The sequence below is a fragment of the Arvicanthis niloticus genome, chromosome 1, assembly GCF_011762505.2.
Source record: "Arvicanthis niloticus isolate mArvNil1 chromosome 1, mArvNil1.pat.X, whole genome shotgun sequence".
NCBI classification, from domain to species: Eukaryota; Metazoa; Chordata; class Mammalia; order Rodentia; family Muridae; genus Arvicanthis; species Arvicanthis niloticus.
The window spans coordinates 8,666,835-8,806,775 of NC_047658.1; the positions used below are offsets into that span (position 1 = coordinate 8,666,835).

A 139,941-nucleotide genomic window follows, 5' to 3' on the forward strand; every position below is an offset into this window, starting at 1 on the left:
ATGGGACCCTGAAGAATCCACTGTGAATTTGGCCTCGGGCTGGCCGTTGGTCAGTAGTATATGTACTGAGGACAAGTTTAGGCCGGTCATGACCACAGTGGCTCCAATGAATTTGTAAGCACCCATAGGTTACAGTTAGTTCTTCCCTAGGGTACTCCCCTGGACTTCCGTAAGAGTCCTTTCTTGGACTCCAATGGGGAAAGAGAATGAGCCCCGCTCAGTTTGCTAGGGAAAGCTTCCATGGGAAGCCAGGTTATGTATTCATCATTATGGCTGGTCTCATGGTCCCTGTCAGCAGGTCCACAAAACAGAGCCTAGAGCTAAATGAGTTTCCAGGCTGCTGCTTCATCCATGTAGAGCCCCGCTTCCTCCCCCTCTTTCTCTGAATCCACTGAGGAGGGCTTTACGGACAGGACAGGCTCCAGGAAACAACTGTCACTTTATTTGCTTACAAATCTCTTTCTCCAGGGCAGCAGGGCTTTGGTAGAGGGGGCTGCAGGCTTCAGTCACCCCTTGCCTTCCTCTTCACTGCCTGCACCAGCAGCTCTGAGTAGTGTTCCAGCAGGGCCTGCAGGTTTGGGCTGGCCAAGGGACAAAGTATAGGTGGGGACGGAGGACCTGGGCTAGGCAGTGTCTGGGGCGGGGCCGAGTTAGCTGCAGCCACGCAGTGGCTGGCTCCCAGCTGGCTGTGGATCCAGGCAAAAGTGGAGGCCAGCTCAGTCTGTGCCTGCTGCTGCGCAGCACCCGGCTGGTTGCTGGAGACCAACTGTGAGGGATGGCAGGCTTGTTAGAGGACACCCAGGCAGTGGCAGAGAGCCCTCCCTCTCCACTGTCCCATCCTGCCCTGGGCTCCTTGGCTTACCATGTGGTAAAGGTCAAGCGCTTCTTGGAAGGCAGTCTGCAGCCTGTGCAAGACTGACCCCACACTGCCTGGGTCAACAAGTGCCGGGGGAGGGACTTCAGCTGGCCCAGGCTCCCCACAGTGTCCAGGGCTGTCTGGGATCACACCGGATGCATCTAGGGGTAGAGGGTAAATGGTTAGGGTATTCTGCCTTTCTAGATGGCCCAAGAGAGGCCAGGTAGCTGGGCTAAAGACTGCTGGACATGGACATGGACGGTCTTCAGGCCCCTAGGTTCCTCTTCCCCACAGGGTTCTCTGAATGTAGTAACCTTTTCCCTACATCCTTTTGCTGCCACCCTGAAACTGAAGCTACACTGCTGACCCCCTTTTCTCTTATTTTTCTCACTAGCTTGATCACCTTGTGATATGCCTGACACTGAGATTTCTGTCTGGGCTTCTCCCCTAGTGTAGGAATCAACCTCTTGTTTGTTACTATGTCTCATGTATGCATCCAAGACCTAGAACACAGGCCAGCATATGCTCACTGACTATGTAAATGAGAGAAGGATGGATGAATGAGTGAACCTGGCACAGCTCCTGGGGCCAGCCTGAGTGTCCTACTTGGGGAGGTGAGTCAAGCAGTGCAGGGGACGGGCTAGTGTTCTAGCCATATCCCAAGGGCAGTACTCACCGGAGGTGGGCTCCAGGAGAGCAGCAGTGCTGCCAGGCATCTTAGACCTGGTCTCTAGAAGTTGGAGGCTGTTGAGGTGAGCAGGAGAGATGAGGGGCGCAGAGGCTGAGGTCTTTGGGAGAAACACAGAACTGTGCAGTCCCAGGGTGCTCATGTCTACAGGGCTGGGTGCACAGAAACTGGCTACTGTGACTGCCATACTAGGTGGGACATCCACAGGTTCCTGAGACCACACATGTGTGGTGGGTGGCTCCAGTGGGGGTGGAGAGAGAAGCTGCTCACAGACACTGGATAAGGTCAGTTTTAGGCTGGCTCGGGCCTCATGGTTGCCCCAGGAAGACAGTGCAGGCTCGTGGCCTTTGACGCTAGAAGTGAGTGTTACTGTGGTGGGGATGGCCTGGAGTTCCTGGCCAGGGGATAAGGGCTTATGAAGTGACCTGGGTAGCTCAGCTGTCACAGAGCCCTCACTGTCCCCAAGAGAGATGCTACGTGTTATCTTGGCATGTGAGCTCATTGTGGACTCCAGGTAAGAACATGTCGATGGGGTGGAGATACTTTGCTCCCGGCCTGTGGTCAGTGCAGATATGGGTGTTAAAGGCTTCCTGTCTGTGGGTGGCACCAAAGAAGGAAGGACACAGGATGCCAGGCCTGCAAGGGGAGGAGCTGTAAAAGAAGTAGATTGTTCACTTGCACCCCTGCCTCAGAACCCTGCCCTAAAAAAGCTTCAAATCGGAACAGACACCTCCATGGCTCCTCTGGGCACCCAGGGCTGTTCCTCTAGGATTACGGAGACTTACTTGGTAGACTCAAGGCCTCTGGAGTCTCTTCAGCCTTCTGTCCAGAGAGGACCTGCAAGCACAGCTCTTGGTAAGGACAAAGCCTCCTGGATTGCATCCCTGTGTCCCGAGAGAGTGATCCCAATACTCACGTTGGTCCCATCTGAGGACATGTAGCCAGTACCTGCTCTCAGGGGCCCTGCTTTGGGCTGGTTGCCCCCTTGGCCCATAGGCGAACCTCTGGAGACTTTATAAGGTGCAGGGGCAGCTGGGGAGGGAACCTGGGGAGGAAGCCAGGTGGGAAAGACATGTTCACATAGCCTTACCATGGGGTAACTGAGGGGCATGTTTCCACCTGGGGCTGGGGGTAGAAAGAGGGGAGCATAGGGGTTACTAGCTTCTACCTGGAGGTCTTCTGGAGGCGGGAGAGGAACTGGGTGGAGATGCTCAGCCGGGGATTGAAGAAATAGTCCTCCGCTTCCGAGATCTTTATGTCTCCCAGTGATCCATGAAAGAGCTCTAGGAAGACATCCATGGGTCCTCAGGCCTGCTGACACCTCAGATGCCTCAGGTGTGAATTGAGGGGCCAAACTGCTCTCCCACCCATCCTTCACCACCTTACCATGAAAGACTACCCAAAAATACTCACACTGTGCCTGGCACTAAACACACACACACACACACTCTCTCTCTCACTCTCACTCTCTCTCTCTCTCTCTCTCTCTCTCTCTCTCTCTCTCTCTCTCTCTCAGGGTAAAAGGTCAGTTCCTACCTTCAGTAGGGGCATCAGTAAGTGTCTCAAAATGGTGGCGAAGGAACTTTTCCTGCTCAGGCGTCTGGGGTAAGGAGCCATTGCCCAAGCCTGGCACCTCAGGCTGGGAAAGCTCTTCTGTACTTGAGTGCTCTGGATGGGAGGCAGGCGGAGAGGAGTTGTCAGCACTATGAGTCACGGCAGATGACATTTGACAATGGAGAAACCCAGACCTGTCTGCCACACACCTGGTTGCTACTAGGCTGAGAAAGAAACGGCAGTCTTTTATTGAGGAAACTGAGGCTCAGGGCTGACAGGAACTTTTACCTGGCTTACCTGTCATGGTGAGGTGAGGGCCACGTTCTGTGTGAGGAGTTGAGACATGGGTGGTGGCAAAGCTGCACTCCAGTTCAGCCTCTGACTCCCCTGAGTCTGAAGGAATAGGGGTGGGGGGTGGGGTCAGGAGCCTGCCTGAGGCAAGACAGGGGGCACTGACCAGATGCCTTGCAATTTGTTTTCCCATCTGGAGGATGGGGGCAATATGTATCCCCTCACATCTTTATGGACCAGCAAGGTCCCCCAATCAAGCAGAGGCAGAGCCGGGTACTCAGCATCCTCAGGTAATGGTAGAAACACCTTTGTCTTCTGGGATATTATCAACATTTGAGAACTGGGTCAAGGCCACTACCAGTGCCCACAAGAGGCCATTACAGACCACGAGGGTGCCTGCTTGCTCCCCACTCACCCTCAGGGGGGCTCTGATCCTTTGAACTGACAGAGGAGACCCTGAGATAGGAGTCGCCTTGCTGGTCTTCAGGTCCTGCCTCTGCCTCTTCCTCATAATACTCCCTGTAACACCATCAGGGCAGGGTTATACTGGCAATTAACAACTGGCTCTTTCCCAGAACCCTGAGGCCCACACCCTGCTCCCAGAGCACACCCCAGCCTCTCCTGCCTCCAAACAAAATCCCTCATCTAATCTGGGACCAAGGAAAGTGAAGCTGCAGCTAAGTCTGTCTGAGACAGCCCCACAACTTACCCATGTCCATTCCCACAAGCCACTAGGAGAACAAAGAGGTTTCCAGGTTGGACCTCTCACCGGGGCTCCCTCTCTCCAACTATGGGTCCCTGTGGTGCATAGGACATTCACCTTTGCATCCCTATAACTGTTGCTTCCGCCTCTGGGGAGCAGAGGATGAGTTCTCTTGTCTCAGTGGCTTCCCTCTGTAAAGGCAGGTAGGAGGGGCGTCCTTGGCTGTCCTCTTTGGGATTCCCTGACTAGGAGTGAAGAGCAGAGCCATTCTGAGGTAGCCAGGTTCACCCCAGGCCCTTGAATGCTGCCAGCAGTTATGCACAAGTGGAAGAGGAGTGGCCCCACAGCCCCCACTCCCAGACACATCAGAGACAGTGTGAAGTCAGCACATAGCCAGACCTCCTCACCTGCCCTGGCATCAGCAGTCCCTTTACAGATAAGGTGTAGGTATGGCCTAAGACCAGAAGAGGCCTGACCCTCTGTCTGGTTACAAGACAACCAAGAATAAGCAAAGCACTGGCTGGGCAGGCTCAGTGGCACACACCTTAAATCCCAGCACCCATAGGCAGAGGCAGAGGGTCTCTGAGCTCCAAGCCAGCCTCGTCTAAGTAATGCGTTCCAGCCCAGCCAGAGTTACATGATCAGACTGTCTCAAAACACAACAACAAAAACAGGCAAACCAGTTCATGAGGAGAGGTGAGAGCACGGGTTCCCACAGGTGTGGTGGGTGGGAACTGACTTGGGGTTAGAAGAGAGTTTCCAGGAGGCAGAATACGCTCAGAGGGTGACGTAGGTGGCAAGTACCTCTGAGTGACACAGGTAGTTCACAAAGTCTTCTCCCTGAGACGTGTGTCTGTTACCTAGTGAACACTGTGTCACAGTAAAGAGGAAATGTATTCATGAGAATAGGAAAGGATTGCCTTCTAGGAAAAAAAAGGGTCCAACCCTGCATCTCTGAGTTCTCTGAGGCAATAGAACCATTATTTGGAAAACTAAGAGAGGCAAGCCTCTTACCTCGGGTCACAGGCAGGGAGGGGCTAATCCAGGGCTCTACCCACTTAGAGCTCCCCATTTAGAAGAGAAGCCTATCCTGGGACCAAGCTTTAAGAGCTTGGTCAAGGGCTGGAGAGATGGCTCAGAGGTTAAGAGCACTGACTGCTCTTCCAGAGGTCCTGAGTTCAATTCCCAGCAACCACATGGGGGTTCACAACCATCTGTAATGGGATCTGATGACCTCTTCTGGTGTGTCTGAAGACAACCAGTGTACTAATATAAATAAATCCTTAGCCGGGCAGTGGTGGTGCACGCCTTTAGTCCCAGTACTTGGGAGGCAGAGGCAGGTGGATTTCTGAGTTTGAGGCCAGCCTGGTCTACAAGTAAGTTCCAGGACAGCCAGGGCTACACAGAGAAACCCTGTCTCCAAAAACAAAACAAACAAAACAAAAAATCTTAAAAAAAAAAAAAAAGAGCTTGGTCAAGTCTCTGAGTGACCCACTCCCAAAGATTGCCTGTTTGTCCTCCACCATCCCGTTAACCCTCTCTGCTCATCCTTGAGTGAGCAGCCACAATGCAGGGAGGCTGGGGGGCTGGCTGTACCTCACTCAGCAGACCTGCCAGGTTTTGTGGCTCCACTGAGTCCAGAATAGAGCCATCTAGAGTTTCAGGCTTCATGGGTGTAAGGTAGGAATCCAGGGTCCAGGCATCCAGGATGGTCTTGAGGGGTTCCTGCTCAGCCCGCTCTGCCCAACGGCCATGTGGCTGGTAGCTGCGCTTGGCACGGAAAGCTGAGCTGTCTGTCACATCATCATCCCCTAGCTTGAGGGACAGGGACAGTAGTTAGGCAGCTAGCCATAGCCATGCGTCTGCTACTTTCGACAAGGACTACACAGATCTCATGTGGTCTCCTGGCTTTACACCCTTTAAGTAAACAGCTTCCAGACATGATGAGCCTCTGTCCAGAACCCATCTTTCTCTTTCTCTCTCCCTCCTCCTTTCTTCCAGATAAGGTCTTACCCTTACCATGGTGGCTGGAACCTCCCATAGAGGCAGTCTTTCTGACCCGGCTCTCAAGAACTGGGACTATAGGTGTAAGCCACCAGACCAGCTGGGAGCTTACCAACAAGGCTTTGCCACCTTTCCACATGGGTGTCTCAGAGTTACTATGTTGGGGGCCCTACTTCTGATTATCCCTTATCTGCTCCCTCCCCACCAAGCCTTACCAGCCCCAATGATTCTTTGCAGTTTCTTAAGCCCCAAACAGTGGCAGTCATTCTCCTCCCAATGTGGTCTGTCCCTCCCACGTCACTTGTATTTCACCAACAAATTCTCTCAGCTGTCACTCAAACACACCCAAACACAGCCCTGTTCCTATTCTACCAAAGCTGTTGCTGGAGAGGACACATTTGTGATTTGTGTTAATTCTACATTTTCTCATGTCCAACTGTGAGACAGCTGAATATGCACTTACCTTCTCAGGGCCTCAGATCTCCTGTCTGTAGAACAGAGATAGGAAAGGCCCCACTGAAGGTTATGCTTTGTATTTTTGTTTTGTCTTTTCAAGGCAGGGTTTCTCTGTATATCCCAGGCTGGCCTGGAACTCACTCTGTAGGCCAGGCTGGCCTGGAACTCAGAGATCTGCTTGCCTCTGCCTCTGCCTCTGCCCACTGAATGTTGGGATTAAAGGCGTGCGCCACCCACTGCTCAGCTAATTTTTTCTTTTACACTAACTTTTTAGAATGTAAAATAAAATTGTCTTCTAAGAAATTAAAATAATAGATTAATGGTTTCCATACAAGTGAAGACCAAGTGAAAGACAACAAAGGGGCTGAGAGCTGAGTAAGCATCCTGTCCATGTTGAGTGTTGTGTATCATAGTGTGTGGGCAAGGAGGAGCTGCAGCCTGCGAAGGCCAGGCCTGACCTAGGCATGGCCTTGGGGATGAAATAAAGTCAAAAACCTTTTTTGCTGTTTGCAGTACCGAGGGTAAACCGAAGGTCTCACTGTGCTAGAACCCGTCTCCCAGCTTTCTTTTTACTTGTTACCACTTCTTATTTCGTTTGTTTCGGAGACAGGGTCTCATGTTCTCATGTACCCCTGGCTGGCCTGGAACTTGCTATGAAGCAGAGGATGATCTAATCCCTCTGATGCGGCTAGAGAAGTGCATCGCCACAGCCGAGGGCGGCGTGATGCTAACAATCATCTCCAACCCATCACTTGTTAGAGACGGTTACCCTAGGCTGGCCTTGAACTCTGGAGATCCCCTCCTTCCTCCCAAATGCAGGCTGTGTGCCTGCCTTACTGCTTCACTCCCAGTTAGGGGTCTTACTAAACTGCCCAGGGTGGCCTTTTCCTCATTCCTCAGTGCATGCAAGCCTTGACCTTGTAATCCTCCTGTGTCAGTCTCCTGAATACCTGTGGCCTGTACCACAGCTCTGGCTAAAGGTTAGGTTCTGCTACCAGTCTTTCCTCACAGGCTCCTAGCCTGTCCCTCATCCATGCCAACAAGTAACCATTCCTTCCACCCCACCACCATCTTTGTAGTATTTCTTTCCCTTATATCCAACAGAATGGCCCCACCTTTGAAATCCCTCTAGAGTCCACTGGCTTCCTTCTAATCCAGCCCCCAGGCTCTCCTCCAGGCCTCTTACCTGTCACTACCTTATGCTCTGGAGACTTCAGCAGATGCCACTTGGCACTAAACTGATATCCTGAACAGTCTTTATTTTTCCTTCCTATTGTCGTTTCCTCTCTTGCATACATCCGTCCTCACATCCTACACAGCTTACCTAATGTGGGGTACATGCCCTCTCCCACTTCCCTTCACAGGAGAGCAGGCCTGGAAGAGCAAGACTATCCCTTGCTCCCTGTTCCACCTCCAATGGCCAGAACAGTGGCAGGCAATGGCAGAACAGATGGTTGCCTGAACCAAGGGCTGCCTCAGCTGAGACGAAAGGATGATGGGGTTCTCCACAGAAAGGAGACATGGAGAGAAAAAAAGGACTTCCTGAAGGAAAGGGGAAGGATCCCTGCCAGCCACTACATCTCCCATCCTCCCACTATACTCACCAGCCGCTTTGCCCAGAGTGGCAGCTTGCCATTGGTCAGCAGGCATTGAGGATCTGCAGACACACACAGATACATGAAGACAAGTCAGGCAATCTCAGAGATGAATGGACCACACTTACAACTGAGTTTTCTCCAAAAGGGGTGGCACAAGACCCCATAGGTAGGTCAAAAGATGTCCAACCTCACTATCAGAGAAATGAAAATTTAAATAAGGTATACTATTACTTATAAAATTCACCAAGTCTAAATATTGGGGAGAGGGGCTCAGTGTACTGCTACATGCCCATAATCTCAGCATTCAGGAGGCTGAGGCAGGAGAAGCAAGAGCTCCAGATTGGTCCAGGCTACAAAGTGACAGCCTGTTTTCAAAAGACCAAAACCAAGACCATGGATGGGGCTTGGCTGTAGAGTGTTAGCTTGGCATGTTCAGGGCCCTGAGTTCAATCTGTATTGCAGTGTGGGGGAAAGTGAGCACAGCCTTACACACCATTTTGGATAGCACATCCAAGTGAATTTAGAGCACTCTTAGGGTTCCCTTTTAAAATAAAAAATGTTCTGATGTCAGGATCCAGTGTATCTGTTCAGGAAAAATACTCAGTACCCAAGTAGGGGACCCAGGAAAGGTGGGTGCAGCTTCCACAACATGGTATGAAATTAGAAAAAACTGAACGGGGTGGTGATGGCACATACCTTTCAGCCCAACACTCAGCACTTGGGAGGCAGAGGCAGGCAGATCTCTGTGAGTTCAAGGTCAGCCTGGTCTACAGAGCATTAATTCCAGGACAGCCAGGGCTACACAAAGAAACCCTGGCCCTCAACCCCCCCAGAAAAAGAAAGAAAAAAAAAAAAAAAAAAAAAAGGAAAACAACTAAATGCTCTATTTCGTGGGGAGTAACTATACTAGCATGCTATGAAAGATTCGGGCTTCTGCTTACGTCCATTCACATACAGTCAGAGAAGCCGTTTCTGAGAGGAGAGAGAAAAGGAAAAGTAGCTACGGTACATCAAGACTTAAATCCATAATAGGACATGTTGCAATTCACACAGAGTATTAGTGTTCAGGGAAAGGCTGACACTCTAAACCAGCCTAGTGGTCAGCATGGAACAGCAGACTGGGAGTGTGAAAGGTAACAAGAAAAATTACACCTGCTTTTTCCAGCTAAATTCTCACACTGCGCCAGGCAGTGGTGGCTCACACCTTTAATCCCAGCACTTCGGAGGCAGAGGCAGGCGGATTTCTGAGTTCGAGGTCAGCCTGGTCTACAGAGTGAGTTCCAGGACAGCCAGGACTACACAGAGAAACCCTGTCTAGAAAAACAAAAACAAAAAACAAACAAACAAAAAAACACCTCACACTGCTATTATGTATCAGGAAGCTGAAGTCCTTCTGACCCTCAGGAGAGCCACCCTACAGGCTCCAAGTTCTGTCTGTTTCCAGCCTCTCTTCCAGCTGAAGGCATAATGGCCAGTGAGATCGACTGAAAGCTTGGAAGTGGCTTCTGAGAAAAGGCTTCCTCTTTATGCATTTATTTGTGTGTGGTACTGTACCCAGGGTCTCACATACAGCAGGCAAATGCTTCATCACAGAGCTACTTCCTCAGCTGTTGTTGTTGTTGTTGTTTTTGTTGTTGTTGTTAGTGAGACAGGTTCCCAGGCCCACCAAATTCCCAGGCTGGCTTGGAACTCACTCTGTAAACCAGGTTGGTATTGAGATTACTGCTCTCCTGCCTCAACCTCCTAAGTATCTATGATTACAGGTCTGCTAGGAGCATCTTTAAAGGGAGATTCTTAGGACAGACTGTCTTCTCTCTTCAGCCAGCCCTAAGGCCTGGAATTTGAGCAGCCATCTTGCAGCCATAGGGCAGATGCAGGGGAGCAGGTGCACAGCTAGCTTTTCATCAAATGCAGCTAGTGTTCACCCTCTGCAGAACAGCAGCACCCTCCTTTCCTTGGTAAACCCTTTGGGGAAGTTCCCTTAGTCCTCACCCACTTCCTGACTTGCTCAGGTACTTAAGCAGAGCCGACTAAGCCTTAGCCTGCAGGATCTGGCTGATCACAGCAACTGATTCTGACGTGGGCCACAGTTTACTTCAGGAACACACATCACAACTCCAGAACTCTCCTTGAGAATTAGGAAGGAGTGCTCATTTCTCTGCAGAGTTTTATAAGTCTATAGCTGATAGAGGCCTCTTTTCCTCTCAAAAAGGGACAGTCTGCCTATGCACAAAGATGATGTGAAGAAAAGCAGAGGCAGAGGATGGAGAAAAAGATCTTCCTCTTCTCTGTGGTTTTAAGATAAAGTCTGACTTACTATGTAGCCCAGGTTGACCTGGGACTTGCAATTCTCCTCCTTCATTGTAAGTGCTGCACTGTATGTGAGCAACCACACTCAGCAGAATGTCTCTCTTTGAGACAGGGTTTCTTTATAGTACAGGCTCTTCTGGAGCTTGCTATATGTAGACTTCCTATGTAGATCAGGCTGGTCTTGAATTCACAGAGATCTTTTGGGATTAAAGGCATGAACAGGCTAGCCTCAACTTGCTATGTAGCTAAATGCTGGGATAAGAGGCAGGTGTAAAACACTCAGTGGGAAAGTATCTTCCTTTTAATATCACATGACTATCTGAACCCAGCAAACCTTGACTAGTATTCATTTTCTCAGTTACATCAACCAAAATCATTAGCTCAATATTATATTAATAGTTTTGACCCCAGGCTACTGTTCCCCCTTTCCTAACCTGGGTCCAAGCTCTCTTTGGATGGTGTTTTCAGTAACTCTTCTGGTTCACATTCCTCCTCCATCTCATCCTCCGTCTGCTCTCCAGGGCTCAGGGAACGAATCTCACTTGGTGTGGATGCATATGTCTCCTGGCTTCGGGAAGGAAAACAGAAAGGAGAGAAGCGTAGGTAAATGGGGTAAGGCAGGGATTTGTCTATGGCTGAGTCTGTCCAAAGTTTTAGCTATGACTCTGATGGGAGCCACAAGGCAGGGTATTAGCCTCAGAACTATAGCACCAACAAGGACCCATTCCCTCGGTGCCTTGCCCAGTTATTCCTCACAGGTACCTGGGAGACGGCATGGAGGCCCTGGCAAAGCTTCTAGATGAGAGGCAGACAGGACTAGGCCAGATCAGAAGAGAAATCTCTAAACATCCCTGCTGAAGTGAACACTCACCAACACCTTCAATCTCCAATCAGAATCTGAGCCAGGCATGGTGGCTCCTGCCTATACTCTTAACACTCAGGGTAAGGCAGGAGGATGGCCTTGAGTTTAAGGCCCGCACGGCCAGTTAGCAAGACTGTATTGGGAGTTCACTCCAACAGTCTGAGAAAGGCAGACAGACTAAAGCAATGTGCTTAGGGAGCTAGAAGTGAATGCCCATCTCTGTGCTGAAGAGTTACGAGAGCACTCAGTGACACTCGAGTCCCCGCTGGCCCCCTGAGCATCCTTCTCCACTGATGGTACTAAGAATGAGGCTTCTGCATTTTAAAACCTTTTGTTAAGTGTGCTTTTGGAACTTTGTTTCCACAGCCTGACATTCCCACCAGCCTAAGGCTAAGGCTCAGCCAGGGCTTTCTTGGCCTTGGCCACTTCACTGGTCTTAGAGCTGGCAGGACCTGAGAGGGCCACTCCACTTCTGGTCCTTGGGCTGCTGCTGCTCCTGGTGGTTGATCTCCAGCAAGTGCTGCTTCATGCAGGTGGTGATCTCCGGGCCCAGGTGCCAGATGAACACACAGCTGCCAAGACCAGGGCACAAAGCAGAATAAAGTCCATGTGGGAGCCACAGCTGAGCCTGGAGGGTTCCCCCCAACCCCCACCAATGTCACCATGGCTAAGATCCTACTCCACAGATGCCCTGTCAGCTTAGTTTAAGGGCTTTGGACCATGGCCAAAGGGCTAGGCATTCCAGCAAGCTAGGGCCTGCTTTAGGGCCTCAAGACTCAAGGAAAAGAGCTTTAGGCAGAGCCTTGGTAAATCAAAGGGAGATACAAAAGAGACCTCCTTCCTCAGGATCAACTGATCCCATAGGACAGGGTACGGCATCATGCTTTCAGACAGATGGGGCCACCTCTCTTACAGAGCAAACAGAGGCTCAGAGAGGAGAAAGGACCTGTTCAACATCACAAGGAAATGACACATCTGGAGTGGAACTAGGACTGGAAATGACTCAAGGTGTATACTGACCGAAGCGAGAGCAAGGCAGGAGCTTTAAAGCACTCTCCACACAGGCTAAAAGCACAGCAATGCTGGAACTGAGCCCCTCTCCCCATGATGCATGCCAGCCTACTTCTAGAGTAAGGCCTACCCAGGGGCAGCCTCCACACTTGTCCTACCTGTCTCCAGATACTGTGATCAAGTGGCGGCAGTCATAGGTGAACTTCATGCCAGTGACAATTTCTGCAAGCAAAGGATAGGCTATTCTTACTCTGGATCAGGCCGTGGGGGCAGGGAAGGGGGCACGGGCAGACATCTTTCTGAATGGCCAAACACCTACCTGAATGGCCAAACATCTTGGCAACACACTCGCCTGAGTAAAAGTCAATCAAGGAGATGCTTTTGTCAGAGCAGCTTGTGGCCAGGAAGGTGCCCGAGGGGTCCACGTGGACCTGAGGGAAGAATCACATGTCATCTTGAGCTGCTTGCTTTATTGGCAGGCCTGGGCCAAACATCTCAGTACCACCCTGAGTGACCATCCCTCTGGTTATGGACACTTAGTACAGGGAATCAACTCAGAGCAGTCTCATGACACCCCTGGCAGGGAAGGAGTTTCTACTCTCATTTTGCTGGTGAAGAATTAGCAGCTACCAGGGCAGAAACAATGGCCAGGCCCTGGGCTAAGAAGGACTGAGTGACTACAAACTTAACCCTCTGCAGAACAACCCTAGGGTGGAAGCTGTTTTCATTTGTATTTGGTCAAACAGGATGAATGACCCGCCCAAGGTCACACAGTCAGCCTGAGGCACAGCTGGGAACTGTTCAGGGAATCTGAACTCAGAACAACTCCCTAGGGCCAGAGTCTCTGAGAAGTGCCCACTTTTCCTGTGTCCTGTGGGAGAACAAGCCAGAAGAGTGAAAGTTCTCTGCTTCTTCCAGCTACACCCCATTGTCACCCAAACCAGAGCCCACTCAGCAACACAGGACCCCTCCCTCCGTTCCAACTTAAGCACCCTTGGCTAGCCAGTCCTGAACGGGCACTGTTCAGTGGAAGCGTTTTAATGCTCACCGAGGACAGAGAGCTGCAGAGACAGGGTGGGGCTGAGTACATGTGAGGTTCACACTCACCTTCAGCAGGGACCCTTCATCGCCCTGGGAACCCTTGTAGCACTTCTTCTGTTTCCCACTTACTGTGTTGTAGACCCTGGGGAAGTGGGGTTGCCATGTGGGAGCAGAAGACACCTCCCTGTCCTCCTGGCCCTGCTGCCTTCTGTTTCCTCCTGCCTCCATGATGTCTGGGAGGAGCCCCCACCTCAAGCAGAGGTTATGTCCTAGAGTACTTTTGATCTGGCATCTGCTCCTTTTCACACAGCAAGTTAGGGCTTAGCCCCAAGAGCCCATGAAGGAAGCGGAGAACACATTCCTCAGGCTAACCCTGATAGCTCCTGACCCTCCTACAGGTCACCCATGACCCCCAAGGCTCCCTTCATTTCAGCCCTGACCACTATGCACTTTGGTGAACTGTGAGCTTCATGAAGAAGGGCTGGGCTACCTTGGTCCCCACTGTGATAGCAGCCTTCTCCTGGCAGATCGGAGCTCAAGTGAGACAGTTAAATAAGCTATGAGTTTGTGACTTCTCCATCCCCACAGTCCCAGGAGAGCCAGAAGTCTTCTGCAGGGCTGCTGGCTAAGCCTGCTGGAGCAGATCCTATTCCTCTGGGTTTTTTAGACCAGGACTCATGTAGACCAAGGTGACTCATCTAAGGCTGGCCTTGAACTCCTGATGTTTCCCCAGTGCCAGGATTACAGGCACACACTGCTAGGATGAGGATCAAGATCCTCTGACACTCTCTTCTCCTTGAGAAGAGGCTCCATCCTCTTGCAGTCTCTTTCTCAGCTACAGAGCGGAGCTGCTGTGACCTTGCAACTCTTTCAGAGCTGAGTTTTCTCCCTCCCTCAGACAGCTAGGAGACAACCTTGAATTGTAACTACTTTTATCAGTGCCTTGTAACTTGTAGGGCACATGAATCCTCCTACCCTGAGCCCCTCAGAAATCTACTTTGTCTTACAGAACTGAAGGGCCTGACTCTCCTTTTGGGGCCCCTCAATGCTGCCTACGATGTCAGCCCTGATACCCTGGGAACGGAAGGGCCTAGCACTGACTCCATTGAGCTCTTCAGTGTACCGCCCTAGCTCTCCCTCCCTCTGAGAATCTCATCACACTACCATGAGGCTGGACCTCTCCTAATCCTCTGAGGGCTGCCACTGCCTTTGGGACCTGTTATATTATATACATGGCTGCCTATAGCCAAGAGCCTCTGGCTCTCCTACTCAAGCTCATTTGAAGGGTGATCTCATCTCAGCTTCCCAAGAACCTGCTATAACAGTAGGTATGATACATGCCTGCTTGAAGCAACTTCTAAGAAACAAAAGCTGGGTCCATCAGCCTCACCAGCTTTTCAGGGAACAGATGAACAGTGAGAAAAAGGAGGCAGTCTCTTCTCAAGGAGAAGACAGCTAGCAAGCAAGTAAGATCTTACTAGGCTAAGCTGGAAGCAAGTTGGGGCCAGGCCAACATAGGGCACAGAGAAGTCCTCACCTTACATTGCGGTCCTGGCAGGCCACTGCCACATACTTCTGTGTGATATCAATATCCATGTCATACAAAGTGGTCTTCTCTGCTACATGGTGGGTACGGACGAAGTGCAGCCCATCTGAGGTCTGGTAGGGCAGGCAAAACATTCAGAGGGCACCCCGACAAGCTTCTGACCTAAGTCCCCTAGGAGGTCACCCCACTTTACCTGCTGGGCACTGCGAAAGTAGATGCTCTTGTCAGCTCCACAACTGATCATCTGGACATCTCTGGTGCCTGGAAAAGGAGGAGAAAGGATTGTACAGGTCTGCCCTATGCTACACAGGAAGGAGGAGATGGGAAGCTAGGAAATCATACTTCAGGGCAAGCAACCAACTCTATTAGGATCAGAAAGGTTCCTATTGGTGGGGAGGGCTTTTAAGACACATTGTGTGAGGCAGGTCTGGGCAGAGCATGGGCACACAGGGTACCGAGGGTGGTGGTAGTGCAGGTTGGTAACCCCAGCACTGGGGCAGCCAAGGCAAGAGGAACCCAAGTTCTAGTTAGCTTGGCTACAGGAAATCCTGTCACAAAAAAACAAGAACAACTAAGGGCCAGAGATGTTGCTCAGTGGGCCTCAGATCCCAGCACTTAAGAAACAACGGTGGGAAAATAACTCAAGGTCATCCTTAGCTCCACAGTAAGTCGGAGGCTAGTGTGGGCTGCACTCAACAGCCTTGTCAGAGAGCTGAGGATGCTCAGAAATGACCCACCTAGCTCACTCAACCTCCAAGTCCTGGCATTACAGGCCCACGCTCTCCCAGGTTAAAAGACTCTATCAGGAATCTTCCTGTCACCTTCTACCTTTTTTTTTTTTTTTTTTTTTAACACTTATTAATTTATTGTATACACAGTGTATAGTGTGTGCATGTGGAGGTTAGAGGACAACATGTAGGAACTGGTTCTCTTTTCCATTATGTGGGTTCCAGGGTCATCAGGCTTGGCAGCAAGCACCTTTTACCAGCTGAGCCATTGTGCTTGCCTCTTTCACTTTAGTTTTTTACGTAGGTCTTCATCTTTCATTGAAGGTCTGCATCTTTCATTGAAGCTGGAGTTCACCAATAGGCTAGACATTTCCCAGAATCCTCCTGCCTCTATGCTTTCAACACGGGGTTTACAGGTAGCTTTTTATGTGGGTGCTAGGGATTAGAACTCAGATCACCATGCTTACATGAAAGGATTCTACCCACTGAGCCATGTCTTCAGCCTCTGTGATGGCTTCCAACTCAATTTGGAATCACCTCTGTAACATACCACATGTCTGTGAGGAAACCTGCAGAGGTTTAACTGAGGCGGAAGGACCCACCCAGAATGGGGGCAGCGCTATATGGAGTAGTCTCAGCAGGTACCTCTCTGTTTCTGGCTGTGACTGTCTCCTACTCCTGCAGTCATGCCTTCCTACCAAGAACTGTATCTTCTCCTAAACTGTGAACCAAAACAAATCCTTTTTTTTTTTTTTTTTTTTTGAGTTGGAGTTTCTCTGTGTAGCCCTGTCTGTCCTGGAAGTCAGTCTGTAGACCAGGTGGGCCTCGAACTCAGAAATCCGCCTGCTTCTATCTCTCAAGTACTGGGTTTAAAGGTGCGAGCCACTACTGTGAGGCCTTCCATTCACTTTAAAAATAGTATTTTTGACATTAATTTTCATAAATCAGTAAACCAAAAAGCCCAGTCTTTAGATTCCTGTGGCCCCACAGGCTGCTACTCCTTTCAGACCACAGGGCACGACTGTGCCTACTTGCAAACAAAGAGGCCCATCTGCTGGGGGCCAGCAGGCCAGGGAAAGGAGCTTACCAGCAAACTTAATGGCAGTGATGGAGGAGGAGTGGTCGTCCAGGGTCTGCTCCAGGTTGTAGTTCTTCTCCACATTTAACACGTGAATGAGCCGATCCCGACTGGCTGAAGCCAGCAAAGTCACTCCTGTGAGTGGAGAGGACAAGCCTGGGCTAACAATGGCTAGCTGCTTCTACTTCCCAGATAAGCAGGTGACAGATGTGCAATGCTTGAGAAGGGATCTTCGGCTCCAGAGCTGCAGCTAAGCCGCCCCAAACCAAGGAGGGACAAGCCCTGGGCTCCGGGCAGCCGTCTCGCAGAGCCCCCGTGCCCTATCACCAGTGTGGAAAAGGCAAAGCTTGTGTGTGTGCACCACACTTATCTGAGGTAAGCACTCAGCACACCACAGCACTCCTGGTGAGGCCTACTGTGGAGTGCCAGGGGAAGCCCAGGCGCTCTCTCTTAGCCTCACTTCGAACCATGTCCCAGCTCGGAGTCTTGGCTATTCAGACCCCAGGCAGGCTTTGCTGACAACCACTTTCAGCCAATCCTTTCATTGGGCCTCCTCCCCTTATTGGCCCTCAGACTATGCTGCTCTGGTCACCTAGTGGAGTAGAGTTTTAATAACACAGCCTAAAGCTGGGCTAGCTCAGGAAGAGACACTGAGAATCTGGTGGGCAGAGTGTGCAAGGATGACAGAAAGAAGGCTGGTATAGAAAATCACCATGTTGGGCTGGAGAGATGGCTCAGTGGTTAAGAGCACTGACTAGGGCTGGAGAGATGGCACTGACTGCTCTTCCAGAGGTCCTGAGTTCAATTCCCAGCAACCACATGGTGGCTCACAACCATCTGTAATGGGATCTGATGCCCTCTTCTGGTGTGTCTGAAGACAACCACAGTGTACTCATATAAATAAAATAAAATAAATTAAAAAAAAAAAAAAGAAAGAAAAAGAAAAATCACCATGTCACAGCAGGATGTAACTCCACCTAGACTGGAGAATGTGGTGGTCTGAATGAGAAATAGCCCCACTAGGCATCTCTGAATGAGAAATAGCCTCACTAGGCATCATAGTTGAACAGTTGGTCCTCCTGTATGGAGAAGTAATAGAACCTCCAGGGGCTCGAGCCTTGTTGCTGAGTGTATCAGTCACTGGGAACCAGTGAGTAGGCTCACCCTACTTCCTGCTCTCTGCTTCCTGTGTGCAGATAAAATCATCAGCTAATTTCTTGTTCTTGTCACATGCCATGCCTTCCCTGACATTAATGGGCTCTATCCCTCTGGAAGCATGAGGTAAAAGAAATTCTCTCTTCTCTACATTGTCTTTGGTCATGGTATTTCATTATAGCAGCACAAAAGCAACTCAATACAGGATATTCCAAAAGGGTATTATCTGAACCAAAAGATGAAGAAAACAGACAAACTAAACTGAGGGAATTCTACAAGACTGGCCTGTACACTGCAGAAAGCCAAACTCCAAATACCAAGGTAAGAGTGGGGAAGGACTTCAGAATAAAGATGATACCAAAGCCAAGATGGCAAGACACGTGAACCCAGATTAGAAACTAGGGTTCCTTGAGAGACAATACTAAGGAACCGACAACATTTGAGTAAGAACCACTGTATAAATAACATCATGGTATCAAAGTGGAACACACATATTTGGAAGTGTAGTACAGTGTTTCATATGTGTGCATATACATAGATATACACACATGTACATATATGTATGGATACATATGACCACGATGAGACCCAGGACAGTTACAATGATTGACAGGTAATGCTCTGGCACTGAGCTACACCCCTAGCACACAGCCCTGTAAATGGAGATAGTCTTCTCCTGAGGGTAGTGGAGGGTCAGGGGACATTATGCCTGAACTTTCACATCACCCAACACGAAACCAAAATGTGTGTGCCCTTATTTTCATCTGCATGTAGCACCCCCCCACACAGAACAGAGAGAAGAGCAGAGGAAGTCACGCACAGTCAAGGGGTTAGACTACATTTAAAAGAAAAACCTGGATCTAGACGAGGGGCTGTATGTATTTGCTGTAATATTCTTGCAACTTTTCTGTAGCCATTTGGCTTTTTACTCACACACCTTCATCTGGGACCTTGATGAGGTTCTGGGACCAGCACTCGCCTTCAGCGGTCTTTCTTGTGGAATCTGTGGACTCCAAGCCAACGTGGTCTAGAGTCTAGCAACAGGGCTCTTACTGAACTCAAGACTCCCACCAGCTGTTGCTTTCTGTGGCTCTGCCCACCTGACCTCAGTGTGCTGTGGGCTCACCTGTCTCAGGCTTGGAGTACTCCAGGCACAGGACCTCAGCATCGTGGGCCTCCACCTTGATCAGCTCATCCATGAAGTGCAGCTCGTGGATCCTAGGAGACACACACTGCCCACTATATCCTGCCCACACCCCTGGCCTGACTCTAGGCCAGTAATGCAGTCTTATTGTGTCAAGTAGTCTGAGATGCCCAACCACATCTTCCCATCCAGAACACGGCTGTGGTAAAGGGAGCAGTGCAGCGCCAAACAGACCACAGGCATGACCTCTTGTAGTTCACAGGCCAAAATATAACCACAGGGATTGAGGACAGTCCTCTGTAGCAAAAGCCATTTTTACAGAGCTAAATATCATAAGCAGTCTCTAATGAAAAGGTCAAAGAATCAGAGACCATATTGATAGATTTATCTTTCTTTTCTTTTTTTGTTATTTTGAGACAGGATTTCTCGTATAGCCCTGGCTGTTCTGGAATTCACAGAAATCTGCCTGCCTCTGCCTCCCAAGTGCTGGGATTAAAGGCGTACGCTACCATGACCTAGCTGTTTTCTTTCTTTCTATCCTGATAGTAGCTTCCCCTCCCCTTTCTTTCTCTCTAGCCTTTCCTTTTCACCCCTCTCACCTCCCTTCTCCCCCTTCTCCTCAGAAGAGGGGAGGCCTCCCATGGAAGTAAAAACAGATTATTTATCCTTTTAAAGGGAAAGAGGGCCCTCACTATTCAGCCCTAGCTGGCCTTTTATGTAGACCAGGCTGGCCTCAGGCTCACAGAAATCCACCCGTCTCTGTCTCTAAGTTAAGGCTAAATGCATATGCCTATTTTTAAAATATATGTGTGTGCATCTTTGTGTGTGTGTGTGTGTGTGTGTGTGTGTGTGTGTGTGTGTGTGTGTGTGAAAGTCTGGCAGTTATGAGCTGTCTGTCATGGTCCTCTGTGAGAGCAATAAGCACACGTAAGCCTCCTCCAGCTTTAGAGGCAGAATGTACCATTATGCTTCATTCATTTTCCATTCTTTTTTATTCTTTTCTTTTTAAAGACAGGGTCTCTTTAAGTAGCCCTGGATGTCCTGGAACTTGCTCTGTCGTCTGAGTGGGAGGATTAAAGGTGTCACCAACACATTTGTCTCATCTCTCATTCTTAAACTTCCTCAAATGTAGACTTCATTCATTTTTGCCGCCTCTAGCTCCTCTACTGTCTGCTGTGTGAGTTGTTTTAAAAAGCAAACCAGGGCTTACACAGAGCAGGCTTAGAGGAGTAAATCAGGGGTATCACAGTGCCTGGCAATCACAAGGCAGGGGGCAATAGTGTTTACCTGTGTTAGCACCTTTTACTGTTTGCTATTCAAGGGAGAGCTGCCTCCAAGAGCAGCTTAATGACACACACACCTCACTCAATGCATTGACTGATATCACATTGCCAATATTTAAAAATCACAGAATTTCACAGGAAAAATGAAACAAACTAAAACCATACTAGTGCTAAATAGATGGTGGGTAAGGGTGATTGCTGTCAAGACTGATTTGACTTTCCAGGAACCACACTGGGAAGAGCTGACCCTCAAAGGTTGTCTTCTGATTTCCACACTTACACTATAATATGCACATGTGCGTGCATGCACACATGCACATGCAATAAATAAATAAACTAGAAGCAATTCACCAGTCACCCCATGGTAGCTAGCTGCCCCTTTGTGGGGGCACATGCTTTGCAGTCTCCTCCATACTTGTTTCTTTCAAGACTCAGATGGCCATAGCCATCACATACCACCTTACACCCATGATGGCTGCTCATGCCTATCCCACAATGCTAACACCCTAAAGGCTGAGGCAGAAGGACAGATACAAGTTGAAGACTGAACTGGGCTGCACGGTAAATTCTAGGCCATTCTGGGGTGCCTATAGTGTGAAACCAAGTCTCAATAACTGAGACAGAGTGCAGAGATAGCTCAGTAGGCAAAATGCTTGCTGTGTAAGTGTGAGGATCTAAGATTGGATCCCCAACACCCACTTAAACAGCTAAGTCCAGCAGAACTTGCCTATAGCCCCGGCACTTGGGACCCCTGGGGCCTGCTGGCCAGCCAGGCTAGCCAAACTGGTGAGCTTCAGGATCATGGAGAAATCTTTCTCAGAAGATAGTAAGTGTAACAGTGACAGAAGTGGAGATCCAACTTGACCTCTAGCCTCCATGCAGGCACGTACAAGCACGCACAACCACATAGCCATGGATACATAAATAATAAAAATTACAACAAATCTGGACATGGTAGTGCACACTTGTAACCCCAGAACTCAGGAGGTAGAAGCAGGAGAATCAGTAGTTTAAGGCCATCCTGGCTATATAAAACTGTTTTAAAAACCACAGCAGAGGCTGGGGAGACGACTCAGTAGTCAGAAGCACTGGCTGCTCTTCCACAGGACTGAGTTTGTTAGGTAATTCACAAGCACAAGTAACTCAAGCTCCAGGCCATCTGGCATCCTTTTAACTTCTTCCAGACACACACACACACACACACACACACACACACACACACACACACACACACACACACACACACACACGAGACACACAAAACAAAAACAAAACAACAGTAACAAAAACCAACCAAATAAAAGTAATGAACCACCTTGTGGGGTGGGGAGACCACCTGGGCTTTGTGTGTTCTCCTACACTGAACCCTGTCAGTACCCAGCCCTTACAGCTGGCTACTCCGACTGACTGTCTAGTCTCTGTACCCAGTGCATGTCAGGGTATTTCATAAATCTCCCCAGTCACCGAGGAAGCTGTTACACAAAGCTGCTGAGGTCCCAGCAGCTACTGTGACTTCACACCTTCAGGAAGTCCCAGTTGAAATTTTGGGGTGCTGCTGTAAACTGGATTAGTACCCATAGTCGTCCCTTATTCCCAACCAGCAGCTGAGGTGCCAAGATCAGAACTCCTCCCCAGTGCCCTGAGACCCCAGCTGGGGCCAGGAGGTGATCACCAGCTGCCATCAGGGCCACTTGCCTCAGATTTCCACTGCGGTCGCCTGAAGCCAAGTGCTGGCCATCAGGACTGACCTGCATGACTCGAACCCCAGCTTTCATATCCATGGGAGTCCCGTTCTCACTGCCTCGGTCTGGGAAGTGAGACATGTCCTGAAGATGCTGGATGTCATTCTCCACATAGACCACCTTCAGCAGAGACTGTGGGAAGAAAGGCTATGGTCAGTACTGCAAGGAGCTTATAGCAGCTGTGTCCAGTGCTCCCACAGAACACACCTTCCTGAGTGACACAACTCAAGTGGGCACTGAGAACGCTTGGGTGGCCTTTTCCCATCTGGCTGCATGAGGATGACAGCTATCTTCTCACATGACAGAATGAGGAGATGGAGGACCCCTGAGTCTCTAAGAGTTTCCTGGAGCTGGATAAACTGCCTCCAGACCTTTCGAAAAATGTGTGAGGGCTCTACCTGCATGCGTGTTTGTGGACCATGCATGTGCTCTGTCGGGAAGGCTGGAATCAGTCTTTGGATACTCTGGGACTGGAGTTAACTGGTTGTAAGCTGCCACAGGCTGCTGGGAACTGAACCCAGGTTCTCTACAAGAGCAACAAGTGTTCTTAACTGCTGCACCATCTTTCTAGTCCCCACACCCCTTTTATGCATGAGAAAACCATACTATCACAAGAATTTTAAGGTGTTCTTTTTCTGTTGTTACTTTTTTTTTTTAAAAGACAGGGTCTCATGTAGCTCAGGCTGGCCTCAAACTTCTGACCCTCCTGCCTCTACTTCCCAAACACTGGGTTTATAAGTGTCTGACACCATGCCTGGCAAATCTTGCTCTGTCTATCATGCAGAACAGTGCTGTTGGCTGGGGAAGGGAGGTAACAAAGGAGCAGTTGCCATGCAACTGCTGCATCATTGCTGCCACACTAACCCTCAAGGTTTTTCCATTCAACAAATTTTATGTCACCTCAGGGCCTTTGCATAGAGTCTCCCCTAGGTATGGAGTCTGTCCCTTCCTCTTTCACCCTTATCCCTCCATCTTGTGGCCAAAGTGTTTTCTTCCAGAAGAAGCTACTTCTGCTGGCTGGACTCTTGGGATAGTGTGACGGGGTTTAGCATCCTGTCCTTTTCTTTTATGGTGCTCCCTGCAGTTGTGTTTGCATCTGACTTGAAATTATGAACCACTGTCTGTTTTTCACTATCAACTTGGAAGTGTCACAATGGCAGAAGGGTCTTTTAGCAAATCGTAAATAAATAAATAAATAAATAAATAAATAAATAAATAAATAAATGGTTCAGTTCTCAGCTCCCTAGAAAAGGTCCCTTGCTGACCTAGCAGTACTGACCAAAACTTCTTCAGCAAACTGTTTCTCTCCGACCTCCACCAGGCCTCTTCCTACGATCCATCTAGCACACCAGCTGAGGCTCCCCATGTGACAGCCACTTAGATGAGTGGTTCTGCCCACTGTGCTCTCCTTGAGTTGCTACTCAAGACTTGGAAGGAAGATTGTCTCTACTTGGGCTGCCAGGAGAGGATCCGGACACAGACACATGCACACGCACACTTGAACAACAGAAGCCAGGTAGAAAAGAAAGAAGAGAAATCATGCCACAGAGCATAGTAAGGGGAGGGAGGAACACAGAGAGTAACAAGAAGGGACAAGAATGCCCAATTCCTGGTCCTGCCCCTAGGGAGGCCTAACGTCCCTGTTCCACAGGGAAGTCAGCACATTCCCAGGAACTAGAGTGCAGAGAAGCCACTCACATCGCTGAAGATGTTTTTTCTCCATTGAGTGTTAGAGCCGCTATCCATATTCCAGAAGCGGATGGTATTGTCTGAGGAACAAGTCAGAAAAGTCCCAGATGGCAGGCAAGCTCTGTGGTCTTCAAATTCAGGATACACCTTCAGACGCAGAACACAAGGCAACAGTGCAATGACAGTTGGTGGACTGTCACATCTGGGTGGAAGACTAAGCTGAAGCTTGAAATGGCAATGAACTATGCCTAGGTGGGAGCTGAGGAGGAGAATCAGAAGTTCACTTCAGACTTAGCTACATACTAAGTCCAAAACTGGCCTGGCCTACAAGAATCCTTGTCTCAATCAGAAAAAAAGAAAAAAAAGAAAATTTTGAGGACTACCTAACAAGATCCTGTTTTCAAGAACACAAGGCAGGAGCAGTAACACACACCTGTAATCCCAGCTCTTGGGTGTGTGTGTGTGTGTTTCCCAGATACAAAAAATTTTTTTTAAAAAGTGACATTTTCGCAGCTGGGCAATGGTGGTGCCTTTAATCCCAGCACTTGGGAGGCAGAGGCAGGCGGATTTCTGAGTTCGAGGCCAGCCTGGTCTACAGAGTGAGTTCCAGGGCAGCCAGGGCTACACAGAGAAACCCTGTCTGGAAACTACACGCCCCCCTCAAAAAAAGTGACATTTTCAGAATTGAATAATTAATTGCCACTCTTCAATTCTGGTATTTATGACATGGAAAAAGAATCCAGGATATTTTTATTTTATAATTTCCTGTGTCTCTAATTAACTAGGTGCTTTAGTGACTGGCAGGGTGGAAATGCAGTTAAGTGACAGGGTTCTTACACAGTAAGAACTGAACTGACATCATGAGGACAGCCCATAGTGAACCCTTCAACTAAGAAATGGATCTGCACATTGAAGCTTCATATGTGCTAACAGACGATTAGCTTTATGTCTGAGTTTTGCCTGCATACATGCACACCATGTTACATGTGCATGTAACGCCAACTAAGGCCAGGAGAAGATGATCTCCTGAAACTGCGTTGAGGCCATCATGAGCCACAATCACACCTAGTACTTTCAAGAGCAGCATACTCTCACCACTGAGCCATCTCCCTAGTCTCTAAACAGAGCTTTGGGCCTAACTTCTTTCCTTTCATTTATTCTCTTTATTACAGGGTCTCACTTTCTGTACAGCCCTGGGATTTGCTGGCCTGGAATTTGCTATGGCCTTAAACTTAGAGAGATCTAGCAGTCTCTGCATTCGGAATGCTGGGATTAAAAAAGAATGTGTGAGTCACCAACCCTGTCCAAGTTTTTCTTTTCTTTGAGACAGGTTCTCACGTATCCCAGGTTGGCCTTGAATATTCTGTACAGCCAAGGATGTTCTTGAACTCCCAATCCCCCTGCCTCTATATCCCAAGTGTGGGGCTTACAGGTGTGCCACCAAACCTAGCTCAGTTTGTGTCTTTTAACACAATGGTTAAGTGAGTTCTCTAAGCTCTATGGAGAATACTCAATCTGAGCCCAAAGGGGACAGAGTGGACAGAGCTGGACAGAGCTGGGCAGAGAAAAGGGAAAAAGGTCTCACCTCTACATTCCAGACAAAGGAGCTGTGGAAGAGCTCTGACCATATCTTAGTGACTTCATTAATGTCCTTGACATCCCAGATGTAGATGCTATGGTCTTTGTAAACACAGGATAGCCACTGGTGGGTGGGGTCAAAGGTCAGGGCCACTGTATCTGGGTAGACTGCTTCTGCTTTTCTGTGGAAGAGGAAGCTACCAAAGCCATACGGGTCAGTCACCATCAGCAGCAGTCAGCCATCCCTGTGTCTTTGTGGCTGGCCATCTTCTTACTCCAATCCCACTTCTTTGCCCTCTCTTTTTTGTTTTGCTTCTAAGTTGCAAACCCAAAGTGCCTACCTGGCTTGGAGAGCACATTCATTTTATGAAAATGACTGTATTTATTATTTATTGCTACATTAGAAATGAAAGTACAACTGAGAAATTACATAAGCATGCAGCTTCATGAAGATCATGAAAATGGTGGCACCCACTGTAGTTTGCAGTTGTGCAAGGACCACAGCCTTGATGGTCTTCAATGGTGAGACAATCAACAGCATCTACCATCTGCAATTTACACACCAATGACAACACTGACAACAGGAAGCCAGGTGTGGTGGGGCACACCTTTGATCCTAGCACTGGGAGGCAGAGGCAGGCAGATCTCTGATTTTCAGGCTAACCTAGTCTATAGAGTTCAAGGATAGCTAGGGCCACACAGAGAAAGCCTCTAAGAAGAAGAGGAAGAGGAGGAGAAGGAAGAAGAGGAGGAAGAGGTGCAGGAATAATAAAGTAGGAAGAAGGAAGGAGAAAGGAGGAGGAAGAGGAGAAAAAGAAAATGTATCATATGTACGCTTGGTACCCATAGAGGTCATAAGAGGGCACTAGATCCTCCGGAAGTTGGACTTTTGTGAGCTCCCATGTGGGTGCTGGGAACAGAACTCAGGTCCTTTGGCAGAGTGGCAAGTCATCTTAATCACTGAGCCATCTCCTCAGTCCCTTTTGTTGAGACAGGACCTCAATACATAGCTAACCTGGTATTTCCTTTGATGGCATGTGGGTGTGAGTTGAACAAGGATGGCCTTGAACTCACGAAGATCAGTTACAAGTGCATGCCACAATGCCCGGCTGTATTACTGATTATCACCATTTCTATCCGCATTCCATCCACCCCAAGATCCTGTCCATTTCTGTCCAGAGGGAAAATAAACATATACCTCAGGCCTCCACTCTCCTCTCTGGCCTCATTAATAACTGATCCAAAACAGCAGTGCAAAGGGCTGAGGCACAGTCTTGAGACCTTGGGTTTCCTACAAAGGCTATAATAGTACTTGCTGCCACTTAATTCTCCCCAGGAGGGGCAGTTTTGTTTTACAGATGAGGATGCGAACTCAGAGGGGTACACTGATGGGGGCCCAGAGCACAGTATAAAGGAAGAGCCAGGCAATCTAGCTACTGCAATATGCCAGGATCTGTAGCTTGCTCACTTTATTCACTTTCTTTTTTTTTTTTTTTTTTTTGAGACAGGGTTTCTCTGTGTAGCCCTGGCTGTCCTGGAGCTCACTCTGTAGACCAGGCTGGCCTCGAACTCAGAAATCCGCCTGCCTTTGCCTCCCAAGTGCTGGGATTAAAGGCATGCCCCATCACTGCCCGGCTACTTGCTTACTTTCCTTCTCTCCCCTTTCTACACCCAGCCACTCCCTCTCCAGCTTTCTCTTGGAGAAGTTGCTGTCCTTGGAGCTAACAATCTCCAAAGAGGCAGCCCATCATGATTAGATACCCATGCCATTTCCCACAAAAAGACTTGCAACAAAGGGAACAGGCAGCAGGCTGGCCCTCCCCTCCACTCTGGATATGGCATTCATATGACTCTGCATTCAAGGGCTTAGCATGCAACCCCCTACAGCTAGCCCCATGAACCTCAGAAGAGACACAGGCTCACCCGGCTGTTCTCCATCAGCATTCCAGCCTCCCAGTCCCCAACACTGCTAATTCTGCAACATGCCGCACCATTTATATTCACTATTAGTAACACCACTGGCTTCCTTTTCCAGCTGCTCAGTGGCCCCAGCCCTGCCTAGCACACTTCTAAGTCACTGCTTTCTTCTGGCACTGTCTCACCTGTATACTCTCCATGGAGCTCCCTCCCTGTACTGAGGCTTCCTTGAGCAGAGGTTTTGCTGCCAGTTTTTTGGTGTTTTTGTTTTGAGGCAGGATTTCTCTGTGTAGCCCTGGCTGGATCTCACTCTATAGACCAGGCTGCGCTTTTTAATTCAGAGATTCACCTGCCTCTGCTTCCTGAGTACTGGGATTAAAGACAATAAACACGTTGCCTGAATGGATGCTGGCAGAGATTTTCCTGGTCCAGATTCTTGCTGTCAGCCTTGAGCTGTCACCAAGTACCTGCCTAATAAATGTTACAACCCAGGGAAGCACGTTTGCATGTCATCATTCTTGCTCTGAGCATTTCTTCCCTGATGCAGGAGTGTCCCCTTACCCTGAAGCTTGCCTCTAGAGTAGGATTTTTATGCACGTGCACACACACACACACACACACACACACACACACACACACACACACACACACGACACTAATGCTCAGAGCTAAGAATGGGTATGAGCTCCCAGGTGAACAGATGTGAAAGCATGGACGGATGTCATCAAACAGACTCTGGATATGCCCTTCTTCCCCCAATGTAGGACAGTACCTGGAGCCCAGTCCCTGGGCCACGTCTACTCCCAGGTAGTGCGGTTTGGGCAGGTTGGTGAGGTAGAGTAGGCTGTGGGCCTGGAAGATGCGAACTATCCCGTCTGTGCATCCACAGAAGATCAACTCGTCACTGACACACAGGCAGGAAGACAAGGAGACCTGAGGGTATTTTATAGGATTTTGAAATACAGCAACAGTTACCACTGAAGATGTGCCAGCATGCAGAAAGAGGCATGGTTTGGGGCACAGTTGCCACAGTTATTCATAGAACAACTTAACTGTGTGTAAAAAATTTGCTGGGGATGCAGAGATGGCTCAGCAGTTAGGAGCACTTGTTGTTCTTGCAGAGGCTCCGAGTTCAAGTCATAGCACATGGTGGCTCACAACCATCTGTCACTCCAGTTCCAGGGGCTCTAATTCCCTCATCTGACCTCCACAGGCACCAGACACATAAGTGGTGCACATGCACACATGCGGGCAGAACAAACATACGCAGAAAATAAAAAGAATGAAATCTGAAAAAAGTTTGTCTTCAGCAGACAATGGCAGGTCACTTATGGTATCTGGGTTGAAGTTTAGACCAGATGCACAGACAAAAGGGTTGTAAGTGACAGACTACATAAACTCCAGTTTCCTATAGGGATTTAATTTATGAATCGTTCGGTGCTCTGTTAAAGTGTGTAAGAGAGAGAGTGAGTGTGTGTGTGTGTGTGTGTGTGTGTGTGTGTGTGTGTGTGCGCGCGCGCGCGTGCGCGCGTGCGCGCACGCTATTCTTGGTTTTGTTTCTTTTTTTGAGACAGATGTCACCGTGGAGCCTGAGACAGAGTGGAATTTCTGGCTATCTTCTGGCCTCAACCTCCCAAGTGCTAGGATTAGGGTGTGCAAGACCACACCTTACCACAAAGAGGATTTCTTTACACCAACAGTGGTGGTGACCAACTGGACTAGAAAAACTGAAGTCAAAGGATCACAAGTTTGGGGCTGACCAGAGCCAACCTTGTCTTAACAGAAGCAAACAAACAAAATAGCTTTTAAGTTGCTTTAAAGTTGTAGAAAAAAAAAAGATTAAAAGAAAAGTAAGAAAAAGATGTTGTGGCTAAAGAGAGTTACCAGTGCTGACTACTCTGGCCTCCATGGGCACCTGTACTTATGGGGTGACAGGACCAGAGTTTGGTTCCTAGTACCCACAGTGGTCAGTTCACAACTGTAGCTCCAGCTCCAGGAGCTCTGACACCTTCTTCTGGCTTCTGTAGGAACCTACACTCATTTGCACAAACATATATATACACAACCTGTGCTGTCAGCCACTGACACGAAGCCAAGCATGGCGGTGCACACCAGCAATCCCTCAGGAGGCTGAGGCAAGAGGACTGTGAGCCTGAGGACAGACTGGACCTCACAATGAGGGGGCCCTGTCTCAGAGAAAACACGAAACACCTCAGCCCCTCCCCAAATCATCAGCAGGTGCACAGTGGTACACCCCTCCATACACAAAGGGAGGAACAGTCCCCAGCTGACTGCCAGCAGAGTGGGAGGTGGGTACCTTCAGGTTGATCCACTTGTCCAGCACCCTCTTCTCATTGAACTGGCAGAGGAGGCCAGAGTAGGACACACAGAAGGTATTGCCTGCCATCCGTCCCCGGCCACAGGCCACGCCACAAAAGATATTGTTGTGTAGTTCACCCAGGATGCCTGAGCGCCCTACCAGGGGCACTGTGCTGGTCACCTGGAAGCATAGCAGGATATATTAGAGACTATGTCCTTGCCTCGTGCTCAACAGGGCCATAATAGGTCCTTTACTGACACAGCTGAAAAGGAGGGCTTTTGAGAGAGTCTTCCATGTGGAGGAGAAGGAAGAAAAGCAGAACCCATACTCAAGGCCAGAAGGGCCAGAAGGCAATGGTCCAACAGTGAGCTCTGGCCTGGGGGTAGAGTTCAGCAGGATTGTTACTCAGCACCAGGATGCCCACGCAGCTAGGTGGGAGACCCTGCCTCCAAGTCTCAGGTAGGCACAGGAACCACACTGCTAGTGACTCTGAGACCTGACCAGAATAGGGGCAAAAACTCACCTTGGCCTCAGTAGAGGCTTCCAAGAACCAAAACCTCACATGCCGATTCCCAACGGTGACAAAATAGCTGCTGTCCTCAGAGAAGGAGAGGGCGATGACTCTACATGACACCTTGTTGGAAGCCACCACAATGTCTTTCTGGAAGAGCAGGCACAGAGCAGCTCACACACCACCCACCCCGTGCTCTCCCTGCTCTCTCTCCCATTGTTCTTGGACCTGGAATTGGTCTAAACTCTAGGGAAAACTGTGTACAACTCTGGTCATTCCTAGTCCTAGTCCCCAGAAGAGCAGACAAAGAAAGGTCCCAGGGAAGAGGAAGTTTCAGAACTCCCACCAAGGGCCAAGCTCGACAGCCACATGTTGGAAATGGTAACAGCTGGAAGTAAGGACAATACAATCTATGGCCATCACACAAAGGGCTGTGGTTGGTTAGAAGCAGAATCAGGACTTCAAGTCCTGCTACAGCTGTGACAAAGCCTAGCCTTAGAGTGCATGCCAGGGAGCTGCAGCTCACACAGAGGTAGATGCTAGGAAAACTATTTTTAGGTGAAGAAACAGTCAAGGTACTTGTCCATGGTCATAGCTAGTCAATATAAAAATAATACTTCTATCATAACCTTGCAGTGTGGGTTCTTGGATTCCCATCTGTTCCCTCCACCAGCGCAGACATGATGGCCCAAACTCTACCTTGCCACCAGGTGACCTCAGAGACAGAAACCTCACTGTAAGCATGGTGCAACAGCAGGCAATAGGCTGGTAGTGCTCCCTAATGCCCAAGATTTAGGGTGCTGGTGACCCCCTGCCTGGCTGCCCATATGCCCACTCAGTCCTCACCTTCCAGTCCCAAACATTGAGGACCATGTCATGCTGGTAGCCCATGGACACGATGTGCTTCATATTGGGTGAGAAGGCTACACAGGCCACACCATACTTGTGGCCCAGCATCTCCGCCACCTGAGTCTTCTCCTCCACATCCCAGATGCGCACAGCTGGCCGGTGCCCGTTCTGGGGGGGGCGGGGGGCAGAAGAAGCCGTTACTATTGCTGAACTATGTGTAAGGCAGTGTGTGATGGTTTGTACATGCTTGGCACAGGGAGTGGCACCATTAGGTGAGGGTAGGGGTGTCACTGTGAGTATGAGCTTTAAGACACTCATCCTAGCTACCAGGAAGTCAGTCTTCTCCTAGCAGCTTTCAGACGAAGATGTAGGACTCTCAGCTCCACCTGTGCCATGTCTGCCTAGATGCGGCCATGCCCCCACCTTGATGATAATGGACTGCACCTCTGAACCTGTAAGCCAGCCCCAATTAAATGTTCTTATTAAGAGTTGCCTTGGTCATGGTGTCTGTTCACAGCAGTAAAACCCTAACTAAGACACAGACAGGGGTAGAAGGGCTGTTTACGCTAAAGTTGGCACTGCTATAACTTGTTCCCAAAAGCCACCTCCCTATTAGCCACAGGGCTTTTCTAAAATCAGGAGCGAATTCAGGATTCCCAAGCCTGCTGGAAGCAGAAGGAATGGCTCCCAGACCTTTCCCACCTGCTCAGTCAAGACTCACCTCTCCTGTCACTATGTACTTCCCATCTGGGGAGAAGGCCAGAGCACTCAGGGACTTCCTGGGGACAAGCAAAGCAGTTGTCACTGGTTCCACCAAGCACTGTGTTCTTGCTATTCTACCCACGCCCCCAAGGTCGGGGAAAGGCTTGGAGAGACAAGTGCCAGCAGCGTCTGCACAGTCACTGCAGCCTGTGTGCTCAGCATGGCACCGAGGGAATGGAACAGAAGCAAAGGTCTCCTCCTCTCACAATACCAAACCCAAACACTGCAGACCCAGAATGGAGCTTCTGCTTCCTTACCCCAGTGTGGAGTGAGCTTTCCAGGACCTTATCCACCTGTAACATAGCTCTGAAACTCAGGTGCAGGAAATGGTGCAGGTCTGGTCTAACTAGAGGAGGGGTGCTCATGGGTGGACCCTGGTAGACAGGGCACAGATACAGCTCATTGAATGTTCTAGAAAACCTCAACAACTGAAATGTTTCTAATACTCTGTGTGTTGCATGAATGCACACGGAGGCCAAAGGTCAACCTTCAGTGTGGCTCCTCAGAAGCTACCTGCCTTATTTTCTTGAGACAGGGTCCCTCACTAGGATGTAGGGCCCACCAGTTAGGCTAGGCTGGTTGGCCAATGAGACCCCGGGGATTCCCTGTCTCTTAACCTTTCTAATACTGGGAATATAAGCCCATGTCACCATATCTAACTATTTACGTGGGTCCTGGGGACTGGATTCAGGTCCTCATGCTTGCATAGCAGAAGTTTACACACAGAGCTGTGTCTGCAGCCAGTCTCTAATACTCTTAACTAGCATGAACATGGCTGACTAGCAGGCATGACTTTCGGAAGCCAGCCCACGCCCAAACTGTACAGCTTTAGCTCCTCCTCCGTGTCAATCCTGCTTTTACACATTGTTTTGTTTTCTTAGACAAGATATCATTGTATAGCTCAGGCCTTGCTTCACAATCCTCCTGCCTCAGTACCATAAGTGCTGGAATTACAGGCTTGTGTGCCGCGCACCTGGCTTCTATGTGAGCCTGACAACCCCATAGATGATCTACCATCCTCCCTGGCCTGTGTATGCCAGCTAGTAACTTCTCTTTACAGTCCTTATGACATCCATCTTCCTAAGATGCAGGGGGTGGTGCAGCTTCTGTTGGAGCTTCCCTTTCCGTTTCTTGCTCCCCTGACTTGGGCCCATGACTACTCTACTGTTACCCGACTCTTCATCTCTGTTGCGCCTCTGCCCTTGCTAGTCTTCCTGTACATGAGTATCATTGCTTCCGTTTGGTGTCAAACTCAGGGGGGCCTTCTGAATCAGCTTTCCCTGTTCTCTTTCCTAACACCCCTGCAGGCATTTTCCTCTCATCATCAGCTAGTAATCTGCTGGTGGGTTTGTGGTCTGTCTCCCATGCTGTCTAGAACTCTAGAGGGCAGATCCTTGTCTCTGCTCACTGCTATGTCATCAACACCTGGAACAGTACTTAGCACAAAGCAGGTCCTGTGAACATGGCTGAGGGAGTGAGTCACCACCCATGAACACCTCCAGGCTCTGAGGGAAAGGGGATTTGGGCCAGCACCCTGGTTCCCCAACCCTGTCCCATGCCCAGTCCCAGCCTACCTGGTAGTATTAAATATATGTTGCTGCTTGTTCTCCTTGGGGTTCAAGACCACCACCACACAGCTGGGGAAAAGAAGAAAACAAGTCTAAACTGGGGGCTTTGGATAAGCACTGGGCCCAGAGACGATTCCTCCCAATGAAAACCCCACGCATCAATAAGGATCCCCCTGGTCATGTTGTTGGTTTTTGTCTCATCATGTTGCCTAGGCTGGCTCTGAACTCTTGTCTCTGACTCCTGTGCCAGGAAGCTTTTGTTTTTTCATAGTGCTCAGGATGGAACCCAAGGTCTTAAATACACTAGGCAAACACTCTACAACTGAGTTGCATCTCCAGCTTTTATAAGGCTTCTTCCGGTCAGAGTATTCTCTTTCTGCGCTCCCCTTCCTCCAGATATTAAGCTGAGGAATCTTGGGCACTTGTCAATATTAATATAGTCTTAAACTAAAACAAGTACTTCCTTTGTGGGGACTGTTCTGGCAGGCCCAAGGCCTACACAGACCTTACGGCTATAATTGTCTTAAATTCTCACAGCTGTCAGGTGAGGCCAGGGCGATTTATTTTGGTTGTGAGCCTAGCCTTTAACGGCTGAGCCATCTCTCCAGCCCTCCAGGGCGATTTATATCTCATTTATTTATATCTGATTTAGAGAACTGAAGGCCAGAGATGGGAAGTTCTTTGCACAGGCCACCCAGCACGTTAGAAACAGAGTGGAGATGTGAATGTGTGCCCGCTGGATTTATAGAACTCAGCCTGTCCTCAATCTTAGACTGTTCCCAAGGCCTCCTTAACAGATACTGTTTGTCACTATGAGTCTACCGGGCCCTATTTTGCTGGGGAAGGTGAAGAAGCTCTTTCACTGCCTAAGCAGTGCGGGGGTAGACAAGTATCTCTGGACTGATCCGGATCTCCTTCAGTTCTCTCTACCCAAATGGGAGTGTATTCCTAGGGAGAAGCAGAGGCCCTAAAACGAGCATATACAGACCGGCTTGACATAAATTTGGGTTTTAGCTACTTGAGTTTCCCTTAACTGCTACCACGTCACATTTGATTAAAGCTCTGTGAGCACTATCTTGCCCGGTGCTACTCTTGACAAGAGGGGTCTGGGGACTCCCCTCCAGCCCTCCTGAGGAGCAGCCTTCTACAGATGAGAAAACCAAGGCTCAGAGACATGTACCGGTGACTTCAACTCCAAATCCCTAACCAGTGACCAGCCACTGAAACCCACACATGTGCTTACCCTGCTAAGTAGGCCACATGGCCTGTGCTAGGGTCACAGGTTAGCCCGCTGCTGTTCTGAGCTGTGATACCAAGCACCTTCTCAAGTGTCACCTGCAAAAAAAAAAAAAAAAAGGGGGGGGGCTGTCAGAAAAATAGCTGCTCTGGCAGCCCCCACACTGCACAGCTGCCTCAGCCATGAGCCTTAATTGTTGCTGCATTCCACACACAGTCTGAGCTTCTGAAGTCATCCTGGTTACCAGCAACTAGCACTTGACCTTTGACAGCATCCCCTGCCTGCTGCAAGAGGAACAAGTGCTAGCCAGGAAGACGATGGGCCTGCAGGGGAGGGAGAATGCCTGGTGACAAGGTGACCTCTGACTACTTGTCAAAGGATGCTGTAGAGGAAAGACCTAAATCCTGACAATCTGTGGAGAAGAGAGCATCACAACCACATTTATTTACAGATAAGCCAGAAGGTCCTGCTGCCGGACAGCAGCACAGGTGGAGTGCAAACCAAGACACTCAAGTTCCAAGACCAGCACTTCAGGCCACACAGGGCAGACACAACACGGAGCCAAAGCAGACTGTTCCCTCATCAAATTCAGTCTCAAGTTTCCAACAAGTAGAGAAACATGTCACAATAAAAAAAAAGTTTTAACAGGTTTAAGATATAGCCCAATAACAGAATGCTTGCCTAGTGTGTAGACCTTGGGGTTTGAGTCCCAGCACTAAAAAAAGAAAAGGAAAAAAAAATCTATTTCAAAACAAGGCCTATTTGTGTAGTCCTGGCTGTTTTGGAACTCACTATGTAGACCAGGCTGGACACAAATGCACAGAGTTCAACCTGCCTCTGCCTCCTGAGTACTCAAATTAAAGAAAGGCCCGTACTGCCATGCCCAGCTAAAAGATATTTTTAAAAATCTCACAATAAAATTTATGTACCAGAACTCCATCATGGTTGCTAAAACAATAAATAAGAAACTACAGACTAAGAGAATTATGGTATTTTCATGTGTACTGTTAGAAAATACTGGTTTCTAACTACTGTAGAGAAAACCATTCTCCATAGTGGTCAGCCTTTGCTGCTTTGTGGGTTCTTTCTTCCACCCTCCTCCACCCCTCTTGTAACCTTTCAACTCCCTAACACTGGGTAGGAGAGAAAAAGAGGTTAGAGGGGAAAGGGAGATATTATCAGACTACTTCCTGCTGATTAGAGGCATCAAATTCCTTGGGGCAAGCTTGATCTTCACTGGCAGGACATCTAATTTCTTCCTTTTGTCTCTTTGGACAGGAATCCTTAACAAACTGCAACCAACCACAACCGGCAGCAACCAACTTCATCCAACCAACAACTGGCCAACCAGCCCCTTCTGTCAGGGCTCTAGCATTTATATATGCTCTGAAAAGTTACCAGAATTCTGAATGTCGCACACTCGCAGAAACTATCTGCAGCTCTCAAACCCACGCCCCTGCTGCTATGGATGCTTTATGGAGCATCCCCATATCCCACACTTGAGAAGAAAACAAAACTATTCCTCTAACATTTCTGTGTTTTTAAAGAAACCAAAATTCTCACCATACTTCTCAAGTCCAGTCACTGGCCTCAGAATTGACAAGCAAACACAGGAATGTAAGCGCTAACGTTACTAAGTTCTTATCAGACACTGTGCTCAGCCTCTGAGCAGGGGGATCCTTAACACTCACGCAGCCCTAAAATTCAACCACCACTGTCACCCTCCAGATGACCGAACAAAGCCCCAGAGCAGCTGCCCATCTAGAAAGAGGAACTGCCAGGATTCTGGCACAGACAATCAGGCAACGGCACTCATGGTTACTTAGTTTTACTGGGCTTTAGTGTAACAGGACATTTTCAGAATACAGCTTTTGCAAACCAGATGATCTCTGGGATGTGCATGTCAAAATGAGAAACAAATGACACAACCCAAAGCACAGTAACAACAGTGCTGACTGACACTGATAGAGCACCTGCAATGGGCCTGCCAGGTGTTGTTCTGAGGCTTAAGATATGGGAAACCACAGAATCTCACAGATGATATGATATATTACCTATGAGGAGGCCAGGGAAGGTGTCACACATCTGTGATTCCAGCACTTGGGAAATGGGAGGAGTGGAAGTTTAAGGGCAGTCTGGGTTATAATAAGATGTGTGTTGTGGGGGATTCTACAGCATTATTGTTTCACAGCTAGGGTAACTGAGGCACAGGAAAGTTCCTACCTTGCTACAAGGAACAGAATTCATATTTAAGTTCAAGCAGTGGAGTCCAGAGGCTATGCTTCAGACCACCTTACTGTACCCCCTCTCTCTATGTGCTTCTGGCATTTTCTACATATAGTTCAAGAGCTCCCAGGCACTTTCAGGAGCATGTAAGGGCCCTGGGAGAGTTAAAGTGGGTGTCTCTAGGCTGAGATCCAAGAACACTTCTCTGGACAGCAATATTCAGGCTAAGACTTGAGGGATGAGGAGGAGCCAGAGAGAGTATAGCAAAACACCCAAACAAAGGACTCATCAGACGCAAATCCAGGAGGCAGAAAGGACTTGCAATTTTTTTGTTTGTTTGTTTTTCGAGACAGGGTTTCTTTGTGTAGCCCTGGCTGTCCTGGAACTCACTCTGTAGACCAGGCTGGCCTTGCATTCAGAAATCTGCCTGCCTCTGCCTCCCAAGTGCTGGGATTAAAGGCGTGCACCACCACTGCCTGGCGGAATTTACAACTTTAAGCAAAGAGAAAGCAGGCCAGCATGTTGAACTCAAGGATAGGGAGGACAGAGAAGGTAGCCCAAAAAGATCAGCTAGGGCTGGGCGTAGTAGCCCAGGCCCTCAATCCCAGCACTTGAAAGACAGTGACAAGTGGATCTTTGTGTATTCAAGGCCACCCTGGTCTACATACAGAGTTCCAAGATAGGCAGAACTACATAACAGAGAGACCTGGTGGGCAAGGGTGGCTTGCCTAGAACCCAGAGTCTGGGGAGACATTATCTGAGGCACCAAAACCCACCAGAGGGGAAAAAGAGCCACCAGAAGCTGCCATGGATCCGTCCTTCATCTGGACACTGTGTGTGCCAAGGGCACAGTCACAATTTCATCTCCTTTCAATTCCACAGTATGGCTGTCATCTCCATTTTATAGAAAGATTTGTGTGTCCAGGCAATGACTAGAGAACCACTCTTAAAGTGTTGCTGGGGAGTGGGGGTTGAAAAGATGGCTCAGCAGTTAACAGTGTACTTGTTATTCATCCAAAGGATCTAACAACCACCTGTAACTCCAATTCCAGAGGATCCAGGAAGAGGCCCTCTTCTGGACTCCTGAAGCACCAGGCACCCTTGTGGCAATACATGTAGGCAAAACACATTACACAAAGAATAAAGAAACTGTAAAATAAAACAGGAAAAAAAAACCAACCCTTTCTTCCCCAAGACCCTTGTAGGTTCTGGCAGTCAAGAGTGCTCTTCAGGACTGAAGAGCAAGAGAGGACACCGAAAAAAAAAAGAATGCTCCCTCAGACATGAGGGCACCGTCGACTGACCAGGCTGTGGTTGACAATGGGTTTCTTCTGACCAGATCTGATTGGGACTTTAGTGTGACAGAAGGTAAGGGGCACCTAAAAGCCTACTGCCAGATCCCATTGACAGGTCTCAAGGGGGGCCACATGAGGCCCCACCAATTTTGACCAAGGCACGTGAGATTAAACAAGGATCAGATGAGTTGCCCACAGCCTTTCTAGAATGAACGGCTCATAGAGGCATTCTGTCAGTACACACTGTGTCCTTTATAGACCAGGCTAGTAGATATCAGGGAAAAGCTTCAGAGGCAGAGGGACTGCAGGATATGTCATTAAAGGATTTAGTGTAGGTTGCTGAGGAAGTCTACCATAACAGGTAGACAGAGAAAAAAAAAGAGATAAAAGAGAGATTAAAAAAAAAGGTAACAGAAAAAGAATTTACTGAGAATCTTGGCTACAGTAGTTAGGAAAAGCAGAAAAGGGAGACTCCAGTCGAAGAGAGAGAAAAAAACTCCTTGAAAAGGACCAGTGTGCACATTACAAGTAAAAGAGCCACTGACACCAAAAGGTATTCATGGACTACCTGAAGAACGGTAGACCTAGAGATGGGCTGGGTACCCCATTCATTTATGGTCATCCCAGACTGTCCCTACCCTCTGTTGGGGTGAGACTTACTCTCCAGGATGGGGGCCCAGATATACTTCCTGCCCAATGGGCCACAACTAACTGGCCCAAAAGGAGAACCCATGAGTGGAGAAAAGACTTCTCCTACCAACCCCTGCCGGGAGCAGTTTTCTCCATGCTGGTCAGAGACAAGGTGGTGCTGCTGTGGTGGACAGCACAAATGTTATCTGGGCTCAACTTCTACTCCCCTCCCCCGGACACGTCGGTGCAGAAAACAGCCTTGGAACTTGGGGCTGGCAAGAAAATTAACATCTACATGGACAGCAGGTATGCCTTTGCCACAGCCCATGTCCACAGGGATGTATACCAAGAGAGAGGGCTGCTCACATCAGAAGAAATCTTAGATCTCTTAGATGCCCTGATACGCGGACAACTGTTAGTACTATTTGTTGCCCAGGACACCAGAAGAGAAGAGACTCAGTGGCCTGAGACAATAACTAGACAGATCAAGTGGCTTGAGAAGTGGCTATGCAGGAGCCTATCCAGGTTATGGGCCTACAAGAGACATCCACTGGAGAATGGGACTAGATTAAGAGATGGCCTCACTTAAAACATACAGGAGAAAAAAAGGACTCAGATTGCTAGCTATCCTACCAACTATTACCTAGAGAAAAAAGGACAATGGTGCACACAAAAAGGGAAAACTATGCTCCCCAAAAAGCAAGCAAAAGACTTACTAGGCCAAATGCACAGATTCATTTGAGACTCCTTTGAGAGATAAGCGCATCCAGTCAAGGGATCTAAGATGTATATAATAGACCTCAGGTTTTGGACCAGAAAAATAAAACAGTGTAAGGTATGCCAGCAAGTAAATGCTTATGTGGCCAAGAGTAAACAGGACAAAATACCTAGAGAAGAACAGCCTAGAGTATATTAGAAAGCCGATTCTGCAGAAGTTAAGCCAGAAAAATACAGATACCTCTAATATATACTATCTCTAGATGGGTTGGCGCTTTCCCCTCCAAACAAAAAACAGCTACTATGGTAACCAAGAAGATATCCCGGCTCTTGACTCACCCCCCAGAAATGACTTTTCAGGCTGATAAAGATCTTTTGGTTCAATTATAAGCTTTCCAGATCAGCCGCCACCTTACCCTGAGGCGCCACAGAGGAGGCAGGGCAAGTGTCAAAACAGCCCCTCAGACTCGGGAATGGCACTCTTGTTGCTGTTGTGGTCCCCAGCCCTATTCCAATAAAAAAAAAAAAAAAAAAAAAAAAAATGGAATGAAATGGGTAAGTGTCTTAGGTTACCGAACAGTAAAGTGAGACTAGGAATGATTTGTAAATGCAAAACATTTCCTGGGAGTTAAACCTAAAATAAAGCAATGTGCCAACTGAGGTGGGCCAGAAAAATGGGCGGCACCAAACGCAGAAGCCAGCACGAACCTAGGGGGAAACCTTTGCCAAGGGGGCGGGGCTTCCGGACCAGGAGGGCCTGGGAAGCCTCCTGAGGGAAGAAGTGACGGGAGGGACCGAGGCCCTGAGGCGGGACGAAGGTGGCACAGAGAAGCCCAGAGTTGGGTAAACAGGGCGACCAGCCTCTCACCCGGTTCTGCACAGTGTCCTCGGGAGCCGCCGCGAGTCGCGTCCGCCGCCGGAGGCAGAGCGGTGGGGCAGGAGGAGGGGAGGACTGGTTTCTCCGCGCCGGAACTCCCGCCATGACAGAGGACAGCTTTTCTATCGTGTCACTCCGCGTGTAACCTCCGGCCGCTAAAGCAGCCATCAAGCTGTCCGAGACCAGCGTCCGTTACGCTTAACAGCCGTAGCCAGCACCCACTCAAATAGCGAATGGCCGCGGGAAAGCCGGCGCCACCGCCCATTGGATGCAGCCGGCAGCCCGGCTGGCCAATCGCGAGGCTGCCGGGTGAGCTTACTGACCAATGGGAGAGAAGAGGCGGGGCTAAAGGAGGGTGGAGCCACGGCCTGTATTTCACTGCTTCCTGAGACTTGCAGCGTTTCTTTTCTAGCCTGTGCTTTCTCTATTCATAGACGTACAGCTTTTAAGTTTTATGATGCTAAGACCTCAACCTGTCTTTTGCCACAGTCCCGGGAGATTATTCAAGCTGTACCAGTCTCCCGTATGTAGGGGTAGGGTGGAGCCAGGAAACCGTGGACTTGGGGTCTAGAACACCACCGCCCTACTCTTGCTTTTGCAAATGGTGAGGATTAATTAGGATGGCGAAGGTTGTAGTCAGTTGCTCTCCGTCCTGTGATTGGGGCGTAGCCGCGGTAGCACGAGGAAGATCTTGTACGCATGCGCCCTCAGTTCCCCTCCCCATCACATGTTGCAGTGTTGCTCCTCCGTGGGATGCCGTGAGGCGGACAGATTCCACGGGGGTGGGACGGCTTTCGGCCTAGATTTAAGTGCTACTGCGGACTGGGCAAGGCTGGCCGGGGTAGAACAGCTACACCTAAGTACAGCGGGGCTCCAACACTGCGGGGCGCCTGGGCACGGACAACCGGCCTGGGAGCTTCAACACGTGAGCGCAAGCATGGGGCGTGGCCCTGGGAGGGGCGGGGCTTGGTCGGGCTTTTGAGTCTTTGGAGCTTCTGCTGTGAAGGTGCTGGTTTAGTTAGTTCACTGCTACTGTGTGAGTGGAAGGGTGAGAGGAATGTGTAGACGCCTCATTGTCCCTGTTCATCTCCTGTTTTATTTTTCTTTAACCCGTTTTCTGTGGTATCACAAGTTGAGGTATGCAACATTGTCTCCACTGCAAGAATGTCAGCCAGCTCTCTGAGGCCAACAAATTGTATCTCGTTTCCTCTTATTCCTAGATCGCTAGACTAGTGCCTTAACACATATTATTGTCCATCAAATGTTTGTTGGAAGGGTTTGATTTTTAGCCCAGAAGTCTGTCAGGGTTTGGGAATCGCCGCACAAACCACTCAGAAACCTACCTCAGATAAACAGGGCTGGTTTACTGAACACACACCCCAAGACTCATTGATTACTCAGATCCTGGAGCTGTAAGCTACAACCTTGAACGTTTTCTGGGGCCAGTTTATATAGGGAGAAAAAACAGCATAAGGATCTGATGAGCCGGTGCAGGGAGGGCTGCAGGGTGATTGGCTTTCCCAAGTTTTTTTTAGTAGTTAAGACATAACAAACAGTTCATGCTGACCTCTGTTTTGATGGGTTTTGAGTGAAGACTGCAGATGGGGAATTTCTAAGAAGAAGCCGCCTTAGAATTTATGGTCAACTTGTCCTTGCTCTGAGCCAAACTATTTGTGTGTGTGTGTGTGTGTCTACAGTTAAGTTGCTTTTATGTCAGCAATATGAACGAGATGGCTGGCAGACATGAAACAAGAGTTCCAGCTGAGCTAGCGGGCTTCATCAAGTCCATATTCCAGCTCTCCTTTGAGGGACTCATGCAGAGGCGAGAGGGTCAGGGGAATCTTTGCCTAAATCAATGAATGTGTTTAGATAGATTTTTTTTTGACGCTGGATGTCCTGTGAGTGTGTTGACTCACACTTGTAATGTGAGCACATAAAGGCAGGAATTCAAGGTCATCCTCAGCTTCAGTCTGAGGTGGAAACTTAAGGGTTCCTTGGAAAGTCAGTAGTGTTGGATGATATTTTGCTGGGGCAAACACATGAAGGAATGAAGGAACATTTTGTTAAAGTGGACACAGGTGTGAAAGGCTAGGGCAGACTCATGAAGGAACGTTTTGCTGAAGCAGAGACAGGAGCAAAGATGTTCTGCTAAAGCAAGTTTGTGAAAGGACACATGATAAAGGATTCTTCAGGCTGGAGAGGTGGCTCAGTGGCTAAGAGCACCTCTGCGCTTCCAGAGGTCCTGAGTTCAGTTCTAGCAACCACATGGTGGCTCACAACCATCTGTAATGGGATCTGATGCCCTCTTCTGGTGTGCCTGAAGACAGTGACCGTGTACTCACATACATAAAATAAATAAGAATTTAAAAATGTAAAAAAAAAAAAAAGAATTCTTCGATAACGATATGCATGGATTACATTGCACAGTTGAGCTGCATTTGTCGAGACTCCATGGAGAGAAACGCACCAAAAAACTTCCGCTGATATACTGCGATTTCTTGCCGCTTCCTTGGCAACTGACTCGGGCTGATTAGATGCTCGTGCAAATGATTAGGAAACCAAGGGCAAAGGAAAGCCCTTGGCAAACTACTCATCATGTCCACATCCCCAGCCACTCATCACCTTCTAACCAGACACAGCCACAGATAGCTGCCCACTAACCTGGCCTCCAACAGTAACACACTCGCAGGGTATTTCTGTGCCCAGTACTGCCTGAAATGTAACAGCAGTGAGGAGAGTGGTGACAACTGTATGCACCAGCCAGATGACATCCTAAAATTCAGGGTGCTTTGTTTTGTCTTGCCTGTATGTTTTCAGATAAGATCTTATATAGCCTGGAGTGACCACAAACTCATGAAATTAAAAATAACTCAGGACTATTAAAAATAACTAGAGACATGGCTCAGCAGTTAAGAGCACTGTGTGCTCATCCAAAGGACTTGGGTTCAGGTCCCAGCACTCACATGGCAGCTCCCAACTTTCTGTAACTCCAGCTCCAAGGGATCTGACACCCTCACACCAATGCATATAAAATTAAATTAAATTAAATAAATTATTTAAAAACTATTTAAAATACTTTAAAAAATAAATAGTGGCTGGGCAGTGATGGCACACACCTGTAATCCCAGCACTGGGGAGCCAGAGGCAGGTAGATTGTGAGGTCAAGGGTAGTTTGGTCTACAGAGTAAGGTCTGAGACAGCCAGAGATACACAGAGAAACCCTGTCTTGAAAAATACCAAAAAAAAAATTTATGATTACATGCCAGGGATGTGCATCTGAGTACTGATGCTGGCAGAGGCCAGAAGAGGACCCTGGTGTCCTGGAGCTAGAGGAGGTGGCTGGAAGCTGTATGTGATGTGAGTGGTGGGAAGTGAACTCTGGTCCGTCCCACAATTGGTACAAGCTTGGAGCAAGCCTAGTGACCTGAGTTCAGTCCTTAGAATCCACAGTGGAAGAAAAGAACTGACTCCTGGAAATTGCTCTCTGACCTTCACACAGGTCGACATGTATGGTATGTGCCTGTCCACCTGCATTCCTTTCCCCAACGTTAATAATACTAAAGTAAACAGTTCTTTAAAAAGGAAAGAGGAGCCAGGTGTGGTAGTGCACACACTTAATTAATCTCAGCACTCAGGAGGCAGGGGCAAGTGGATCTCTGTAAGTTCCAGGCCAGCCTAAGCTACAGAGCAAGTTTCAGGACAGCCAGGCCTACAAAGACCCTATCTTAACTACTAATACCACCCCTCCCCCCAAAAAAGATAGGAAAAATATTACCCAAAGAGGTTTAGGAGCAGGCCTGGTTCCAAGACAGGAAATGAAACACAGTGGGAAAAGGCTTCTGGGAAGTAAGTTGAAAGCCTGCCTGGGAGCCGAAGAGAACATTCATTAGTCCTTAGATCCTTTTGGGATTTGTTCCAGAGGCTTATTGTTAAGGAATTACATCTTAACAGTCACAAAGTCCTGAACTAACAGTGGCTTAAGCAAGTTATGAAGTCCATAGAGCCAGCAACATGAAGTTACCCTCGCAGGCACAAACACCCCAAGCTCTGGCTTACTACAGCCCAGGTATACAGGCCTTGCTTATGCTGCCTGCTTTGCAGGTCTTCGGTATCCCAGCTCTACAGTATTTTGGTTGGGGACTCAGCTTGGAGGAGCTGTCCTTACTTGGAACATTTGGTCATGCAAGGAGAGGCCAGGGTAGATCTCTGTGGCTCAGTGGTTAACAGCATTGCCTGCTCTTCCAAAGGGCCTACCTTTGGAAGAGATCTATTCAGTGGCTCCTGGGAAATTCCATGTGTAGGAGTAGCCCATCATACTGTAACTCACGTTCTTCAGGCACAGCAATTATATGTAGTAAGCAGCTCATGGATGGAATGGAGATGAACACCCTTCATGTGGGGAGAGCCAGCAAAGGTTTTGAACAGTGCAATTCCTTACAAGAGTTTACTTCTCTTTTAAGATTTATTTATTATTATTATTATTATTATTATTAGTATTAGTATTAGTATTATTGGTTTTTCGAGACAGGGTTTCTCTGTGTAGCCCTGGCTGTCCTGGAACTCACTCTGTAGACCAGGCTGGCCTCAAACTCAGAAATCTGCCTGCCTCTGCCTCCCAAGTGCTGGGATTAAAGGAGTGTGCCACCACCGCCTGGTTTAAGATTTATTTTTAAGTCTTTATGTGTGTGGTATATGCATGTGATGGCAAGTATCTAGGAAGATCAGAGACACTAGATCCTCCTGGAGTTACAGGTAGCTGTGAGCCTCTGGGTGGGTATTGGGAACCAAACTTGAACTCAAGTCCTCTGTAAAAACAGTGTGCCCTCTTGCCTGTTGAGCCATGTCTCCAGCACCCTTATGTTTCTGTTGTATGCAGCTCCAGCATCACCCATGATGAGGGTCCTCTCCTGCTCCATCATCCTTAGCCTGTGACTCCAAGATGGCTACCAGTGCCCCAGCTCCCAAGCCCTTGGCATTCCTGAAAGGGAAGAAACACAAAAAAGGTCTCAACTCTAAACTGAGCCAGCTCTCTTTACAAGGCCTTCCTAGGAGCTCCATTCATGGGAGGCTTTGTCATTTTCGGTCCCCAGCAACTGCAGAAGAGGCTGGGGTGTGGTCTTCTAGCTATACATTTAACCACCCAGAAGAAATCGCTAGTTATGGTAGTGAGAAAAGACCTTTAGAACATGCTGTTCTGCCCTCTCAGTGTGACCAGCCAGGTTAACATACATGATGGAAATGTGAACGCTTGCCCAGTTAATATAGGTGTCCAGAGGGAGGGCCCAGTATCATGGATGCTGCTACCCAGAGGGATACAAGAGAAAAAGACCAGACCTAGTTGTAGAGGGGTTTTATTATGCTAATAATTTTTCTTCTTTTCCTTTGAACCGTTCTGATTCTGCTGAAGTATCCTTTCTCCGTTCTGCATCTTGCACTACAGGAAAGAGTATATTGGCCAGAACTACAGCCAGAGTACATCGGCTGCATGACTCACCTGGGATAGATGCTAATGACCTCAAAGTTGGACTTTTGTTAGGAAGGAAAAAGAAGAAGGTAGATATTGGAGTAGTCTGCTAGCAGGCTCTGTGTTGCGTCAATAGGTCTCATGTCTGTGTCCAGGAAGCACCGGGCTAGTGAGGACATTTGGCTCCCAGATGGAGGCTGAAGGGATTGTGACATTCAGACTCCCTGGCTGTGTGCCTGGGTTCTGTTGTGTGTGCCACAGTGTCTCTGAGTCAGCCCTTTTGTCCATTTACCCTTGCCCCTGCTCTGTGCGGCTTTTGTAAGGGAAGTCTTGTCTATCATCTCTCTGTCCCACCGACTTCCTCACTATTAGTCTTTTTAGGTTTTCATGTTTCCTTCCCATAGTTCCTCTGGTTGTTGGTGTAGTTTTTTCAGACAAGGACTCTATATATAAGCCGTACTGGCCTGTAACTTGCTGCATAACCCAGGCTAGTGCCTCAAGCCTGCAATCCTCCTGCTTTTGCCTCCAGAGTTCTGGAATTACATCTGTATATCACTGTGCCCCACTGCCTATGGTTTCTTTGTGTAAATATAAGCAAACTTGAATATACATTCTTATTTCCCTTTAATTATAGTATTACTTTTTTAAATGTATGTATGTGTCTGTATGTATATACCATGTGTGTGCATGTGCCCACAGAGAGCAAAAGAAATCATAGAATCCCCTGGAACCAGAGTTACAGGCATGCACCACCACACCCAGTTTATATGGTGATGGAAATGAACCTTGGGGTTTATTCAGGTAAGCAAGTACTCTATCAAATGAGCTACATTTCTAGGCTTTTGGGGTTGGGGTATAAGAGCAGGTCTTAACTTTATAGCACAGGCTGGTTTCAACTGCTTGTTAATCCTCCTGCCTCAGTGTGATGGTTTGTATGTGCTTGGCACAGGGAATGGCACTATTAGGATGTGTGGCCTTGTTGGTTGAAGTGTGTCACTGTGGACATGGGCTTAAGGCCCTCATCCTAGCTCCCTGGAAGTCAGTCACTAGCAGCCTGCAGATGAAGATGCAGAACTCTCAGCTCCTCCTGCACCATGCCTGCCTGGATGCTGCCATGCTCCCACCTTGATGATAATGGACTGCACCTCTGACCCTGTAAGCCAGCCCCAATTACATGTTGTCCTTATAAGAGTTGCCTTGGTCATGGTGTCTGTTCACAACAGTAAAACCCTAACTAAGACAGTTTCCTTAATGTTGGACTTTTAAGTATGTTCCACCATGTCCAGCTGTAGGGGGATGTTTCTTAGATATGCATGTGTATGCGCACACACACATAGTTATGTTGTTGAAGAATCCCTGTTGTATAGATAAGATAGAAAGAAATGTTTTCCCTTGGATTCAGACTCTATATTCTATATATCCTCCCTCAAAGTCATGCATAAGAACAGAGCTGGAGGCTGGCAATGGCAGAACCCAGTTGGAAGAAGGAGGAGTCTAGTTGGGATGAGAGGAGCAGTGAAGATGACTGATATTTGAGCCCCCCAAATAGGATGTGAGCATTAGAGAGCCAGCCTAGGTGGGAGGCATGAATTTGGAGCCAGGGCCAGGGTCCTCAGGTGTGAATATCTTCAGGCCAGGGTACATGGCAGGCTTGGATATCCTCAGGTCAGGGTGCATGTCAGGTGTGGATATCCTCCTCAGGTCAGGGTGCATGTCAGACGTGGATATCCTCCTCAGGTCAGGGTGCATGTCAGGTGTGGATATCTTCCTCAGGTCAGGGTGCATGTCAGGTGAGGATATCCTCCTCAGGTCAGGGTACATGTCAGGTGTGGATATCCTCAGGTCAGGGTGCATGTCAGGTGTGAATATCCTCAGGTCAGGGTGCATGTCAGGTGTGGATATCCTCAAGTCAGGGTGTATGGCAGGCGTGGATATCCTATTTGTGGTAGTCAGGTGTTCACTACCTGTGGCCTGATGCAGTAACCTCCACCTTCTCCAGGGCATCAGCTGACATGTTAAGGAGTCTCCCCTGTAGAGGCTAATCCCAGCCTACCCCACCAGGGGAATAACCATAGACTCTGGGCTCCAGCCCTCTGCCCTACGGCAAGTCCCTCTTTGATTCTGTCCCTCAGTCTTCCCCTCCTAAGGGAGGTCCCTGTAGAGGCTGACCCCAGCTCTTAACAACTAAAGGAATGCCCCTTGGGGTATTGCTCTGATGTCCTAACACCTCCTCTCCGTCTTGTCTTCCAGAACCAAGAACCAGGAGCACCAAGAAGCCTGTGGCATTACCATTTCCTTCTGGACAGGAAGTTCCATCTGTATCCCTAGAGCCCAGCAGCACAGCCTCTTGCCTAGTGTATTTCATGGTGCTGGGGCCTCTATCTCAGGGGAGATCTCAAGGCAGCAGCTGCCATGCTCCTGACTCCCTTGTCCCTCCCACTTGCTTCCACAGGGCCAAGCCCTGGAGTCTCTGACCAGCACCCACAAGCCGCTACTCTTGGGGTGTTGCAACTGTGAGTGAGTTCACAGGTTGCAGAGGCACCAAGAGCAGCACCAGGCACAGCTGTGAGCTTTGGAACAGCTGGCATAGCAGCTGCTGGGAGAGCCTGCTGGACTGTGCACACAAGCATCCATTGTGCTGCCTGAGAGCCTCCAGGACACTGGCTCCACCTGCAGGGTCTCTGCTTTAAACCAGGGTCCAGTGTTTAAACACCCTTCTGTACCTGTGGGGGTTATAGGAGTGACCTTGCAGCAGAGGGCTTGCCTATAAGGGCCAGCCCCTGGATTCCATCCAGCACCCTCCAAACAAAACAGCCCTTGAGAGTTGGTGTAGGCCTGTAATCCTAGCAAGTGGAAGGCAGAGGCAGGAGGATGACAACAAGTTCAAAGCCAGCTTAGGCTATGTGCAACCGTGTCACCAGCAGGCAGGCACTAAAAGCTGCTAACACCAGGCAAACACCAATCAGAGCTGAGTAATGGCTGCTCAGCAGAGGCAGAGTTAGGAAACTTATGGAGCACATTCTCCGTGCTAGACCTTAACTTACCGAAAACTACAGCGACCAGGATGTGCTCTTGTGCCAGTTTCCAGATCTAAAAGCAAAGAGTCTTAACTTGTCCAAAAGCAAGTAGGCATAAAAACTGCAAAGCCAGGAGCCAAACTGGGACTCTGGGCAGTGGACGAAACTGTCCCCATTGGAAAGCGCCCTACCTGACTGCCATAGAGCTTGTGTTTTTAGCCCCTCCAGCCTGTCTAAAACTCCTGGGTAGCTTCAATATTGTACTGCCCAGTTTGGTCTTTGGGGGGGGTGTGTGTGTGTAAAATAAATCTCCCCTCTCCTTACAACACAGTGATAAGTGCTTGTCTGGCTCAAGGTCAGATAAGATAACGGGTCCTAGGCTCAAGCTTTAGTCCTGCCGGGAGAAGAGAAGACCTCATGGTGGAATGTGAAGTCCCCAGACTCACAGAAAGGGGATCGGAAAGGAGCTCCCATGTACCTCTAGTAGAGGAGTCTCCGGCAGGCGGCGGGGGTCGGGGGTGTTGGACATACCCCACAGGCAAGACTGTGGTCATAATAGTGCTTTCGAATGGTTTGTTTGTGGTGACTTGGGAGGAGACAAAGAGCACTGGATTCATTTTCCCAGGCGACAGCGGTCAGATGGAGCTGCGGAGTGGCTATCCCTAGTGCTTTGAGACCATGGCCTGGGCCCCAGGAGTACAGTGGGGCTGAGACAGAGCTCAGACTGAAGCCTGGGGCTCTCTATGGAGCTTGCTAGTGTCCCTGGACTGACATTGTTTCTCTCTCCTTCCCTGTCCCCATTCAGTGTCTGCCTCCTCCTAATCCATCTCATCTCGGCATCTCCACAGCCACCAACTTTCTGCCCCCACCTTGCTGTGCCCCACCCTTCTTCCTAGCTCCCCCCCCCCCAGTCACTCCTCACCTGTATCTTTACATGGCTTTGTCTGTACATGTTGGTCCTCCCTGCATTTATCTCCCTGCCCCATGACTGTCTCTGGCCTCACCTCTGCTCCCTTGTCTCCGCACATCTCTCCTTCCCTGACCTTGCTGTTCCTCACAGTAGGCCTTCCATCACCTGTGGAAGGCCTGCCACCTGCCACTTTGGAAGCTAAACCCAAGTCCCTGGACACTCAGATATCCAGTGTGCAAGTGACTGAGTGACAATATTGACAGAGATAGAAGATGGAAGAGTGATTACACTTGGCATTGGCCTGGCCTGGCCTTGCGGCCCACACCTGGGGAGGAGCGATGTCTCCAGCATCTGTCACACTTGAACCTTTTGTAGCCTTGGACTAATTTGCCCCTCATCCCTCATCCTCTGGGACGCTCATCCTCTGGGGTGGCCAGCCCCTGCCATGCCCAAGCCAAACCCTTTGTATTCTGTAAAGAAAGCTCTGAACAGAACAAGAGTCATCTGCTCGAGGGGTGCTGTGCCTGGTTCTGAAGAGCTCTGGTGTGCCATGCCATGCCTGCTGTGGGGTGACACAGCCCCAAACCATCCCTGCCTTTGAGTTCATGTCCGCTTGAGTAGAAGGTGAACTAGTAAACTAATAAACCAGATCACTCCAAACCAACAAAGACTGAAGATGTGTGGTTGACAGGAGGGTGTCTGCGGCACCTGGGTAGAGAAGGAGCCGGGGCGGAGGGCACTTGGGCCAGTGTAAGAACAATTCTGCAGAGCCCCTACCATCTGCGTCATCACAGTAAGGAAGTCTGGATTGCTCTAGAGAAAACCTAAGGGGTGGGTACAGTTTTTATAGAGAGCAAAGATGTCACTGAAAAGGTACTTGTGGGTAAAATATTAAGAGGGAAGGGAGGGACCCACCCAGGTGTCTGTGGGAAGAGTTCCTAGGCAGAAGGGTCGGTGACAATGTGGTGCAGCTGCAGTGACGTGAACTAAGTGGATCCTAGGAGAAGGTGAAGATGCAGAGGGACAGGCAAGTTGATGTAGGGCCATTATGGGCTATGCTGGACCACGGGGGGTGGGGGGCAAGAGGAGAGAGACAGACAGACAGACAGACAGACAGACAGACTGCATCTGTGTCTGGGTGTTGGTAGTGGTGATGGAGGTGGAGGAGGAAGAGGAGGGGAGGAAGAAGAGGAGCAGGAGGAAGAGACTGGGTTTGGTTCTTGCTATGTTGCTCAGGTTGGCTCTGAATTGAAGACCTTTCTCTTCAGCCTCCTAACCACCTGGGTTGCAGGCCTGTACCATACCTACTGACACAGGCTATTGTCAGGGTTGGTGTCAGGCAAGCAGATGTGTCTGAGTCCAGGAGGGTCTGGAAGCAGAGCTCGTTAATAGAACACCAGTTCAGCCAGGCTGAGGACAGAGAGACTAGAGGAGGCTGCTGCTGTAGTCCAGGCCAGGGAGGAACAAGTAAGAACCTGGATAAAGACTGGAAGAGGGAGGGTAGAATTCTGGAACTAACTGTCTTGCAGAGAGAGTTCCCAGTCTGCCCATTAGAAGGAAGAGATGGAAGGCCCAAGCCAGGGTGATTTGGGGTGTAGCAGGCAAGGCCAGCCAAGTGTGAGGCTGAGGTGGCCCTGAGCTAGAAGTGATACACGTTTTTAGAGATGCCACCCAAAGACCGATGGGCACCCTGGACACTACTGCAACTACAACGCTTGGTTCAAGCACCACCACCCTTGAGCAGGTGGCTAACTACCCTTTCTGTCCTGGGTGATGAGGGTAAGAGTGAAGAGGAAGATGATTTTAAGAGAAAAGGGCCTTCTCCTTACGTAGGATGAGCATAGAAGGAGTTAGGACTGAGATTTACAAAGAGCTGACACAGTACCAGTCTCACCACTTGCTCAAAACCGCCTGGTTTGCTGAGTGAAGGAAAACACTCCTTCCCACCCACGTCTTTTTAGTCCTCCTCCTTGTCCCAACTCTGTGCTTGTCACATCCTTCCTGGAGACTGTCTCCCCTTCCTTCAGAGATCCTAGGTGTCTAGCCCCTTCCCGCTGCCTCCAGCGTCTGCCTCAACGCTCTGTCTCCCAGCATCTTCCCCCCCCCCCCGCGTCTTGCCACTGCGCATGCTCCGCCAGCGCCCCTCCTTCTCCATCCCCATCCCCCGCCAGCGTCTGGGCCTCGTCCCCTTCTCTCTGTCTCCCTCTCTTCCCCCATCTCGTCCCCCGACACTGACACCCCATACTCCTGCACTCCCTCTCCAGTCCCAGCCTTGCTTCCAATCCGAGCCATCCGAGGTAAGATGGGAGGCTGGGGAGAAGGGGAGGGGCGAAGCATCCTGCATCCCTAGATAAACAAACCTCGGGAGGGGGCGGCCGAGACCCAGGGGCCTGGCACCCGAAGAGAAGAATGGGAGGCTGGGCCTGAGGGAAGTGGCAGGCGTTGGAGCCCATATCCCTGGGCCTTCTAATGAGTAACGGGGATCCCTTTGGTTGTCCAAATCCAGAGCTGGGGACTAGGAGGCCTCCCGTGGCTCTTGGAGCTTCTGTGGGCTTGGACCCCTGCGCTGTAGGGAGCCCTCTCTAGCTGACCTCTATCTTAAGGATTTGCTTCCAGGCCACCCCCAACTTTGCACCGGGCCCCCAAGAGCTACCGAGGACCATGACTAAGACAGATCCTGCTCCAATGGCCCCTCCACCCCGAGGGGAGGAGGAAGAGGAGGAGGAAGAAGATGAACCGGTCCCAGAAGCCCCCAGCCCCACCCAGGAGCGCCGGCAGAAGCCAGTTGTGCACCCCTCAGCACCTGCTCCGCTCCCCAAAGACTACGGTAACCACTGTCCCCACCCTGGAATCTGGTCTGGAGCTTTAGGTGATGGTGGGTGGCTTGGCTAAGCTGTGTTGATGGTGGTGATGGAGCCATGCTGAAGGTGGTCCATGGGAGTCTTAGTTGACGAGCCCTTTAGACCACTCCCCTTCGTTAATTACATTCCTCTGTTAGGAGAGTGGGGGGTTGGAAACGTTCTAGTCCTCCATTCATGACATATCAGTTCAGTCGGTTAGTCATTCAACAAACATTGTCTGGAAGCTACTGCGAGCCTAACTTTATGCTAGGAACTGGAGCTACAGCACAGAGCTAGGCTTTCCTAAGGCTTTGCTGAGATAATGCTTCAATCGCAGCCCCACAAATGAGGCTAAATATGAGATGACAGGAGACAATGAGATTGATTTTATCAAGCACAGAATGTTTCGAGAGTTTTAAAGATACTGTTCCCCTTAAGAGGTAGCATGTGGGGAAAACCCAGGTTGGATTGGGGAGGAGGAGGCTGCAGGAGAATTAAACATCGGAGTCAAGGGTCTGAAGTGGAAGGGTGTGAGGAAGGAGTTGAGAGTAACTGGGGAAACAAAGTGCCTATTCATTCATGGAGGACGGAGGATCCAGGCAGGTATAGCCTTGCTCTCAGACCCAGCAAGTAAAGGGACACACTACCTTCTGGGTGCACAGTGGAGTGTGTGCTGTCAAAGTATCAAAAGGCAGAGACTTCTGGGTGAAACAGGGCTAGTTGCTGGCTCTTTCTGATTTAGGTGCATTGCAGACTGAGGCCAGAAACACCAGGAGGGAGCAGCTGTAAGCAACTTGGAGCAATAGCTCCAGTTAAACAAGAGTATGTGCGAAGGCCCAGAGGCAGAAATGCAGAAGAGTATGTGCAAAGGCCCAGAGGCAGAAATGCAGAAGAGTATGTGCAAAGGCCCAGAGGCAGAAATGCATTTGGAATGGCAAGACCACAAAGCTGCATTTAGGGAGTAATCAGAATGGGGACAGGTCTGGGAGGGACATTCAGGCCACACCAAGGGCTTTCCCTGTATTCTGAATGTGAAAAGGCGAGTGTGTGTGTGTGTGTGTGTGTGTGTGTGTGTGTAATCTAAAAATAGAGTAGGGCAGCCTTGCTAATTACATTTTAATTGAGTTTGTGTCTGCTCGCACGTGCAGGCCACAGCATCTGTGTTCCAGTCAGGGATACCTTTCTGTAGATCTTTCTTTCTTTTCACCCTGTGAGTCCCAAGGATCAAACTTGGGTCATCAGGCTTGGTGACAAGCCTTTATCAGCAGAGCCATCCCACTGGCTCTTGATTGACAGCCTCCTGGCTTCTGATTAGAGAGAGATGGAGCCCAGCCAGGGCTGGATGTGGGAGAGGGGTTTGAGGACCTCTCCAGAGAAGGTGTTGGCTGGCTGTTCCCAAGGGCTGTGAGATTCAGAAACTAGTGTTAGGTTCAGAGAGTTGAGGGATGGGCAGGAGGGACGGCCTGTGGACATGCCACCTACAAAGGATTGATCAGAGGGACAAATTTTAGTCTAGTTAGAAAAATAAAAATATTAGCTGGAGAGTTGGCTCAGTTGATAAAGGCCTTGCCATTTAGATGTATTTAGATTCCCAATACACACATAAAAGGCTAGCCATTGGCTGCTGGCATCTCTAATCCCAGTGCTGGAGAGTCAGAGACAGGAGGATGCCTGGAGCTGACCCTGTCTCAAAACTTAGGTTACCAACAGAAGAAGACACCCAACGACATCAACCTCTGTTCCATGGTGCACAGTCTCCATATGTGTATACACAGAGCCACACACAACAGTATCATCTGGGAGTTTGGGGTGCAGCGGGAGGGTCCACCCCAACAAATGAAAACCTTTAGAAATTGAACTGGATCTGGCTGGAAGTCACAGAACCTAGGCTGAGCCCTTGGAGTAATTCTGCTTATGGAACAAAGATTCTGGAAATGTGGCTTATTCAGGGAGAAAGATTAAGGTGGTGTTTGTTTGCTCTGTTCCTGTATTACTTCTGAAGAGATTGCTAGGCTTTTCCTGCATGGTGGTATAGCATGATGTAGGCACACCCCACTGTGAGGATAGAGGCATGAGGAAGGTGGTACAGAAACGCGGTGTGTGCATGAAGTCGTTACGGTGAAGGTGACAATTGAGAATGGGAGGGAGACAAGAGAGGAGAGAAACTTGGGGTGTGGTTCAGCTTGCTTAGCTCAAAGCCTTGGATTCTGTCCTCAGCAGAGAGTGGACTAGGAGAGAGGGAAGGAGAGAGAGGGTAAGGGAGAGGAAAGGGTAGAGGAAGGAACACTGGGGAAGGAACATACGAACTATTTTTGGGGTTTGCGCTATGCCAAGACATAACACGCAGCTTGGACAGGAGGCTAGGGCTAGCAGTTTAGACTGGGTACTGTGAGGAGGCCTCTTTGTGGATCTGGGTTTCAAAGTGTTATGAAAGCCTGAGGGAGGACACTGGACAGCAGCAGTGCTGAGAGGCCAGAATCAGCTTGGCACATTGGAGGGACAGAAGGTCAGTTGGCTGAAGGGGCCTAAGGCAGAGGGCAGGTGCAAAAGATAAAGGGGACCAGATTGTCCAGAGCCTTGTGCACCATGGGGGTGGGGGGGGTGAGGGGGGGTGCTGTGGACAGTGCTGTGTACAGGATGGGAGCCAGAGAAAGGTTCTGAGCCAGGAAAGGCTGTGATGTGGATGGGGAGAGACTCCTGACTCGCTGTGCACAGTCACTTCTCTGGATGTGTGGGATCAGGTCTTCACTTCACCAGTCCATTCAGCACGTGCCGAGGCCCCTGTGGACACTCACCGGCATCCCATCCAAGAAACAGATGTGTCTTCGAGCACTGTCCTGGCTGGCCTCAGATTGGACGGAGCCTGTTCATGGCTCCGTTTGGTAGATGCTACACAGAACTTACATTTTTAAAGACTTTATTATTTTATTATTTTTTAATTATGTATATTTATGTGCATCTGTGTGTGGGCACACACACATGAATACGGGTGCTTGAGAAGTCCACAGGTGTCAGGTCACCCTAGAACAAGAGTTACAGGCAGTTGTGAGCTGCGTGAGGAGGGTCCTGGGACCTGAGCTTCCGTCCTCAGCAGGAGCAGCATGTGACCTGAACCACTAAGTCATCTCCCCAGCCTCCAGAACTTTTTAAAGAAATGTTTGTGAGTTTCTTAGAAAAACGAACAAACAACAATAGTAACAATAAAACCTCAAAAGATTTCTGGCATATTTATATATTTGAGACAGGGTTTCATTGTACAGCCCCAGGTGGCCTAGAACTACTGTTTTAGACCAGGCTGTCTTAGAACCCACAGAGCTCCATCTGCTTCTGTCTCTCATGTGCTTCATATCTGGCTGGGCTTTTTAGATAAAAATTAAAAAGAAAAACTTACCTCTTGGAATTTGACTAGGCTGTGTCCATTCTATTTGTGTGTGTGTGTGTGTGTGTGTGTGTGTGTGTGTGTGCGCACACGCATGCTCATATGTGCACACATACAAGATGCTGATGACTGACTTCAGGGCCTTGTGTGTGCTACGCCAGCATCTACTGCTGAGCTAGTTTCCAGCAGCTACATTGTGGCGGCAGGTTCTTGCTACGTAGATCAGGCTGATGCGGACTTCTCCATGTAGTCAGTCAGTCCGTGGTAGGCTCAAATTCTCAAGCACTGAGATGACAGGCGTGTGCTACCACCCCCAACTCATTATGCCCATAATTTGACCCGGTAACTGGGGCCCAGAGCCTTAGCAGGACCCTTGAATGTGCAGCTATCAAGGTGATGAACCTGCAACCACTCTTTTTCTAAGGGTGAAATTACCCAATTGTCCAATTTCTTAAGATACTGTCCAATTTCTTAAGATACTGGGGGTCTATATGTTATTCATTTAGTGCCCTTCTTATGTTGAAACCTGCTAGTTTTCCAGAAAACACCTGTGTGTTGACTGTGGCTTGTGACTTGTGACATGGCTTCAAACCATGTATTCAAGACTCTTTAAAGGCAACATCCTAGAATCTCCTCCTCTTGTGAGGCAAAGGGGAGGCAGCTTGCCTAGGGTGAGTCTGGATTTCTTTCTCCAGCTTTTACCTTCTTCGATCCCAATGACCCTGCATGTCAGGAAATTCTTTTTGATCCGAAGACTACCATCCCAGAGCTGTTCGCCATTGTACGCCAGTGGGTTCCCCAAGTCCAGCACAAGATAGACGTCATTGGCAATGAGGTAGGAGCACTTCGGGAGGCTAGGGAGGGAAGAGACCTGGTTCCCCGTGTTTGGGTAATCATATGTTGTTATTTGATGCTCACAGATTCTGCGTCGTGGCTGCCACGTGAATGATCGTGATGGGCTCACAGATATGACACTGCTCCATTACGCATGCAAGGCTGGGGCCCATGGAGTTGGTAATAGTCCAGACCCTAAAACCTAGGCTCCCAGCCCTGATACCCTCAAAACCACCGAGGACTCAGGCTCTAAAAGCACATCTGGAGACTGCTATCCAAGACCCCAAAGTGCATAACTGAGACACCAGGGTCCCTCCTGACATGTTGGGTACTTGTATTGGAAAATGGCTTCCAAGCTGACTCTGGCTCTTTGCAGGAGACCCTGCGGCCGCTGTGCGTCTCTCACAGCAGCTGCTGGCGCTTGGCGCAGATGTGACCCTGCGCAGCCGCTGGACCAACATGAACGCACTTCACTACGCCGCCTATTTCGATGTGCCAGACCTTGTGCGCGTGCTGCTGAAGGGGGCGAGGCCCAGGGGTGAGGAGGCGGAGTCTCACTGGGATGAGGAGTAGCCTTGATGAAGGGTGGAGTTTCTTAGAGGGAGGAGGGTGCGCATGGTTTTGAGAGTGTGGGGGCAACCATCCATCTGGTTAAGGGGGGTGAGGGGGTACCCAAGATGAAAGGATTAAAGGACTGAGGTCTAACCTTGAAGGGTGCTGGGATTCCAACAGGAAACAAGGGATAGATAGGTATGCACGCACGTGCAGGATGGCGGGGCGTCTGGGGAGTCGGTGGGGTATGTGGTGATGGGCTCAAATACAGGATGGACAACAGTGGGATAGAAGACCAGATTGGGCAAGATGCTTGCTTAGAGACCAGGAGCCCTGAGCCGGGTTAGGCTCCATGCAGATGTTGAAGATGGTCACTCACTCTTACCCTTCCTTTCCCTCATCTGCCCACTTCCCAGTGGTGAACTCCACCTGCAGTGACTTCAACCATGGCTCAGCTCTGCACATCGCTGCCTCGAATCTGTGCCTGGGTGCCGCCAAATGTTTACTGGAGCATGGTGCCAACCCAGCACTGAGGGTACTGCCACCCACCTCTCCATCCCCTCCCTCCTGCCCTCCTCTTCCCTTCAGCAGGCCTCCGCAGAGAGAGGATCAAGCCCACACCTAAAGCATTAGGAAAGCTCTGCACGTTTAACAAATGGAATCAAACCTGAGATTCACGAAGTGTCCATTATCCATCAGATCACTTCTGTGTACTGTAAGCCCCATCTTACAACGGGGAGTCTGAGGTGAAGAGATCGGAAGAATAGCCCAGGATGTGCTAGGAGGACATCTTTCAGTCCTGGGTGACCAGGATCATCGATGTGACAGGCTCCAGCCTAGAGTCTAGATGGTTTGACTTTGAGTCTCTGTCTTTTTTTATTGTTTGGTTTTGAGATAGGGTCTCACTGTGTTCATAACCCTGGCTGGCCTGAAACTCTCTGTGTAGACCAGGCTGGCCTCAAACCCTCAGAGATCTGCCTGCTTCTGCCTCCCTAGTACTGGAACTAAAAGTGTGTACCCTCTCTCCTTTTTTTTTTTTTTTTTTTTTTTTTTTTTTTTTTTTTTTTTTTTTTTTTTTTGAGACAAGGTTCCACTATGTAGCCCTGGCTGGGCTGGAACCCCTTCTGTGTACTTGGCAGACGTGATCCACTACATTCCCCAAATTGGCCTGGGGGGTAACCTAGCATAATTCCTGCTTTATCCAATCTGGGGATCTGAGGTGTGGTCTCCAAAGGGCTATGGCTTGTCCCACTCAGTCCCTATGTCTTGTGTTCTCTTTGATCCACAGAACCGAAAGGGACAGGTACCAGCAGAAGTGGTCCCAGATCCCATGGACATGTCCCTTGACAAGGCAGAGGCGGCCCTGGTGGCCAAGGAACTGCGGACACTGCTAGAAGAGGCCGTGCCACTGTCCTGCACCCTGCCCAAAGTCACACTACCCAACTATGACAACGTTCCAGGCAATCTCATGCTCAGCGCACTGGGCCTGCGCCTGGGAGACCGAGTGCTGCTCGATGGCCAGAAGGTCAGGGGCTGGGGTGAGGCGTGGGGAGGACTCAGCTCTTGAATCCCTCCCGGAGCTGGGTGCATGGGCTGCAGACAGGGTTCCCTGGTACTCACGCATTCTCCACTTCTTCTAGAAGTTGTTATTAACACACTCCATTTATGTGATGTGTATCCGTGAGAGACCCATCCCCTGACAGTGACAGCTGAAACAGTGATTAGCATAGCTGTCTGCAACACTGTGTGACCCACTTCACCCTCAGGTGCAAAGTCAGGGCTTTCACTGGGATCTTACAGGCTGGAGAGCCTCAAGGTAGAAGCTAAGTGACCCAGGAGAAGAGAAGGAAGTGTCTTCAGTTAAAGCAAGTGGAGGCGGGGCTGGGGAAGAGGCAGAGAACGTGTGCTCCACCCACACACCTCAGCTTTCATTCCCTAGCCTGTTGTCCCTTGTGTCAAGCCCAGTTGTTCTTTAAGACAGAGGGTCGTGTCAACTCCAGCTCTGCTCTCCTGGAGTTCTGCTGATAATGGAGTGGACAGTAAGGCACTGCTGTGGCCCTGGTCATTCCCGGTGGCGGCAAGGACCGCGACAGACAAACACTCGGTGCCTGGATTTAGGAAACAGACCCTGGCTGGAGGCAGGAGAGGTTTTAGCTGGGGTGTTCCGAGAATGCTGCCCTGAGGAGGTGATGTTCAAGCTGAAAGTAGCTCCCACAGGTCTGACTGCTGATGGGAAGGAATGCTGTGAAAGCAGAGGAATTCTGGGGCAGGAGGGGAGCTAGAGAGATCAGAAAGGGCTGGATTGCACCAGACCTGCAGACCTCTGAAAGGAAGTGGGATTTTGGTATTTTGTTCAGTGGGAAACTGTGTAAGTCATGTTCCAAACTGAAAGCTCCTGGGTTTGTGAGATGGTCCAGAGGAAAAGGTGTTTGCCATGCAGGTATGGCAAGCTGAGTTCAAACACCAGAATCCTTATAAAGTAGAACTGGTTCAAAGATGTTATCTTCTAACTCGCATACATGGACCACGGCACTAGCACCGTCCCCCTCACCCGTACCCCATACACACATCATTCACGCACGCATACATACAGGCATGTGCACACTCACACTCTAATATTACTACTACTAGTAGTGCTTTTTGGTTTTTGTTTTTTGTTTGTTTGTTTGTTTGTTTGTTTTTTTCCCTTTTGGAGACATGATCTCTCTACGTAGACCAGGCTGGCCTCAAACTTGGAGATTCATGTGCCTCTGTCTTCTGAGTGCTGGAATTAGAGGCATGTATGACCACACCTGACAATAATTTTTTTTTTAACCTCAGGATAAAATATAATTTATCTTGAGACAAGGCTGTCCAGGTAGCCTTGGCTGGTTAGGAATTGCCAATTAGATGAGTCTGGTCTCAAACTCCCAGAGATCTGTTTTTGCCTCCCTAGTCCTGGGACTAAAGGTGTGCGCCATCATGTTCCGCTGATAACGTTTTTAAAGAGCTCACCATGGCTCATCCGGAAACCGTCTCGTAACTGACTGGATGGTTTGAGGGAATGGGCTGACTCCTCCCATATTATGTCCCTGAAGAGGCTCTCCTCTATTCTTAGCCCTGGAATACCCAACACGGTTAAAGCAACAACCAGTTTAGGCTCAGTAGCTTGCCCAGGTTCAGTTCAGCTTTGTCATACACCAGGAGCAGGTCCTGGGATAGTGATGCTCCTATGTCCGTCAGGTTCTCTACCTAAAAATGAGATAATAGCGCCCACCTCAGGCAGGTTGCGGGTGTGAGTCAGAACATATGAGGCCTTTAGAAGAGAGCCTGGTATATGCTAAGTGTTTTGTGTGTGTGTGTGTGTGCTGAGCACAGTCCCCAGTCCCAAACAGAACATTTAACAGGCTAGCTCTGCCAGTCCCTCTGTCTATGATGACAGAGATAGAGCTATATATACTAGGCAAGGGCTCTGTCACTGAACCACGTCTCCGGTTTAAATGAGCCTGTTCTGTAGACAAAGAACTCATGGCTCAGAAGGAAAGCCAGAGTAGCTCAGTGGTAGGATGCTTGCCCAGCATGTGTGAGCACTGCAAAGAAAGAATGAATGGCTGTGTGTGGTGGCACATTCCTGCAGTCCTAGCTCTCAGGAGGCAGGAGCAGGGAAGTCAGAAGTCCAGGGCCAGCCTGGGCTACTTGAAACCCTGACTCAAAAAGAAAAAAAAAAGATGAATACAAGGAGGCCTTACAGGATTATCGTAACCACAGTCACTGAGAACTCTCTGCAGCTAAGTATTTTAAAAAAAAAAAAAAAAAAGTGTATAGATGTTTTTAAATGTGTGCACAGGAGTGCAGTACCCCGGGAATCCAGGAGATGGCACTGGATCCCCAGAGCTACAGTCACAGGTGGTTGTGAGCCTCCTGGCATGGGTGCTGAGAACCAAACTTCTGCCATCTTAACATCGAGTGCTCTTAACCATGAGCCATGTCTCTAGCATCTTTATGTATCTTAAAAAATGATCCCTCCCCTACGCTTAAGCCAGGCGTGATGCCACATGTCTAAAATCCCAGTACTAGGAGAAGACTAAGGCAGGAAGAGGTCCAGGCCCCTAGCTCAAGCAGGGCAGGAAGAGGGCACAAATAACTGAGACAGGGTCTCACTCTGTAGCCTAGGCTAGACTGGAAGTTGCTGTGTAATCAAGGTTGGCCTCAATTGTCCTGCAGTTCTTCTGCCTCAGCATCTAAAGTATTGGGGTTGCAGACACAAGTCACCAGACCTGGCATCAAAGTTTTAGTTGTATGTCACCTGTGGCTATGACTATTCACCACAGTAGGTAAGGCAATTCTGAGACAATCTTTTTTTAATATTTTTTTTTTTTTTTTTTTTTTTTTTTTTTGCTTATGGGGATGGAACCCAGGGTCTTATGCATAGTGGCAAGCACTCTACCATTGAGTTGTATATCCCAGTCCCCTTAACATCTTTATTAAGTGGATGCAATGTTTGTTCCCATTTGGTGGATGAGGAAGCTGAGGCATAAAGAGACCTACGTAGTCACATAGTTGATAAGGGCCAGAGTTGAGATTTGAACCTGGTTCCTGCAGCCATTCCGCCACGCTGACTGTCTGTCAGTGGTCCACCATGGTCTCCAAGGCCCCTGCCCAAACTGTCATCCTTGTCTCTCCAGACAGGCACACTGAGGTTCTGCGGGACCACTGAGTTCGCCAGTGGCCAGTGGGTGGGCGTGGAGCTAGATGAACCAGAAGGCAAGAATGATGGCAGCGTTGGGGGTGTCCGGTACTTCATCTGCCCTCCCAAGCAGGGTCAGTCTCTAACTGGGGCCCAGGCCAGTGGGAAGGGGGTATGCGCAATTCTGATGCTGCTGTCTGGGGAATGGGTATGGGGGTGGAGACACAGCAAAGGCCAAGGGTCTCTTTTTAACTTAAGCAGTGCTAAACCCAGTCGCTGCCTCCTCCCCAGGTCTCTTTGCATCTGTGTCCAAGGTCTCCAAGGCAGTGGACGCACCCCCCTCATCTGTTACCTCCACACCCCGGACTCCCCGGATGGACTTCTCCCGTGTAACTGGCAAAGGCCGAAGGGAACACAAAGGTCAGAAGTGTGGAGTCAAATGGGTGGGAAGAGGCAACCTTGGGTGGGAACACTGTGTGGGAGGCTCAGCTTCTGTGATTTTGTTCTTCCTCAACTCCTGCTGTAGAGAATAAGCTGACTCCCTACTTCAGTGACTTGGTTTCTCCTCTGACTCACCACTGGCCTAACCCAGCTTTTAGAAGGACTTCTGGGGTTCTCAGCCTCCTGAGACTTAGGCCCAACTCTCAGGCCTAAAGACCTCTCCCAATTTTAGGGAAGAATCCGTCTCTAGGGGTTACTGTTTCAGATGTTTCTGGCTTTTATGAATAGAGGTACTCTCAGACTCTCTCTGATGTATGTGTGCATGTATGGACAAGTGTTGGCTGGTGCTCTCATAAATATATGCCTGCCCGTGTGGAGATCCACCTGACTCTGCCTCCTGAGTGCTGGGATTAAAAGAGTTCACCACCACTGCCCAGCTGGCTTCTACTTATTTTTTGTGAGACAGAATCTTTCATTGAACATAGATCATACATGTATCTGTCTAGCCTGGCCAGCCCACAAGCTCCAGGGATCTGCCTGTCTCCACCTTCTTGGTGCCCGCAGCTGCACCTGGCTTTTCACATGGGCGCTGGGGATCCAAACTCAGGCTCTTAGAGTTGAGCTGAGTGCAACCTTACTTATTTTCTAGATGAGGTCCCAATGGGTTGCACAGGCTGATCTTGATCACCTTGGCTCGCTAGGCGGTGGCGGCGCACACCTTTAATCCCAGCACTAGGGAAGCAGAGGCAGGTGAAACTCTGTGGGTTTGAGGCCAGCCTGGTTTACAGAGTGAGTTTTAGGGCCACACAAACCCTGTCTCAGAAAACAAAAACAAAAGTAAAAAACCCACCTTAGCTCAAGTGATCTTGTCTCAGTCTCATGAGACCTAGGATGATAGTCCCTCACCACTACCTTCAACTCCCTTTCTTTTTCTTTCTGGTCACTGCTAGGAGTTGTATTCAGGACTTGAATATACGCTAAGCAATATATGCTATCCCCCTGAGCCACGCCTCCAACCTTCTTCCCTGCATTATCAAAGGGAAATTCTGGGGCTCCTGACTTCCGCCTCCATTTTTCCTTTGGTCCCCATATCTTTACCTTTCATTCCCAGGGAAAAAGAAGTCCCCATCTTCCCCATCTCTGGGCAGCCTGCAGCAGCGTGAAGGGGCCAAAGCTGAAGTTGGAGACCAAGTCCTTGTGGCAGGCCAGAAGCAGGGGATCGTACGCTTCTATGGAAAGACTGACTTTGCTCCAGGTGAGGGCGGGCTCTGGGCTGAGATGTGGCTCCGATGCATAAGGCCCTGGGTTGCATCCTTAGCACTGAGGTTGAGGCCTCCTGGCAACACCCTGTTGCAGGTTACTGGTATGGCATCGAGCTGGACCAGCCCACGGGCAAACATGACGGCTCTGTGTTTGGTGTCCGGTACTTTACCTGTGCCCCAAGGCATGGGGTCTTTGCACCAGCATCTCGTATCCAGAGGTGAGTCTCACTGTGCCCCTCCACTCAGGAAGCCACCTAGAGCCCATGTCTCCCCCAAGATGGTCCTTTTGGACTGGCATGACATGGTTGGCTGTTGTACTGTACCTGTTTCCTTTGGGCTCTTGGGGGTTCATTCAGCTCCTAGCCCTTCCTGGTTCTGAGTTTTCTATATGTCTCCCCAGGATTGGTGGGTCCACTGACCCCCCCGGAGACAGTGTTGGAGCCAAAAAAGTGCATCAAGTGACAAGTGAGTTGGGGGCTGGGATGCAGGAAGGAGTGTGGGTATCAGGATGGGATGAGGACTGTGGGTGGGTCCTTAGCTGTATGTTAGTGACTATCTCTGGCGTTTGATACATGTGACCAGAAAAATATGAGACAAGGTCCCAAGAAAGATAGGTACTGTAGACATCGGGAAGTTAATAAGGGTATGAGGGTTTGGAATACAGTTCATTTGTCTAGAATCCCAAGGGGCTGGGGGTGTGGCTCAGTGGTAGAGCTCCTGCCTGGAATCCCCCAGTGAGGGGCTGGGGGTGTGGCTCAGTGGTAGAGCTCCTGCCTGGAATCCCCCAGTGAGGGGCTGGGGGTGTGGCTCAGTGGTAGAGCTCCTGCCTGGAATCCCCCAGTGAGGGGCTGGGGGCGTGGCTCAGTGGTAGAGCCCTAGAATCCCCCAGTGAGGGGCTTGGGGTGTGGCTCAGTGGTAGAGCTCCTGCCTGGAATCCCCCAGTGAGGGCCTGGGTTGTGTGGCTCAGTGGTAGAGCCCCTGCCTAGAATCCCCCAGTGAGGGGCTGGGGGTAGAGCACAGCTCAACATGCACAAGGCCCTTAGGATTTCTCAATCCTAAGCACTAAGAAAAAAAAAGACAAAAACCATCTGTGGGGCTGGAGAGATGGCTCAGTGGTTAAGGGCACTGGCCATTCTTCCAAAGGACCAGAGTTCAATTCCCATCACACACATGGTATCTCAGAATTATCTGTAACTTCAGTTTCAGGGGATCTGACACCCTCACACAGACATACATGCAGGCAGAACACCAATGCACATAAAAAAATTTTTTTTTAAAAAATCTTTAATACCAACATTCTTGGAGTTGAGGTGGAAGGATTGCAAATTTTAAGCCAACCTCAACCACATAGTAAGACTATTCGAAACAAATGAAACCCAACCTCACTAACGAAACAAGGGTCTGAGCAGGCACTGGGGAAGTGGGAGTCGGTAGGAGTATTGGAGGCGTGGTTAATTAATGGGGGGAGCAGCAAGTGTTAATAAGAGGCTCTAGAGGCTCGAGTGCATATTGAAGATGAAGAAATCAAGGTCTGCAGACATGGAGAGATATGACAGAGTATGTGTGTGTGTGGGGGGGTTGATAACACAGGTGACTTTACTGTCACCTCCCTTGAGACCTTGCCTTCCTCTCTAGTGACACAGCCCAAACGCACCTTCACAACAGTCCGGACCCCAAAGGACATTGCATCAGAGAACTCTATCTCCAGGTACGTGGTGTGCAAGGCCACTGGCTGTGGTGTGCAAGGCCCTCCCTGGGTTGGAAATGGAGTTACCTTGTAGGTAGAGTGGATTGGTGGTGTATGCCTGTAGTCCCAGCACCCAGCGGGCAGGAGGATCAAGGATTCCATGTCTTCCTGAGCTATGTGGTGTAAGATTGTCTCATTCATGAAACCCACTTTATAAACGAGAAAGAAGGAAATGGGAAAGATGCAGGTGGATATCTGTGATTTCAAGGACATCTTGCAACTTGGTCAACAAAATGAGTTCCAGGACACAGGGAGACACAGAGAGAAGCCTGTCAAAAAAAAAAAAAAACCAAAAAAAAAAAAAAAAAAAACAAAACAAAAAAACAAAACAAAGCAAAACCAAAAAGCAAGGCAGAGATGGTGCACACCTTTAGTCCCAGCACTAGGGGGCAGAGCCAGCCTAGTCTACAAAGCAAGTTCCAAGACAGCCCAAGATACACAAAGAAACCCTGTCTTGAAAAACCAAACCAACCCAAACAAACAAACAAACAAACAAAAAAACCAGACAGAGTATGTCTTGTACAGTGGCTCATGCAGCAATGGGGAGGCTGAGGCAGAAGGATTGCCCTTAGTCTGAGAACAGCTTGGGGTATATAGTGAGACTCTGCCCCACAAAAACAATGAAAGGGGAAGGAAGGAGAGGAGGGGAAGGAGAGCATCTTTAGAACGCGGGCCTTGCCTGGCGTCTGGAAACTTCAGTTGAGAAAGCAGAGACTCCCTCCCCCAACACACACACACACACACACACAGCACAAGCCTAAACAGGCACAGCCAGAGGTAGAGTGCCAGGCACAGAGGAGTGAGGGAGCCAGGTGTCCCACACTTGTCTCCCACCTGACCATTCTTCCTCTTTCAGGTTACTCTTCTGCTGCTGGTTTCCTTGGATGCTGAGGGCAGAGATGCAGTCTTAGAGGCCCTGGATACCTGACACAGAGACAGAGTCCCCTCTAGCATCTCCTGACACAAGGAGCCCCCAGTCACCCCAAGATAGAGATTCCCAGTGATGCCTCCAGAATAGAAACCCCCGTTAGTCAGCCCTCAATTACTGAGGTCCCATTATTAACAGATCTCCCATGATGATGACTCCCCAAATACAGACCTCATGTTACCCCCCCCCAAAGAGATTCCCTGAGTAGCACCTTCAGGCTAGTCCCTGTCCCCTACCCCTCAGAGCAGATTTCCCCCAATAAACATTTTCCACATCACCCAAGGGATGCTGACCCTCTCCACAACAGGATGTTCTTGAGTTACCAGTGGATTAGAGTCCCATGAATGAAGACCCCCCACCTGGTTCTCCGTAAGCATAGGTCATACCTCCAGAATAGCCAGCCATCACTATCCCCATTTAACGTCAGTCTCCTCAAAATGTCGTGACCCCAAGGTCACCAGAAAGCACTTATACTCTACTCTCCTTCTCAGAGATGCCCCCCATTCACTTAAGTCTCTATTCTCACCCCAAACAAGACACCCACTTAACCAGCCCACTCACCCCAATTTACAAACACCAAAACCGTCCTGGAAGCATGAATTACAGGACAGCAAGTCTTCCTGCCCTCTGCACCCTCAAGAAACCCCCAGTGCCTTGTATGAAGCCCACCCCACATGGCCCACAGTCCCTGTGCTGGCCAAGGCTCCCAGAAAATTCTCTATTTTTTAAAGTAATAATTTCCCCCCTTTGGGGGGATCCCCAAATTTGGAGACCCCATTCTAGAACTCTGGGGAGTTCAAATTCCAGAGAGAATATATATTATATATATACCCAGTTCCCCATACCTCCAAGCCCTACGATCTCTAGAAGACCCCAAATTTCTAATTCCCAGGACTTCCCCTACCCAAGTCACAGAATCTTCAAATCCCCAGGGAATCCCAAACTTAAGACCCCAATACCAAACCCTCAGGAAACCCCTGACTACAAGGTCCTTAGGACTGGGAGGAAGGAACCTGTTGCCAGGAGAGCGCCCCAGGCTCTCAGGGCATCTCAAACCTAACTCCCAGGCACCAGGAGACCCCAAACAGGAAGTCCCATCTTTGGAACAAGAATAGAGGACTCTAATACCCTCAGTCCATGGATCTTCTAATCTCCCAACCTCCAAATTCCATGGGCCCCAGCCTCAAGGGAATCCCCAAGTCCCAAATCTCTGATTACTAATATGTGCAGGGCCCCAGGGCTCTAACAGGACCCCAAATCATGGAGTCCCTACTTCAATCTACCTTCCGGTCACAGGTCCAAGACACTAAATCTGAGTCATTGGCCCCAAAGGACTTCACAGCACCTGGGCCAGACCAACAGCCTGAGGGAGAACCTGAGGGCCCCATGGGTCCAGAGCAGACCTGGGGCCCTGACCACCAAGGACAGCTCACGACTGCCCCTTCACTGCATGTCCCTAAACTCAGCATGACTCCTGTCCTCTTCAATAAAGACGTTTCTATGGCCTTCTTGTGTCATGTCTCTGGGGGTTTACTGCATTGACCCTGTGCTCTTGCTGGATAAGGATGACGGAAAGCTTTTTTAAATGTCCTTTCCCTGTGTTAGTGGCATAGGACCTACAGCTTGGCTTGCAGAAGGCTAAGTCCTTCAGGCTCCTTTCCTGCAGTCTCCCTCGTGGTGGGTCTCATCTGGGTCCACACTAGACGTGCAAGCCAGTTAGGTTCTGGAGTCCTGATTGGTAGGAGCCAGGTGAAGTCCCGCCCCTGAGTTTAGGACACAGCCTATGCCTGAGCGGGGATGGATACTGAGTGAGAGCGTGGATTGGCTGGAGGGCGGGTTCATAGGTTCTCTGAGTATGCCCAGTGGTCAAAACTTCCTGCGTCAGTAATACTGGGCGGAAGTGGCTGGGAGCGGGGGCTTGCGAGGATGCGAGTGTTGAGACTGGAAATTGGAGAAGACGCTGTGGACGGTCAGATTTATTTCGGGGGAGGAGGGCTTCAGGGGGAGCTATAGAGGTGAGTGTCCAAAGGGCTGAAAGTGGAGATCTAAGGAGACTCAGGGTGGGACGTCTAGGGGGCCTCAGAGTGTGGAATCCTGACACTCAGCGGCCCTGGGGTCTGACAGGTTCTACGGGGGGAAGTAGCTTTGGCAGTCCGAGGGTGCTGAGGTGAACGGGGCAGTCGGCAAAGGAAGTCGGAGAGGGTTCCGAGTGGGGAGATAAAAAGGCTGGGAGTGGACAAGTCTGAGAAAGCTCAGATTAGGGGAGCAGAGTTGCTCAGAATGGGAGATGTGAAGGAGCGAGGTGAGAGGAGGGTCCTTAGGCTCTGAGGGACCTATGCTTACGGTTGCATTCGAGAGAGGCTTCATGTGTGGGCTCAGAGAATGCTCTCTGTGAGGCTTGGGCAGACCCACGTATACTTTGGAGAGCGTCAGTGGACAGAGCGATGGAGGAGTATACTGACTGCTGATATCAGAGCTGGGATCTGGGGGTCGCGGTACGGAGAGTGATCTTTGGGTGGCTTTGAGAAACTGAAGACTCCAGCTTTGAAGACTGGAGTTTATAGGAAGTCTCAGGGAAGGGTCTGGCCCCTAATGGGCTGGAAGGAGGGCTGGTCACAGCCTGAAGATAGGAGGCTTAGTGACTTACTCCTCCCCACAGGACGGCACACAAGGAGTTGGTATCCATGGAGGAGCAGGACGCCAGGGTCCCAGCACTGGAGCCATTCAGGGTGGAACAGGTTGACAAGACTGGGGTCTAGAGTAGTGTGGGAATAGGCGGGTGTGGGATGGGTGGACAGGCTGATTCCTGGGTCTCTTGGTTGGACTGCCCCAGCTCTCCTCGAAGACTAACCCTCTGCCCCACTTCCAACCTACAGGTTCATAAGCTATCCCAAGCCCCTCTCTAAAGGGAAAGGTTACCCAGTCATGATAGGACCCCTGTGTTGGGCAAAGCTGCTCTTAACCTTTTTTTTTTTTTTTTTTTTCAAGACAGGGTTTCTCTGTATAGCTCTGTCTGTCCTGGAACTCACTCCGTAGACCAGGCTGGCCTCGAACTCAGAAATCCCTCAGAAATCCGCCTGCCTCTGCCTCCCAAGTGCTGGGACTAAAGGCATGGGCCACCACCGCCCGGCTGCTCTTAACCTTCTTAATGCCGGAACCTTTTAATACAGTTCCTCATGTGGTGACCCCGCCTCCACCATAAACTTATTTTCATTGCTACTTCATAATTATTTTTACGAATCATAATGTAAATGTCTGTTTCCTGATTGTCGTGTCTGTTGACCCAAGAGGGCTGCGACCCACAGGTTGAGAACCACTGTCCTAAGGGCAGTCTTTCCTTTATAGGCGCCACCTCTAATCTACTATGTCCCTGACTTCATCTCCAAGGAAGAGGAGGAGTATTTGCTTCGACAGGTGACCCCAGTGCCCCTCTTTTTTTAGCGTGTGTGTGTGTGTGTGTGTGTGTGTGTGTGTTTGTGTGGTCACACGGCACAAACGTTTACTGGGGGAGGGGCCATCAGTCCTTCTTGGCTGCTATTTTCCTCATGGCTGCAAGCGCCTTGCTCAGCTCCTCCTGCCTCCTCTTAGCACGGATGTGTGTGCTCACCCCCTTCTTGATGAACTCGGGTGCCCACTTGTCTTGGACACCTTGAGCAGCCCTGTGTCGTGCTGCTCATCAGACATGAAGCTGCACACCTCACTGGTCATGTCTCACCTGAACTTGATGTGCTCGATGAGGTGGCCATGGCACTGGCTATGCCTCGGTTTGCTGGTGTTCTCCATCACCTTGTGGTCCTTGTTAAGGCCCAGGGCCATGGGGTCCTGCATGGCTACTGCTCTCCTACGGCATCCAGAACAGGACCCCCTCCCCCAAGTGCTCTTCTAGGCTGTCCTTCTTGTCTTCCCATAATTCCTTTCCAACATTCAGCTCCCATATGAGAACCCCAGAACTTCTATGGAAACCCTGGCAGGAAGAGTCCCCTAACACAGCCTTACTCTCCCCATTCCTCTTTCAGACACTGGGTCAGTCCGAAAGAGCTTTCTCAGCCAGGTGTCATGGCACATACTTGCAATCCCAGCTAGGGAGGCTGAGGCGAGGCAGGAGGATCCCAATTTCAGGCCTTTTGTTTTTGTTTTTAATTTCATGAGTGTATGAATGTTTGTTTTCAGGTATGTATGTGCACCACCTCTGTACAGTGTCCAAGGAGGCTAGAGGAGGGTGTCGGATCTCCTGAAACTGGAGTTTCATACATATGGTTGTGAGCGGCCACAAGGGTGCTAGGGATTGTACCTGGGTCTTTTGCAAAAGCCGCAAGTGCTTTAAACCACTGAGCCAACTCTCCAGCCCTGTATCGTGAGCTCTTATTTGAAACAAAGCAAACAAAATAAACAAGAAAGAGGTTCCCTTAGAGGCTTAGGAAAACCAAAATGTACATACCTCTGTTCGCGCGCGTGTGCGTGTGCGTGTGCGTGTGTGTGTGTGTGTTCGTCCTGCTGTCCTGCTGTGGGGTACATGCTAGGCTTACATTGTACCATCAAGACACATCCACCAGCCTAAGGGCACACATAAGACTTACATTCTCTACACTGAGATAGCCCAGTCTAACCTCTAAAACAAGGGTGTTATTGAGATCACATTCCTGACAGGAATAGCCCAGTGCAACCCCAGAGCCTTGGGTACAAAGGATCAGAGCTCATTTTCCCTGTCGAGGAATCCCAGGTTGGGTGTGGTGGCCCATGTCTGCAGTGCCAGCTCTGGGAAGGAGGATGCAGGAGAATTGGGATCCACAGCCGTGCTCAGTTACGTGGACATTTTGAGATCAGTCTAGGATGCATGAGACCCTATCCCCCTGCCACTCCCACCAAATCTGGGCCCATAGTACACCAAGAGTGAAGTCCCATTCGCAGCTGTGGGTGCAATCTGTGTAGAACATCTGTCACTCCATTGATCGCCAAAGTTGACTCAGCTGGTCTGTCTGGCTTGGCAAGTGTCCCTGTGCTTCCCTACACCTTTGTGAGTCTCTTTGAAGCTAAACTCTTGATAAAGCAACCTTCCTAGGTAGAGGAGGACCACTTAGTGTAGTGGTGTAGGTTCTTGCCCTGGCCATCCCTGTTGCCCCCTTCCTCCCCAGCCTCATGAGGATGGACCACTGTACTACCCAACCGTCAGCGCCATCAGCCTGGGCTCTCTTTCAGTCAAGGTTATATGAATAGCTGCTCTCCCCAACTAGAACCTTCAGACTGAATAGCTGTTCTCCATAACTAGAACCCCTAGACAAGCTCTAGACAGCCCATTTCACCCCACATGGAGGCCCTTGTGTTGGCATGGGTAGGAAAGTCCTGAAAACCCCATTCCTCACCTCCTAGGTTTTCAATGCCCCAAAGCCAAAGTGGACCCAGCTGTCTGGGAGGAAGCTTCAGAACTGGGGTAAGTGTTCCTGGCTAGGGAATGTGATCCAGGAAAGACAAGAAGAACTCAGGCTCAATGGTTTCAAACCATGTGGGGCTTTCTCCAGGGGTCCCAGGGGTCCCAGGGGTCCCAGGGATCCCAGAGCAAGGAAGATTCAGGGGTTGGGTGGTCTTGAGGGACTTAGGCATCTATTAGTTGGAAGTATCTCTCAGGGCCAAGTGCTTTGAAGGAAACTTCAGAAAGATCTAGTAACAGTCTCCAAAACTCAGTGGGTAGGGATACTTCGAACCACTGGAATATCTTTAATGGGGGGGGGGGGGGGTTTCAGATTCCAAGACTCTGATTGGGTACCATCAAGCCTTCATTGCACTCTGCAGGGGGGCTCCCCCATCCCCGGGGGATGGTCCCTGAGCGACTCCCTCCATGGCTTCAACGCTACGTGGACAAAGTATCTGACCTCAACCTTTTTGGGGGTCTCCCAGCTAACCATGTGCTTGTGAACCAGTATCTGCCTGGGGAGGGCATCATGGTAACCGTACATCCTCATCCCAGTTCCCCTGCTAAGTACCTCCCCCAGATAGCCAAGTCATTAAGAGGAGGGCCGCCATCATGCTTGCCCACCCTTAGCAGCAGCACTCCACCAAGGCGTGTCCCTTGCTGTCCCAGCTTAGGAGCCCCACTTTGACTTAGTGGGATGGTGCAGGTTCCTGCCCTGGCCATCTCTGGTGCCCCCTTCCTCCCCAGCCTCATGAAGACGGACCACTGTACTACCCAACCGTCAGCACCATCAGCCTGGGCTCCCACACTGTCCTTGATTTCTATGAACCTCGACAGCCAGACGAAGATGTCCCTACAGAACAGGTGGGTCCTGAGATGATGCCCCAAGCATTTGGGGGCATTCTAACATCTGGCATCCCATATACTCCAGGACAGTCTGACCCTACCTGTATTTAGAGTATTCCTGACATGCAGACATGTTCCCTTGTCCCTCGTTGGGTATCCCCCCTACTTTCTCCCAGATACCCAGCCCATACCCAACCAGTCTGCTTGTATGGTGCTCCAGCTGCCGTGATATCCACAGATACCAATGCTTACTCCTCTGTGGTATTGAGTGACTGAGGATATTGATGACTCGGGATCTTCCCGAAGACGACCTGAGCTCAACCCGATATTCCAACCAACTTTTTTTTTTTTTTTTAAGAAATTACTCTTTACTTATTTTTTAGAACAGGTTTGTGTAGCCCAGGCTGGCCTCAACATTTGCCATCTTCCTGTCCCATCCTTCCAGTGCCAATGTTAGAAGTGTGTGCCCCCATGCCTGGCTCCAACACATATTCTTGATATCCTCAAGATATCCCAATGTGTCATTCTCTCATGTGTGCCCCAGTGTCCTCCCAGACTGCACAGGGCACCTTAACACCAGTGTCCTGAAACTCTAGTCATATGGTCTATGACCCCTAGATTCTCTTTAACCTCACGAGGCTCTGTTGGAGATAACCAATCCCCTTATCTAGCTCTTAAGTCATGCATTCTTGATACTCCAGTGTTCATAGAGTTTCTCCCTGAACACCCTGGCCAGATGTTTCTCAGCTCCATTCCTTAAAGTTCCCTCTTTTCCATCCCTTCCGCCCAGGCAGGCTTGCTGCAATTCCAATTCCTGACCAAAGCCTCCCTAACATCCAGGGTCCTGGAATAGGTCACTCCCTTTAACCTCTGTATTAGAGCCGGACCCCAGCAGTGTACCCCCAGATTAGCTCTGAGTAAGTTTCCTTGGGATTGCCCATTTCTGTCCCATCTCCTCAGATGCTAGCTGAAGCACCCTCTATGTCTTCATCTGCAGCATAGGCCCAGGCTCCTCCCAAAGACTGGACACACACACACACACACACACACACACACACACACACACACACACACACGGCCCAATAGCCTTGTCCCTAGAACCAATAGATTACCACTCCTGGGGACTTGCTGACCCGTGTCCCCTCACTAACTGCTGATGCCTGCTGACTTTTCACCCACTCCCAAACTCGGACCATTATTGACTGATTCCCACAGCCCCGGCCACCTCAACAGCCCATCACCTCTCTGCTGGTGGAACCACGGAGCCTGCTGGTGCTCCGGGGCTTAGCTTATACACGCCTGCTCCACGGCATCACAGCCACCCATGTGGATGAGTTGGACACCATCTCACTACCGCCCAATGCTGCTGCCTGCCAGTCGGCGCTGCCTGGAGCCCAGCTGGTGCGAGGTACCCGTGTCTCTCTGACCATTCGTCGAGTGCCCCGTGTGCTGCGCGCCAGCCTCCTGCTGAGCAAGTGACCACCAGGCTCCAAACCCTGTGACCTTGGTACCCTAGGGCAGAGGTAGCTGTCCAGGGTTATTTATTTTCTCAGTAACTATGGAAACTGGGGAGCAGACACCCATTCCAAATAAACAGAAAATACCTTTACTCGGTTTGGATTTTTTTTTTTTTTTTTTTTTTTTTTTTTTTTTTTTTTTTGATAAGTAGGAACGGTTGCTTCAGTTTCTTTCTTCCTCCCTGTTTCCCTCTTCAATACTGGAGGCAGAACCCAGGGCTTCTTGGATCCTAGACAAATACTGCACCACTAAACTATATCCCCAGCAACAATTGCATTATTTTTTAGTTTTGCAATAAGGCTTCCATAAGTTGCCTAGGCTAGCCTTGAACTTGAGATCATCTTATCTGAGATGACAGGCTTTAGCTGCCAGGTGCTTGGACTTTTTTTAGTATCATTATACCCGAGACTTAAATGAATGGGATGGTCCCTGTTGCTCAGATGCAGGCATCCCTGAAGGTGACAGGATCTATGGTCTTGAGGGAGATGTGTGGAGTTTTCTATCTCAAAGCCCCACAGGATGGTGTGGGCATGGTGTTGGAAGGTTTAAGTTCTTCTGCTGGGAAGGAAGGAGTTAAATCTCTCCGCACCTCTGCAAGGCATCAGATTTCTCAGGTCCAGGTTCTTCCAGGAAGGGGTGGAGCTAGGCTGGCCCCTGGGCCTCTCAGTAGCCTCAGGCTTGGCTAAGTCTTGCTGAGAAAGCATGGGGGACCGTCTAAGAAAGAGGCTGTTACTGGACATCCTCACCTGACTGTCCCCAAGTGCACAGCCATGGCCCTGTTTCCACCTCTTGGCCATGGATTCCCCCCAGAGCCTGTGAATCATCCCCTGGGAGCTCCTAGGGAGCTGGATGTTGCCGGACATACCATCTGCCCTGCACCTGAGGAGGAGACAAGCAGGTGGGGTTGGGCCTCGATAGGGAGCTCCAAGGCAGGGAGCTGTGGGAAGGGCCATGCCTGACCATGACTGAATAAGGATATGGAGAAAAGTGGGGATGGGGTTTAGGTGGAAAAGGAGACACTTTGCCTCACCAGGGGGGCCCATTAACATTTCTTCTCCCTAGGCCAGAGCAGGTCCAGGCCTCCTTGGGCCCACCTGGGCATTTCATGGGTGAACTGAAGGGCACTGAGCCTCCCACTAACCCCTCAAGACTACCACTGGCCTCTTCCAGTGAGCATCAAGATGGGAGCAAACCCTGTGAGGTGAGCTGAACACAGGCTCTGCTCCAGTCCCACCTCTTATCTGGCCCCCTGAATCTGCCTCTTGCTCTAGGGATGCTATGATGATTCTGAGGGAGTGCTGGGTATCTGTGGAGGAAGGGACACCATAAGGACATCTGTTTGACAATCAGTATGGAAGTATTTCAGTTATTTTTAATCTTTTTGTGTATTTACTGTGTGTGTCATACGTTCGGGTGTCAGAGGCCAGTGTCTCTCAGTCACTCTCCACCACGTGTTTCGAGACAGGGTCTCTTCCTGACCCTGGCTAGGATGGCTGGCCAGTGAGCGCCTCGGATCTGCCTGCCTCCACCCCTCCAGCACTGGTATTACCAACCGGTGCTACATGCTTGGTTCTTTGTGTACTTACTGGCACAGCACACACTTTATCAGCCGAGCCATCTCCTGGTTTTCTCCCAGCCTCCTTATTTGAGACAGGCGTTCACTGTGTAGCTCAGCCTGCCCTTCAACCTTCTACTTTCTTCCCTCAGAGAACTGGTGTTCTCTGAGTATATTTTACCATCTCCAAGCTGGACATATTTCCACATTTTATCAAGTAGGACATGAGAAATTTATTAATGGCCCCATTCCTTTTGGGGGTACTCTGCTCCATGACCCCCTCCCAGTTTAGACCCATATAAAGACCTTTCTAGAAGACTTGGGAACCTGAAGATCTTAATTAGATGTCTCCAACCTTGGGGTAAAGGGCTGCCAAGTGGGAGCATCCCAAGTGTTGTTCTGGAGAGGGGCATGGCTTCAGAGAAATATCCACAAGGCAGCAGCCTGCTTGGGATAGGGGTAGTGTATTGGCCCACTGGCCCTGATTTTGGCTCCCTGGAATCTCCAGCACTCTGACTCTGGTCTGGAAGTACTAGAAGCTGAACAGGACAGTCTACATCTTTGTCTGTTGAGGTTGAACTTCCGGCTACAGGATCTGGAACAAGGCCTTGGATCTTGGACGCTGGCCCACAACAGGATTGTCCAGCTGCAGGTAGGCAGTGGGAGGCCAGAATATGGGGGAGTGGATAGAGTCCTTGGTATGGGTGTAAACTTTTTTGGATAGAAAGTGGGTTTGTTGCATATTCTGACTTCTGCATAGGACATGGAAGACAAAATAACTCCAGGTTGGGGGGGGGGGAGGGGGATCTGGTATGACTGTCATGCGTATGAGGCAGTGGGATCTAGTATGACTGTCATGTTTATGAGGTAGGGGGGGATCTGGTATGACTGTCATGTGTATGAGAGTGTCTCACTATGTGTTCCAGGCCCTGCAGGCAGAGTTACGAGGGGCAGCTGAACGTGTGGATGCATTGCTTGCATTCGGTGAGGGCCTGGCAGAGAGGAGTGAGCCCAGGGCCTGGGCATCCCTAGAGCAGGTCCTGAGGGCCCTTGGAACCCACCGAGACACCATCTTCCAACGGCTCTGGCAGCTGCAGGCCCAGTTGATCAGCTATAGCCTGGTATGACCTGCCCTGGTAGTCCCCAGCCCAGACCCTAAACCCCCAACTCCCATGACATCTATCCTCTGCTCCAGGTGCTTGAGAAGGCCAACCTCCTGGACCAGGACTTGGAAGTTGAGGGAGACTCAGACGGGCCAGCGGCTGGTGGAGTCTGGGGGCCTTGGGCACCCAGTACCTTCCCTACTCCCGCAGAGTTGGAGTGGGACCCAGCAGGGGATGTTGGGGGTCTTGGGCCCTCAGGGCAAAAGATATCTCGGATACCAGGAGCTCCCTGTGAGCTGTGTGGCTACAGGGGACCCCAGAGCAGTGGACAGGGCCTTGAGGTGAGATCAGCCCCCTCAAATCTCCCTACTTGGCTGGGCCCCACAAGGTACCTTTCTGCACCTTTCTAATATGGCCTTTCCCTTTCAAGGAGGACTTGGCCCTGTCTCTCCCTCTAAGCCTCTCTTGTTTGATTTTTTGATTTTTTTTTTTTTAAGACAGATTCATGCTATGCAGTATAGGCTGGCCTTGAACTCACAATCCTCCTGCCTTAGTCTCTTCAGTGCTGGGGTTATAGGCATGCCCACCTACCTGTGTCCACCCTAGCTGTCACCATGATTCTCTTGTGTGTTCTGTATCTCTTTGCCACCATGGATCCCTGTTTGCCTCTTTCCTCTGTCTTTGTCCCCTCATTCCTCTCTTCCCTGTGCTGTGACATCACCCTGAGCCTTCTCTAAGCACACCAGCCTCACTCCCATCCCTGAGCTACATGCCCAGCTCACCTCTCCCAGTTTAGTTCAGTCCCCTTATGTCACCTCTTCAGAGAGTTGCTGTGACCAACTTAGCCTCCCCCACCATTACTTCCTGATGCTCCTCACTGTGGCTTGACATGATATATTTATTTGTTAACTTCCTACCTCTCTGGGTGGAATGTTAAGCTCCACAAAGACCAGAAATTTTGCCCATTTCCATTCTCACCAAGCCTCCTAGAATTGTGCCTGGCATGTAATAGACACTCATTAAATATTTACTGGATGAATGAATAAGTAAAGTTTCTCTCCTCTTGGTTTCTTTGGCTCAGCCCCTCTCTGTCTCTCCCACAAGATCTGAGTGTATCGGCATAATTTCCTCTCTGTGGCACCTCCTTCCAGACCCTTCTATAACCATGCTACCGGTCTTCCGAGAAACGTGAACCTTTCTCTTCCCACAGGACCTGCTCTCACTGGGGCTCAGCCACCGGAAGCATTTAGCAGCTCACCATCGAAGGCGTCTCCGGAAGCCTCAGGTAAGCCAGGTGCACCGGGGGTGGGGGGTGGGGTGGGGGGGTGTTGATCCAAGTAGAAGAGCCAGCGGGTACCGACAGCCACACATACGAAGGAATATGCTTTTCCCTCTGTAACTGAAAAGTCTACACATCACAGATTCAGGACCTAAAGTGAATCATGCTGCCATCTCTGTCCTTTGGTCTCTTCTCCAACCCCAGCTGGAGTCCCTTTTCCTTTGTTTACTAACCTAACCCTGTGACCCTTGACCTATTTGCAGTAGCCAAAGTCCCAGGCTAGTCAGAGTGCTCTGATTGGCCAGGTCTGAGTCACATGCCCCATCACAGAAGAGGGGAGAACAGAAGCCAGCCTAAAGTGACCCTGAGGGTCTGAATGTAGAGGCACCCACACATCATTATATCAGCGTTATCAGGAAAAGGGCAGTGGGTGCCTGAAGGATAGGCACAGATGCCCACCATACTATACGTTCATGTGGGGTTCAGGGATGCCAGGAAAGGAGGAGAAATAAGGCCAGCCCTAAAGGTCTGGAGTAGTGAGGGAATGTCCTCACTTATGTGTCACTGACAATCCTCCTGCTGCTGTCTGCTGTCTATCCTCAGGACAAGAAGAGGCAAGTATCTCCCAGTCTGCCTGATGTGATGCTGCAAGTGGACCGTGGGTGAGAGGCTTGAAAGACTGGACTTGGGAGTTTGGGAGAGAGGGATCGTGGTGGGGGCCCACCCTTGATTTTTATACTGTGTCTCTTTTCAGGGTCCCAGCTCCTGCATCCAGGTGGCCCCTGACCCTCTTCTTTCTCCTTCTCTTCCTCCTTCTGGTGGGTGCCACACTGTTGCTGCCCTTTTCGGGGGTCCCCTCCTGTTTTCATGCCCGGCTGGCCAGGACGCCCTACCTGGTGCTCAGCTATGTCAATGGTCTCCCTCCAATCTGAGTCCACCAGCCCAGACACGTGCATTAAATGGTCACTTTCAGGAGATGTCTGAGAATATTAGTGCTTGAGAACTTGGAAACAGATAGAGCTCGGATATGTTCTGACAGCCCCTTCTATACTCCTTTATCTTGAGGGCAGGACACAGAGAGCCTGTCTTAATTGTGGTCCCCAAATTGTAACACAGAGATTAGATGTAGCCCAAGCTGTTGATGGAGTGGTAGGAGAACGAGGAGATGATCCAGGGAAGGGAGCAGGGCACCATTGACTGACTTGAAGAGCTGGTGGCTGCAGTAGGTACCCAGAGAGTCAAATGGCTGGAGACCCCGGGAAACCACGTAGTGCACACTCAAACTGGTTCCAGGCTTCCACACTTCATTGGTCAGGTCTCTTCCTAGAGAGGTGGACTCCCTAATACTTCCTGTCTATCTGTCTATCCTCCCCATGAACACCAGTCTCTGGAAGATGGGGGAGAAAGAAAGAAGAGACGGCACCTGCCAAGGAAGCAGGTGCCAGGCTGGGGCAGGTGCTGCTGGTATGCAGCCAACACCTGTCTCACATCCATTCTGAAGATGTTCCCGTATTCTGCACGGATGGGTGTAGGCTGGGCAATCACTAGCTCAGGACTGAGACAGTCAAGTCACTCTCCTTCTTAGAATAATTTCCCCCTTGGTACTAGCCCAGGCTGATTTTGAACCTCCTGCCTCAACCTCCAGAGGGCTGGGATTACAGGTACGTGTCATCGGGCCTAGCTAATAAATATTTCTGTTCTGTGTTGCTTGGAATGAAACCCAGGGCCTGGAGCATGCCAGGCAAGTGGTCCACCATTGATCTGCATCTCTGGTTCCTGGGGTTGACAACCTCATCTCCTCAAATCTAAGGTGTGAGGGAAGAGGTGGGAAGGGACAAACACAAGAACAAGGCAGAGCCCTGTGCTAGCCCGATGTTCATTGAACACAACTCCTTCTCCCTGTGCTGGTCTCCAAGCTGCACACAGAATCCACACCCTGTGACAAGGCCCCACTGTAGCCAGGTGCAAAGAGAAGCCAGGGCTGAGGCCACACAGGAGCAAGTGACTAAGGCCAAGTCCTCCCTGACTTAATGCAAACGGGAGTTTGTGTGGCAACTGAGAAATTCAGGACTTCTGGCACAACTAAATGCTAAATGATGTCTTCATCTCTGCACCCCACCCCCACCCCCACTTTTTGTCTTTGTCCATTTCCTAGTGGCCAGAATGTCCTGTCAATTTACCAGTCAACAGGATAGCTCTCCCTTTAAACTTCCATACAAAGTCCCAGGAGGGCACTTCTGGCTTAGGCCAAGTTTCTACCTTCAGGAGGAGCCACAGTCAGGTCTGCTGGAGTCATGGAGGCTAACCATGGGGAAGAAGAGTATCTTCAAAGTAAACAGGAATGGCTACTGGAAAGGCAAAAAACGGTACTGAGGTCTGGGAAGCAGTAGCTTCTAGGAGAGCCCACGCTAAGATACTGCAAACCTAAGGGATATATCAGGAAATCTGTCGTTATGATCTGTCTTCCTAAATAAGTCTGTCTATCTATCTTCTGTGTGTGTACACAGGCAGATGCACATCAGACAAATTGCCATAGTTAGTTCTCATCTTCTCCTGTGTGGTCCCTAGGATTTGAACTCAACTAGTCAGGCTTGTCACTAAGCTTGTTTATCTACTGAACCATCTCTCTGGCCCCTTTTCCTCCCCCCCTTTTTTTTTTTTTAGACAAGATGGCTCTATGTAGCTCAGGCCCTTGGGGCCAGGAAGAGATGGAGGCTGGGATATGTAAAGGGCACAGGTTGGCTAGGACTTGAGTAGTCACTTTCAGAACTCTGGCGTTGAGATGGTAAGCCCAGTGGTTATCCAACTTGCTTAGCAAGCACAAAGCCACAGACAGAGCAAACAGTCCAGCATGTGTTGTGGTACAACATGCCTGCGATCTGGAGGTGGAGTTGCAGGCCATTATCCCTTACATGACCAGATTGAGGCCAGCCTGGGTTAAGTGAGTCCATGTTTTAAAAAGAACAAAAAACGAAACCAAGCTCACCTTGCTAAATAAAACTGAAGCTGAAAGATGAGCAGACATAGCTAACATCCTATGACGGGGGTAACAGAGTTCGGTAAAAAAAAAAAAAAAAGCCTTATGTAAATAGTGTCACAGGCTCTTTTTTTCCGTTACACACCCAGCCTCAGCCGAGGCACAAGGAGCTGAATGTTGAGACCAGCCTAGACTATAACAAGACCCTGTCTCGAAAAAGCAAAGGCCCCTAATGAAAGAATCAACAAGAGTGTTAAGACAACCAACAAGGAAGTGGGCACACCTCACATTTATTCCCTTTATACAAGAATCCCGAAGAAGGCTAACAGGAGTAGGGACTAGGATTCTCCAGGAGTCTTAGGCTCATCAGCTGGGATGAGCTACTGTAACCTCCCTTACAATCCGTAGTTCTTCATAGCGAGTCGGACTGCGAAGTTTCTCACGGTTCATCAGGGTATTCTGTTAAACATGCGCGGCAAAGTCTGTTTCCTTGGCATTAAAAACAGCAAAGGGCGGGGAGTGAGGAGGTAGGTGTGTTCTTATAAGTCAAGAGAGGTGTCACGGCCCCGAGGGGAGGAGAAAGAGCGCCCGTGCTCTCTTTGACTTTGGGTTGGTGTATCACAGCATTCATTGTGCAGGCCGCCGGTGCCACAGGGTGCTCGGGACCCCCTTGGTGAGGGAATGTCTGATCTTTCGGCATGCACTGAGAAAATTCGGTTGTCTCTCAAGACATCTCAGCTTCCATTTGGATGAGTTCCTGATCCTCCCTAAACCGTCAGAAGGAACCTTTATTTGGGTCTGTCACCGTTCATCGGACCGCGTCTCCCGTGCCTTCACAAGAATTCTTTGGGGCACCACCATCCTCCAGCCTGGTCTCCGGGGCTGTCACGTCTCCGGGTTCCTCAGTCGGACCCCGCGGGCGCACGAAAGTACCCATGGCCGTGGCGTGGCCGGAACGCAGCAGCTGCAGCTGACGCCGTCCCCGGCGATACAGATACTCGATGCGCAGCACGTCGGAGCGCGGGAGGCTGGCGTGCTGCCGGAACTCGGCCCGCACCCGCGCCTCGGCGCCCGGCTTCCCGCGCCCGGCACGCAGCAGCTCGCGGTACAGGCTCAGAACTTGCCGCTGCAGCCGGCTGGGCCGGCTCATGACCGCGGCGTCGCCGTCAGGCCCCACACACCGGCCGGAAGGACCGCCCCGACACACGTGCTGAGACGCTAACGGGCAGGGCAACAGGCACATCCGCCAGAAGTCCCGCCTCCTGTTATCCGGTGCCGCTGCATCCGATTGACTGGTACTGCAGTACATCATAGCGGCTCTAAAAGTGGGCGGAGTCTCTGCTCTGGTCCACCCTAAAGAGTGGGTTACAGCCCTGGATAGTTCTGAACTTGAGTGGAAGCGAGGGCAAGAGCCTAAGCGGTTAGATTCTGGAAGAGAGTAGGAGGAGATAGTTCTGAGTCCTGGGAGTACTGAGAGTGAAGGGTTCGAGTCCGGGGGTCACCAGAGGGCATGGAGATAAAAAGATTTTTACTATTTTGGGAGCTGGAAAGTGAGTAAACTGACGACATGACTGCTCCATGGTGTGGTTAAAGGGGAAGCTGTTTGTTAGTTAGTTAGTTTGTTTGGTGTAGTTATGAGAGAGAGGACAGCCAGAGGCATCTAGAAGAGTCCAGAGCAGAGAGAGAAAATAGACTGGACCTAGCCAGGGCTGTCTGCAAGAGGAGAGAATAGGGTTGGTTCAGGATTAGCCACCCAAACCCCTGGGAGACACCAGTGTCAGTAGGGTATCAAGACGATTTATTAAACACACGTACTAAGACTGATTAATCAGGGATGCAGACTCTAGGCAGTTCTCAGGGCCGGTTTTTATGTGGTAAAACCCACGAACAGGTGCATTTGGCTATTTAGAGAAAGCAGTGCTGTCTGACCTTTAAGCTGATTGGCGGGGTCCAGAAGTAAGAAGGCTAGGGAATTTCCAAAGGTCTCGAGGCGCCACGCAGCAACACGGTGTTATGGCCAAGGAACATTAGGTCAGGTTGAGGTCATGAGCTACAAAATGAAGGTTGAGACAATATGGCAGAACTATTTGTCAGGTTTTTAACACTTAACAAATAGCAGGAGATAGTGAACAGAGAAAACAGAAGTAGGAGAGAGTATAGAGAGAACTGTGTGAATAATAACAGGATAATAAGGAGAATGAGTAAGTATCTGGGGGAGGGAAGCCGGTGAGCTGGAGGGAGTTTAGGGGATTGGAGTTTCCCTTGGACTTGACAGAAAGATAGATCAGCTATTAAGTGTAGCCAGTCTTTGTTACTTTGTGAGTTCTTCTTTTTTCCCACCCTTTATCCCTGCCCCTTCTATTCTATCCCCATCACTAGGTAGGAGAGAAAGAAGGATAGAGGAGAGAGAGAGAGAGAGAGAGAGAGAGAGAGAGAGAGAGAGAGAGAGAGAGATGGGGTTTCGGCCAGTAGTGAGCCAATGTGGTGTGGGTGCTTGGAATGGAACCCAGGTCCTCTGGCAGAGCAGCCAGTGCTCTGAACCACTGAGCCATCTGTCCAGCATGTGTGTATATGAACACATGGACAGGGCAGAGGAGAGGGTCAGGGCCCATGAAGCTGGAGTTACAGGCCATTGTGAATGTAATGGGTGCTGAGGTAGACAGACTCCATTTCAGTAGGCTGAGGTTGCTTCATTGGAACAGCAAGGGGCCCTAGCACTTCTGCAGGATGAAGGTTACCTGTATTTAGAGGGGCCGGGGGACATGTATGTATGCACACACACACACACACACACATATAAGTAGCTACCAGGAAGTTACAGGTATTTTTTGTAGTTTGGCTGGGAGCAGGGTGGATTGTATAGAATAGTTTATTTAGGGCATGGGGAGGGGAGTTGAGGGGGTAGTAGAGATAGAAAAAGGCAGAGAGAGAGAGAGAGAGAGAGAGAGAGAGAGAGAGAGAGAGAGAGAGTAAAGGCTGGCCATGAGCATGGGGGGAGGGGAATGGGGAGAGAAGGGACAGAGGGGGAAGAGAGCAAGAGAGGAAGAGCAAGAGAGTGAGGAGGGGGCAAGCAGCCCCTTTTATAGAGAGTCAGGCACACCTGGCTGTTGCCAGGTAACTGGTGCTGAGCCTAGAAGAAATGCCAATAACTTGGCCATGGTCCTTATTCCATTTTATACATGTTCTTATAAGAAGCCTTGGGATGTGGGTGTGTACATACGTGGTGATCTGTCTCATCTCTCTTATCTGTGTCTCAATAATAATCTGTTTTACCTGGTGGTGTACGCCTTTAATCCCGGCATTTAGGAGTCAGAGGCAGGCAGATCTCTGAACTCAAGGCTAGCCTGGTCTACAGAATGAGTTCAAGGACAGCCAGGAAAACTCTGTCTTGAAAAACAAAACAACAAACAAAAAACCCCAAACCCAAAACCCTGTTTTATTATTTTTTCCATCTAAGTTGTTTACTGAACACTTACTTTATACCAGGCATGACGCTACACACTTCAATGTTTAATTATTTGTTTTCTATGATTTATGTTGTACAGGGCCAGAGATGGATCTTTTTAAATTAATTAATTAGTACACCACTGCTCTCTTTGGACACACCAGAAGAGGGCATCAGACGCTATTACAGATGGTTGAGAGCCACCATGTGGTTGCTGGGAATTGAACTCAGGACCTCTGGAAGAGCAGTCAGTGCTCTTAACCGCTGAGCCACTCCTCCAGCCCCATCGATGTGTCTTTGGTGCTAGGGTGCTTGCTTGCCTAGCATTTATGAAACCCTGAGTTTGATCTCCGACATTTAATAAAGCCAGTTTGTGGTGCTGTGCCTGTGATTTCAGCCTGGATACATAGCAAGACTCGGCTTCAAAACAAAAACAGTAAAAAGACTCTGAAGCGGCCGGTGTTGTCACCTGTATGGCGGCCACGCCAGTGCAGATGTGTCTGTTCTTTTGGCTTGCTCCTTTTGCTGAGGCCATCTCTTGATTCCCAGGATTCCTCTGGGTTTTAAACTCCCATTCATTTCCTATCAAGTGGTTCTTTACCTCAAAGACAACTTTGTCAAACAGGCTGACAGGCTTTCTTTATTTTCCTGTGGCCTTGAGAGTCATAAAACCTAAAACACATACTGTGCCCCTGCCCCTGCTCCCCGGAAGGTTTTCCGATCTGGAACCCCTCAATTTGCCTTTGGAGAACTAGTCTTGATCTCAGTTTGCGGGGTTTCCTAGGTGATATACTTTCTCTCTGCTTCCAGATGTGGACATATCCCCCCAAGACCTGTCCCAGAAGCTGGCTAATGTGATTGGTTGAGAGATAAGAAAATGGCTTCGGGATAACGAGGGTCAACCCTGAGACTTTTGCTCAAACTGAGACAGAAATGCTGGCTCCCTACCAGGATGCCAAGCTGTAGGAACCTGGAATGGTGGCCCTGCCTGGGCCCCACAGACACAACAGTGGTCTGAGAATTAAGCTGTAGCTGTCTTCAAATATCCACCCCTCATATCTTGGCCAGAATGAGGATATTTAGCTTTACGCCTGACTGCTGTGTTAAAGATGTATCCTCCATCTCCTTTGTGGCCAGATGATAAAGTTCTACAAAGTGTTGATGTGTGGGAAGTCGAAGGCAGTGATATGTGCCATTTCTGGCTTGTGTACTTGGAAGAGGCCCAGTCCCTTTGTGTGCACAGCCCCCTCCATCTTGCGTGTATGTGGAAGTGGTGGAAATCAGCTTATGACACTGCGACTTGGGAGCATAGCCAGACCCACATTAGAAAGCGCACCCAGGCCTGCAATCCCACCATTTTCCAGGTAAAGTCAGGAATTGGGAGTTCAAGGCCAGCCTGGACTACATAAGACCCTGGCTTGGGAGGAGGAGACTGGAGAGATGGCTTATGAGCACTTTGGATAGGAATGGTTCCCATAGATTCACAGATTGACGCTTGGTCATCAGGGATGGCACTCTTTGTAAGTCTGGCCTTGTTGGAGGAAGCATCTCACGTTGAGCTTTGAGGTTTCGAATGCTCAAGCCAGGCCCAGCGTCACAGACTTCCTGATGCCTGCTGATCCATATGTAGAACTCTCTCAGCTCCTTAACCAGCACCATGTCTGCCTGCACACTGCCATGCTTCCCTCCATAGCAGAAATGGACGAAACCTCTGAGCCTGTAAGCCAGCCTCAAATAACTGTTTTCCTTTGCAAGGGTTGCCGTGGTCACAGTGTCTCTTCACAGCAATAAAAACCTGAACTAAGACAGGAGTTCCTAGTATCCATGCAGCTTGACGCCCAACTGCTATAACTCGAGTTCAGAGGATATGGTGCCACCTTCTGGCTTCTGAGGGCAACTGCACACACACACACACACACACACACACACACACACACACACACTCACACTTACTTGCAGGTCTACCTTCACCAAATGTCTGTACAATACCATTGGAGGCCAGAAGAGGGTGTCAGATCCCCTTGGAACTGGAGCTATGGCTGGTTATGAACCAGGATGTAGGCCTGAGAACCAAATCCAGTTCCTCAACAGAGCATTACATCCGGTTAAGGCTGAGCCGTGTCTCCAACCCACTTAGAGTTAATGCGTGGGCCCTTTCACATTTATTTATTTATTTATTTATTTGGGCTGGTGCTGCTTGTACACCCAGTGGGAATGTCAAAGGACAGCAAGTGCAAGTCAGCTCCCTCCACAGTGTAGGTCAGGTCACAAGACTTGCCCATACCCGCTGAGCCTTCGTACCCATCTCTGAATGGGTCTCGAATGATTGATTCTCTTCCACAGGATGTGGCAGATGACAACACAAATACCAGCTACTTTGTTTTTACTTTTATCACAGCTGGAGAATAAGTCCAGGACCTAGTCCTAGTCAGGGTTTCTTTTGCTGAAGCACCACGACCACGACCAGAAGTAACTTGAGGACAGGGTTTACTTTGTTTACATATCCTGAATCATTGTTGGGTAAGGGAACCCAAGGCTGGGCAGAAATATGCAGAGGCTGTGAAGTGCTGCTTACTGGCTTGCTTAGTGTCTCTCTCTCTCTCTCTCTCTCTCTCTCTCTCTCTCTCTCTTGCTCTCTATCTCCCTCCCTTCCTTCCTTCCTTTCCTCTTCTTTCTTTCTTTCTTTCTTTCTTTCTTTCTTTCTTTCTTTCTTTCTTTCTTTCTTTGAGATAGGATTTTACTGTGTAGCTCTGGCAGTCCTGGAACTTACTTTGTAGACCAGGCTGGCCTTGAACTCACAGCAATCTGTATGCCTCCAGAGTATTGGTATACCCAGCTCAACTTGCTTTCTTATATCATACAAGACTACTAGCCCAGGGATGACCCCACACACAATGGGCTGGGTCCTCCTCCATCAACCACTAGTTAAGGAAACGTCCTACAAAGCTGGAGGTGGTGGCGCACATCTTTAATCTCAGCACTGGAGAAGCAGAGGCAAGTGGACCTCTGAGTTCCAGGCCAGCCTGGTCTACATAGTGAGTTCCAGGACAGCCGGGGTTACACAGTGAGACCGTATCTTGGAGAGAGAGAGAGAGAGAGAGAGAGAGAGAGAGAGAGAGAGAGAGAGAGAGAGAGAGAGAGAGAGAGAGCTATAGATTTGCCTACAGCCCAATTTTATGGAGGTAATTTCTCAATCCAGGTTCTTGCCTCTCAGATGACTTCATCTTAGGTCAACTTGATATAAAACAAAACCAAAAGAAAAAAAGAAAGACAGGAAGGAAGAATAGAACGAAGGAAGAAAGAAAAAAAGGAAAGAAGGAAGGAAAGAAGGGAGGAAGGAAGGAAGGAAACGGGAAACCAAGCCAAATGTGGTGGTGCCTGCCTTTAATCCCAGCACTCCTGGGCGGAAACAGGCAGATCTCTTGAGTTCAAGGCCAGTCTGGTCTAACAGAGCAGCCAGGGCTACACAGAGAAACACAGTCTCGAAAAACAAAACCAAACAAAAGTTGACATAAGACTTGCCAGCTTTGTAGGCCACGCTTGAGAATGGGCGGCTAGAATGGGGAGCTGTGCACGCGCCTTTGTTCACCTTTTGCCCCAGTCCCTGCGGCTGCAGCCAGGTTCAGGGTACCAGACTGCGCTCAGCGGGGAGGTATCCGCCCCCACACCAGTAGCTGCACTTAGCTGCAGTCAAGGACACAGGTGGCCCCGCTCAGCACCGAGCCCTTGTCACACGCACATTGGTCACACTCACAGCAGTAGCTGCCGCTGGCGCTGCGCCCAGCACAGCTCTTGCTTTTGTGCTCCAGTGATCTGGGAGCACAAGCTGCAGGAACCATCTCGAGGCTGGGGAAGGCTAGTATCACAGGCCCCGGGTGACATAGAGACACAGACAGCGTGGGGTGGAGAGCAGAGTTCCCTGGCAGGATACTTAGGGGCGGATAAGGAAGAAAGCCGAAGGTTGTGGGAAGGAGCAACCTGGCGTAACACGGAAGAGACTAGAACACAAGAAACAGTGTCCCTAAACGCCGCAGTAATGTCAGATGTGCCAGGTTGTTTCCTAGGTCAGCAAGAAATGGAAGTCTGTCTGCACAGAGCTGGCAGCCTCGGGAGGCAGGACCAAAGGTAGTTGCCTAGAGAGAAGAGTAATTCCGAGATCACGCTCACCTATGCAGAGGGCATACAGTGGGGAAAAGGATTATCAAGCAGTCAGAAGTCACCTGACATGATAAGAAAGGTGAATGAAGAAGGCATTAGAAAACCAGGGGCTCTGAAATTCATCAGAGTCACACTGCCATATTCTCTGGTACTTTTTTTGTTGAGTTTTATAAAAAGATAAGAAAAGGGGGTATGTTTAATGTGTGGTATGGTGTGGGGGAAGATGTTTCTGCAGACCCAGGCTGAGGCGCCCCTTCTCTCCTGAGGTACCAAAGAGAGAGAGAGAGAGAGAGAGAGAGAGAGAGAGAGAGAGAGAGAGAGAGAGGAGTAGAGGCAGGCCATCAGTATGTGGATGGGGGGGGATGGGGAGAGAGGGGAAGAGGGTAAGGGAGTAAGGGCCAGAGAGCAAGAGAGAGAGGAGAGGACAAACAGCCCCTTTTACAGTAAGTCAGGTATACCTGGTTGTTGCCAGGTAACTGTGGGGCGGAGCCTAGACTAAATGCCAACATTTTTCATTTCAGTGATGGGTAAAGAATTTCACTGATTTGTGTCAGCCTGGTTGAGAACCTACTTGGAAAGCTGAGGTGGGAGGGTCAAAACCTCCACCCTATCCTGGAGTATATAGCTTGTTGAAGACAGCGTGGTCTAGCCAATTTCACAGCTATTGAGTCCCTGTCTTGAAACAACAATAACAAAATTTGGTAGAAGAACACTTACCCAGCATATGCAGGCCGTTGTCTCTCTAACACTATGGGGGAGGGGAAGAGGGACCGGCTGAGATTAAAGTTGAGTGCGGTGACACTTGTCATAATTGCTCCTGAGCCTGAGGCAGGAGGTTGGAGTTTGAAACAGCCTGGGCAACACAGTGAGACCCAGTATTAATTTAAAAAAAAAAAAGAAGAAGAAGAAGAACTAGGAGGCATCAGAGGTTAGTAAATTGGGACAGTCATTAGGAATCATAAAACGATTCAGTGGGAAACTGGCCAGAGGCACCATGGAAGTCATAAAGGATTCAGTTGGGGGGATCAATGGTGGACTAATTGGATGGTTGGACCTACTGAGAGGTCAGTGGAAGTTAAATGGGGAATAATGACAGCCGGGGGTGATGGGATGGGGGGTGGGAGCTGTAGGGCAGAGTCGAAGCAATGAGAGGTCCAAGAAGATGGCAGACAGGAACTAGTGGACCAGCCCACGGACTGCTGAGAATCAGGATGAGTGAGTGGCTTGGCGTCAGAAGGTGAGTCACTGAAGAAACGGGAAGCACAGTGGGCGGAGAAGACAGGTCAGAGGCTGTTCAGTTAGAGTGCTGGCAGGGCGGCCCAGGGAAGGCTGTCAGCAAGGAGTTCAGAGCAGAGTGTCGTGGCGCCTGCCTGTCATCTCTGTACTTGGGACATGGGGGCAGGAGGATCATGAGTGTAAGGTCAGCTTCAGCTGCAGGGTGAGTTCAAGGCCATCTTGAGATGCAGAAGACTGAGAAATCAAAACAAAAGTAGTGAGTGGAGGGCCAGTGGGGGAGGGTCAGCAAAAGAGCTGCGGGAAGGAGTGCGGCTGCCATTGCAGCAATACCATCTGCTGCTGGAGTACTAAGACAGAGCCTGGTTCTGGAAAACCCACAAATCAAATCCACAGCAGGTATGGTGGCTCCTACACAAAGGCAGCTAGAGGCCAGCCTGGGCTACACTGTGAACTCTACATCAGTGTGACTGTCTTAGTTATTGTTCTATTGTTGTGAGGAGACACCACAACTAAGATAGCTTAAAAAAAATGTAGCTGGGGGCTTGCTTACAGTCTCGGGGGTTTATGATAATCATAATGGGGACTGTGCCGGCAGGCAGGCCCAAAGCTGGAGCCATAGCTGAGATTCACACGATCTTCAAGCTGCAGGCATAGAGAGAATGAGACTGGGCCTCCTGTGGGCCTTTGAAACCTCAGAGCCCTCCCCTAGTGACACACTTCCTCCAAAGGCCACACCTTCTAATCCTTCCAGAACAGTTCCACTAACTGGGTCCAAGCATTAAACACACGAGCTTATAGGGGCCATTCTCATTCAAACCACCACACCAGGCTATAAAGCCTGACCCAAAACACACAACAACAGCAGCAAAACTAAATCCTGTAACACTGAGCTTTCCCACCTGAACTAGTTCCCAAATAACGACTTGGAGGCTTATTTGTTCATAAATGCCTAGGCCTTAAGCTCTGGCTCATTCCTGCTAGTCATAACTCAATCATCCTGTTTAAACTAGTCTAAGTTCTCCACACGGCTGCTTACCTCTCCTCAGTTTCAAAAGTCCTTGAGTCTGGGTGACAAATCTCACCCTTGACTATCTCCTAGGGTTCCAATCTCTCTCCTGAACTCTCGCCTTCCACTTCAAGCCTTTTGAAGCCTAATGAGGCCACTGGCTTTTTATTGACAGGTGATGCTCCCACACAGTGCACAGAGATCATTCCTATAAGGTCCAGCCACTCATCCCAAAGCCCAAGTGGGAAAAGACAGGATCTCATTGTGTACTCTCAGCTGGCCAGGAGCTCACTATGTAGAGCAGGGTTGCCTTTAATTCCTGGGGCCTAAGGAGGTCAGAAAAGGCCATGGAATCCCATAGAAGTGGAGTTACAGACAGTTGTGAGCTGTCATGTGGGTGCTGGGAATCAACCCTGAGTCCTCTGTAAGGGTGATAAGTGCTCTTAAACACTGAGCCATCTCTCCAGACACAGGAAATAGCTTTAACAAGTGTAACTATACTCAGAAGACAAGGAGACTAGTACCCATGGCCCTGCATATACATACACACATACATATACACATACACATATGTGCATGCATGCGCGCGCGCGCGCGCACACACACACACACACACACACACACACACACGTACCAGGAAGTTGGAGCTATTTTTTGTGGTTTGACTGGAAGCAGGGTGGGTTGCTTTGAATACCCTGATATAATGTTTCTGCAGATAGAAAGACGGTCGTGATAAGGTCAAACAATCCTTTATGGCTAGGGGCTACTGTCCAGTACAGCCTGACTCAATTTTTCATAACCTGAGGCCATTAGCCAATAGTTTTCTTGTGTAGTATCCTCTTTGCATTCTTCAGTTGTCTGATAAATACCCTAAAACACCCAAGGCCCAGCATTTCATGAGAGTTACCACTGAGTCAGCCCAGCCCCCCTCCCCCAGGTGCTCCTATCTTTCAATTTGAGACCCTAGAGCTTAAGCAGGGACTTTACACATACTAAGCAATAGCTCTGAAATTCATTTTTTCGACAAGAACTTGTATAGGGCCCAGACTGGAATTTCTGATCCTCCTGCCTTCGTTTCCGGGGTGACGAGAGGACCTTGCACTATCACGCCTCCGGGTTCTTATTTTCAGGAGCGAAGTGATTACAGACAACCAGGTTCTAGGCAGGGATGCCCAAAGGATCCAAGGCTGCCCAATCAGATTACACTTCCTCCCTGGGCTATTATAATTGGCCAAACAAGAGTATGCGTGCAACCAATGGGAAGAGGGTGTCAGGTCTGTCTACGAAGTTGTTGGAGCTTCGCTGCTACCGCTAGGGGGAGACTCTTCTCCGAGGTGAGGCTAGCAGGCAGAAGAGAAGGGCTCAGCAAAGTGGGGTTTCTCTTGTCCGTGGTAGATATAGTTCTACGTCTACAGAAGCCTTAAGAAAAGAATACATCCCGGACCTCTGTGGTCTTTGAAGTTATGTCTGCTCCCCGAGCCATTTGACTTCCTCTCTTTAGTTTCGGTAGGATCCCTGTCGCTGCAGTTAAGTATCTCGCCCAGAGCTCAGGAGTGCCCTGGCTGTGCTGGTTGTGGAGGCTTCCCGACATGTTGGGCATATTGAGTCCCCAAGACTCCACCCGTGACAAAGCTGGTTAGCTGGGTCAGAGTTGGAGAGAAAGTGTGTGTGAAGGTTATTCTGTATACAAGGGCAAGTCAGGGTTTGTTTAGAAGCATTTTGAACCTAGTTAGAAGCATTTTGAAGAAAAGTCCTGAAGAGGAAGCAGAGAATACTGCTTCTTGCGCCCCACCCCCACCCACAAATAAAGATAAGTGGGGACGGCTAGATGGCTCGGCTGGCAAAGGCACTTGCTGCCGAGCATGATGACCTGAGTTTGAGCCCTGGGGCACACGTGGTAGAAAGAGAGAACCGACTCACGCTAGTTGTCCCAATTTTTAAGGAAGGATAAGATGAAATCAAGAACACACAGGAAACACGGAGGGAATACGTAGAAATAAAGGCTCAGAGTTGATGAGAATCTGTGAAAGGTAATGTCCAGCAGGGCAGCAGCTCACTCCCAGCACGCTCTGTGGTCTCATGCTCTGCCGCTGAGCTACAAACTCAGCCCAAAGACTTCGATATTTGTGGTTTGGTTTTGAGACAAAGCCTTGAATTTGTTATGTGGCCTAGATTGGCTTCAAAACCCACAATCCTCCTCTACTTGAGTGGTGAGATTACAGGTTCTCCCTCTCTTCCTCTCCCCCTCTCTCTGTCTCTCCCTCTCTCCGTCTCTCCGTCTCTCCGTCTCTCCGTCTCTCCGTCTCTCCCTCTCTCCCTCTCTCCCTCTCTCCCTCTCCCCCTCTCCCCCTCTTCCCCTCTCCCCCTCTCCCTCCCTCCCTCTCTCCCTCTCTCCCTCTCTCTCCCTGTGTGTGTGTGTGTGTGTGTGTGTGTGTGTGTGTGTGTGTGTGTGCACGCGCGCGTGCATACATCCGAATGTGCTTGTGTGTTTGCTGGGGAAAGATAGAACCTACAGCTTTGTGCGCATCCAGCAACACTCTGCAACTGAGCTGTGCTCTCACTCTGTATTTTGAGAATCCCCACCCCACCCTCCCTTTTCAAAACAAGTCCCAGGTGTTGCTGATGCTCCTGGGGTATTTTGAAAACTGCTGTCTTAAAATAGCACCTCAGGCAGGGTGAGTGCTTTGTAAGCGTTCACTAAGAAATGAAATCCAATTTTTTCTCCGGGAGGCTGTGTATGGGAGTCCTTCTTGGTTTATCTTGTCTGTACTTAGAAGGCTCTCACCCAGGACCTAGGATAACTCAGCGCCAGACCCAGGTCTCCTCCTGCCTCAGGCCCCACTGGCTCTGGACACCCTTGAGGGGAGGACTCAGAGCAGAACTGGATGTCTGCCAAGGAGCTACACTGGCACCGACTGTTTGGCTGGGAGCCACGTGCTTCCTGGCAGATACAGAGCACTTTGGAGTCTAGAAAGTGAGGCCCAGTTTGCCCATGCAGTTCCGGAAGCAGCTTCAGCAGTGAGTGTATCTGGATGGATGCCAGTTGCCACCCCTTGCTTGGCCCTCTCAAGAGTCTGAAGACACTAATGCTATGCTGTGCCTGCACCTGTGCTATGGGTGGCCATGGGATGGTCTAACCTTGGTCAAAGATACCAGGTAGCACAGGACTTAGGCCTCAGCAGTTGTGAGTCACTGGCTGTGTGGCTACTGATGGGAATGCAGAGGCCACACGGGAGGTTGCAGTAGGTCACAGGCACTGCAGTATTTGGGTAGCTGCCCGTAGAGAACAGCAACCACAGGCCTCAGGCCAATGAGCAAAGATGTCCTGCTTCCTGTAAGCTGGAAGAGCAGGTGATTTCATATGCATTCTGCCTGTGCTAGGAGTGAGGGGATCTAGGAGTAAGGTCTGCACAGGTCTTGGGGGAAAGAGGGTATCCTGGCTAGTTTTATGATACCTTGACACAAGCTAGAGTTGTCAGAGAGGAGGGAGCCTCTGTTGAGAAAATGTCCCTGTAAGATCAGGCTGTAGACAAGCCTGTGGGACATTTCCCTAATTAGTGATTATTATAGGTGAGCTCAGTCCATTGTGTATGGGCTATCCTTGGGCAAATGGTCCTGGTTTCTATAAGAAAGTAGACTGAGCAAGCCAGTAAGCAGCACTCCGTCATGACCTCTGCATCAGCTGCTTCCAGATTCTTGCCCTGTTTGAGTTCCTGTCCTGACTTCCTTCAGTGATGGTCTATGATGTGCACATGTGAGCCAAATGAACCCTCTCCTCCCCAACTGCTTTTTGGTTATGGTGTTTCACTGCAGCCATAGAAACCTTAACCACGACGAAGGGCAAGAGTACCTGATACCTTTGCAAAGGGGACCTGGAGGATGAGATGAGTCAGAAGAGAGATTCAAGGAGTAAGATGCATGTCAGGAGATACAGGGCAACAGAAAAGCCATGGCAAGGAGGTGTAGGACAAAGATGACGAGCTCAGCTTGGGGCAGAACCAAAGCAGAAGCCTCAGACAGATGAGGAGCAGGTGGTTGGTAGCTGTCCTTTGTCTCCATGCCAAGTGTCTGCAAGGAAGCACCTTATCTGAAAGGAAGGGCCTCTCACAAGGTGGTGGGGCCCAGCAGGGTGCCACCCAGGGCCCTGTGGGCAGGAAGAGGCTACAGCAGGTGGCTGATGATCCTCATGGTGTCTGGTGACAAAAGACTTTCTGCCTTCCCTGAATCAGACAACCTGTTCAAATGGGTATGGACCATTCATGGAGCAGCCAGGCACAGCATAGGAAGACCTGAGGCATAGACTATCCCTGGGGTGCCCCAGTGACCACCCTTCCAACAACACCACAGTGAACTTCCTCAGACCCTGCTACCACTCCAATGTGGACACCAGGGCAACATATGTCTGGACATCCTCAGGGATACGTGGTTCAACTACGTGATGTCAGAACGATCTTGCTTTCTCCCCTAGAGCTGCTAGGACAACTCAGTACCGATAGCCCCTTGGACACACATGCTGCTGAGCTCTGGACAAACCCCACAGGATTTAAGAAGTACCTGTATACCTGTAAGAAACCTGTTCAAAGCAGGTCTCCAGTCAAGAGCCCTGATCCGAGCTGTCCAGACTCTTACGTGTCATCTTTTTTTCTTAGGTGATCTGTCTTTTCCTTGATTACTAAGCTGTGGTGTTGTTTTTGTTTTATTTGTTTTTAAATTAAGTCTGCTTGAGCCCTAGCAGTGTAGCAGTGTATATTAAATAAATACACATCGATTGCGTTGATTGTTTCACACACACACATATGTGTGTGTGTATATATATACATATACATACACACATATATACATATATGTATACATATATATAGAGAGGTGGTTGATCGCACATCAATGAACTTAAAGGCCTCCCGATGAGTATGGGTTTGAGGCTAGATCAGGAGTAGGCCCTGAGTCCCTAAAGTGTTGAAGGGCTGGGATTTGGAGATGTAAGAACTGGAAGATGCTGTTTTGCATCTATTCCTTTTGTTTTGAAACAGGGTTTTGCTATGCAGCCCAGACTGGACTGGAACTCACAGTCCTTCTGCCTTTGCTAAGTAAGTGCTGCCAATGTCAGGTATGCACTGGGAACTGGATTTCAGAGTACACACTTCGGGTTGGGTAAATGTTGAGGGTCTGGGCCATAATAGAGTGAGTGGGTGTCAGGCTGGCACCAGGAGGAAGCATAAGGTCTCAGGACTAATTTGTGCATGGCACACTAAGATGGCTCATGAGCTGAGCCCAGGCAGGCTCGGAGCCAGCTTTCCAGGTGAGTAGCCGAGTGGTTGGAAGGAGGCCCTCAGCACTTATGCCACAGGCTTAGCTTCCACTAGGGAAAACCTTGGCCACTCAGTAGCCGGCAGGTTTCACAGTAGAGTTGAGTGTCTAGGGAAAGCAATACCAGTCGTGAAATCTTGAAGATGGGGGTTCAGTGTCAACAACTCATGGTACTGATACAAGGACCTCAGGAGGGCCATGATGTCCCAGATGCACAGACGCAGAGCTGGCTGAGATGTTAGTGATTGGCAGGGTGGTATGGGACCTCAGGAGGGCCAGGATGTCCCAGATGCACAGACGCAGAGCTGGCTGAGATGTTAGTGATTGGCAGGGTGGTATGGGATGCTGGTGGCAGTGGAATCTTTCCTTCTGCCCATTTTCATGTATGGGTGTGGTGTGCATGTGGGTATATACATATTTGCATGTGTTAGGTGTGTGTGGAAGTGTACGTGTTCCTGTGTGCGTGTGCATATGAGGACTCTGAGGTTGGTGCTGGGAATACCCTTGATTGAGCTTCCACTGTAATCACTGAAGCAAGATCTCTCAGTCAAACCCTGACTTTTCACTATGGCTAATGTCACTAACTTTTTCTGGAGAGCCCCTGTCTTCCTCTTCTGGGACTGAAATTACCGGTGGGCCACTATGCGTTTTTTCAGTGGAGTTAAACTCTGGCTCTCACGTTGTAAGGCAAACATTTTAACCATTGAGCAATCTCCAACCACCAGTAGTAGCATCTTGCCATCAATATCTGGGTACCCACTGAAGGAGAACAGACCAAGCAGCTGTTGGCAACACCAGCGCTATGTCTGTATGTAACTAAGGGGGCAGCTGTAGGGGGCATTCATGGAATCGCCCATTGCAGTTAGCACAAAGTCCCACTAGGTGGCGTCTGTTTGCTGCTGGAAAAGCCAGCACTTTACTGCTCAATCCTAAGGGTTGTGAAGTCTCTCCACAGCGTTCAAGCTTTGTGGATTCTCCCAGTCTCAAATACATGTTGGGAAAACGGGGTTGAGGGTGGTCAAGTTGGAGCTCTGGGGAATCAGTGTTACCAAATTTCCTTGGATCCCCAGGTAAATTTAGGGGCTCGGGAAGGCCCCCGCCGAGCTCCAGGAGTCTGCGTGCAACACCTTTACATACTTGCAGCTGTGATCTTGACCAGTATTCTTTGGAAAATCTCAGAGACCAAGGAAGTTATGTCCTAAGAAACCAAGATTTCCAGGCCTGGGAGGTGGCTCAGTGTGTAGTGCACTTGCTGTATGGAGTGTGGGGGCCTGAGCTCACACTCCTAGAACCCACAGGGAAGCCAGGTGTGGTAGTATACACCTGTGATCCCAGTGTTCTTACAAGATGGGAGGCAGAGACGGGAGGGACCTCGGACATCACAGGCCAGCTAACCTGGTGTGTGCAGAGGCTAATGACAAAAGGAGAGCCTGCAGTTCAAAAAAGGTGTGAGGGGAGCACTCACAGGCATGGGGAGCACTCACAGGCAAGGGGAGCATCCATAGGCATGGGGAGCACTCACAGGCAAGGGGAGCACCCATAGGCAAGGGGAGCACTCACAGGCAAGGGGAGCACTCACAGGCAAGGTTGTCCTTTCACATCCCTACAAGTACTGGGCATGCTCTGTGACATAAGTCTTCTGGATTCACAAACGTGTACACATCATGCACAAAACCAAAGGTGTTATAAGTAGTAATTAGTCAATTAAAAGAGAAATTGGGGCTCTCCTCTGGGAATAAAGACACTCAACAGCCTGACTGTGAGACACAGAATTCATTTTTTAATTAAAAAAATAGTTTTTGAGATGGGGTCTCACTATGTAGCCCTGGCTGACCTAGAGCTCACTCTGTAGACAAGGCTGGCCTCAAACCTACTGGGCTTTGCTTGGTTGCTGGGACTGAAGATATATGCCACCATGACCAGCGTATGTGGTGATGGGGGGGAGGGGGGTATCTGTGTCATAGCACACATGTGGAGGTCAGAGGACAACTTTCAAGATCCATCCTTCTGCTATCTGGGTTCTCAGGATCAAACTCAGGCCATCAGCTTGGTGACAGGCATGACAGACAGAGGGTATCTGAGGCATCTCACTGTTCCTGGACTCAGAATTTTTGTCCCAGAATTCCTACCTGCTAGAACAGACAGTCCACCAAGCCGGAAAACCATACCTTTTTAGTGGAGTTGTATTAATTCCAAGCCCCAGAAGTCACTGTCCCAGGGCCAAGAAACCCCTTCATGCCCTGGAACCTAGATCCTAAGTGTTCTAGTTCCCTGAGCGCAAGAACTCAGAATTCCTGGTCCTGGAACAACAGAATTTAACCATAGGATCTGGGGATCATCACCCTAGTTCCAAAGAACTAAATTTAGACCACAGATACCGCTGTACAACTTGAATGTGAAATGTCTCCCATAGGTGGATACATGTATGTAAACATGGTGTCTCCAGCTGGCAGAGCTATTTTGGAACTACGGCCTACCTAGTAAAGTGCGTAGCTGGGGGTGAATTGTTTAAAAAGTTTTTTATTGGATGTATTAATTTTATTTGATGTATGTGTTTTGCCCACATGTGTATATGTGTGCCACATGTATGCATGGTACTTGCAGAGGTCAGAAGGGGGAACAGATCTCCTGGAACTGGAGTTAAGGATGGTTGTGTAGGGAATTGAACCCTGGTCCTCTGCAAGAGCAACACATGCTCTTAACCACTGACCCATCTCTCCAGCCTTGGCTGGGGTGTGGGCCTTGATACTCGCTTCTATTTCCTGCAAGGATTCTCTGCTTCCCGAATCATGAAGACTTGAACAAGCCATTCCCTGCGCTCCTGATGCCACAGCTCAATGTGCACCAGCTTTCTTGCCTTTCCTGGCATGATGGACAGTGCTCCCACCCTGTGAGTCCATGTGATCCTTTCCTTTCTTAGGCTGTTTCTGTCTAGTGTGATGGATGGTGCTCCCTGGCAGGATGAATGGTACTCCCTAGCAGGATGAGTGGTGCTCCCTGGAAGGATGAGTGGTGCTCCCACCCTGTGAATCCATATGATCCTTTCCTGTCTTAGGTTGTTTCTGTCTAGTGTGATGGATGGTGCTCCCTGGCAGGATGAGTAGTGCTTCCACCCTGTATGTCCACTTGATCTTCCTTTCCTCCTCACTTAGGTTTTTTTCCATCAGGAATCTTGTTATAGTGACAAGAAAATTACATACACCTTTAACCTACTTCTTTCAACAACTCAGCCATCCTGCCTTGTACATATAGGCTGTTCTACCCCAAGTAGGAGAGTAAGCCTCTGGAATTAAGGGGCATGGCGCCTAACTCCAGGAATCCCTTTCCCTGGACAGCCTGTAGGTTGAACACAGACACAGAGGAAGAGGTGTGCAGAAGTTCGGGGTCGTGTAAAATGCAGCACAGCAATTCCAGGCACTGTGTCCTCAAAGCGCATAGGCTATGAAATTTGGGGACTGTAGCTGGGATGCCAGGACAATGCCCAGGGGTGGAACACATGCCTGTAGTCCCAGCCTTGGGGAAACTGAGGCAGGAGCATCTCACATTTGAGGCCAGTCTGGGCATATAATGAGTTCAAGTTTAAAGTAGGACTTGGCACAGAGGCCAGTCTAAGGGACATGGCTCAGCTGGCCACTGCATGATAGGGCTACCTGGGGAGGTACACTGGCCAGGTCAGCTTACATCACCACATGCTGCCAACGAGGGCAGTTACAACTGCATCCTACAGTCACCGTGCTGCAGCCACTGATTTGGGCAGGGGCCGGGGATACTGAGGAAGTCAGGTCTTTGGAGATCTTGGTGACTCTCTCCACATTAGCTATTTGATCCCCACTACAGCCCTACAGTTATGTCTTCTTATCATTTTGAGCCCACAATGAAGACACTGAAGGTCTTTATGGCTCAGCGGCAGATAGAGTGTTTGCCTGATGTCGTGACTGTGTTCTATTAGAAACATAGATGGTGGCTGGCCAGATGGCTCAGCAGGCAAAGGTAATTTGCTGCCAAGTTTGCAAGGCTGAGTTTGATGCCCAGATCCTGCATAGTGGGATGAGAGAACCTTCTTCTGTAACTTGTCTTCTGACCTCCATGTGCACATCATGGCTTGTGCTACCTCACTCTCTCACCTGGCAGAAAGGCACACATGCACACTCACACACACATACACACACAGATATACATAAACACATATACACACAACACACAAAGATACACATATACCCAGAGACATACATATACACATACACAGAAAGACACACAGATACATATATGTATATATAGAGACACACAGGTATACATACACACATTCACACACAAGACACACATACATGCACAGATACATACGCAGAGAGACATACACACAGATATACATAAATGACACACACAAAGAGTTGTACATACACACACAGATATACATACACAAATATACATACACACATACATACAAGACACACATACATACAGAGAGACATACATCTATCTACAAAGAGATACATATATACATACACAAGACACACAGAGATATACCTACATACACAGACACACAGATATGCACACACACACAAGACACATAGAGAGATATACATACACACATACATACAGAGACACACGGAGAGATATATATTCACACACACACACACACACACAAAACTGTAAAAACTAAAGAACCAAAAGAAACATAGGTGGACAGGTTTGTATCTTCCCACAATGTCAGGATTTATTGACTAACCAATAAATTCACAAGCTCCATTGATTACTTTGGCTGCAGTTTGTCAAATAGTCCTGATTTTCATTGATAGCTGGCCATTCATTTCTTTCCTCTCTTTAACTTTCTATATAGCCATGAATGACCTCGAACTTCTGACGCGCTCCCCCCTCCCCCCATGTTCTAGTGCTGGAGTTACGATGTGTACCACCCCACCCAGCCAGGGGGCTGTGCATGCTGGGCAAGCATTCTGCCAGCACAGCTATACCCGGCAGCCTGCAAACACTGGTTTTTATCCTAATCTTAATTACTAATATTATTGCTCAGAGCACACATCATTACTTCATCTAGTAATATACAGATGTGCAGGTTACAGAATGGCAAAGAGAGAGTTCAAGAGGCTATAGAGTTCGGAGAGGCTTCCCAGAAGCATGGGGCAGAGAGGGGACAAAGGTGCTGAGGAAGGGGACCCTCACATGCTAACCTGGAACTCACTATGTCATCAAGGTTGACCTTGAACTTCTGATTGTCCTGTCTCTGCTTTCCAAGTGCTGGAGTTATGGGTGTGTGCATCACGCCTGGCCAGTTTCCCACATTTGTTCTCCCTACCTAGAATAAGGTAATTAAATACACTACTCTAAGTGGTTATTCGATGCCACGTTGCCAGCCCTAAAAACATATGCACGGGCGCAATGTTAAATAGACTCAGCAGGCTGCACTCATGAATCTTTGCGTATGTGCACATGTAACGGTAGTAATTTAAAAATACAAGCAATAGAGATAATACCTGAAGGTGGAGGCGCAGCTTTAAGGAAGAGGGAGGGGAGCAGTGGGAGGGGAGAGCAGGACATGGGAATAAGGCACTGAGAGGACTGAATAGATTATATTCATGTGTGTAATGTCATAATGAAACCCATTAGCCTGTACAAGTGAAGAATGCTAACAAAATGATTACACACACACACACTCCAGTACCAAGAACCTTACAGCAGGAACAATGACCCATGTCTACCCTGAGGAGACATTTGGATGCTCAGTGGCTACATGTGGTCCTAGCAGACTTGGAGGCTTCAGAAGCCATGCTAGGGAGGACCAGCGCAGGAAGCACTCTTACCAGGGCACTCATGACCTGGGCTCTGTTCCAGGCACTTTTCTAGTGTGAAACTCATCCTCTTCTCAGAGGAACTTGATGAGGTAGGAGTGTTAGACCTTCAGTCCCAGCTGGGCATGCTTCATAGTGTGCTCCCAACCCTGGGAGGCTGAGGCAGAACTGGTGTGAGTTTGAGTCTGGGCTGCATAGTGAGTTCCAGAGTTCTAGGCTGGCCTGGGCTAGAGTGAGGCTCTCCCGAAACAAACCAAAAAACAAACAAGTAAAAAACCAAAAAAAAAAAAAAAAAAAAAAAACAAACCCACAACTGACCAACAAAATCCAATCCCCCTCAAAATCACCCCTTATCTACAATCCCCAAATATTAAAAAGTGATCTAAGATGAAAGATGCATTGTAGTTTTGATATTAAAATGCAAGTGCAGGGTCTGGGTGATGCTTCAGCAGTTAAGCACTGGCTTCTAGAGGACCAGGATTTGTTTCCCAGCACCAGCACGGTGGCTCACAACTGCCCTCTTCTCCCTTCATGGGCAGTATGTGGCTGTGGTACATCAATATCCATGCAAACAAAACACCCACATACATAAAAAAAATTAATTAGCCAGTGTGGTGTTGCACACCTTTAATCTCAGCACTTGAAAGGCAGAGGCAGATGGGTCTCTTGTCAGTTCAAGACCAGCCTGGTCTACAGAGAGTTCCAGGACAGCCAGGGCTACACAGAGAAACACTATCTCAAAACAAACAAACAAACAAACAAACAAAACCCCCAACCCCCAACAAAACAATCAACAAGCAACAAACAAACAAAAGAAAAACAAACACAAACTTCATCATAGATTTGGGAAAGTGACTCAGTTAGCAACGTAATTATGAAGGTGTGAGAACCTAAATTCAGATCCCACCATCCATGCCAAGGCGAGTATGGGGGCACCCACTTGTAGCCCTAATGCCTGAGGTGGGAGAGACAAAGAAGATTCCTGGGCTTGCTGGCCAGATAGTCTATCTAATCAATGAACTTCAGGTTCAAGGAGAGATCAAGAAAGACACCTATGTTACTCTGTGGCCTACACGCACACGCACACGCACACGCACACGAACACACACACGAACACACACACGAACACACACACACAGCTGTCCAGAAGTCATAAGTCATATGTGATGGTGGCTTCCTTTTCTTCCTCCTCCTGTCCTCCTTCTTTTTCTCCTCTTCCTCATCCCCCCTCCTCTTTCTTCTTCTCCTCCTTTTCTCCTCCTTCTTTTCTTCCTCCTTCTCCTCTTCCCCCTTCTTCATTTTCAGTTTCTGCCTCTGCCTCTGCTTCTGCTTGTTTGTTTTTTGAGTCAGGGTTTCTCTAGGTAACTCTGGCTGTCCTGGAACTTGCTGTGTAGACCAGGCTGGTCTCAAACTCACAGAGATCTGCTTGCCTCTGCCTGTGGATACTGGGCTGCGTGTCTGTGCTCTGGAGTGCCTGAACATTGGCACTTCACTCAGGGGAGGCAGAATGCAGTCTGTAATGTGGGTCCTCAGACCGTGTTTTACCAGGTTAGAAAACAGTGGGGTTTGGGAAGATTGCTATGGTTCCCAGACTCCTGTGTACCCAGGTGCTGCTGGGCACCATTGGGAATTGGGAACAGGGGTCCCCTCAGGGCACCCACATGCCTGGCAGGAAGGGGAAGGTTTGATTCCGAGTGAGTGTTGAGAGTAGAGGTGCCAGGAGAGAGAAGGCCTTCTCCGGGAGATTTAGGTGAGGCTTTTTATGATGAAGGCCTCCCTCACGACGCCATCATTAATGAAGTTTTCTTGTTCAAATTGCTTTGTTTGATGGCAAATATGAATGCATAAACCTTACTCAGGGTGAACCAGGGATTAAAGACCTTTTTCAAGAAGGGTACACGTGGCTTCTTATAATTTAGTTTGTCCCTCATAATGTGACTATTCAGACAGTTTACCTTGGTTTTGGACGTGGTTGTTGATAACAAGTCAGCCAGAGTCCTTCACAGTCACTTGTACAAACTGCAAGAGTCACGGCCGTGATTTCAGGTGCAGATCCAGCTGTGGCCGCAGCTGCAAGTCCGGGTTCAGCTTCAGGTGTCTTTCAGTATGTCTTCAGCTGGATCTGAAGACAGACTGTATTTGGAGTCCTTCTGAACTATCATCTTGAAAGCTGGGTGGAGGGGTGCAGGCCTATAATCCAAGTGCTTTGGAGAATGAGGCAGGAGGATTTCAAGTTCAAGATCAGACTGAGCTACATTGTGAGACTGTCTCAAAGAACCAACATACATGTGCACTCACGCATACACACACACACACACACACACACACACACACACACACACACCACCTTAAAACTGGTCATGTGCCCAGAAGGCCTAGGTGATGGGCACACATTTAGGCTTGTGCTTTCCAAGGTGACAGGTGGTCCCATCAGAACATGCACAGGCATTGCCGAGGACTGGGGACTAGGGTGGCATTACCAGGAGAGGAAGGGATTCCTGGGAAGGGTCCAGTTTTCCCTCAATAAGAGTCCCCGGAGCTTGGGTGGAGACAGTACAGCAGAGCTGGATCCTGGTACCTGGCCTCATCTCTGACCTGCCTCCATATCTGGGCTCCCAGGCTCCCTGGCACTGGCTCCTCCACACTCAGAAGTCAGCAGGTCTGTCAGCTGTGAATCAAGTAGGTTTGTATGCATCAGCAGAAAGGGAAGGCCAGGACTGAGGAACAATGGCAGAGCTCAGCGCAGCCAGGCCACAGAAAAGGGCAGCAGTCGGCTGCAGAGCAGCAGGCTTCATGCGAGCACAGCTGGATCCAATTATTTAAAAATCCAGGGGAGCACCTGCAAGATGGGGAAAGGCACATGCCACCAAGCCTGGCTCCCTGAGTTTGAGCCTAGGGGGCCTACATGGCAGAAGGTTGTATTCTGACTTCCATGTAAGCACTGTCGCACACGCCCTGCCCAAGCCCAGGGTCAAGCAGCCCAAAGCACAGCATATCCTGTGAGGACTTAGTTTGCCACATCAAGCATCCTTGAGAGTATCATGTGTGTATGTATGCATGTGTGTATATGTGTGTGTGCATGTGTGTGCATCTGTATATGAGTGCATGCCTGTGTGTGTGCTCATATGTGTGTGTGCATACCTGTGTGTATATATATGTATGTGTGTGCATGTGTGTTCGAGTGTGTGTATGCATCTGTGTGTGTACCTGTGTGCACATGTGTGTACACTCACGTGTGCGTGCGTGCGTGCGTGTGTGTGTGTGCACTGTGCTTCCCAGAAAGAAGCACTCATTTTTCATAGCTATCGGTACCTGAAGTCAGCATGAGTAGGTAGGTAATCTTGTTTGTTCTATAGACTGCGCTCCTCCCTTTCTCTATCAGGCAGATCTCTGTGAGTCCAAAGCTAGACTGGTATACATAGAGTTCCAGGCCAGACAGGGTAATATGGCGAGACCTCATCACAAAAAAATTCCGAGACATAAAACTTACTATATAAAATCTATTTATTACCACAAAGATATCACAGCTTTAGTATAATCTGCACATAATTTTATGGTACTTAGTATCAAAATTAACATCTGTTTTTTTTCCAAAATTGATATTATTGATCACGATGAATCACTAAGGCAAGAAGGCTTTGTGTGTGTCAGTATCAGGACATGTATTCCAAGACCTTTGGATATGTGTGACTTTTATTTATTTATTTATTTATTTATTTATTTATTTATTTATTTATGTTTTCAGTCAAGGTCTGTAGTCCAGGCTGGTTTAAAATTCACTGTATAGCCCAGGACGGTTTCACATTCAGAGAAATCCTACTGCCTCAGCCTCTCAAGTGCTGTAAAGGTGTGAGTTTTTTTTTCAGTCTCCCAAGGTACAAATTTCAGCTCTAATGGCTATTTTTTTAAAGATTTATTTTTCACTATATGTATATGACATTAAGTACAGCGAACCGCAGTTGTAAGCTGCAAAATTAATGCTGGGACTCGAACCCATGGCCTCTAGAAAAGTAACATGTGCTCTTAACTGCTGAGCCATCTCCTTAGCTCTGTGTGTCTTTTGACTGTGACTTAAGACATGCTGTCTTAGCCAGGCAGAGGTTGTCCATGCCTTTCATCCCAGAAAGATCTCTGTGAGTTCGAGGCCAGCCTGCTCTACAGAGACAGTTCTGGGAGAGCCAGGGCTACACAGAGAAACCCTGTCTCAAAAAAAAAAAAAAGTATAAAATTTCACTTAAAAGTGGTGATCATCGCCAGGCGGTGGTGGCACACGCCTTTAATCCCAGCACTTGGGAGGCAGAGGCAGACGGATTTCTGAGTTCGAGGCCAGCCTTGTCTACAGAGTGAGTTCCAGGACAGCCAGGACACAGAGAAACCCTGTCTTGAAGAAAAAAAAAAAGGTTAAAAAAAAAGTGGTGATCATCTACTTCCTCTGTAAAAGTGGAGAACTTCACCAACACACCATAAATCTGTGGCATTCTTTAAAAGGAGAACCCAGTGTGGTGGATATCCTTAATCACACCACCAAATAGCCAGAGGCCAGCAGAACTCTGTGAGTTCCAGGCCAGTGTGGTCCACAAAGCAAAGTCCAGAGCTACACAATGACCCTGTTTAGAGCAAATATCTCCTGCACGATAGGCATTGTTATCAAGGCCTGGAACTCAGTATATAGCCCAGGCTGATTCAAACTCAGTACAATCCTCCTGCCCCATCTCTTAAGTATTAGGATATAATCATGAATCACCTTTTAAAAAATGCCACAAATACATGGTGTGTTGGTGTGTTCTCCACTTTTATAGAGGAAGTGGAAGGTGAGATAGGTGAAGGGACTTATGAGAGTTCATCTAGTTTGGGTCACGGTTCCAAGCCTCCCTACTCCAGATTACAGCTCAAAGATAATAATAATTAGTAGCAACAACAACTAATAATAAGAATAATAATAGCAGTAGTGACACATGCCTTTAATCCCAGCACTAGGGAGGCAGAGGCAGGTGTATTTCTGAGTCCGAGGCCACCTTGTTCTACAGATCAAGTTCTAGAACAGCCAGGGCTACACAAAGAAACCTGTCTTGGAAAAAAACCAGATAAATAAATAAATAAATAATTTAAAAATAATAAAAGGAAATACTTTCATCCCAGAATTTGTGAGACAGAAGCAATTTTCTGTCTTTGTTGCTGAGAAACACCAGATTCTTTCCAAACACACTTTCACTTTTCTTTTATCTCAATGGTTGAGAAAGAGCCCCTTAATTCCAAGGTTACCTGAAAATCTCAAGTGGAGAAGCCACATCGATTTTATTCAGTACCACGGCCAGCGCCCGTCCGACCGCGTTCAGTCTGCGCAAAGCTTTGTGCTGCTTAGGTAGTTTCCTTTCCAATAGCCCCGGAGAATTTTGGGTACAAGCAGCCACCTGCTCTGAGTGTGGCCCTGGGCAATGATTTAGCGCCTTCGACCTTCAATTGGCTTCTCTATAAAATTGGGATAATAAAAAGACCTGCCTCTAGGGTGACTGTGAAGAATGTATTACATAATGTGCATACATTAAATATAAAAGCACTTACCACTTATCCCATAAGGCCTTGTCTATTTATAGGCCTGTGACGCAGTAGTACCAAGGTGTGCTCACACCACCACCACCACACACAGCCGCTACTGCTGACAAAGAGGTGGTCCAAAGCTTGTGGACCTGCCCATTAAAGGACAACTTGTAGGCACCAAAGATTTCCTACTCAGTGGGTCCTGGGGACTCGAACTCAGGTCGTCAGGCTTAGCAACCAGTGGGATGAAGAGCCATCTCACCGGCCCTAATTTTAAATTGTACTTCCTTACTTGATTTTGAGACAGGGTTTTATTGCCTACCTCCCATATCACTGTGAACTTCTTGTGTGCCTGCTCTCACTTCCAGAGTGCTGGGCGTATAGGCAAGTACTGGGAATCAAACCCAGACAAGCACTCTATCAATGGGTGAGCTCCACCTCCAGTCCCTCGTGTAGGGCTTATAAATCACTGTCAGGACTCCGCTGTTGCTGGCAGGTGGGCACTGGAGGATTTTGAGTAGAGAAGGGACGTGATTTGAATTTTAAAGACGGTCTCGGGACGGCTTCATGAGGAATAGAATGTAGTTTTGTAATTTCCCCGACCCTGATCCTCAACAGGTCTGCTCGCTTCTCCAGGTTCTAGTCACTCTTGCCACCTCTGAGCAGCAGTTGTTGGTACCCTTGTGTCTTGCTTGCTGACAACGATGTCCAACCAACAGTGCCACCCGATGAGTGGCATATCATGAAAACTTGGTAGGTCACTTTCATTCTGTTCTACACCCGCCGTTCCTGGAATGAAGGGTTCAATGCAAGAATACTGAGAAGCCGGTTGTGTGCAGCAGGAGGCCCAGTTTCCTCCCAGAAAGCTGAGGGCGAGTCGCCAGACTGCAACCGATGTTGCATGGACTGCAACCATCGCTGCGAGAGCCCAGCAGGCGGCGCCGCAGCGGTAGGTCCAGGCAGGCTCGCCCACGTGGATTCCTCACCAGCCCTCGGGCACTGGGCTCCGGCTCACCGGTACTGTCAGTAGCACCACCATCGGGGCCCTTCGGGCGGTGGCAACACACACACACAGCCGGAAGTCGAGTTTCTCAGCGCCCCCGTTTTCCAAGAAAGCTGTGATTAAGCGGCGGCCCTAGAAACCCACAAACGCAGCTGTTGAGTCTGAGTGAACCGGGAGCGCAGAGGAGGGAACCAGAATAGTAGGGTGGATCGGGAGGCCATTTAGTCAAGTTTGAATCCTCACTGCCTCTTCGAGCCATGTGAACTTGCACCATACACCTAACTTCTGTGGGCTTCAGGTCTCTCTTCTCAAAAAGCTGCTACACACACACACACACACACACACACACACACACACACACACACTTCACAGAGCTGGGGGAGACGGTTTACTTTCTCTGGTCTGCCTGTCCTTTCTGCTTCTTCTGGAACTAGTTTGCCCTATCTACTGGCACAGTCCAAATAGATCTTGTCCTAACCAGCCAGGATCCTGTCCAGAGAAATTTCACTCTCACAGAGCTATGTTAGGCAGCCTTTCCACCCTTGGCTGTGAGAACACCAGCCATCTTCTTTCTGCATCAACAAGGGATCACTTAGCCTGTGGGGGATCCAGAGCATTAAGGTGTGAGGGCAGGTATGAAGGCAACCATGAGGGGGTGTTATGAGCAGTGTTAGGGGGCCTCCTGACCCCCTTCCCTGTGGGCACACTCCCGGAAAGAGATAGGACCCCTGAGCCCCTGGGATAGGTAGGCTGGGACTCTTGCCTATCGCGAGATGAACCTGTTGGAGATGAACAGGCACATGATGAGGGAATGTCGAGGAATTACAAGGAGGAGGAGGAAGAGGAAGGTGTGAGGAAGAAGGGTGGAGAGGGAGAAGTGGGTAGTCAGGAAGGAAGAGAAGGAGGAGAGTGAGTGGGGAAGGGAGAGAGCAGAGAGTGCATTTGAGAGACATTAGGACCAGAAAGGGGCCTTTGAGAACTGGTTTGGTTGTGTTTGGAGGGAGTGGAGGCTCTTCATTCCTGGAAACGGAAGAATGGACCAAAGGGGTAAAGTGAGGAGGCCGATGCCCGAAGAACATTCTAGAAGAGGAAGTCTCCGTCGCCTGCTGACGAGGGAGAAGCTCTTGGCTAGAAGTTCTGAGGCCCCGGGAAGGGTTGGAGTGAGAGCCTGGGTTCCGAGGAAGGGAGTGGAGATTGCTGCTGCAGCTTAAGGAGGACTGGAGACTTGAACCCCTGAGTTTAGGGAAGGAGATCTGGAGGCCTATCGCTTGGCCTGCAGGAGCGACTGGAGATAGAAGCAGGAGAGAATACTATGAAGGATGGATGTGGCGATCTGGGAGGGTAGGGAACTGAATCCTCCTAGGGACGGCCTCTGTCTCCCTGTCTCCTGTCCCCTCAGGACCTCCTCCTCATGGAGCAGCTGGGAGAGCTAGGAGGGCAGGGAAAGGCCGGGGTCAGGGTGAATTCTCAACACCTTCTCCCCCATATTCTAACCCTCATCTCCTTAGAATCCTCATCGTAGGTAAGACATAGGGGAGGAGGAACTGGTTTTCTTTGCACAGCTTCCTTTATCAGTTCCCTGGCTTGTTGTCCAAAGCAGGGTAAATGAGGGTGCATGGGAAGAAAGGCGCGATGGGAAGGCCTTCACTTCCTCTCTAAACTGAAGGAGTGTTATGTTGGAGATGGTGCTTGAGACAGGTGGCTGCTATAGATACTGTTAAAAAAAAAAAAAAGTGAGGGTTTTGTTTGCTTTTTTAAGACAGGGCCTTGCTGTGTATCCCAGGCTGGCTTCAAATTCACAAAAGTCATGCAACCTTCCTGTCTCAGTCTCCCAAATAGCTCTGACTCTGAACCAGGAACCTGGGAGAGCCATGGAAGCTTTTATGCAGCTGACAGATTTGGCATTAAGAAGGGTTTGGACCAGAGATGAATGCTGTGGCCAGGATCTCAGAGAGAGGCCCGTGGAGAAGTCCAGGTAGTTAAAGCCAGTGTTAGACCAGACATGAACCAGGAAAAGGAGGACGGGGAGTTGCCGGAATACAAACTGGGAAGAGGGGCTGGCCAGGGAAGGCACTGAGGCAGGTTGCATATTTATCTATGAAAAGGGGACCAGGAAGCTGTGGAAAGTCAGATCTGAAATTAGGACGTTCGGGTTGATAGTTGAGAAGAAGAGAAGATGAAGGAGGAGGGTCCAGCCCCAGGGCAGAAACAGCATTTAGAAGGAAGTAGAAGTGTTGACGTACCCATGGGGCTGAGGAGAGTGCACTGTGCCCCAGGGGTTCCAGGGAGTAGGGGCCAGAACACATCCAGAGTAAAATCCTTTAAATTCCTGTGTTCCCAAATTCTTGTCAGCTTTGCTTTCAGCGTCTCCATGTGAGTTCTTAGGTTCTAAGATTTTCCAGCACTTAGCATGGGCATTGTGTAAGCAGCCATTCCATGTTCCCTCCCAGTAGAGAATGAAGGTCAGAGCCAATCCTGGGGCCTTCCCAGGTCCGAATCATGGACACTCTTGGTATCTTTCACAGGAAGCAGAGCCACACCTTCCCATACACATTGTACTTGACCACATGCCTCAATTTCTCTTCCCACAGGGGTCAGGTGGCTTTCTGAAGCATAGACTGAATGCTGTCCCCCTTTGCTCAGCCCCCTTCTTGGCACAACAGCGCTCTGGGGCGGCATCGGGCAGCCGAGGTCGCCTGTTGCCCCGCCTGTTCTCCCACTTGATGATTCATCCACAGCTCCCTCAAGCTTGTCCTTCAAGCACACCCTTATCTCCACCACCCCTCTCTCCATAGCTTCTCTGTAAAATAACTCTGACTGTCCTGGAACTTTTAGAACAGGCTGGCCTCAAACCTGGAGATCCACCTGCCTCTGCCTCCTGAGTGCTGGGACTTAAGGCATGTGCCACCACACACCATCGCCACCACCTTTGGGTCTTTTGGGGAGAGCCTCTTTGTCTTGGCTCTCCCTCACCCTTCAACATCTCCTTCAGGCAGGATTAGCTACATAATCTGAAGGGAGGGTGCAAAAAAGGAAAATGGTGGTGAGCGTGTTCAAAATGTATTAGGAATTCCAAGGTGAGAACTGGGTGTGGCTTCTTTGTGCCTGTAATCCCAGCACTTGAGGCAAGAAGACTGAGTTCAAGGCCATCCTGGGCTATATAGGCAAGACCCTATCTTTAAAAAAAGGACAATAACTGCAGGACATTAAAGCATTGTAAGCACAGGACACATTAAAAAGCCTGGACTTCCGCACATCTTGGTGTTCCCATCAGTGTCAGTCAGGAGCCCCCATAGGCCCCAAGTCCCTCAGGACCAGCGAGATGTGGTAGTGCCTATAATCCTGGCTCTTGAAAGACAGAGACAAAGGGATTAGTTCAAGGCCACTCTGGCCTCCGTGAGACCCTGCTCAAAACACCAGAGAACATCCGTACTGCCTGTACTTTCTCAGCCCAGCCCACCCTGGCTACCATTTGTATCCATTTATTCTATAAGAACTGGGGCCACCCAGAGGGCAGGGACCTGGGCCGTTTGCCATATCATGTTCCCAACATTCTAATCCCACTAAGGCCAGGACAATGCCAAGCACTGACACCCCTCCAGGCATGTGGGGGTCCAGACTTTGCTGAGGAACCTCAGGATGGATCACTGGGTCCCACTATCTAGAGGAGACTTACTGTCTTTGGGGTCCCCCCCCAACCTCATCAGTTCTTTCACCTAGGAGTCCATGGAGAGGGTGGTAGAAGCTTGGCTTCAAGAGAGGCCTGGCAGGGGATCATGGGAATCTCCTGAGGTTATGGACTCACACTAGTCTCAGTCACCCCAAGAGTTGTGGCTAGGCGTGGAAGCATGGTGCTAGGAGAGTGTGGAATCAAGGCAGCAGTCACCAGGAGGCAGTGCCTCAGCAGCCTAGGTTTGGTCCCCAGATTGTGCAGGGCACTTGCTTTGACCAGAGGGGTGATGGGCAGTAGACATCGGGTTCTCGGTGGCTTCAGCTGGGCAAGGCTGTTTAACTTTAAATCCTCCATGCTGGTAGTGTTTGGTTTTGCACAGGGGTGAGAGGCGGTCTAGGTGTCTTGTGAAGTTCTAGGGAACTTGCTATGGGCACCAGCCTGTCCCCATAACCACCATCACTCTCCACTCTCACTGCCTCCACATTTGTAGTAGGCTGGCACTCGGTGTGTGTCTCCATTCTAGCCCCATGTACTTGGCCTGGATCCACCTCAACAGCCTCAGCTTCTCTTGGCCTCTATCTTCTGGCTGCCTTGTACTGGGCTTGGCAAAGGTCCCTTCTTCCTATATTACAGACAAATCAGCTCTATGGGATGGATCCTGGAATTGGAGACCTGGGTCTCCCCCCTTCCTCTAGTTTCTACAACCTTCCCTCTATTCTGGATCAGTTGTTAGTAAGCCTCTTCTGGGTAGGAAAAGAGGAGCCTGCTGATGGCTTACATGTCACCTCGGGTCTAGCCTGGTCTAAGTCAGCCTCAGGTCTACCCTGGTCTAAGTCAGCCTTCTGCCAGAACTGTTGCAGTTTCCCTGCTTCCCCTTGGCCCTCCACACACAAGATCTGCCATGGAGCTTCTTTGAGATCCAGGAAGATGTCTCTCCTCATAGCTCAAAATCCTCCAGTGGCCAGGCGCACGCCTGCAATCCCCGTGCTCAGGAGGCTGAGGCAGAAGCATCGTGAGTGAGGTCAAGGAACCCGAGCTACACAGTGAGTTCAAACCGGGGCTAATGTTGTGAGACCCCGACTCAAAGAAACAAAACAGAAGAGACCTTCAATGGCTTCTCATGCCAGTTAGAATAAAGTCCGTCCTCCTCTCAGGAATTCATAGGGCGTTTACATCATCTGCTTCCTGCCTTGATACTGTGCTAAGTCCCTTCCCTTGCCCCATCTCATCTCTGGCTTCCCCCACTCACCCTTTTCTCACAATGCATACCTTATCATATGCTGTTCCATGTCCATGGGACCCAGTTCCCACCGCTTGCTAGTTATCTCCAGCCAGTGTGGTCCTCAGCCTCAGCTTGGGCTTAGCTTCTCTGCTGGAGTCAATTCCACATCTCCGTGTGGATCCCTTACGTCCCACACATCCCTATTTAACATTTGTGCCTGTCACAGATGGTGCCAGGGTAGGACAAGAATCTGCCCCATGACCCGGTACACAGTTCAAATTTTAACAGCCGGTTTAGGAACACTCTAGCTCCCCCTTAAGGTAGGAATGGGTATTTCCTAGCTGGCACTGAGCCAGCCCTCCCATTCGCTAGCTCCCATTGCCCAAGGCCTAAGCTCTCACTTGCTGACGACCTCACATGATCTTAGCTACTCCAGAGTAACAAAATGACAAAGGGCCTCAGGATGCTGCAGAAATGGGGAGCCCGGTGCCTTGTTTCCATGGTTAATGGTGGACATTTTGAAGGTCTCAAGTTCCACCATGAAAATAGGTTCTGTCATCTCACCAGAATATTCTTTGTACCAAGCTGAGAGAATTCCAGTTTAGTCTCTGCCTGTCTTCAAGCCTGATCCTAACATCATCTTACCTCAGGTGACTGACAGGCGCCACCTGGACCTGCCATCAGAGAAGCTACTTGCATAGGGGATGCTATTCTTGCTACTGACACCATTCCTGGACCTCTAATGAGGCCTGGCCTTTTTCATGCCCAGTGTCTGATCCTATAAACTTCCAGGACACTTGTGTGAGGGGGCCTGGGGCAGTGACACAGTGGGGACCAGCTCAGGGGCTCATGAGGCCAAGTGTTCTGACTCACCCTGACCCAGGGCTCAGTCCCTGTCCACACTTATATCTGTTAGACCAATTCAATGTGGCAACCAGCTCCCCTAGCCCCCAACACGGCAACCTCTCCACTAGTAAATAAAATGGCCTCTTGGGGCATACTTCACCTTCCCCTCTGCAGCTGTCAAAAGCTTTCTGTCTTTTCCTTAAAGACTGAAACCCCAATAGTTCAATTTTGTGACTGCTCCCAGAGTCTTTTCTTGGGGGGGGGGGTGACACCATCTCATGCTGAAACTTCAGCCTTTGAACTAGTGATCTCTTGCCTCAGTTTCCTGAGGTGTGAGGATTTTTGGTGTGAGACACTCTGTCTGCAAAGCCCTGCTTTCCATCCTTGGCTCCAACCTCTCCATATCTCTTCCCCGCTAGCCATCCCCTGGTCCCCTCATCTGCAGAGCCCCACCCTGACCACAGAGCATCCTCAGCTGTGCCCCTGCTCAGGTCCTGAGCCAGGGCAGCCTGGAGGACTTTCCCCTGGCCAGAGCCTGGAGCTTCACTCTGGACACCCCCTCCCTCACGGTCTTTGAGCTCTGTAATCCATCTGCTCCCTTTCCTGAATGGCTGTGTCATCCGTTCTTCTCTGCCAGTGCTTCCCTGGTTGAAGTTGGTCCTGACCCACTCACAACCCTACATTGGCTTCCCACTGAGTCCTTGCTTCTGGCCCACCTTCCTCAAGCAAAATTAGAAAGATTTTCCTAAAGTCCAAACCTAACCAACCCCACAACCTCCCGCCCCACCCCCAGGCATAAAACCCTCCATGGCTAGCCATCACCACCAGGCCAGCGTCTGAGCACCTCGTGTGAAGGTGTCAGCCCCTCCCACCTCACCTGTACCACAGCAGCCCAATGCCCTGGTAATACCCAGCCTTTGCTCATGCTATGCCCCCACCTGGAACCTTCCCTTCTGCTCTTTGATCAATGGTCCCCCTTCAGATATACTACTTAGATTACATCCCTCCTCTTCCAGGAAGCCTTCCCTGAACTACACGTCAGGCTGAGCCAGGCACCTCTTCTGGGGCACACAATCCCCTGGGCTTCCCTCATACACTGGAGTATGGCTGTCTGAAGACATGTTTCCCACTGGACTGAGGGCAGGGCAGCTTGGGCCACTGCGTCCCCAGCACAAGTCATAGCACAGCACGGTCCCCAGAACGTCTGCTGCCTGAATGGTTGACTGTAGGTGACTATCCTCACCTCCTCTGTAGAGACTCCAAGCTGAATTACAGGAAGTGCCTTCCTCAGGGAAGGTTTCTCAACCCCTGTCCCCATACCCTCCGCAGCACCCCTCAGTCCCCACAGACAGAGACAAGGGCAAGGGCACAGCCCAAGCTTAGAAAAATAGGACTTTCTTGTTGTGCCCAGTGCCCCCGACACCCTCCCCATCAGAGTTTTAAAAACCGTGAGCAATTTGGTGAGTCTGAGGCCAGGTCCCGAGGGGTGACCCTGGAGCCAGAGGAACAATAGAGGTGGGCCCTTGGCTAGGGTCCTGCAGGTTCGTGACTGGGCCCCCAGGGCTCACAGTCCAATTGGACCACAGTATGGGCCCTGGGTGCAGCAGGCTCAGGGGCAGGCGCACTGGGCACGGGCCCGAGGGCTCCGTTGGTCTGGGAGCAAACGCTGCTGACAGGTGCTGTGGCCTTGGCCTTGCCGGGCGGCTGGCCTCCGTGCACCTTGTAGCGTAGAAGCAGCACGAAGATGAAGACCAGAACGGAAGCGACGATGACACCTCCCAACGCGATGATCATGGTGCCGCCCAGGAACGGTGCATGCGGTGCAGCACAAGGCCGAAGTGCGGGCTCCGTGGAGAACCGAGCACAGCCCACTGGCCGCGTGGCTGTCAGCCCGGTGGCACTGTCCTCATAGACCGCGAGCACACACAGATCATAGGTACGGCCTGACGCCAGGTCGGTCAGTAGGAAGGAGCGACTGTCCGCTGGGATCATCCTGTGGGAGGACGGCAGGTGGGGTCAGGACCGTGGTCATCCCTTACTCATGCTCCACCCACCCCATGCCTCCCTTAAGCTAAGGTCCCTGCAGTCCAGCTGTCCCATCGTACCCCAGTTCTGTCTAATTAGCACCCTGATTTATTTTCCTTAGCTACTACCTAGCATGTACGTCCAGCATGCTAGCCAACTTCGTTCTCCCACCCAGTTTCCTGTTTTGCGCACCTGTGGATCCCACACCGTATTTCTCTGAAACCTAAGATATTCCATTCCTCCTTCAGAGACTTACTCCCTAAGACTTTTAAGGAGCTCCTACCATCCCTCAAGGCCCCTTTCAGCACCTACCCTCATTCCCTGTTCCGCCAAGTCCTCAGCATCACCCACTGAAGATCTCCGGTTCACTGTCTGATTCCTGTCCCCTACCCCCGGGAGTCTTGCTATGTAGCCAAGGCTGGCTCATATCTTGTGAAGGTCCTGCCTCAGCTTCCAAAGTGCTGGAGTCAGAACTGTTTTAACATTACACCTGACCAATGGCCTCCTTTCTCTAGCCTCCAGCCATCTCTCTGCCAAGCCATCTCCCTGTGACTCCTGTTTCGTTTTTATTTGCTTTATGCCCTTGACGTGGGGGCACCAATCCCGGGCTACTGCAACACCAGGTCAATGAATGTCCTGGACACAGCAAGCTGCTGTTCCATCTCCCAGCTCCAAAAATCCATTTACTATATTGTCCTCAGATAGAGGACATATCAGATATTAACCTGGTAAGAGCAGATACTACACTTGATCTTAGCCACAAGGCAGGAAAGCGATTGCTTGTTTGTTTCAAGACAGGGTCTCATGGAGCTTAGCCAAGGCTGGCCTCGGACTCCTGATGATCCTCCCTGTAACTCCAAGTGCTGGTGTTGCAGTCATGCACCCCATGCCGGGCTGACTGACATTTCCCTAGCATGCAGCAACAGAAACCCTCTACCCTAACCACTGCTCCCCCCACCTCTGTTGCCTGCTTTCCTTCCCACTTGCTGAACTTCCCTTGTTATCATTGCCAACTCTACAGTGTTTCCCTCGAGCCCTTGAGAGTCTCCATCTCAGATTCTCTTCCTCGACTGACTCTTTCCCTCCCACGTCCATCTCTTCACTCTCTTCTAGCTCCACTTCCTGGTTCCTGTTTAGCCTTACCTTTGTGTATGAGGCACCTGTGTGCCCGTGTGTGTGCAAGTCTGTGTGTGCATGCATGTGCCTGCATGTCTGTGTGTGGCATGAGTGTTGAGCCAGGCTCTGGCTATGTAGTTCCCAGGCTGACCTGGAACTCTCAGTGCCCTGCCTCAAGTCTCTCCAGGGCTGAGACTAAGATCTGAGCCACCACACTCATTTTTCTCTGCCTTTTCCACCCAATTCTGCACATTCCTTTCATCTTGGGGCGCCCAGATGGAGACTGGGCTAGTTTTAGAGTCTGTTTTACTCCTAAGCTGCTTTAAGGAGAGCAGCACAAGAATACCCATAATGGCCTGTGGCAGGGTGGCTGTCTCCAGGCTGTCCCACTCCCCACTAGGCAAGTGCCCTGCCCTCCATGCAATCTCCTGAATAGTATCTCAAAAAAGGAGTCGAGAAGCCACATGTGGTGGCCCGCAGATGGGGAGGTGAAGGCGGGAAGGCTTGGGATTCAGTGTCCTTGGCTTACATGGCCAGTTCGAGGCCAGCCAGGGCTACATGAGCTCTAGCCTAAAATGGAAGAGGGGAGGGGCGGGGAGGGAGGGAGGGAGACAGAGAGTGGGGATTAGGATTGAGAAGATGGGACTTGACTTATGGCCAGGAAAGGGGGTGGAGGGAGTCCAGGCACTGGGTTTGCAAGGTGCTAACCCAGCCTGTGGAAGGAAGGTTATGGTCAGTTTGGAACTCTTGGCCCAGCCTGGCATCGAGGACAGGGAGTCACCCACAGCTGCCCAAAGAAGGTCGGACACTGGTGGGGAGTGTCAGCCGCCACCATTTCTACCCACTTGCGGTGACAGCAGATGGACAAGAGCTACACTGACTGCCCTTTTGGAGTGTGTAAACGCCAGGCTTTGTGTTTGCAGCCACGGGAGGATGACAGGGGCATCAGACTGGCCATTTCTGCCCACATAGCTCACTAGGTTGCTGCTTGTTCATTTTTTGAGACAAGGTCTCACTGTGTATAGTCCAGGATGCCCTGAACTTGCTATCCTCCTGTTTCAACCTCTTGCGAGCTGGGAAGACAGACGGCTGTGCACTGACACATCTGACCTAGCTTAGATTTGATTTAGCAAACCAAAAATTAAGACATTACTCTAACCAGAACTCTGACCGGTAGGGCTCACACTGCAGGAACCCAAGACCTACTCTCTATTAGCCTCCTACCCCCAATTTCCCACTTAACCTGCGCCCTTCTTTCCCTGCCTACCTCATTTGCCTGCCTTCTGCCATCTCTGTACATTTCTGCTCATTCTCCTCCCACTTTTCTTTCTCTCTCTTTTTTCCTTCTCTTCCCCCCCCTCCCCCCCCCCGGCAGTGTTTACTATAAATCTCTGGCCAGCTTCAAACTCCCTATGTAGACCAGGCTGGCCCTGAACTTGTCACAACCCTGACTCAGCCTCTTGTGGATTCCTTGTAGCCAAACTTCCTGATAAAATTTGGTTTTAGCCTCCCATAACCTCACTAACTTTCTCTTTCTTCAGTTCCGGGCTCAGCCTCAGGGCTGCCTGCTTGCTACTGTAGCACTCTCTGAGCTACACTCAAACCACCGCTAACCAGTAACTTTTTGTTCATTTGGCCTGATTTTTTTTCCCCTCGTTGCCTGATTTCTTTGTATGTTTGTTACCATTTATTTTCTCAGCCATGTTTCCTTCTACCTTTGCAGTCTGATTTAAAACAACAGCAGCAGCAGCAGCAACAACAACAAGAAGAAAACCTCACTGTCCTTAGCTGAGCATGTTAGCCTGCTCTCTGGTTGATTCACCCTCCTTGTCTCAACTGCCTTCACCACATCGGCCCTATATCTCTTTTACCCCTTTCTGCCCAACCCTGGTTATCATTGCTGCCAGATTTCATTTGCCTTCACGTTCTGATTTCCTTTGGAACCTACAGTGTTATTTCCGTGCAGTGGCTCACAAGGGGTGTTCCTGGGTGGACCCACAATGCCCTGCACCCCCTCACTCCCCCCACTGCCAGGCCCCTGCACCTGTAGACGAGGATGTCGTCGGCCGAGCTGTTGTACTGGATCTGGTACATGCGGATGCCTGGGACAGGCCGTTGATCTGGCCACTGGACAAGAGCCGCTGTGGCCCCGTGCTCAGTCACTTGGACGCCACGGTCGGTAGGGGCCACAGTGTCTGCCACTTTGGCGGAGGCTGAAGCCGCAGAGGGCGGGGTGAGGGCATCGGGTTCCCCGTCCCGCGGGGGGTCACAGCTGGTGCTATTGGCTAGCTGGGGAGGTGGAGGGGGACCCACGGTCAGCTCAACAGCAGCAGTGGCCTCGCCAGCGGCATTAGCTGCAATGCAAGTGAAAGTACCACCATCTTCCGGCTCAGTGACCAGTAGCTCCAGGGTCCCATTAGGGAAGGCACGAGCACGGCTGGAGTTGCCCAGCAGCCGACCCTGGGGTGATACCCAACGCACTCGTGGCTCTGGGTCCCCTACTGCCCGGCATCGCAAGGCAGCTGGACGACCTGCGGGCACTGCCAGGGGAGGTGAGCGGTGGGTCACCACGGGTGGCTCACACACAAACTCCTCCTCACCCACGGCCCAGAAGTAGCGGCCCCCCAGAGCAGGTGGTGAGGCACAGGCCTCGAGGTCGTCCTCCCGAGCCAGGCGTCGCAGCCACACCAGCTCACAGTTGCAATGGAGGGGGTTTCCCCCGAAGGCCAGCACCAAAGCAGAGGCTGGTGAGCCTCGAGGCCGGGCAAGCAGTGGCAGACGGGAGAAGAGTGGGTCAGGAGGGATGGTGGTTAGGCGGTTGGAGGTCATGTCCAGTCGCGCCAACTTGTGCAGGCGGGAAAAGGCTCCAGCAGGCACTGAAGCCAGCAAATTGTGGTCGAGGCCCAACGTGTTGACGTTGCCCAGGCGACCCAAAGCCTCCCAGGGCAGCTGCTCAAGATTATTATAAGAGAGATCGAGGTCCTCCAGAGTCTCAGCACAGTCGTCTAGGGCACCAGCTGCCAGAGCTGCGAGCTGGTTGTTGCTCAGGATGAGGTGGCGCAAGTTGACTAAACCGCGCAGCTGACCCTCGCCCAGCGAGGTCAGTCTATTGCCATCTAGGTGCAGGGCACGCAGGGCACGTAGGTCGGCGAAGGCGCCAACTGCCACATGGCGGATGGTGTTTCTAGACAAGCTCAGATGCAGCAGGCCTGTCATGTTGGCCAGGTCTCTTCGACGCACTGCCGCGATGAAGTTGTCTGCCAGGCGCAGCTCTGCAGCGCGGCGATCCAGTGATGGCGGTACAAACAGAAGGCCCGCCCCTGGGCACAACACGCTTAGGGGTAGTGACTGGGTTTGGCAGCGGCACCGGCGGGGACAGGGGCTGGATGTGGCTGGCTGGGGTGGAGATGAGGCAGGGGCCAGCGGTAGCAGGCAAAGGAGTAATGGGAGGACGGCCATCGCGGGCAGGGGTGGTCTGTAGAGAATAAGGACAATGTTAGGGCCAGAAACCGGGAGAGATGGTCATAATGTGCTCAGAGAGGTAGGGACGGTGGTGGGGCGGGGTGTCAGAGATGTGTCATGAAGGCTCAGAGAGTCAAACATGAGCCATGATGGTCAGAAAGCTGGCTGGAGATGGCACAGGAAGGCAGGGGCTAGGACACATGTCAAGGTGGAGAGAAGGAAAGCAATAGGGTCTAGACGGGCCACAGAGAAGAGGGGCAGCTGGCAGGCTATCAATCAGTAGAGGTCAGGCATGATGAAAGAGGGAAACTGAGCAAAAAGGGGAGAGCCTAGAAGTGGTCCTTCTAGGTCTGGACAAAGAGAGACAAAAGAGTTTTGACCTGGTCAGAAGTCAATAAGAAAGCCAGAGAGAGGAGAAAGGACAGATAATACTTGAGAAATCAGCAGGGGACCAGGACAACTGGTCAGAGAAAAGGCTATAGAGAGAGGTGGGGCAAGGATAGAAAGGCAGCAGGGCTGCCAAGGTGGAGATGGTCAGAGCTGGCCAGGTGGGGGTAGACCGGGAGTTAGCACAGGGTAGGAGGGAGAGAAGAGAGATGGTGGGAGGTAGACAGAAGAAACGGCAGGAGAGGAGGGCAGGGTAGCTGGGAGAAGACTGGACAGATGTGAGATATGGCTAGGGATGGTCACAGAACCAGCCTAGGAGTCAGGAGTGGGCAAAGGTTGAGAGAGCCTGTGGATCGGAGAGACACACAGACAGAAGTGTCAGTGAGAGAGACGGTGGGCAGATGTGAGTGGAGAATAACAGGGCAGTGGACAAGGGTATCAAGGTGGCTCAGAGAGCAAAGCAGAAATTGTCATTGTGAGGAGAGGTGGAGAAAGGGGGCCAGGAGGTCAGAGAGGGGCAGAGCTGGGGCCATGTATCCAGAGAGTGTTGGAGACACACTCATGGGACAGACATTTCACAATAAAAATGCCACAGGGCACCTGGTACTTATCTACTTCCACCTGTAGCCCAAGAAACCCCACCCCCACCCCAAGTCCCTTCCCACCACGGGTGTCTCTCAATGACCTTACCTGAACTGGAGGCCACCCCAGGGAGCAGAGTCCTCAGGCTCCAAGGGGGTGAGGACAGAACTCTGGAGGGGGCATCTGGTCAAGCCTTCCCTGTCCCCAGGGCCTCTAGGAAGGAATTGTCTTATCCCAGGTCCAGTCTGTGGTTATGGAGTCTCCAAACTTGATTCTCGGGGTCCCAGACCACTAAAACTGGGCCTCTAGAGTCCAGTTTTAGAGTCCAAGGCCCCAGTGGTTCTTTAGGATCAGGCTCTTTTACTGCCAGGCTTGAGATACCAAACAACCAGATGGGGAAGTTTAGTGTCTAAATCCCAAGTCCAGTCCTGGCATCCGAAATTGGGATCTTGTTCAGATACTAGGGTGCTGAGTCAAGACTTGGCGGTCTCTACCCCCAGATTTCAGCACTCAGGTCTGCAGCAAGGACTTCAGGCCCCTTGGAATCCCACAGTTCAGATCTTGGAATTGAAGGCCTAAATCCAAGGGTTTATTTCCCAAAATAGTGGGGTCCCAGGTATAGATTTGGGAATTCGCTCCCAGATGTCACCGCTATCAGCCAGACAATTCAGAGTTCAGCTCCAAATCTGGGGGCTTAGATGCCAAATCTTGGGGTCCCAGGTCCAAATATTGGGGTCCATGCTCCAAAATCATGGGGTTCAGTTTCCAAATCTTGGGGTCCCAGGGACGGATGTCGGGATTCCAGCCCAAGATATTGAGGTTCAAGGTCCAGGTCTTAGGGTTCCATGGCAGGAGCTCAGGGTGCTGATCCCAAATCAGGGTCCCACGCTCAGGGGCTTCAGAATATCTGGATCCGATCGCCGGCTGCAAGCGCCCCCGATGTCGGGGTGCCGGCCCAGAGTCTGGGCAGCAATGGCGCGGCTGGGTTCGTGGCCTGCGGAGAAGACTGGCCCAGAAAAAGGGGGTCTGCTGTGGCGGGTAGGGGGGCAGCCGGGCAGCTCTAGGGCCAGGGTGGGGCGAGGCCTGGGCGCGGACAGACGGACAGACAGACAGGGCCACGCGGGGACCCGGGCACCGCAACGCAGGCAGGGGCGCAGGGGGGAGGGGTCGCGCTCAGAGACCCCTCCCCCGCCGGGGCCGGGGCGGGGGCCGGGCGGGGGCCGGGCAGGCGGGCCGGGTCCGGGTGCTCCCGCGGCCTCCTCGCCGGGAACCCAGGGCCGTGCGCGCGCCCGCGCTTAAAGGCGCAGGCCCCGCTCGCGCCCGCGCTTAAAGGCGTAGGCAGCCCCCTCCTCCCTCCTCCCTCCTCTCAAAGACGCGCCCCTAGCACCACCTACCATGGAGACGCCCTGGAGCTGCTGAGAATAAGAATATCCCTGAATAAAGACAGACAGACACCGAGGCAAAGACACAGAGCTAGAACCGACAAGAGAGACTAAAAGGATGGATAGGCTTAGAATGAGAGAGTGGAGTAGAAAGGGAGATGGAGAAATACATTGAAGGAGAGAGGTGAATACACAGAGACAGTGAGAGACTCAGAAATAGAGATGAGAAGCAAGGACAAGTCAGAGACACGCTATTCATCTCTCCATCTCTCTCCTCCACCCCGTATGCAGCACCTGGAAAACTCCAGTACTCATTCACATCCTTGTACATATCTCTCCACACTAGATGCCCCTCATCTGCCTCCTGCCCCTTTATCTCAGCACCACCTTCCCAGGAAGTCTTCTTTTCCTAATTCTGTCCAGTAAGAGGTTTGTTCTTTTAAGCCAGAAGGGATCATTTCACCGATTGGAAGGAGGAAAGTTGACACTAAGACCTGTGTCTCCTAGGATTAGAGATGGACACACCGAGCAGAGGTCTTGAGGGGGAGAGGGAGAAGAGATAGGAAATGGGTCAGAGGCAGGAGGCTGGACAGGTTGACCCAGAGAAATGAGTCTGCTGTCTTGTCTCTCTTTACTCCCACAGAAGATCCTGGTTGGACTTGTGCTGACACATACCTCGAGGGGAGAGGTGGGAGGGAACAAAGAGGTAAAGGTGGGTGATCCCACACTCTTCTACAGATAGTGTTTCAGGAGGAGGGGTGTGGGTGATGGCCCACAAGCCTGAACTTAGATGTGAGCACATGGGAAGCATGCTCTTCCAGAAGCCTTATTGCACAGGATACTCAGTCTGTGTGACCGGAGGTGGGTATAGAGCTAAGAAACCATCTGAACAGAGGAGCAGAGTGACCTTGGAGGTGGCATGTGGATGTTTATCTACCCCAGCGATTTCCGAGCTCTGCCGTAGGTTTCACAATATACTTTTGGCCCCTTCCACTTATGTCTATTGAAAAATTGCAGCTAAAATTAACTCGGCCCTGGGGCCCGCCTTTCCAGATCATTAGCAAAGTTCATCAGGGCTCTTGGCTCAGCACAGTGACACCCAAAAGCCCAGGAAAAGGCTGCAGAAGCTTCAGAGACACTGCGGGGGTGGTGGGGTTGGGGAAGACATGGAGGTCGTCCCAAGAGTAAGAGAATTCAGTAAAACTGGTGGATCTGGGGGTTGACACCAGGAAACCGAGGCGGGGGATGGGGAGAGGAGTTCAATAGGAAAGAGAGACAATACAGAAGTGCTTTGTTGGCGGTGATGTAACTTTTCTAGCTGGGGCTCAGTTCTGCTGGAGAACTTTAAGGACTCTTCAGAACACATCGGGATGGAGAAGCTACCATTGCTGATCTGGTACTACATATGGAGCTCACTGGGACAAACCAGGGACATCTGTAATGTACACAGAATGGTCTGCCACAGCTTTGCAGAACCCTAGTGGTGCAGGGGATGCCAGGAACATATGCCAGGAGCAGGGAGACAGAGGCAAGGAGGCCGCCATTAGCTCGGCAGTTACTGTGGTTGTCTGGCCACGGTTATGGTAGTTAACACTTGTGATGATTCGTTTTGAGCGTTAGTCTGATTGGATTTGGAAATGCTCACAAGGGACTAAAGAGATGCCTCAGAGGGTAAGAGCACTTGCTGCTTTTGTGGAGGACCCAGGTTGGATCCCCAGCACTCAGGGATCAGATGCCCTCTCCTGGCCTCTGCAGGCACCAGGCATGGACATGGTGCACATACATACAAAACATTCACATAAGAATAAAATAAGAAAACACTCAAAAAAATTAAAAATAAACAAATATTTTAAAAATGTTTGCTGAGATCTAGGTGTAAGGACACAGACCTGTAATAGCAGCCCTCAGAAGACTAAGGCAGGAATATTACTGGTTTGAAGCCTGGACCTCATAGATCCTGACTCAAATAAAGTAAATAAGCCAGGTGTGGTGCCATATACCTTTAGTTTCAGCACTTGGAAGGCAGAGGCAGAAGAATCTCTGAGTTCAAGGCCAGTTCGGACTACTTGGCAAGTTCCAAGACAGCCAGTGCAAATGAGGAGGAGGAGGAAAAGGAAAAAGGGGAGGGGAAAAGAAGAGGAAGAGGAGGAGGAAGAAGGGGAGGGGAAGGGGAAAGAAGAAGAGGAAGAAGGAGGAGGAGGAGGAAAAGAGAAGGGGAAGGGGAGGGGGAGGGGGAGGGGAAGGGGAAGGGGAAGGAGAAGGAGAAAAGAAGAAGAAAGAAGAAAGAAGAAAGAAGAAAGAAGAAGAAGAAGAAGAAGAAGAAACAGAAATTTAGCTAGCTATGGTGGCTACCATCTGTAATTCCAGCACTTGAGAGCCTAAGGTAAGCTGACTGCTGAAAGTTGAAGGCCAGCCTGAACAACATAGTGACTCCCAGTCCATCCTGGAGATCCTGTCTTTAAAAGAGCCAATAAGAGTTTGGTTAGTGTGGTGGTGGTGGTCTGTGTTAATGAATGGTCTAACCCTCTGGTGGGACGATTAGAAAGTGGTGCAGCTCTGATAGGCGAGGCATGGCTGGAGGAAGTAAGTCACTGGCAACCTCTCACCAGGGCTGTATCCCGCTCTCCCCCTTCTTGTTATAGCTCTGAAGTTTCCTGTCCACCATAATGTGAGCTGTTTCTCTTTGCTTTCTGTCAATATCCCTTCCACCATGATGTTCTGTTGAAACACATGGGGCCAAGATACTGAGCTCTCTAAGACCATGAGCCAAACTAAGTCTTTTCTCTAAACTTATTTCATTTTAAAAGACTTATTTATTTTTACTTTACAAGCGTTTTATGTTTTTACAAGTGTTTATAAGTTTTAAGTACAAGTGCTTCCTCTGCATGCACATATGTGAACACACCATTTGTATGTTTTAGATGTCCTGGAACTGGAGTTACAAATGGTGTAAACCACCAAGTGGGTGCTGGGAACAGAACCTGGGTCTTCTGCAAGAGCATCCAGTTCCTATAACAATTGAATCATCTGTTGGGGAAACTGCTGTTGAAGCCAAAATCTGACATTACCAGAAAGCCCTGGGCTCAGTGCAAAATGATGGACTCCCTTTACCAACAGAGCTTCTCCTTCTCCGACCTTGTCTGGGATCTCGAAACCCCTATACCCTCTACCTGCAGAAAGTCACACATCCTTGGTGAGATTACAGGTCCAGCTTCCTGTCTCCCAATAAGAAACCCATTCAGTAAGCACCTGAGATTCCTGGAATGCCTCCCCATGCTAATGAGGCATCTCAGTATGTTAGCCTTCAGCCAATAACCTTTGCCCACCCTGGATATCCCCCTACCCCCTTCCCCAACACTATATAACTCTTGATTCACCCTGAGTAAATTTGATCTGTCTCACTGAAGCTGATGCTGGAATGTCGTCACTTCCATTCATAGTCATGGTTTGTCCAAACCCTGTTTGTCCACTCTGCTCCCTTCGTCCTTATGTGCAGGTAGCCAACGACCCTGGGAAGAAGGAAGAACCACAGTATCTGCCACACCTTGATTTTATTTTTTTATTTGTGTGTGTGTGCGTGTGTGTGTGTGTGTGTGTGTGTGTGTGCGCGTGCGCAGGTGTATGTTTCCATGTGTGTAACTTATAGAGGCCAGAGGAAGGTGTTGGATCCCCGGGAGCAGGAGTTTCAGGGAGTTGGCAGCTGCCTAACAGGAACACCAAGTACTTGAGTAGACAATTAGAAGGTGGTGAAGCTAAGAAAGGGGGTGAGGACGTAGGTCCCTGGGGCCGGTCATCATAGGCTGGATCTGCCTTCTGCCTTCAAGCACTTGGTGCTCCTAACTGCTGAGCCATCTCTCAGTTCAAGCGTTGGGTCACTAAAAAGAAAGCTAACTAATAACACAAGGCTGCAATTAAAGCAGTGACCTGAACAGCCCAGGTCATTGTCTAACTGCCTTTAATGAACTAACACCCTAAAAGAGAAGAGAGAAGTCATATCTTCTGGCAGCCCAGAGTCATCAGGGCTGGGATGGGAGAAACCTGCCTTAGCAAGGCTTGAGCCTTGGATGAGGTCATGGTGCACAGGGCTGTGACAGGGAAAGTCAGGGCAAAACAATGAGACCTGTGGTGACAAGGCAGGGATCGGAATGGTCCAGGCTGTGACTAGGGAAGCAGAGAGGCATGGGGTCTCATAAGCAGAGTCCAAGACCTCCTAAGGACACCCATCAAACGGGGGGGGGGTGCTTCCTGGAATCAGGGATCACTGCACCAAGACCTAGAAGAGAGGTCCAAGTGAGCAGAGGAGTCCTTGTGCTGTGCGTACAGCATGCCTGAGCCTCTACACCCATCACACGTGCAGCCTGGGGGGTCTCTGGGTGCCTGTGTCGGACCATGTGGGTCCGCACGTGCTGTAACCCCTCATTAGTTCCTGGAAGGGGGTCCTGGTGGGATGGCTGTTTGGGGGACTCTGCTTAATTGCTGCATTTGCTTAATTGCAACATCTGGAGATGAGGACGGAAACAGTGAAACAGCAGAAAGAATGAGGTTAAACTGCGGAGAGCTGAGGAGGCCCTGGGGGTGGGGAGACGCCTGCTCAGATCCAAGCACAGTTCAATGCACGCAGATATTGCCCCATTATGCTCAGGCTTACCCAGTGCACACACTGGAATGCACACCTGTACATGTACTGTAATGGCCATCGGAACATATATGCATGTGTTGGCATATACTCAGATACAGGGGCACACATAGGTGCACACTCAGGCATGAACCTCTGAAACACACAATCATAAGCAGCCCTGCATGCATGTGGGAACCACATTCCACAAGAAGACTCTCTCTCCCACAATCTCCATTCACTCCACAAGACTCACTAGACATCTGCCACGGCCACATTCTGGCCATCCTGGAACTTGGGAGGTAGAAGCAAGAAAATCAAGAGTTCCAGGTCACCCTCAGGGTAAATTTAAAGCCACCTGCCTGCAGGAGGTCTTGTCTCAAGACACAAGGGGCCAGAGCTGTAGCTCAGTTGTTTGGCAGCGTGCTTGCCTAGCGTGCATGAGGTCCTGGGTTCTACCTCCAGCACCACATGTAACTGAATATGATGGTGCCTGTTTTAATCCCAGCACTTGGGAGGTAGAGGCAGGAAGAGCAGGTTCAATGTCTTCCTCTGCTAAATCACTAATTCAAGACCAGTCCAGGCTATATGAGATTTTGTCTTAAAAAACAAAAAAGAGTGTTGGAGAGGTGGCACCATAGTTTAAAATGCTTGCTGCTCTTCTAGAGGATTGAGGTTCAGTTACCAGCACCCACATTGAGTAGCTTACAACCACCTGTAACTACAACTTGAAGAAAGCTGACTCCCTCTACTGGCCTCCTCAGTCACACACACACACACACACACACACACACACACACACACACACACACACGAAAACAACAATAAATAAATCTTTGTTTTGTTTTATTTTATTATGTTTGTTTGTTTGTTTGTTTGTTTTGAGACAGGGTTTCTCTCTGTAGCCCTGGCTGGCTTTGAACTCACTTTATAGACCAGGCTGACTTCAAACTCACAGACATCCACCTGCCTCTGCCTCCCAAGAGCTGGGATTAAAGGCATGTGCCACCACTACCTGGTCAATAAGTAAATCTTAACAGCAACAATAACAGACCGTAAATACCCACAAGGATGAGTACACACATGCACATATGCTCACTCACACTCACATGTGCCATATATGTGCATATGTAAAACAAACAAATGATGTCAGTCAATCTGTCAAAAGAAGGGCATTATTTTATAAGGAGATTTTGGCTCATTGTGAGTTGGGAGTTTTAGGAAAAAGAGGATAAAGTTTGTGTCCTCCTATACCTCAACTAGTACCTACCCACCCAAGAGCAGCCAGCGGGCTTCACTGTGATGAACTCAACATGAGTCTAGAGTGACAGGGATTATTTACAAGTTAGAGCCTGAAGGTTCACCTTCACAGTGGGGTCAAGAGAGAGAAAGAAGGTGGGCTCTCCTCTCCCCAATACTGACCACCCTAACTCAGAGTGAGGGGTCTCTGGCAAGTGCCATCTTCTCAGGGAGGGAAAAGAACCAGTGTATGAGGTTCAGCATCACAAGGGCAGAGGATGACAGGATGCAAATAGTCTTCAGGTTTAGTTTTAATGGCCTCCAGCTGGTAACAGGAAAGGTGCATTCTACAAGCATGTGGGAGAAATGTTTGCATTTGTGCAAAGAACAGAGGGAAATACCCTGTCATTTCTTTTTATAGAAAGATTTTTTCTTACTTTTAAATGATTTATTTTTATTTATGTGCATTGGTGTTTTGGATGTCTCTATGAGAGTGTCAGATGCCCTGGAACTTACAGACACTTATGAGCCACCATGTGGGTGCTGGAAATTGAACCCAGATCCTCTGGAAGAGCAGCCAGTGCTCTTACCCACTGAGCCATCTCTCCAAGTCTCTGTTGTCACCTATTAACGAGCAAGCACATGCTCTTTGGCAGAGACCTATTGCATGAAAACCTGAATCTTATGGGAAACTTCTGCTAATTAATGTCCAAGTCTCCCACTGGCTAGATAGCCTCTGAGCTGGGCACAATATGGAGGACTCCCATCATTGTCTTCTCTTTCTCTGACCTTGTCTGGGGAGTTCAAAACCTTCTACCTGCAGAATGTCACATAGCCTGGGTTAGATTACAGGATCAACTTCTTTTCTCCTGATGAGAACATTTCAGCTAGCACCTGAGATTCCTGAAATGCTTCCCCACACTAATGAGACATTTTGGTACCCTAAGCCCTCAGCCAATGACCTTTGGTTATCCTGGATGTTCCTATGCCCAGTCCCCCAAAGCATTGAGTCACCCCAAATTAAGTTGATCTGACTCCCCAAAGCTGGTCCTAGTGTGATCACTCACTGTATGCATTCATGGGGCTTCTAACCCCTCCATCCAACCCCCTCCTTCATCGTCTCTGCTCCCGTTGCCTTCCTAAACCAATGGCAGCTAATGATCCCTGATCCCCAAGGGCAGGGAGTGTCACAGAATGTCACAAAGGAGATCTGAGGCTCATTTTACACATTGACTGCTACTCAAGATTTATAGATAACAGAAGCCCACATGAAAAAAGTCAGTGTATTAGTGCAATGTTAGCTGCCGTAACAAAGTTTCCTGGAGTACAGAGACTTTATACAATATCTTGTTTCTTTTATTATTTTCTAAACTTTACTTACTATCATGTGTGAGAGCATAGATGGCTGGTGCCTGAGTAGAAGTCAGAGAACAACTTTCTGAAATTGGTTCTCTCATCTCACCTGTTTTTTTTTTTTCTTTTGATTCAGGGTCTTACTATGTTTCTCTGGCTGCCCTGGAACTTGCAGTGTAGCCCAGGCTGGCCTGCAACTCATAGAGAAAGATCCAGCTGCCTCTGCCTCCTGAGTACTGGGATTAAAAATGTGCACCACCACACCTAGAAATTTTTCATTTTTCTTTTGGTGGTATTGGAAGTGGAACCCAGGGCTCTATTGAAGCAGGCAATCCCTCTATCACTGAGGTGCTCTGTCTACCATTATGCAGGATCCGGGGTTTGAACCTGGGTCATCAAGCTTGCTCAACAAATGCTATCTACTGTGCCATCTCACCAACACCATAATTTGTTTCTTTTCTTCTTCTTTTTTTAAGGTTTATTTATTTTATGTGAGTACACTGTAGATGTCTTCAGACACACCAGAAGAGGGCATCAGATCCCATTACAGATGGTTGTGAGCCACCATGTGGTTGCTGGGAATTGAATTCAGAACCTCTGGAAGAGTAACCAGTGCTCTTAACCACTGAGCCATCTCTTCGGCCCTCATATTTTGTTTCTTACAAGTGTTCTGGTGTCCTCCATTTAGTGACTCACACACCATACTCATTCATACTGTGACCCCATTATTTCCTGGGGTTCAGAATTATTGGTTTCCACCTGGCAAATGGGAGTGGGTAGGATGGAAAGTTGCCGGTTTCTTCAAGTTGTCCAGAGGGGATGTACTGTCCTCCTGCCCACATTTTACTGCAGAGAACTGGTCACACGGTTATCTGGGATACAAAGGGTGTTGAGACTGTTCCCAGATGCCTCTTAGCCACAGGTCTATAAGCAGAGCATGAGCCAACACTAAACATCCCCAGACCCCAAACCCCCATGGGCTGGGGAATCTCCCTTCATCTGCTATATCAAGTCCTGTTTCAAGGAGAAGTCTCCAGTTCCACCCTGACTATCCACCTGCCTTTGGAGTACATGACCTCAAACTTAATCCCTTTGAGGACAAAGGGAGCCAGACTTGACTTGTAGTTATGTTAGTTACAGGTTTTCTAGCACTATGACAAAATGCTGTACAGAAAGAACTTGAGGAGGGAATTACTTATTTTTGACTCTTGGTTTCAAAGGTTCCAGTTCACCATGACAGAAAGGACAGAGCAGAATAGCCCCCGCTGAAGGTGGTCAGGAAGCAGGGGAATGCTGGAACCCTGGCTCCTCCTCCACTCTTCTTTATTCCCTCTGAGCTCCTAGCCTGTGGAAAGATGCTCCCAATTCGGGATGGCTTGTTACCCTGTTACTTCTCTCTGGAGTTGCTTTCATGGACACACTTAGAAGTGTGTGCTTCACCGATCTCCCAGGGGCTTCCAAACAGTCGAGTTGATGATGGCAATTAACCATTACTAGTCTTTAGGGCAACACTGAGAGAGAATGGTAAGCATGTACCACGCTCCCCATAAGCGTTCCATCAGGAAAGCCTTTCTGTGATGATACCGGTGATGGGCTTCAGGGACGTGATAAAAACAGTGTGGGAGGAAACCACCTAGACCACAAGAGAATCTGCTTCTAGGCAAGGAAACATCTGTGTGTGGATCTGTGTGCTTATGGAATCATAATGACTCCAGCTCCCGACACAAGCCACCGAGGATCCAACGCTAATCAGACATCTGATTTGTATGGATAGAACCTGTGTGGATTCATGTTCTAATTATAAATGTAGGTTGGTTTTAAACTTTGTCCTTGGGATGGAGCTAAGTCCCACATTTGGATAGAAAGAGCACTGATAATCCCCAACTCAGAGATTCATAAGCTAATGGCCATTTTGAGTCAATTCATGCCACTGACAACCTCAGGATAATTTAAAAGGGGGTTGGGGAGATGGTTCAGTGAGTCAAGTACTTGCTATGCACGCATGTGGAGGTGAGTTTGGACCTCCACCACACGTGTAAAAACCAGGCCTGTAACTCCAGTTCTGGGCAGGCAGAAACAGGGGGATCCTAGACACACACACAGACACACACACACACACACACACACCATGATTTTTTTTAAGCGATCAAAAGGGGCAGTAAGCTATTCATAGTCAAAAGGATGTATTCAGTCTGGGTTCAAATCCCACCTATGTCACACACCAGCTGAATGTCTCTGGCCTCTTCTCTAGGCCTCAATTTCACTCCTGTAAAAGGGTTTGATAATAGCTCGAATGGCCGTTGAGAGGATTAAATTAGCTAATACGTGTAAAGCTCTGAAGCAGTTCTTTGCCACATGAAAAGTGCTTATTCTGTAATAACCAACCATACAGCCAACAGTTGCTGTCCTGATTTCATTTAATCCTCATACCGGGCTCTCCTCCAATTTCATTACTACAACCCCTTCTTGGCTCAGGTCTCGCAGCCTCATCCTCTGTACCGGCTTCCCAGAGGTTCCTGGACGACGCTGCATTCCCAACATTGCCCCCGCCCCTACTGCTGTCTTCTGAATTTTCAGACCTGGTCCTAACTGCTAGTTGCCACCGGGAGGCAGCAACACACCACGGGGCTGCCGTCTGCGCGGCGCATTGTAGGACTTGTAGTCTTGCTGGTGAATTTAGTGTCGGCTCCGGTGTGGAAGAAGAACTACATTTCCCAGAAGGCATCGCAGACACCCTCTGCCTCACCTTGTTCTGGTTTCGCCCCTTTAGTGCTCGCCTACACTAAATGCCCAGAGCGGGTGCGGTTGAGGAAGTACGTGTGGTTGGGGATGTGAAGACTGAGCAAGCACCTTACCCAAGAGTGAAGCCTGCTAATCTCACTGGACCTTAGCTGTAAAATTAGACCCAAGTACTGGTTTAGGAACTGCAGATGTCAAAGCTGCTGATTAGTCTGGAGAGGCTAAGGCATCCCTTATTGGAGCAAATAAAAGAGACCAACATTTTGCACCATTGCAAATACCCCTTAGTCAGCTTAGCGGTCACCTCGCTCTCCTGTGTTCAAACTGTCCGTTGTTAGCTCAGGAGCCTGTTCTCTGAGAGCTGTCAGATCTCAGAGAGATAGTCAAAGTAAGAAAAAAGAAAAACAAAACAAAATCTTTCCTTTTCTTTTTCTTTCCAACCATGCCTCCCCACTTTAAAACCCTATTATGGTAATGTTTAGCTCTTCACAAAAATAGAATTATATAACGATTCTCCAAGTTCCCATCTCCCAGCCTCAATTATTATCAACATATGGCCAATCTTGTTTTATTTATTCCGCCTCCCCCAACCAATTAGTTTAAAGCAAATCCCAGACAGCCTATAATTTCATCTATAAATACGTATCTCTAAAACATTGGGTTCTAAAAAAAAAGCCAGCACATATAAAACTAACAATTTTTCTGATTGTTTTATAAACGATCAATTCTTGGTTTGTTCAGATTATAATCCATAGTCTGTACAGTGTATTTTTGAGGGAGTTTCTTTATGTCTTTTATTCTATAACAACGTCCCTTCCCGCTCATCGACGTCTTATTTGATGGGTTTCTCCCTCCCCACCCCCCAAAGACAAGATTTCTCAGTGTAACAGCTCTGGCTGTCCTGAAGCTCGCTCTATAGACCTCCAACTCACAGAGATCAAACTGCCTCTGCCTCCCAAACTCCGGGATTAAAGGCCTCCTCTGACTCCCGGGTGCTGCATGTGCTAAAGGTGTGCGCCATCGCCGCCCAGCCCTTTCTGTGTAATGTTAATAGTCAATGCTGGCTTTGAGTCGTGTTAGCCTGGTTGTTATAAAACTACAGTGAAACTTTAGAAAGGAAATATTTCCTGGTCCCTCTTCATCTTTCCCTTTTGTTTTACAAAAATGAATGCCTCTGTATGCGCATGCGTGTGCGCATGCGTGCGCATGTGGAGGCCAGACGATAATCTCGATAATCTCGGGAATTGGTATTCACTTTCCCCTTAGCTTGAAACGAGCTCTCTCTGGTTTTGGGGGGGGGGGTTGTTTGTTTGTTTTGCTAACATACACTACCACACTCAGCTTTACATGGGTTCTGATTCTCACACCTGCATGGCAAATACTTTACCTACTGGTCTGTCTTTGAGGACCTCATAATTTAAACTTTTCATTGCTAACATTCATCCTTGTCACTCCAGAGGGGAGCGAGTTTCCATCTTCAGCTCATTGGTCCTATGATGACAGCAGATTCTAGACTTGCTGGATGCAGTGCACACTGTAACCAGAAATGAAGATGGAGAAACAGCTCCATGTTCTTCCTCAAAGCGGCCTGAAGCGTTCCCTTAATCTTTTAGGGACGTTGACTCTAGGAACACTGGGTCTTTGGTTTTGTCACTAAAAAGAATTTCAGAATAGGCCAGTATAAAATAGAGTTGGGGTTTGTTTTAAAATGTTTTAAAATATATTTTAAAATTGAAGTTAAGAGAAAAAGAGGTGTTCGTGAACGAAGTGAGACCTACCCGATGGCATGAGCATGGGCTTCTCAGAGACGAGTCTCATGTCACCGTCTTTACAATAGCCACACTCAGGACTTTGGCAACCATTGACGTTATTATCTTTAAAGAGTTTCTAAGGGACACCCAAGAAGCACCTGGCAGAATTACAATCAATAAGGTAAATTCTAGATGTCATGGATACGGGAAGCTAGGATAGCTTCAGTATAAACAAACTTAATAGCACTGTTCGTGAGAGTCCTGAAAAACGTGCGGGAGGGAAAATGGGCCCCTGTTGGAAATCACACGCATTCAGGCCTGAAGCCTGGGCCATTGCTGGGCCATTGCTGGGCCACAGAAAACAGTATTATCTGCATGCTGTAACGTTCACAGCAAATGTTAGTGTGGTCAGCTTCTTGCTACTCAGCTGGTGGACAGGCTTCAACCAGACTCCAGGACCAGTGGCTCCTTTTTCCTCCCAAGATGCCATAGTTGTCTCTCCAACCTCACACATTGATGACTCTTGAGTCCTCACTGAGACTCGCTGCCAGGACAAAATGTAGCCTGGATCTTAAAGACTTAATATGAAAAACAGAGTGTAACAAATGTCTAATCACTTAAAATGTGGATGACATGTTGAACTGAGAGCATCGTGATACAATATATTGTATACAGTGATAAAATATTAGTGACAGGGCTCATGTAGCCCAGGCTGGCTTCAGATTCTTTAGATAGCAAAAGATAACCCTGAACTCTTCATGCTCCTGCCTCTATCTCCCAAGTGCTGCGATGCTGAGTACAAGCCACCGTGCTCACCTTGATTTGTGAATAATTAACTAAGTGATCAAGAACAAGGGAAACATCTAATTTAAACCAATTTCATCTATTTCTTTTGTGCTTTAAAATTTTGTGTGTGTTTGTGTGTGCAGGTGTGCGCCACTGTTCGGACCACTTGCAGGAGCCCACTCTCTTTATTCACTGTGTGAGTCCTGGGGATTGAACTCAGGTGTCAGGCTTGGCAGCATGAGCTCTTACTCACTGAGCCATTTTATTGGCCCTGTCTCTTTTATTGTAGCTATTAGATATTAGATCACAGACCCCCTGGTACATCTACCCCCCCCCCTCAGAAATCAGGCTAGGTAGCCCTGCAGATCTCTGGGAAAGCGTAGGTAAGTATGCAGCAGCTGTACAGTTTCCCTCCCCCATGCAACTGTGAGTAAGCTCAAGCCAATCTTGAATTTTGACTTTTAACCTATGCCTTGTGACTTCCTGCTGTAAGCGAGGCCAGGTCCTGTAGTATGGAGGTTGGCCTCCCCTCCTGAAAACCTGTAAGAGCTGGAGCCTCCCATTGAACTCTGGGACTGAATATTTTCTCTCTTCAGGGCCTTCCTCATGTGATACATGGTTTCCATCTCTCTTAAAGTTCTTCTATTTCAAGGCTCAATCATGGCTGCCCTGACCCACAAGGCTCTCTCTCCTCATAAGTTCATTTGAAGTGCCATTTAATGTTTTCAAAAATTTTAAGCCTTACCCAGGTTTTTCTACCCCGCTTTTGACCCTTTAGTTCTCGGATAAAAGACACACAGCTTTATATTTATAATGAGCCTCAAACAGCCCAATTGCTGGGCAGCTGCCTAGCCTCTACGCTGTTAGAATCCACTTTCCTATCGATAACCCCACGTTATTACTTACTCTTTCCTATGTTCCATCTGTGTCACTCTTAACTCCAGTTGACCAGCCCTCAAGGCCACGTTCTCCTGAGTCCTAACAATGGCAGTCTCTCCTTCTGCTAATCCATGAGGGCTTCTCTCTCCTTCATTTACTTTCTTCTTCACTTTGTGGCTCTCCTCTGACTCTAGAGCTTGTGAATCCTAAACCCACCCATGTCTCTTCTGCCCAGCTATTGACTGACTCCCTCAGCTCTGAGACAATCAGGCCTCAGAGCCACACTTAGCATTACAATAGATAGCAAAAGACCAAACCTCAACAACTCAGTGTTTGCATTCCTTCTACAAACTTGCCTTCATTTTCTTTTATCTATCATCAGAACTTCACAGTCAGTCAAAGGAGCGGAGGGGCATAGCAGCTCAGTGCTTGGAAGGTGGAGCCAGGCTATCAGGAGTTTAAGGCCAGCCTGGGCTATAAACTAAGACAGTTTGACAATAAACCAATAATACATGTGTACATACACAATAGTATCATGTGTAGCTTTCCAATTACTTGCTGTTGTTCCAGGTCAGTGGTTTTCATGAGAAAGACTGCTGGACCAGCATCATCAGCATCGTGGGACACCTGGGAGGAAATGACCATCTCTGACCTACCGAGCCGAGCCGGCATCCCTGGGCATGGCACCTGCCAGTCTGTATCTTACTAAGCCTCCCAAGCCACTCCTGTTCAAGTCTCCTTCCTTTCCTTCATAAGGGAGCACTCCCCTAATCCTGTTCGGTTTTTCTTCCCTTGGCTGTGAATAACTGGTGAGCTCATAAACTGCCCCCCCACGTCCCCCCTCTCAGCGTGCTAGCTGCAAACTGCCCCCCTCACATCCCCCCTCTCAGCATGCTAGCTGCAAACTGCCCCTCCCCTCATTTGACCCTGGTCTGGAGTCCTCACACCTCATCTAGAGAGATTGTTCAAAACTTCATCCTGACCCAGCCACTTCCCCATCACTTTGGAAATCTTCCAATGGCTTCTCGTTGTACTCTGAATAAAACAAATTCCCATGATCCCCCTGCTTCCACCCCTGTAGGAATACTCAATTAGCCACTGAAATCGATCCAGCAGCAGTGGTGGTGCATTCCTCGCCCCACTGTTCTGGGTTCCCAAGTGAAAGATACATACAGACTTTCTTTATATTTTTATATGCCTTAATGGCTGGGCCACTTCCTAATCTCCACATGGCTAATCTACCTTCCGACAATTCCCAAATTATTACTAAATCTATATTCCATTTTTGTTGCCCTAGACCCAGTAAGTGGGGGGGGGAGGCTCTTGGGACTGCTCTTCTCTGGCTCCTACATAGCGGTTATGTTCTTTGTCCCACAGCCTCTCAGGCATGGTTTCTCCTCTCCTCTACCTCCTCCTAGCATGGCAGGTCTCCCTTTCCTCCTCCTTCCTTGGTTCCTTGCCAGGGCATCCTAAAAGTCCTGCCTCTGTCTCCCTGTCCAGCCACTGACAGCCAGTATTCTTATTTACCAGTAAGGCAGGGTCCCCTGTCTTAAGTGCAGATGTGCTAATTCTCCTGCAGTTTTGGGGACCCAGATTAACATTAGACCAAACGCACATTTCCCCTTTTTTTTCTCATTTAAAAAGGCTCTTTTCTCTCAAATATACATTGAACATAACTGTAACAATTATGTTAATTGTAGGGTATGATATGTACTTATAACTTCCAGTCCATCATATTTGACAATGGAGAGTCGTCATCCCAACCCTTGGGTTTGGGCATCTGGTTATGGTTATTTTATAAGTTATAGATAGGTTGCAATTTTAAGAGATAACTTTAAAGGGGTCATTGTTTGGACAGGAATGAAACTAAATAGAGAGCTTAGACGTGGGGATTTCTGTCTTTCCTTTCTTCTTCTCTACCCTTCCTTTCTTAGGTAAAGGGAAGGGGGTGAAAGGAAAAAGGGGTACAGAGTAATATTATAGGAAATTAGATATATAGGATGGATTACTAAATTTACTCTTATAAAAAAAATTTCATAGCCATAATCTTACACTGGTAGAAATCTTCAGGCTCCACCACAGGGCAGTTCTCCTTGCACTTCTCCGCTGTCTTCTCCTCTGCCTCCTCTGACCACTTGTCTCTTCCCTTCTGCTGGGTAAGTGTGACTACAGAGGTCCCTGCTTTGTCTACTTTTACTACAAAAGCCACATCGGTGCACCAGGAAGCTTCATCTCTCCCTATGGGGCGCCCATCATGTGGAAAGGGATGCCTCTCCTCTGTGGTTTGGGACATTTCTGACAAGTTACCCAGTCTGCTTGGGGACACCCCAGATTGAAATTCTTGCTAGCATCACACTTTCCCACTCTGCTTCCTCATAGCTTCTCTCTGCTCCTTCCTGGAACTTCCTCACCTCGACCTAGAAGCTGCCCTGTAAGTCCCACAGCTTCTCCACCCTCTCCTGGGTCTGTGACCCTTCCCTTGTCTGCTTCCCCTCAGAGCCACCTGCTGTGTCTCTCCTTGTGCTCTCCAGGGCCCATTTCCCCGACACCCCGTAGGAGCTGCCTACTAAGTCCCTCAGCTTCCCTAAGTCCTTCAGGGACTTTGTGAGCTTCCCTCCTGTCTCTCAGCTCCCTCCTGGATGCCCTGTGGCTTCTCTATGTCCTCGTGGCTTCCACGATATTGGAACTTCCCTTGGGGGAGTTCCTACTTACACCTTCCTCCTTGTCTTTTATGGCTACACTGTTCTCTGTCTCTTAGCTGCCTAATCTTTGAAGCGGAAACTTCTAAATTCTTTGGAAAGTTAGTTATACCAAATGACGGTTTGCTGGGGCACACTGGTGAAAGGATGTCTTGCTCAAGCAAACACATGAAAGACTGTTTTCCTGAAGCAGACACAGGAGAAAGGATGTTTTGCTACCGTGGATGTGTGAAAGGACACGCGATAAAAGATTATGAATATGACCCCACAGACAGTGGGAGATGAGCACTGAGCCGTGGTTTGGTTTGCTCCACCTCGATATTCTTCACTAAAGACAGATATGTGTTGGTTCACCTTACATAGTGTTGTTGAGCTCAACTCCTGATAACACCATCATTGAAAGAAAATCGCCCAAGAAGTTCCTGCGGCAGTTTGCCACCTCTGCAGCCTCAGGCCAGTTGGCAAGCCCGGAGGTTTCTTCAGGATTGAACTACAGCTGCCTGGTGTCTGTTTGCTGAAAGGACAACATAAACCCCATTTGTCTCCATTTAAGGACCAGACCTGATTTCAAAAAGAAGGCCATAGGCACTACCTCCAGGAAGAGATCATAAAGTCCAGAAACAAGGACATAAAACTCCATCCCAAAGAACAGTCTGAGGATACCCACAATAATGGGAAAATATCTTCTCTCGGGATGGGTCATCTGTGCTGGGCAGCCCTATCTCATCCTGTGGTTA

At 49.6% G+C, this 139,941-nt stretch overlaps 6 protein-coding genes, 1 long non-coding RNA gene, 1 other non-coding gene and 2 pseudogenes across 12 annotated transcripts; 5 read left to right on the forward strand and 5 right to left on the reverse strand.

Annotated features, from left to right (window-relative positions):
• Positions 1-420: 420 nt before the first annotated feature.
• On the reverse strand, positions 421-40,492 carry Wdr62 (WD repeat domain 62). The gene is given in 34 exon segments (XM_076931613.1): positions 421-766; positions 863-1,017; positions 1,533-2,195; positions 2,330-2,381; positions 2,461-2,540; positions 2,543-2,589; positions 2,713-2,827; positions 3,081-3,212; positions 3,396-3,491; positions 3,805-3,908; positions 4,210-4,337; positions 4,897-4,962; positions 5,689-5,907; positions 8,157-8,209; positions 10,895-11,028; positions 11,775-11,894; positions 12,492-12,555; positions 12,653-12,764; positions 13,441-13,516; positions 14,912-15,033; positions 15,114-15,181; positions 16,736-16,861; positions 19,008-19,099; positions 22,004-22,182; positions 23,749-23,886; positions 25,325-25,514; positions 28,007-28,167; positions 29,552-29,734; positions 30,078-30,215; positions 30,912-31,082; positions 31,636-31,693; positions 33,251-33,313; positions 34,488-34,579; positions 40,218-40,492. Coding segments are annotated over 34 exon segments (4,638 nt in total). The 5' UTR covers positions 40,395-40,492; the 3' UTR covers positions 421-502.
• Positions 40,493-40,951: 459 nt separating this feature from the next.
• LOC117721339 (uncharacterized) lies at positions 40,952-50,279 on the forward strand. Its single transcript, XR_013109472.1, has 3 exons — positions 40,952-41,151; positions 46,640-46,845; positions 47,941-50,279. It is a non-coding gene; the product is annotated as an uncharacterized LOC117721339 (long non-coding RNA).
• A 1,472-nt stretch (positions 50,280-51,751) lies between these two features.
• Clip3 (CAP-Gly domain containing linker protein 3) lies at positions 51,752-67,771 on the forward strand. 2 transcript variants are annotated; one of them, XM_034511318.2, is made up of 14 exons: positions 51,752-51,914; positions 52,234-52,444; positions 56,532-56,671; positions 56,757-56,850; positions 57,047-57,208; positions 57,639-57,757; positions 58,511-58,747; positions 61,887-62,022; positions 62,180-62,308; positions 63,441-63,584; positions 63,686-63,809; positions 63,992-64,056; positions 65,227-65,299; positions 66,195-67,771. In XM_034511318.2, exons 2-14 carry the CDS (start codon positions 52,279-52,281, stop codon positions 66,247-66,249), a joined length of 1,644 nt encoding a protein of 547 aa, XP_034367209.1. In that variant the 5' UTR covers positions 51,752-51,914; positions 52,234-52,278; the 3' UTR covers positions 66,250-67,771. The 2 variants fall into 2 exon arrangements, with proteins under 2 accessions (XP_034367209.1, XP_034367205.1); XM_034511314.2 differs by having other exon boundaries at positions 51,774-51,914; positions 52,221-52,444.
• Positions 67,772-68,110: 339 nt separating this feature from the next.
• Positions 68,111-74,128, forward strand: Alkbh6 (alkB homolog 6). Of its 3 annotated transcripts, none has more exons than XM_034497556.2 (7): positions 68,111-68,235; positions 68,926-69,004; positions 69,612-69,680; positions 71,634-71,694; positions 72,054-72,205; positions 72,421-72,537; positions 73,735-74,128. In XM_034497556.2, exons 2-7 carry the CDS (start codon positions 68,951-68,953, stop codon positions 73,996-73,998), a joined length of 717 nt encoding a protein of 238 aa, XP_034353447.1. In that variant the 5' UTR covers positions 68,111-68,235; positions 68,926-68,950; the 3' UTR covers positions 73,999-74,128. The 3 variants fall into 3 exon arrangements, with proteins under 3 accessions (XP_034353447.1, XP_034353381.1, XP_076787756.1); XM_034497490.2 differs by having other exon boundaries at positions 68,131-68,281; XM_076931641.1 differs by lacking the exon at positions 68,926-69,004 and having other exon boundaries at positions 68,166-68,281.
• On the reverse strand, positions 69,687-71,442 carry LOC143441207 (large ribosomal subunit protein eL36 pseudogene; annotated as a pseudogene).
• A 54-nt stretch (positions 74,129-74,182) lies between the features above and the next one.
• On the forward strand, positions 74,183-78,949 carry Syne4 (spectrin repeat containing nuclear envelope family member 4). Of its 2 annotated transcripts, none has more exons than XM_076931628.1 (8): positions 74,183-74,935; positions 75,100-75,238; positions 76,101-76,244; positions 76,519-76,713; positions 76,788-77,036; positions 77,906-77,980; positions 78,578-78,588; positions 78,729-78,949. In XM_076931628.1, exons 1-8 carry the CDS (start codon positions 74,808-74,810, stop codon positions 78,904-78,906), a joined length of 1,119 nt encoding a protein of 372 aa, XP_076787743.1. In that variant the 5' UTR covers positions 74,183-74,807; the 3' UTR covers positions 78,907-78,949. The 2 variants fall into 2 exon arrangements, with proteins under 2 accessions (XP_076787743.1, XP_034367634.1); XM_034511743.2 differs by having other exon boundaries at positions 74,187-74,935; positions 78,578-78,636.
• A 2,255-nt stretch (positions 78,950-81,204) lies between these two features.
• On the reverse strand, positions 81,205-82,175 carry Sdhaf1 (succinate dehydrogenase complex assembly factor 1). The gene has a single exon (XM_034511682.3). It carries the CDS (start codon positions 82,099-82,101, stop codon positions 81,760-81,762), a length of 342 nt encoding a protein of 113 aa, XP_034367573.1. The 5' UTR covers positions 82,102-82,175; the 3' UTR covers positions 81,205-81,759.
• Positions 82,176-93,473: 11,298 nt separating this feature from the next.
• Positions 93,474-95,496, forward strand: LOC143442291 (ubiquitin-conjugating enzyme E2 C pseudogene; annotated as a pseudogene).
• A 20,067-nt stretch (positions 95,497-115,563) lies between these two features.
• Lrfn3 (leucine rich repeat and fibronectin type III domain containing 3) lies at positions 115,564-122,997 on the reverse strand. The gene is made up of 3 exons (XM_034483665.2): positions 121,870-122,997; positions 119,375-120,805; positions 115,564-116,182 (listed from the first exon to the last, which is right to left on the reverse strand). The coding sequence occupies exons 2-3, from the start codon at positions 120,787-120,789 to the stop codon at positions 115,717-115,719; spliced, it is 1,881 nt and encodes a 626-aa protein (XP_034339556.1). The 5' UTR covers positions 120,790-120,805; positions 121,870-122,997; the 3' UTR covers positions 115,564-115,716.
• Positions 116,802-116,991, reverse strand: LOC117700583 (U2 spliceosomal RNA). The gene has a single exon (XR_004605515.1). It is a non-coding gene; the product is annotated as a U2 spliceosomal RNA (small nuclear RNA).
• Positions 122,998-139,941: the final 16,944 nt, after the last annotated feature.

Excerpts from the sequence above, each read along its gene's own strand:
- Sdhaf1 (XM_034511682.3), bottom strand. The coding sequence starts at position 82,101 with ATGAGCCGGCCCAGCCGGCTGCAGCGGCAAGTTCTGAGCCTGTACCGC.
- Lrfn3 (XM_034483665.2), bottom strand. The coding sequence starts at position 120,789 with ATGGCCGTCCTCCCATTACTCCTTTGCCTGCTACCGCTGGCCCCTGCC. Across the intron at positions 116,183-119,374 it reads GACGACATCCTCGTCTACAG|GATGATCCCAGCGGACAGTC; the intron begins GTGCAGGGGCCT and ends GTCCTCCCACAG.
- Syne4 (XM_034511743.2), top strand. The coding sequence starts at position 74,808 with ATGGCCCTGTTTCCACCTCTTGGCCATGGATTCCCCCCAGAGCCTGTG. Across the intron at positions 75,239-76,100 it reads ATGGGAGCAAACCCTGTGAG|CACTCTGACTCTGGTCTGGA; the intron begins GTGAGCTGAACA and ends TGGAATCTCCAG. Across the intron at positions 76,245-76,518 it reads ACAGGATTGTCCAGCTGCAG|GCCCTGCAGGCAGAGTTACG; the intron begins GTAGGCAGTGGG and ends TATGTGTTCCAG.
- Clip3 (XM_034511318.2), top strand. The coding sequence starts at position 52,279 with ATGACTAAGACAGATCCTGCTCCAATGGCCCCTCCACCCCGAGGGGAG. Across the intron at positions 56,851-57,046 it reads GGCTGGGGCCCATGGAGTTG|GAGACCCTGCGGCCGCTGTG; the intron begins GTAATAGTCCAG and ends GGCTCTTTGCAG. Across the intron at positions 62,023-62,179 it reads CATCTGCCCTCCCAAGCAGG|GTCTCTTTGCATCTGTGTCC; the intron begins GTCAGTCTCTAA and ends CCTCCTCCCCAG.
- Alkbh6 (XM_034497556.2), top strand. The coding sequence starts at position 68,951 with ATGGAGGAGCAGGACGCCAGGGTCCCAGCACTGGAGCCATTCAGGGTG. Across the intron at positions 71,695-72,053 it reads GAGGAAGCTTCAGAACTGGG|GGGGGCTCCCCCATCCCCGG; the intron begins GTAAGTGTTCCT and ends TGCACTCTGCAG. Across the intron at positions 72,538-73,734 it reads AAGATGTCCCTACAGAACAG|CCCCGGCCACCTCAACAGCC; the intron begins GTGGGTCCTGAG and ends TGATTCCCACAG.